Source organism: Saccoglossus kowalevskii, chromosome 17 (assembly GCF_978046115.1).
Source record: "Saccoglossus kowalevskii chromosome 17, keSacKowa6.1, whole genome shotgun sequence".
Taxonomy (NCBI): domain Eukaryota; kingdom Metazoa; phylum Hemichordata; class Enteropneusta; family Harrimaniidae; genus Saccoglossus; species Saccoglossus kowalevskii.
In genome coordinates this window covers 11,480,398-11,624,576 of record NC_140657.1, presented here as the reverse complement: position 1 = coordinate 11,624,576, position 144,179 = coordinate 11,480,398, and the positions used below count along the sequence as shown (strand labels likewise).

The 144,179-nt window shown below is 36.9% G+C and overlaps 6 protein-coding genes across 7 annotated transcripts; 3 read left to right on the top strand and 3 right to left on the bottom strand.

Moving 5' to 3' along the window:
• The first annotated feature begins 18,426 nt into the window (after nt 1-18,426).
• On the top strand, nt 18,427-43,384 carry LOC102801218 (uncharacterized). Its single transcript, XM_085492555.1, has 5 exons — nt 18,427-18,663; nt 37,774-38,109; nt 38,647-38,818; nt 39,094-39,244; nt 40,633-43,384. The coding sequence occupies exons 1-5, from the start codon at nt 18,564-18,566 to the stop codon at nt 40,654-40,656; spliced, it is 783 nt and encodes a 260-aa protein (XP_085348681.1). The 5' UTR covers nt 18,427-18,563; the 3' UTR covers nt 40,657-43,384.
• A 19,451-nt stretch (nt 43,385-62,835) lies between these two features.
• LOC102801339 (sulfotransferase 2B1-like) lies at nt 62,836-63,738 on the top strand. Its single transcript, XM_085491865.1, has one exon. The coding sequence runs from the start codon at nt 62,836-62,838 to the stop codon at nt 63,736-63,738; it is 903 nt and encodes a 300-aa protein (XP_085347991.1).
• Nucleotides 63,739-64,530: 792 nt separating this feature from the next.
• LOC146732637 (uncharacterized) lies at nt 64,531-68,508 on the bottom strand. The gene has a single exon (XM_085491864.1). It carries the CDS (start codon nt 68,506-68,508, stop codon nt 64,531-64,533), a length of 3,978 nt encoding a protein of 1,325 aa, XP_085347990.1.
• A 6,547-nt stretch (nt 68,509-75,055) lies between these two features.
• Nucleotides 75,056-108,441, bottom strand: LOC100373383 (glycosaminoglycan xylosylkinase-like). Of its 2 annotated transcripts, none has more exons than XM_085491813.1 (9): nt 108,334-108,441; nt 99,911-100,417; nt 98,468-99,240; nt 95,919-96,005; nt 84,173-84,285; nt 83,103-83,274; nt 81,794-81,985; nt 81,206-81,265; nt 75,056-78,023 (listed from the first exon to the last, which is right to left on the bottom strand). In XM_085491813.1, the coding sequence occupies exons 3-9, from the start codon at nt 99,010-99,012 to the stop codon at nt 77,804-77,806; spliced, it is 1,389 nt and encodes a 462-aa protein (XP_085347939.1). In that variant the 5' UTR covers nt 99,013-99,240; nt 99,911-100,417; nt 108,334-108,441; the 3' UTR covers nt 75,056-77,803. The 2 variants fall into 2 exon arrangements, with proteins under 2 accessions (XP_085347939.1, XP_085347940.1); XM_085491814.1 differs by having other exon boundaries at nt 100,075-100,417.
• A 1,742-nt stretch (nt 108,442-110,183) lies between these two features.
• LOC100373535 (fibrinogen-like protein A) lies at nt 110,184-116,061 on the bottom strand. The gene is made up of 3 exons (XM_002739547.3): nt 115,969-116,061; nt 113,204-113,312; nt 110,184-110,872 (listed from the first exon to the last, which is right to left on the bottom strand). The coding sequence occupies exons 1-3, from the start codon at nt 116,059-116,061 to the stop codon at nt 110,184-110,186; spliced, it is 891 nt and encodes a 296-aa protein (XP_002739593.1).
• Nucleotides 116,062-120,720: 4,659 nt separating this feature from the next.
• On the top strand, nt 120,721-142,458 carry LOC100373684 (receptor for retinol uptake STRA6-like). Its single transcript, XM_006822516.3, has 19 exons — nt 120,721-120,837; nt 128,097-128,160; nt 130,023-130,086; nt 130,496-130,581; nt 130,731-130,873; nt 131,477-131,655; nt 132,989-133,111; nt 133,234-133,289; nt 133,416-133,477; nt 134,128-134,189; nt 134,285-134,456; nt 136,355-136,430; nt 136,953-137,034; nt 137,144-137,192; nt 138,055-138,175; nt 138,350-138,457; nt 138,657-138,820; nt 139,270-139,410; nt 139,974-142,458. The coding sequence occupies exons 2-19, from the start codon at nt 128,135-128,137 to the stop codon at nt 140,273-140,275; spliced, it is 2,016 nt and encodes a 671-aa protein (XP_006822579.2). The 5' UTR covers nt 120,721-120,837; nt 128,097-128,134; the 3' UTR covers nt 140,276-142,458.
• The last annotated feature ends 1,721 nt before the right edge of the window (nt 142,459-144,179 follow it).

The following is a 144,179-nucleotide window of genomic DNA, read 5'->3' as shown; positions in this document are numbered from 1 at the left end:
ATTTCAGCAATTACACTACCTGGTCTGATTGTGATATTACGACTGTTGCCATTATATAACCTCACTGGAACTGTTGACTGATCTACTTGACAGCGCATCACTGTAACAATCGGGCTGGCTGTCGCTGTACAGCTGGGTGTCAATGCAGGCTCGACAGTTACTACATACTCATCATTAGCGGTCCCACGCGGTAATCTACCAGTTACAATAACACTGTCTTCGGGACGAATAGTAATAGGTTTCTTTATCAAGGCACGAGCAGATCCCATATGACCGTCAATACCAGCAAAGCAATGTCTAGACCTCAACTTATCATATGTCCTTTTCCCAGGTGTAGACATCTTACCAACTTCATTGTGATTCTTCTTTCTACTGTCCGCAGCAGCTCGCATACATGGCTCCAACACATTTGTACCCAATGTTATTGGTACTCGATTTCCATACTCTGTATCTGGAACTACCACTACCAGGGCATCCATGGTCTGTTCTACACCATATATCGACGGTGGTAGTCCTAACTGTACTTCCAATAGTCCCAATACTGGCACAGCTTGGTCACTAGCACCCAGTATTCGCAAATCAGCAGCAGACATGTCCAAGGGAAAACCAGAGAAATGAGCATCATAAAACCACTTACTCAATGTAGTTACTTGTGAACCTGTATCCATTAGACAACGTGCGCTATGGCTGCTCACTGTGATTATTTCCTCATATGCCGGTCCTACGACTCTGCGACGAATATCTGTTTGCATCAGTTGCAGGTTGGGGGTGGAGTCATCAACACTCAGGGGTGTCCTATCATTTCTCTTTCTTGGGCGGTTACGTTTCCGCTGTCGAACTCTTCTTTGTTCATATCTCGCAGGCTGGTCACGTGTCTTGCAATCAGACTCACCAGAAGTGGATGTTGTCTGTTTAGCATTATTCTCCTTTTTCTGAGGGCAATTCCTTGAGTGATGTCCCTCCTCTTTACAATAGAAACATCTCTGTGCCTGCCGTTTCTTGTCTGGACAGTCTCTGGCCATGTGGTCTGGGTCACCACACACATAACAATGTCTAGGCACTCTGGCCTTACCTTTATACTGTCTCTTGGAACCGGGGTCATCATTTTCCCGTGTAAAGCCTGTTGTCTGTGTGCCATACTCAAGCGTTGATTTGACTTTCATCTCCAACCTATCCAAGCGTTCAATAACAGATGATAGCGTTGGTTTCAATTGTTCAGCAAATTCTCTAGCTACTCCACTCACAACATCTGTTTCGCTAAACCGCGTCTCACCAGAGTTGTCTTGTGCCTGCATGGCATCATCAGTAGCCATCAGTCGGGTCATTGCGGGTTTCGACCGTGACAGGGGTTGGCATGGTTGGCGTCTCTCATTAACTTCTTCCTGAGCTTCTCTCGCCAGCCCTACCATCTCATCAAAATCATACACTCTGTTTACACGATGTCTGATAGCATCCCTGACTGCTTCATCTCGCAAACCTCTCCAAAACGTATTTCTCAGGCGTTGGTCCATGGCCGATTTAAGTATACCACCCTTCCGCTCTACTTTGTTTAACTCTTCCTCTAGTCTGTTAGCAAAGTCAGCAATGGTTTCTTCTTCTTTCTGTAGCCCCTTACTATAAAAGTTCGCCAGAAGTGTCTCAGTGGATTGAACATCACCATAGCGCTTGCGTAGCTTTCTCAGTAACTGGTCAAACGTAACATCAGGTCCCATCCCGTCTATGAGCCGAACCGCGCCTCCTTTCAATGAGGCTCTTATTGTCCGCAGCATCGATATGGGGGACTCTTTATTACCATGTAAGTACGTCTTCACCTCCCCTTCCCACGTCAGGAAGTCAACATCAGATGTTCGACCAACATCTCCAGAAAATGTACTCAACTTGTGTCTGTCTCCCAGATATACTGCAGTGTAGCTACCATCTCTATCAGTGCGGGTATTAACCACAGCGTCATTGGTACCACACCTTCTACCATAGGGGCCCAATGACATTTTCTCATTCTCTAATTCACGATCCAGGCGGTCGATATCGCTCCCAAACAAATCTGAACGATTAGTTTTCCCAGTACCTACCATAGTTCTAGATGACTCAAGTCGCGCTCGTCTAGTGGGTGTATTCTCTCGGCTACACCCCCTCGTACAGAACTATCGTTGTCACGCTCATAATCAACATCCCAGTTTTCACCAGCGAGTCTAGACTGTTCTCTATGTCTCCATTCACACTGTTCAGCTTCTTGCTGTTCATACCTTTTCTCTATCTCTTTCTGAAATTTCTCATGTCTCTCATCCTGCTCTGCATGCATGGCCACCATCCAAGCTTCTCTTTTCTGTTGTTCATCTAACAACCATTGACTCTTGGCTCTGTTTAAACGTTCGTCCTCTTCGAGTCTCCATTTTATTTTCTCTTGATCAATTCTGCGCAACACTTCTCTTTCTCCACGTATTTGTGCAAAGCTTAACGACCTATCAGCAGTGCCTGTCCTGTCTGGTGACGTATCTACGGAGTGTCTCTCATCACCATCGCTCACATCACCCCATGCTACCTTGTCCTCCATTATAGTAGCAATACTACTCAGCACTACAAAATGTCTGCTCCTGAAAAAATACTCAAAATGATCTCATTAACTAACAACAGTTTACCACTCAGACTGGACACTGGATACAATCAAAATCCAGTCAATGCCTAACACGTTGGGCGCCATTTATCTGTCACACCCATAAGTTGCCTAAAACTAGATTAGCTCAAATCACAGGTGGACAGATAGGGAAAATTTATATGAAGGGCAACTAACTGGTATCTATACAATAACAACCAGGGATCTCTTACTCCGGTCGAGACAATTCGGCAGTCCAGTGGTAAACCGAGGTAACGACGTACATCGAATATTACAATCAAGGAGACATTCACACCATTAATTAACGATGCAGACAGGTCAAGTAAACAACAACTTCTATTCAATATTCATAAAGGTGAACCAAGGTCAACAGTGGGCACATATAATTATTTGTACATAACACAATAATTGGCACCTCGCTCACTGGAGTATAAACTAACAATAGTATGATAATAAACACTACAAATGCATGAATTGGCAGTAATACACACAATAATAATCACTTCCGGTTGACAGAATTAACAGCAATGTTCATCACAATAATTACTAAACTTGTATGACTCAATAGTTAAATACACAATGTCCATCAATATACATGTAGTGTAAACACAACAATAACTATAGTGTTATGAAAATCTCTCGTTAGGTAAATACAACAACAGTTAACTGGCACAACAACTCAATAAAATTCTGCATGAACTTTAGTACAACGTACAGCCTAATAAAACTATACATGTCATGAATATACTAACAGTAAAAGCCCTAACCCTAGTTAACTAATTACATGTAACCTCTAATTAATATTCACTTCAGATGAGCATCGCACAGATACACACAATCTTTGCTGTCTTGTAGGGCACAACACACGAAATTGCTAACTTTAACAACAAGCCAAACGAAAAACGTCCCTCCAAGCGCAAAGATTCAAACACACAAAAATCATACAGTCGCGCGTGTACATGTGAGTAACGGAACTGATCACTGTTCGAAATCGTATGACAGTTTGCACAAAGTTAACTTTTGTTAGTCAATGACGAGTGTCAAACCTGATCTTCAAGTTCCTTACGGTAACGGCGAGTCCCTCAGTGGTGTACTGGCGTCGATCACGTCAAAGCAATGGCGAAACCCTCACAACTGTAGCGACGGAGCGTAGGTCCCCTTGACTTTCAAGTCGCCTCACGCGCTTACAGTAGTTTCACAAACTTGACAAAACCAGTTCACTTCACTTGCCCACAACTGCTTCTATCAGTCGTTCGACTTGAAATACTCCGGCCCCACGGGTACCTGTCACTCAGCAGGGACTTCAACTCACAGTCCCATCGGCGATGGCCTTTTCTGGTCGCGCTGATCGGTTCAGGCCGCGTTTCAACCAGTCAACTCGGGACGGCGTGGTTCCACTTAATGAGCAGCCATTGTTCCCCTCCGTCTTCACTACGCTGACGTCATCCCTTCCACGAAGTGATCACGTGATACTCTCATGTCAAATGAATTCACTCAGGAGCCAAAATAAGTTTCATAACTCCATTACGGCTATCCCTGTTAGTATAGTGTATGCAAAAAGCACATTCACACAAATCACTGCATGTCATGTCCGTCTGACAATCTATAAAATGTTCTAATTACACAATAAAAATACAACTCAATGGCGTCAAATTTACCAGGCGACATTTGTATACCAAAATTGAAATGTGATATCTTAAGCTTTTTTCTAACTGGTTCAAGCTCAGTATTTGGTATTTCGAGACTTCGTTTTGTTTTGTTTCTTCATAGCAGTAGGAGGAGATGATACTGGTGATGATGCTGCTGATGATGATGAGTTTATGATGGAGGCTGTCATGGTTGCCATTGGTGTAGTTTGTGATGGTGACAATATAACAGGAACTTCGTTCTGGATGCAGATACCCTGTGTGTCATGATACATTGATTCATCATAGTTGTCCCATGATGGTATTGTACTTAATCCTTTACACGCTTTTAGGCCATCAGGAAGAATACGATTTGTCTCAATAATTTGAGCTGCAATATCAGTCTCGTATTCTTCTACATTATGATATCCTATACAGTGGCCAAGATGATTAACAATTTCTTGTATCTTCTGGAACCCGTGATACTTTTTAAACCCATGCCACGTTGTATGTGTTTAGCTGGCTTCACTGTTCCATTAGTTGCTTTAAAAATATCATCTTCAGCTGATGATTCAACATATCGCTCCACTCTCTGACTGGCCTCATCTTTTGAGCCAGTGTACATAATCCTATAAAACTCTAGTAGTTCATGAGGTATATTTGTACACTGGCCAGTATATATTGCTTCAATTTCATTTGGGTTTGAGAGTTTGTTGATTTTTTTCTCTGAGGAACAAAGTTACATTCTTTATTTCATTGTCCATTGCATCTCTGGTCAATCTGAGTGGTATTTAGACTGCCAGATGTGGGCAAAGTGGTATTTAGACGGCCACATAGGCACATGTGGGTTGAGTGGTATTTAGGCTGCCACATAGGCTCATGTGGGTTGAGTGGTATTTAAGCTGTCACATGGGCACTAGTGGATTGAGTGGTATTTAAGCTGTCACATGGGCATACATGGGTTGAGTGGTATTTAGGCGGCCACATAGGCACATGTAGGTTGAGTGTTATTTAGCCTGCCACATAAGCACATGTGGATTGAGTGTTATGTAGGCTGCCACACAGGCACATGTGGGTCAAGTTGTATCCAGGCTGCCGCACAGGCAGACATGGGTTAAGTGGTATTTAGCCTTCCACATAGACACATGTGGTTTGAGTGGTATTTAGGCTGCCATATAGGCACATGCGGGTTGAGTGGTATTTAGGCTGTCACATAGGCACATGTGGGTTGAGTGGCATTTAGGCTGCCACATAGGCACATGCGGGTTGAGTGGTATTTAGGTTGCCACATAGGCACATGTTTATTGAGTGGTATTTAGGCTGCCACATAGGCACATGTTGGCTGAGTGGTATTCAGGCTGCCACACATACGTTTAGTAGTATTTAGGCTGCCACACAGGCATACATGGGTTGAGTGGTATTTAGGCTGCTACATGTGGGTTGAGTAGTATTTACATTTAGGCTGCCACACAGGCATACATAGGTTGAGTGGTATTTAGGCTGTCACATGGGCACATGTGGATTGAGTGGTATTTAGGCTGTCACCAAGACATACATGGGTTGAGTGGTATTTAGGCGGCCACATAGGCACATGTAGGTTGAGTGTTATTTAGCCTGCCACATAAGCACATGTGGGTTGAGTGTTATGTAGGCTGCCACACAGGCACATGTGGGTCAAGTTGTATCCAGGCTGCCGCACAGGCAGACATGGGTTAAGTGGTATTTAGCCTTCCACATAGGCACATGTGGTTTGAGTGGTATTTAGGCTGCCATATAGGCACATGCGGGTTGAGTGGTATTTAGGCTGCCACATAGGCACATGTGGGTTGAGTGGCATTTAGGCTGCCACATAGGCACATGCGGGTTGAGTGGTATTTAGGTTGCCACATAGACACATGTTTATTGAGTGGTATTTAGGCTGCCACAAAGGCACATGTTGGCTGAGTGGTATTCAGGCTGCCACACATGCGGACTGAGTGTTATTTAGGCTGCCACATAGGCACATGTGGTTTGAGTGGTATTTTGGTTGCCACATAGGCAAATGTGTATTGAGTGGTACTAAGGCTGCCACATAGGCACATGTTGGCTGAGTGGTATTCAGGCTGCCACACATGCGCTTAGTGGTATTTAGGCTGCCACACATGCATACGTGGGTTGAGTGGAATTTAGGCTGTCACATGGGCACATGTGGATTGAGTGGTATTTAGGCTGCCATACAAGCACATGCGGGTTGAGTGGTATTTAGGCTGCCACATAGGCACATGTGGTTTGAGTGGCATTTAGGCTGCCACATAGGCACATGTGGGTTGAGTGGTATTTAGGCTGCCACATAGGCACATGCGGGGTGAGTGGTATTTAGGCTGACACATAGGCACATGTGGTTTGAGTAGTATTTAGGCTGCCATATAGGCACATGCGGGTTGAGTGGTATTTAGGCTGTCACATAGGCACATGTGGTTTGATTGGTATTTAGGCTGCCATATAGATACATGCGGGTTGAGCGTTATGTAGGCTGCCACACAGGCACATGTAGGTCAAGTGGTATTTAGCCTTCCACATAGGCACATGTGGTTTGAGTGGTATTTAGGCTGTCACATAGGCACATGTGGTTTCAGTGGTATTTAGGCTGCCATATAGGTACATGCGGGTTGAGTGGTATTTAGGCGGCCACATAGGCACATGTGGGTTGAGTGGTATTTAGGCTGCCACATAGGCACATGCGGTTTGAGTGGTATTTAGGCTGCCATATAGGTACATGTGGGTTGAGTGGTATTTAGGCTGCCATACAGGCACATGCGGGTTGAGTGGTATTTAGGCTGCCACATAGGCACATGTGGGTTGAGTGGTATTTAGGCTGCCACACAGGCACATGCTGGTTGAGTGGTATTTAGGCTGCCACATAGGCACATGTGGGTTGAGTGGTATTTAGGCTGCCATACATGCGGTTTGAGTGGTATTTAGGCTGTCACATGGGCACTAGTGGATTGAGTGGTATTTAAGCTGTCACATGGGCATACATGGGTTGAGTGGTATTTAGGCGGCCACATAGGCACATGTAGGTTGAGTGGTATTTAGCCTGCCACATAAGCACATGTGGGTTGGGCGTTATGTAGGCTACCACACAGGCACATGTAGGTCAAGTGGTATTTAGCCTTCCACATAGGCACATGTGGTTTGAGTGGTATTTAGGCTCCCATATAGGCACTAGTGGGTTGAGTGGTATTTAGGCTGCCACATAGGCACATGTGGGTTCAGTGGCATTGAGGCTGCCACATAGGCACATGCGGGTTGAGTGGTATTTAGGTTGCCACATAGACACATGTTTATTGAGTGGTATTTAGGCTGCCACAAAGGCACATGTTGGCTGAGTGGTATTCAGGCTGCCACACATGCGGACTGAGTGGAATTTAGGCTGCCACATAGGCACATGTGGTTTGAGTGGTATTTTGGTTGCCACATAGGCACATGTGTATTGAGTGGTACTAAGGCTGCCACATAGGCACATGTTGGCTGAGTGGTATTCAGGCTGCCACACATGCGTTTAGTAGTATTTAGGCTGCCACACATGCATACGTGGGTTGAGTGGAATTTAGGCTGTCACATAGGCACATGTGGATTGAGTGGTATTTAGGCTGCCATACAAGCACATGCGGGTTGAGTGGTATTTAGGCTGCCACATAGGCACATGTGGTTTGAGTGGCATTTAGGCTGCCACATAGGCACATGTGGGTTGAGTGGTATTTAGGCTGCCACATAGGCACATGCGGGGTGAGTGGTATTTAGGCTGACATATAGGCACATGTGGTTTGAGTGGTATTTAGGCTGCCATATAGGCGCATGCGGGTTGAGTGGTATTTAGGCTGTCACATAGGCACATGTGGTTTGATTGGTATTTAGGCTGCCATATAGGTAAATGCGGGTTGAGCGTTATGTAGGCTGCCACACAGGCACATGTAGGTCAAGTGGTATTTAGCCTTCCACGTAGGCACATGTGGTTTGAGTGGTATTTAGGCTGTCACATAGGCACATGTGGTTTCAGTGGTATTTAGGTTGCCATATAGGTACATGCGGGTTGAGTGGTATTTAGGCGGCCACATAGGCACATGTGGGTTGAGTGGTATTTAGGCTGCCACATAGGCACATGCGGTTTGAGTGGTATTTAGGCTGCCATATAAGTACATGTGGGTTGAGTGGTATTTAGGCTGCCATACAGGCACATGTGGGTTGAGTGGTATTTAGGCTGCCACATAGGCACATGTGGGTTGAGTGGTATTTAGGCTGCCACACAGGCACATGTTGGTTGAGTGGTATTTAGGCTGCCACATAGGCACATGTGGGTTGAGTGGTATTTAGGCTGCCATACATGCGGGTTGAGTGGTATTTAGGCTGTCACATGGGCACTAGTGGATTGAGTGGTATTTAAGCTGTCACATGGGCATACATGGGTTGAGTGGTATTTAGGCGGCCACATAGGCACATGTAGGTTGAGTGGTATTTAGCCTGCCACATAAGCACATGTGGGTTGAGCGTTATGTAGGCTGCCACACAGGCACATGTAGGTCAAGTGGTATTTAGCCTTCCACATAGGCACATGTGGTTTGTGTGGTACTTAGGCTCCCATATAGGCACATGTGGGTTGAGTGGTATTTAGGCTGCCACATAGGCACATGTGGGTTGAGTGGTATTTAGGCTGCCACATAAGCACATGTAGTTTGAGTGGTATTTAGGCTGCCACATAGGCACATGTGTATTGAGTGGTATTTAGGCTGCCACATAGGTACATATTGGCTGAGTGGTATTCAGGCTCCCACACATGCGTTTAGTAGTATTTAGGCTGCCACACAGGCATACATGGGTTGAGTGGTATTTAGGCTGCCACATGTGGGTTGAGTAGAGATGAGTATTTATATTTATGCTGCCACACAGGCATACATGGGTTGAGTGGTATTTAGGCTGTCACATGGGCACATGTGGATTGAGTGGTATTTAGGCTGCCATACAGCCATACATGGGCTGAGTGGTATTTAGGCTACAAAACAGATATACATGGCTTGATTGGTATTTAGGTTGCCACACAGGCACATGCACAGGCACATATCAAATGTAGATGACAATCTACCATATCAAATGTTGTCATCTACTATATCAAAAGTTGTCATCTGCTATATCAATTTTTGTCACCTACCATATCAACTGTTTTCATCTACTATATCAAATGTTGTCATCGGCCATATCAAATGTTGTTATCTACTATATAAAATGTTCTCATTAAATAACAAATGTTGTCATCTACCATATCAAATGTTTGTATCTACTATATCAAATGTTCTCATCAAATAACAACTGTTGTCATCTACTTCATCAAATGTTGTCATGTATAACATCACATGATGTCATTTACCATATCAAATGTTGCCATGTATAACATCACATGATGTCATCTACCATATCAAATGTTGTCATGTATAACATCACATGATGTCATCTACCATATTATCTATTGTCATCTACCATATTGTCAGCATCCTTTATTCTAAGTGTTTGTCATATTACCTCAAACCCTGTAAATAGCAGTTGCATGGAATCATGGGAAGAAACGGTGTGCATTGCCGTGTGCTAACTGTGGAAGCAGATGGTCAAAATAAAGGTGTAGAAGAGTTGGCTCAGTCAATTGTTAGTTCTAAGGGTCCAAGGCTACCATTGTCTGATCAGACAGGGACGAACTGGATGCGTTTAATGTTCGAAAGATTTGCTGCTACCCAAAAATGGCCGCATGATAGTTGGGTGATGTATCTTAGCGCATTATTGACAGGCAAAGCTTTGTATATATTTTCTGCTTTGTCTGCAACAGAGTCCATTGATTACAATGTTGTAAAGGCAGCTTTGTTGAAGCGTTATGGCATGAATGAAGAAGGTCTTTTTGAACGACGGGTAGAGCTGTCTGAAGTTGATAGGAGTTTTGAAGGACTAAGGACTTAGTGATGAGAGAACAATTGATGAGTACTTTTGGTAATGAGTTGTCCATTTTCATAGATGGAAGGTCGCCTAAGTCAGTTAAAGAAATTGCTGACTTAGCTGATAAGTTTAGAGATGCACGCAAACAGACAGGTGGTACAAATCTGAAATCTAGCCAGTTACAAAGTGGTAGTCAGAATCAGAGAGGTCAGAAAAGAAAAATACAGAGTCGATTTGGCCAGTCTAAGTCAAAGTCAGCCTGTTATATTTGTGGTGATCCAAGTCACTCTGCTGCCAGTTGTCCTAAGCGTTATAAATTTTCTAAGCCCCAGGTTACGTCAGCTGCTATGTTGGCATGTGATCGGAATAGAAATAATGATTCACAGAAAGTCAGTGCTAAATGTGTAGTTCATGAAGTCATGAATGAGTGGTGTTGAAATGTGACCATGAGCTGCCAATTATTAGTGTTGCCAGTGTTGCACTAGCTAATAGTATTGTGGTATGCCTGTTTTTCAAGAATTTATTGGCAGTACTGAGGTAGAGGTCCTTCGCGATAATAGATGTAGTTCAGTTGTAGTTCGGTTGTAGTTGGTAGAGGGTAGTCAATTGACTATGGAAAGTCGTACCTGTGTGATGATGGATGGTACATGTCGGAAAGCCTCAGTAGCTAGACTAACATAATAATAAGGGTAATATCACGATTTGTTGCCTGCCCAAGGGATGGTGGTCATGACCATAATATTGATGATACCAGAGCCGAGAGCCTTCAGTTAGTGCGAGTGTTTGTGAACCCTCCATTGATTCTAATGTATAGGGAGTTTCAGTCATGTTGATAGAGGATGAATGTGTTCCCAATTAGTTGTACCATTGTGTTACCGTGATCACGTACTAGTACTTGCTCATGAGTCAGTTATGGCAGGTCATCAGGGTGCTAAGAAGGCTAGAGATAGCAACTCGGTTGTATTGGCCTGGGATGCAGGATGATGTTATTGGGTATTGTAGGTTATGTGATATATGTAAGAAGACCGCTCCTAAGGGTCGTGCTAGCAAAGTACCATTAGGCGATATGCTCTTGATTGAAATTCCATTTCAAATGATAGCTATAGATCTGAGTTGCTCAAGCTGAGTTAGCTAAGGCAAAGGTTAGATACAAAAAGTATTATGATAGGAAGGCCGGGGATAGGAAGTTCCAACCTGATGACAAAGTGTTAGTGTTACTTTCCACTGACCACACTCAGTTGTTGATGCAATGACAGGGGCTATATGTTATTATGGATAATGTGGGTATGATGGATTACAGAATGTAAAGGAAGGGCAAGGTGGACATTTATCATGCTAATTGTTGAAAGCATATTATGAAAGAGACAAACTGAATGACAAGAAATAAAAGTGGTTACAGGTGTGATGAACTGTGCATGCACCGCTGTTGAATATGATACTGCTGACAGTGACACAATACTGTGCGATAGTGGTGAATTTGAGTCTGTGCCAATTCAGTGAAAAGAAACAATTGTCGATTGTCATGTTGGCCATGAGTTGAATGTTGACCAGCGTAGAGAGATTGATTGAGTTATGAGAGAATGTTCTGATGTTCTCACTGATTTCCTAGAATATCTAAAATTGGCGAGCATGATATTAAATTGGTAACATCTGGACCAGCTAGATCAAAACCATGCCCTTTACCATTCACTATGACAGATATAGTGAGGTCAGAGGTTAAGAGCATGGTAGAGATGGTGGTAAGGAGGGGTGGTAAGTTTTGCATTGATTTTCACAAACTCAATCGAATTACAGTGTTTGTTGCAGAACCAATGCCATCACCTGAAGACCTATTTTCATGATTGAAAGAAGGTCGGTACTTCACTAAAATTGATCTAACCAAGAGGTATTGGCAGATTTTCATGAGTGAGGGGGCTAAAGAAAAGACAGCCTTTCTCACACCTGATGGTTTATTTTGACGAATGCCATTTGGGGCTTGCTTGTGAATTCATCAACCTCCCCCCCCCCCCGTATGATACCTATTTCGTTATTAGGTCTTAAAGGTAGAGTTGAGAATTTAATCGATGACATATTAAATTATTTAACATCTTGTGAGGAGCATGTACAGATTTTACAGGATGTTTTGGCTTGTTTAAGGAAGCCAGGATTAACCACAAGACCTTCAAAGTGTTTCTTTGCTTTTACTAATTTAGAGTTTATTGGTGATTGACAGGTCATACTTGTTCAACACTTTGGAGTGGCAATTTGAATCTACCAGGTGTGCTTGAGATTTACATAACAAAGGATGTCTATAACTCTGGAAGGACAATTGGAAGCTATCAGGTGTGCTGTTATTTGAATAACAAAAGATGTTTATGATCTACTGACTTGCGTACGTGAAACAGCTGCTAGCAAAAATTCATTCTGATTGGCTCATGTAAAAACCCAGGTGGTGTCCCTGAATTTGGGCCATTTAGGCCCATAAATAGGCTACACTGAGGACATCATGTTAAATGCGTGTTTCTGCTGCGATACAAGTGATACAGGCTTCAATCATCATTCTGTGAGACTTGTATGAACTGCTCTGCGATCACCTGCTTTCACCGGTGCCCTCCAGAATACCTCTGCAAACAAGACTCCTGTATATCTTCGTTGTTGTGTTCCATAAGCCATTGACTGTCATCCAATTCAGCCTCCTGGAACTGTGAGTTATTACCAATGCATACTTCCCTAGGCAACCCCCTATTTTAGTGAATTTATTCAATATATAATATATCAAATGTCATCTACCATATCAAATAATGTCATCTACCATATCAAATGCTGTCATCTACCATATCAAATGTTGTCATCTACAATATCAAATGTTTTCATCTACTTTATCAAATGTTGCCATTTACTATATCAAATGACATCTACTATATCAAATGTTGTCGTCCACTATAGCCAATGTTGTCATCTACCATATCAAATATTTTCATCTACTATATCAAATGCTTTCATCTACTATATCAAATGTTTTCATCTACCATATCAAATGTTTTCATCTACCATATCAAATGCTGTTATCTACCATATTAAGTGATGTCATCTACCATATCAAATGGTTTCATCTACTATATCAAATGCTGTCATCTACCGTATCAAATGTTTTCATCCATTTTATCAAATTTTTTCATCTACTATATCAAATGCTGTCATCTACCATATCAAATGTTTTCATCTACCATATCAAATGTTTTCATCTACCATATCAAATGTTTTCATCTACTATATCAAATGCTGTCATCTACCATATCAAATGTTTTCATCTACTATATCAAATGCTGTCATCTACTATATCAAACTTTGTCATCTACCATATCAAATGTTTTTATCTACTATATCAAATGCTGTCATCTACTATATCAAACTTTGTCATCTACTATATCAAATGTTTTCATCTACTATATCAAATGCTGTCATCTACCATATCAAATGTTTTCATCTATTATATCAAATGCTGTCATCTACTATATCAAATGCTGTCATCTAATATATCAAATGTTGTCGTCATCTATATGAAATGTCATCTACTATATCAAAAGTTGTCATCTATTATGTAAAATGTTGTTATCTACAGTATGAAATATTGGGTATAAAGTTTTAAGTTATATTATGGTATCTAACGTTTTCATCTTTTATATCAACAATAGCGTATCGAATGTCATCTTCAGTATAAGGGCGGTGGTCGTAGCGCCACGCATTCGCGAGATATGAACAAAGGTGGCGATTGTGCCTGTTGCGCAAACCAACGATTACAAACTGAAACGCTACCAAGCTTTAACTAGATAATTTCTTTGGTAATTGGAAGGTATCGAATGAGTCACCGGCGGCAATGAGTATACGTTGCACACAGGTCAAAACCGTTATCGTTAATTTCATCAGAATGGCGCATTGGATTGTTGGAAAATCAATGATTATCAACACAAATGTCTCACATGCGCGGTGACACAAGCGCCGCCCTTTAAAGTTAGTTTTTGGTCGAAATACAGCTGTTTAATAATCATATCTCATAGTAGTTGGTGTTCAGTGCTTTGGCCGGCATCCGTGTGGTTGTATGATTTTGAAAATACTAATTAAGCTGGTGATAGGTCGACAATTTGAAAAAATGGACCTTTTATGTATATTTAATGTAGTGTCATATTAAATATGCGAGTAGTGAGTAACAGCAACAAATACTGCCCTCTTGAGTACGCTATCACGTCGGTTGTACTTTAGTTCTGTTCTTTGAACGATGTTGTTTATATGAATTTTGACACACTTGTGGTAATGCGGGCAAATACATGACAGTTGGTCTAACACATTATGAAGTTGTCAGTGAAATCAACATCTTAACACCATTTCAAGGTCAATGTTCCTGTCACTGAATTAGACAACCGATACACGCATTTAATTCTTTGTCAACGAACATTTTAGACCTAGATCCACCGGTATGTCGGAATATCTATTCAAAGCCAGGTTTGAGTATTATTATGATGCCAGAATAGGGTAATGTACATGTACATTTCATTATGACTTATTCGTGGACACCTGTTACAATTTCAGCAATTATGTAGGCATACGATCGTTCATGTTCGTAAACGGTTCATTTAAGCAGATCGCCTTAAAAAAATGTTTGTTCGCACGGAAAAAGGAATACATATATAATAAAGTTTGCATTACTCAGTGTCGACGCTGTATTATCACTGTTAACGACGAGTGAAAATGAGTGAATAAATCATAATATATAAAATAATTTGCGCATCTCACTGACGTATATTTCAAGAATTCGATCGTAAAATTCGCAAATTACTTACTTTTCATCAGTACATGCTTTGAATTTCAGCCATTTATGTATGTGTAAAAAATATGAAAATATTTGAGTCTCACAATACTTTCAAACTTTCCCTCTTCGACAATGTGAAATTGTTGCGTTTTTATAGAGAAAAATACAGTATTTTTACCAAGTATTTATTACAGTTATTGTTTTTTATACATAGTTTACATAGTTACATGCTGTTTCTTTCAGTAATAATTCAAAATATAGTAAATTAATTATGTTTTGTCTTCTCAATATTCACGTATTATGAAAATTATTATCGTTGTATACATGAAATACAATTTGTTATGGATTTTCTTAAATATATTGTCTTTATCGTAGTGTTGTCCTTTCATGTCGATAAAGCTGCCATATCACATATCAACTTCGCGCGATTAAGCATGATTGACAAGACAAACGTAAGACAGATTGCAATTAGACGTAAATTAATCAATAAGTGGGCGTTTTGTGTGTTTTCTTGTGACTGGAAATTCATATGCACTCGAATATCGGTCAAAATATCGCCCCTTTGCCGTAACATCACCAGAGTGTGTTGATAAACGGACGGATTATCAGGTAAGAACAAATCCCAAATAATTAAGACCGAGTGGATGACAGCGTCAGCCGTGGTTGCGAGACTTATATATACTAACAGAGCATGTATAAAGGGACATCTAACCAACAAGCACCACTTCCCACGGGACTTTGATCACGATGTATACTCTGAATAGAAATGCTGTTGTTATTATCACAATAATATGTATTCCCTATCTATGTCGCCATATTTGATGAACAACCGATTATACGAGCTCGACATTGTGCAGGTGAACCTCCACTCGCCCGGCATGATTTAATTCTCACATCTCTGGCCGTTGAGAGCGTGAGATCACCAATATGAGATCAAATCGACCCTACACTCTGTATACATTCAAGGAAGATGGAAAGGTTTTGTGAAAAAAATTTCTGATATTGTAGGTTGTGTTATTTAAAACTCGTACATTCAGCGCAGGCAGTACGTTTTGTGATGCGGAATGTTACATCCAGGATTTGAGGGCACTTTGTTTAAAATCTGAACACGTATCAAGTTAGTTTTATCCTCAGTACGTTTATATCGCACGTTGAAGGGTGGTGAGGTACACAACATTTTTGTTTACTCGAAATTCAAACACGCGCTTCGCGAGGGCCACCGCTCTTCATTGTGATGTTAGAAAAGAGAATTCCACACACCAAAGATTTATCACAATTGTTTTGTCTCATCCAACCCCCAGCTCCATGGGAGTGTCAGATTCTATTAATTTTGCTCAGTGTTGAATTGATGTTGCAGTTCGTAGTTAAGTATTTTTTGACGAATTCAAAGCAAGGTTATGGCAGTGTTAAATAATGTTATAATGTAGTTCATGCCACTAATCAACCAATGACCGCTCGTTTCTCAGGTGCTTCCTGTTTGAGGGCGTGATCACCTGGGTCAAAGGCGAGACTAACATGTGGTCTTTTGTTTACTACTTACAGTAGCGGCTGCGTACCTGTGGGTTTATTCTGTGTGTATTTGGATGTTCTAATATTGGTGTTTTTCCTGTGATTTCTCTAGGTGCAATCCAAATACAGTAGGTGTGTCTTGTTTACCTGAGATTTGCAAGTTTTTGAGCTGGCCAATATGTTTTTCATGTGGTTGATTACTGGCATGTTGATTTCCCATTTTTGAGCCATGTTTTCAACTTTGTTCATCATTTTCATATATCGTCATATGTCAGCATTGTCATCTATGGAGTTGCTATTAGTGGTGTGAGACCTACACAAAATAACGTTCAGAAACAAAACATTTAACGCATGCGCGTCAGACCTAATTGTATGCTAAAAAGTGCTGATGTCCAATCAATGATACCGACACGAGTCAACACGTTTTCATCCAACCACGACGACCATAGCTCAATAACGTTTCTGTCATGTGTTATCAAGCCAATTTCCCCTTGGCGTCTATTTAAGGCAGGTATGTCATCTGGTGCAACAGGGAATTGCGCTTCACCGACAATTATAGACTCAGCTGGGGATTCGATTCACTTATTATTTACAAGGTTCGCGGAAGAGCCACTGACCTTACACGTAATCAACCGTGATGTTATTGTCAGTGTCATGTATTTGTCAACAACATGTTGACACCTTCAGATCGCAATACCAGCATATTCAATTGTCTGGTATTAACGCGATCCGCTATCGAGAAGTTTCAAAATGCGTGTGATGAACTGTATACAAGAGATATTTATTTAGGTCATGCTGCTGAAATCAACAATTTTTTTCTCAAACTCTGATGTATCTGTCTATTGTTCATTTCATTGTTGACACTGATCTTCAATAGTGAATATTTCATATATTTACAACATGTATTCCTGAGATACGGCGATGACGTCAGTTGTAATGCAATCCCTCCTTCTTATTATTGTGTCTATATCCCGAGGACTCGACTTCACGTGTACAGTTGCTCTTATAAGTACTGTTTCGTTCGGCATATGGGATAGATAGGTCGTGATATGAGAGCAGACTTAAAAATGACATTCATTTTCGAAATTACTTTTACTTCCATAAATTAAAAACAACATATGAGTGATTCTTTAAATTACTTGAGCTCCGGGTGGCAATAATGACGAAAGGAGATACGAGTATGTCTAGTCAAGTCTAGGCACGCAATGGCTTCTCTGGCTTATTAGTTTTCGCCTCCAATTGTTATCGCAAACTACATCTTGAAACGTAATAATAGGAGGCATCATCAACGCGTGAACTTGGGAATTTGTTGTTAGCTTCCTAAATGTATGCGTATGATATCTCGTACACTATATATCAAAGAACCGAGAAACGCGTACGGATACGAAGAAATGTGCAATTTACATATTATAATGAAGCAAATAGACTCAACGGTTCAAACGTCGCGAAGAGAGATATAACGTATCTTTGTGGTAATTCCTCGTTTCTGAGGGAGGTCGGTTACGCGCCTACAATAGTATTATCCGCCTATTCCCGATAAGGACCCCCCGCGGGAGTTGAAGACCATTACTTCGAGATGTGTTTATGTCAAAACGGATTGGATCTCGGTGACCCCTGCGAATCAATACGTGTACGGGAGCATATTCTGTTCCATACTTCGTGCGGTTAGTCCCAGTTTGACATCGCGCGAACACTGGATGTTCCGTTCACAGCGTTATAAGTACCTTGAATTATCCGTATACCCCTCTATGCCGTGCGTATCCATAGCATAAACACGTTGTATTGTTGTCTGTTCGAGCTAGCTCAGATAATCCAATCTACGTGCTTGTTACCTGGCGGTCGCCTACTGAGACTGCAAATGAGCGCCGCGCGATTTTTTGGCGTTGATTGGTACATTATTTTTTAGAACTCCCGATAGTGACAAGCGAAGCGCGAATGGAACTACAAATAATAAGTGCGAAAGGACATTAAATCACTATATCGCTTCTGTAAAGGCATACAGGTCTACTGATGACGCGTAAAAGTTGAAATATTCACTGACAACGCAAGAATCATAATATACTAGACCAGAGAAACGATGTTTGTTAACAACGTGTTTGAATTTGTGCCTTCCACGTCCATGTGGAAGACCCCATTAACCTTGTTGCTGTTTCACGTATGCTGGTGCGTACTCACAGGTAAGCATTTGTTCAATTATCAAACCGAATCTATGTGGGTTAATAGTGGTTCACGACATTTTTAAAATGTTGTTTCGTTGTTATTCTTGGAACGTATGTTTCAATCACGTAGATCGATCTACTCCACCAATAAATTGTTAGAATTCTAACACAGCTGCGGTTTCATAGTTGGCAATCCGTCCATTGAATTGCATTACAATGATGAACAACACACTTGAAAATAGACATGGATACAGACGTTGATTTGTATTTTTTCTGATGTATTAGAATTTGCAAGGGGGCTTTGTGTTGAAATACAAATGGCAGATGATACCATGAACATCTGAGAGTACGACGAACGCTTCTCAAAAGCTGAAATTAATACTTCATTCATAGTACTCCAACACGCACGGCTATGAACATTTCAACATACACTATAAAAAACATAGTCTTGCTTGAATATTCAGAAAATACTTCCGTCATTATATTTCACGCTAACAAAATATCCTGATTATTGTAATAATTGGAAAGTAGTATGTTATAAATATGAGAATAACGACTCATAATAATAATTCGTAATTCATAATCTTCAAGACGTTAAACATGTATTTATCTAAATTTATTTGCATATAGGAAACCTTCAGTTGATCTGAAATTATTGTATTTACTGTATGAGAATATTTTATTTTATATAAATTTTCCCGAAATATGTTTTTAATTGGTGTGATCCAATTCTGAACACAAACTGTTAAAAACGAAATTCTATTTCTTTGACTATGTGTTTCTTCAGGCTTAGTGCCATCTCCATTAAATTTGTAAATCTTTTTAGAACTATGACTATGGGCGTTCAACATGTGTTGTTCTTTCATTTCTGTCGTATTCACCCTTAATTCATCAATTAAAAGTAATATTTCACATACTCTTAAACTTCTTTGCTTACTAAGCTCTGGAAGGTCGAGCCTCTTATTTTGATCGTACTTTTCATCAAAGAAAGAAGTTACAATGCCAAGATATGCTTAATCAAGAATCGTTTAATTATTTTGCTGCAATTGTGGGGGGCGTGGGGTAACAACTGAGAACGAGAAGAAGAACCGCTATTAAAAGACAGCCGTTTACCAAAATAGAAAAAAAAGTATGTACCGGATTCCATGATGCGTGTGTTCGCTATGATAATATAACGCTTAATAATGAAGATGCTAATAGAATTGCGCATGTCAAAAATACGCACTGGCATCATTGGTACTCCGTTGACGACTAAATGCACTACATTAGAATATGAAACATACAGTATATGGAAACGTACTATATTCAATGCTACGATATACCACTGGACATCATGTGACTTTCCTAACTTAGTATTTATCGCAAATCGTTGGCTTTGAACATATGTTAAGACCTAAATTCGAAAACTCTTAATTGCAATGAATTGAATTCGTTCTCGAAATAAACGTCACGTAGTATTGGTCTCTGTTGTTGTGCCTTGTTGATTTAGAAACGTTTACTTCGCGATGCACTGCGATAAAACAGGCGGGTCATTCATTAAATGGGTTATTACTGTCATTGCTGTAATAGATGGAACACCACAATCAGCAATATTGCCAGCTAATTGGCTAACCATTCAGTTGAGCATTGGAATGCACAATTCGATTTGGGGGTCACACCATTCTCCAGAGGAGACGAGCTATATTGTAGAAAAAGCATAAGTGTGCTGTATATTTTGGCATGTTATTTTTTTTACAAAATTGTTTTATTGCAGTACTAGTGATGTCGATAAGTAATGCATTTGAAATCAAACAAATGAATGTGTATGACAAAAATACCTAACGTATGGTAACTCTGTGTGAAAGTATATTATTGATTATTGATTTAAAACAAGCCGATAGCTCATCTTGCAAGTTGAGAGTTATTGGAAAGCGTAGACTAAGTCAGGAAACTCGTTCGTTCGTGATACGAAAGTGGTTAGATGGTTTTTCATTTCAAGCAATATTCAAGTTCGTATAAAATTCATTCTGTACAGTTCATTATATGTTAAAAGCAATTCGGGAGGCTGAAACAGCGACTGCTTATCATTTTACATGGTCTTCGGTAATAGTAGTTATGCCAGCCAGCCAGCCGGCCGTCCGCGTCGGCTAGCAATTCCATGGAATGTTGGAAACATAGATTTACAAGGCTTGAAGTGTCACCAAGAAAACAAACAAGCCATCGGTGTTTAAAATCTAACTTATATTTTGACAATACAACTATAACAATTTCATCAGTGCATATACTGACTACTGAAATGGATTTCGAGCATGATTTGTTTGGGTGAAACAATACAATATATGCTATTCATAAGACTAATCATTGGCAATGTATTCAGAAAACATTGATATCTAATGCTTAATGTCTATATATCAAATGCAGTATTTTGTTGTGTTATATATAAGTTTGAAAAACAAATCTTGGATAGTACCGTAACGTCAAAATATTAGCGATGATATATATTACTATAAATAGAGTTCAAAAATTAACAAAAAGCATTTTTTTAAGCTTAACAAATCGATATTCTTGGAAGGGGAAATCGAGTAAATACGTTCTTAAATGTATAGTTTAACCTTATAAAACACATGACAAAACGGGATCTTCAGGGCTATCTATTTATATGTTTCTGATCGGATCGTATTCTGGAAATACTCGCGGTAGACTGATGTCATGTTGCTAGGATTCGTACGACTCGGATGCCATTCCACGTGTGACACCCGTCATATTTAAGTCTGCGTCTTAATAGTAGTTAGTAAGCTATGGCGGACAAGTGATGTTGAGACTTTCAGAAATAAACATAAATAACACATGTCAAATAGAAGTCAGTGCAATAAAACGGCATCTAATTACCGAGCATTTCAAGACTGTGACGCTAAGTTGATCTAAAGCATTGTTTTATCCCAATTATTGCCTAACAAGAGAACATCGTCACTAACTCCGCAAATGATGAACTTCACATGACCATGAATTTTGGGAAAAGTGAACAATTTGCGAGTAGCATGCACCGAAGACAGGAACACTACTCAGAACCGACGGTTTTCCCGTCCGATAGGATGTTATTCACCCAAACCGAATGTCGTGATATTATTTACAAATACACCAATGGCATATGGCATGTTAATTTTATTGGATGCACTCCAGGTTAATACGTGAAGTGTGGTCAGGAATGTATGTTTCAATGAAAACTAAAACAAACATAGCAATCGCATTTAATAAAATCCGGATACTCGGGTTACCATGAAACACTCTACTGCAATTTATCTCTCAACTAGTTATCAATTTACAAAGAGCAGAAGTTGACTCGAATTGCATTTGTATGTACAGAGAGTGATATGTATATTGGAGGAAACAATTCTTAGGATTGTCCCCATGAGAAAATTGTGGAATTTCAAATAAAACGTTCAAATAAAAAACATGACTATTCGAAAATACGTGAGAAACAAATGAGCGTTTTCATCGAGACGGACTTGTGATGAATAAATAATATTCTGTTTCTCAATGTATTTTTTTCTTGACCCCACGCCGATATCACACACTTCTTTTCCCCGCACTTCTTTTAACACGTTACTTCTGTTTTGAATTCATTCATTGTCGTATTACGGTATTGCAAACTTGGATGTATTACCTCGTATCCAACCCCAACCCGTATTGATTCCCACCCGGGATTCTGACTGTAATCAGTCTATTTACTACAGGGATTAAATCGTTACAAATTACGGACGTGAATAGGATAATTAAATTTGACCACGGTTACCACCGAGTAGAACAAATCTGCTCTATTGAATAATAAAAGTGGTCATTGAACACATCAGAACGGGGCGTATATCGACCTCGTGGTTTGTTTTTCATGGTCGAATACCGAAATTATTTATTTATTATACTCACTGTAATTATTAAGATGTTGACTTTTAAAATGTTGTTTTGAGAAAATATACATGGCTGTGTTTCAGTAAAAAAAACTGAAACAATATTATGCCATATCTCAAATTTTAGACCGGTGACGTGCAAATGCATTTACATACATACATAATATGCAATGAAAAATGGTGGGACTTTGACAAAGAACACTACTTGCTTGACAGACCAGTCATGTTATCCGCTCTTCCACCCCCACGTTTTCAAAACAAGAGTAAGCTTTTCTAAAAGCATAGCTGAGAATGTGCTTAAGGTTTGTAAAACCCAACGAAAATGGGCATGTAGCAACCAAAACTAGATTCCATGTGTAATCCACAACTTAAGCTTCTTCCATGTGAATGAACTCAATAGTGCACGCCAATGAAAGTCCGCATGTCATTTTCTTTATTAAATACTGAATATACGTACTTTAAAATTTAAACTTTAGTGGAAAAGATAATAGAGAACGGAACAAATCCGGCATGTACACGGAACATAGTTCTCAAGCAGAAAGCATGACGACAATGTCAAACCCGGTCATTTCATAAATGTTCAGGTATGGGTTTGAAAATGTATGCGTGTGCTCAGTCTTGATGTGCGTTTCGCACTCAGACCCAGACCCAGACGCAGATCTAAACAGTTTGTCAACGGCGTCGTGACCGTGCCAGAGAATACAACAGTTATGGTCGACGTCTTATAAGATACTAACCATATCTTATAAGATGACTACAACTATAGTGATAACAATCATAGATACACTCTAACTCGTGGCAATGCATATGCTGAAATATATCATAGGCCAGTCTATTGCAGATTAGCACGGCACTGGCCATGCAAAAATTAGTCCTGTGAGTTGGCCTCCTTCTGTTGATCATTCGGCCCCTCAGTCCTGAGAAGCCCTATAGACCAGCAATTCGACACTATGTGAAGGGCTGTATTGGACGACTTAGGAGGCATTCTGCTTTGCAATTAAAAAAAATAAGCATGTCGATACGTCTAACTATCCCAAATACCTCATCTGGAAGCGAAATTACAGACAATTTCCCACTAGGGTCGATCAAATCGACATTTTCCAACGTCAAATATACCCCGCCATCTTGTTCTTGACGTCGTTTCGTTGCGTAAAACTAGCTTTTGTCAATGTTTCAGTGCTGTAGGTTTTATTTTTTGCCACAAGAAGCGTATTTATGATCGCTAGATTGGTCTATATACCTTTAGACTGAATACAATCATGAAAACTGCATGAAAAGCTCTCCCCGCCATAAATTTGTAGACGGGTCTCGAATTCCCGGCTTATACGACTTGTCTGGACAGTGGTGGCCGAATACTCATCGGAAGGGGCCTACCTACACAAAAAATCTTAAAATGTGTACGAATATGTGAAATATCAACTACAGTAATCTACTTTACCGTCATAGATGGGAAGAGGGGTTCTGATTCTCGTAAAAACATGAGAAATGTTTTAATAACGAAATAGACGTCAACCTGTAGTCCACGCGTAGTACCTTATATTATCTTGGGGGAAGCCATGATAAAATACCCCCAATAGCTATGCTCCGTATCCGAGAAACGGCGCATGCGTACACGGTTGTGTACATGCTAGAGAACTCGACTAATGATAACAACAAGGTGAATGCAATTAACACTACGATTGGATAACAAGAAGTGGCGGTATTTCGAAAGCTGGCAATTTGTTGAAATTTTCACGTTTGGGAAGGTTCAATGATATTACGGTCAATTGAATGTCATTAGTTTTGAAGATGACACCATGATCAGTTTGTTGCAAGACTGTTTTTGCTATCAACATAATTATTATGAACAACTGAGCCGCGGATAGACTTTAATTTCAAATATTGGACAGTGGTCAAATAGCTTTAGAAATCGACAAAGAAAGAAAGTTATGGGATACTAACATCGCTGCGAACCTTTTTTTTTACTTGACAAATGCGTTACGTATATACATCGTATACTTTTTCGTGAACTTTAACACGTATTATTTCTACAATTTGTCTCAAAAAACTCAGAAAAAATGTAATTCATCGTCAACATTCTATCGGTACAGTATTTTAGTGTGGTATTTCACCATATGTCACTCGGAAGGTTGGAACGGTAAACTAGACTGAGCCTATGCACATCAATTTATCTTCCAGACAAAGCCACTGAAGCGCGAAATTATCATTTCCAAATTACCCGAACCGTGCCACCAATCAGTTATAACCCAAAGTGGCGCTTACTTTGTTAGCGCGCTGAAGTGAAATCGACAAAACTGTAAAATGAAACGCAGTGAAACTCATTATGTTCGATCTAATCGCCTGCTCTAATTTCTAATATCACATTGTGGACTTCATTTAAAGAGCATGATACAAAATGCTGTAAACATCCATTCGATTTGATAATCCTATTTGTTGTCAGATTAGTTGCTCATTCACATATTAATATCGTTATCTAGTCTGATTGATGTATTACCGCTGTGTTAGATGACCTTGCCTCAAAAATACTGTACAGAACTCGTATATCCCTCTCACACAATGGTGATGTTACTTTTTTCCAATGAAGATATTGATTAAAAACGTGACACATCGTGAAAAACAAAATCCTTCGTGTGCGCTCTGTGGAATCGTTAAAGATAATTTGTAATTTCATCATGCTTTGCGTATTTTGAGAGCATCGCCCAACAACTGCTCTTAAAGGTATATCACCCACAAAATTGTGTTTGAAGTCTTTAAAAAGTCAAATATTATGTGTACTGTTACGATAGTTACGATATTCTTAAGATATCTGCATCAGTATTTTCTTGCCAATAGTCGTACATCACCGGAGATTCAGTTATGTTTGAGCTTTTAGAGTCTCGGGATGCCATCAAGCCAACTATCGAAAATTGACTATACAATTAAACAATACTCCACCGATGTGAGACACTTTCCATTGAAACTGATCTGAAATGTACACCAAGCTTTTGAGTTTCTCACCGCATAACCATTAGTCTCTCCTAGAATTTATAAGTCGACTATCTCACTTGAATGTCACCAACGTGTCCGAGCAGAGTACGAGTTTTACTACTTTATAGGTTAGTTGTGTGCAGCCCTTCGAAGCAGAAATAGATCCGCGATTGCATGACTGGATGTGCTGTAGTGAAGACAAATAACCACTTAATCTATAAACGGCGCAATATACTAGATTCCAAACGCTGTGGACTTCAGAATTGATTTGTGGTCAAATTACTCAAAGGGGGGTTTAAACTAAATGTTCCCGACAATTTAATTTTAGCTCTGCTTGGATTCAAGGCAATGTTTTTTTAAATATATGTGTATAGACTATTCCAGAAGAATAATTCATCTTGAATGCATATGTGTTATATATTGTGGTGTTTCTTTGAGATGTCATATAGGTATCCATTTAGTTAGTTAGTCAGTTATATTAGTATACGTATTTTCGTCACAATGTCTACAATCGCCACACACATGTCCAATACAAAACGTTCGCTGTCACTGATTCCTGTGGCTTGTTAGTTTAAGAATTGTCGTTAATCGTGATGATCTCAAATGATTGTTCAATGTTGTGACGTCATTTTGGAGGTGTATAGTGAGTACGCACGCATGGTTTCACTGTGTGGGACAGACTAGACGCGGTGAACTACAAAAGTGATGTCCGGAAATGAGAACAACATTAGCTTATAAGATAATTTTTTTTATAATCATGCCAATAATCTTAACCACAATGTTTAAATGTTCAACTACCAGCAGCTTACGTGTTTTCTTTTCATGAAAATTCGCCATAGTGACAAATACACGTCTCTAACTTGGGTTTTATAATTTTAATCATCAAACAAGCAGAACATGTATTGTTCACAGCTGAATAATGTTTATTATAGTCTCTACAGTTGCTTCATGTGTCTGTGTCCTACCAAATTAGGAAATGCGAATTCCAAATATGAAACCACTATTCAGTTTTTTTAAAGATGACGGACATGTTTGGAAACGAAATTCATTGCGGGACATTTCAACAACCTTGCTTAATTCTGTGTTTTAACACAAAGTGTTTAGATCGGGAAGATGCATTCTAATAATATGTTAATATTATTTATCTGATACGGCACTTGATGTCTTTCGTCTTTTTTGCTAAGCATTATTTGCAAGAAGTCAAGTAAAACATAAAAGCTAAAAACCAGCAACAATTATTTACACCTGGAGGGTAATGATAATTATAACCATAATGTTTAGTACAATCCCATCGCTGCCATTGAACCCCACAATAAATGTTGTGATTCATTAAAATGTATCTTTTTTTGTTTTTGACATCAAATTGATAAATTTATCTGTGTCTATAAATCTCATCAATAATACCTCACTGTAATTTGAAGACATGGTCATATTGTCGGAGAATATTTTCACGGCACGTGCCCTTATACTACATGCCAAGTTGAAAGTCTAAATTCGCACATCTTTGTTTAATTGCCGGTAGAACCGCGCCTTCTCCCTACATCCTGGTTAAACTAGTCTTTTTCGGCAATTCCGTGTTACAACAATTTTCTGTTAAGGCTTTAGCTGAAATTCAGTTTCCCTGTCAGCAATATTGAATTATGAAAGGTACCAACGTTACACATATACTTAAAGCGGGGGAGTCGTGACCCGCACATGCGTCAGATAGCCGCCGCTATGAAAGGGAAGGAAATTTCACTAATGTCCACTCAAAACCCTGAGGAACTTGCCCTGGCCTTGAAATTATCATAAAACCCTACACATTTTGTAGAACATCGATGTTTTATTTACTCGATCAAAATTCGTTGGAGATCGAACAATAACACGTGCCTGGGACAAGTGATGACCTGCTACAGTGTGACTATTACTCACTGAACCTATCTCAGGAGATAGAACTTGCGATAAGTGATCTGATTTTAAATTATTTTCGATTTCGTAAGATAAGAGATAAAACGCAATTATACATAACATTGAAGTGAAAACAGATAGTCAATCTGTTTTCTGTTGTAGTCAGAACATAAACTCACATATACTATCACCAAGGACCTTTTTTTTACAATTGTTAATGGAACTTCTCTGTACACTATATATTTCCCTAATGTGTAAATTACGTTATCACATTTAGTTTTTGTTACTTGTGCAAATGTTCAATATTATTTCATACTATGTTTTTCTTCGCGTTAAATCTCCACATGCACAAAATATAGTTTGACAATTTCCAAACTTATACAATATTTACAAATAGTAAAAAATCATGTGAATACAGTTTTCCGGGACTTCTACGAGCTAGACCAAGATTTCCATTGTGGTTCTCATTAAGTGTAAGGTTACTGCGTTTGGATAGTGCAATTCATTATAGTATTACACCGATCTCCATTCTTCGTTCTTCCCAATATATATATATATACCTGGCCTATACTTTGATACCCCTCTCTCGATCCCGGAATTGCTAACTCTTGGGAAACATTGAATTTTTCTTTGAAATAGCTCTGGTACTAGTCATTTAGTTCTCATCGGTAACAAAAACTAGCTTTAACATGCCCGTGTGGCTAGTACCAAAGCTCCGTTCATATAAAAAAAACATACTTTTCTGCCAGGCAGTAAGTCATGTAGCTCATTGAAGACAGTATTCTTACATATTCAAATTGTGAGACAAAATACTTTTAATTGGCATTGGCATTGACGGATATTGGGGGAATTTATAACAGTTTCAATATTCATATCTTCAATTTGATTTACGCATGCACTGATTTATTTGAAGTCAATATTAACAATAAGTAGTAGACGAGCAACATCTGAAAAGATGCTACAAAACTAAAGCTCTCGTTGATGAAACATATGCAATGTTTTGAGTTTAACATTCCCTCTGAACAATGAGTCATAGGTGCATCATGTAGGATAGGGATCCACCAAGTCGCCATTGCCAATCTACGAATATTAATTCCAAAATACAAATGCATACTTTTATTGTATAACAAAATATCATGTTGAAAAGATGTTTATTTCCTACATTTTTCTGAGATCGCCTTAATCAGGATGCCATGATGTGTTGCCATTAACAACGCTCCTTTCAAATGAGTGCTAACTTCATAGAACATTATGGGGTTTTACAATAAGCAAACAACTTGTAATATTATCTAAATCTGCCATCAAGTACAATGTATTACAGATTTTATACTTATCCCGTTTTGTAGTTGCTATAATCTTGTTACTACTATATCATTCTGCTATGCGTGGTTAATGCGTCTAGTATTATAATAACGTTGGTATATCTAGTACATTGTATAATGCAAACTAACATGCTCCGAGTGCCATACAGTGTGACTTAGGTCACGTGTCACTCAACCTTTATCACATACATCGACTTTATTAATTTGTATTCGACATCTGTATATGAAATTGATTAATCTGTGACCCAGCCACATGTATTGCTATTCATACAGTCCCGTCCATCAGTAAACGTTCAGCAAGTTAATCGAGAATTCATGTATAGCGATGATAAAACACGTTCAGTAACGGCGTTGTAATGAAATCATAGAATTCCTAAAGCATCGTAATCTTCTAAATCACAGCATCATCATGGGTATTGTATATTTCTGATAGTTGTACATTGCATTTTATTCATTAGCCGATGTTTATTCTATATATGCATGTAGGTACGTTATTGAGATAGTGTATGGTCATGTTTTATTTATATATTTCCATTAACCCGAGGGGATGGAAAAGTCTCTGGGCACACAAACCTTTTAATACTCTAAATGCACTAGACATAAAGACTTTCATGATTTAATATAATTAATAATAATTTGAATAATACCAATTTAGGCATCATCATAATCAAATATATTTATAAATACACCACTTATGGTTCCTAACAATAATGAGATAATTGTGACATCAGAAAAAAGCTGAGTGTAGTTGAAATGAACATAGATACACCTGTTATACTGTAAATATTTAAAGTAGATCTAAAATACTGCAGGCTAAATTATTTCAAGCATAGAAAATATATCAACAAACTACGTATTTGTAACTAAATGTGTATGTTGCACTACTTGTTTGAATTGAAATATTTTAATCTAACAAAGAAAATAAAAAATGACATATGATTGAATATAATAGTTTTATATATTCGTTCATATTGATCATCTACATTGTGTACACTTTTAAAGTATGCCCTCGCTACCGTATTCCTTTAAAAATCTTCTCAAATAATTCAAAATTTTCGTTGATTTTTTGACTCATTCATTGTTTATATTATCTCGTAAGTGTACAATGATTTCTCTTGGAAATTTAGGTTCTAAAACTGCCCTATATCATCAATTTTTCAAGTAAAGGTTCTATGTTTTTCACTCTGCTGCTTTTCTATCCCATAAACTTTTATGTTTGATATTGCTTGTTGTACTGTTAATTTGTTACAACGGTTTCTTCTACCCCTTTTTTTTAAATCGCATCTTGATAACCACGCCATCAATCCACCCGTTAAGTCTCCTAATATCAATTGTATGCTGTCTACTAATATGTATAAGTCGATTAGCTAGTGTCGTATCGAACCAAACAATCTCCCTGTGTTAAACTAGAAGTTTAAGTTGATACTTGGGTGCTCTCGTACTCACTGTCTTTCTCGTTACCACTATTACCTACGCCACTGTGCCAACGTCGTTCTAGCATCACCGAGTTTTGTTTTAGAATAATCTCGATGCTCTAAATACACTGGTACACTTGAAAAGCTGTAAAACAGTGTAGTCAGTCAAACAGTGATATTGCATGTACAATGAACTGTAGTATACGTAGCAAATTCGTGTCGTCGGGAAATATACGGAGCCATCTCGCGACATATTTAATATTTTAATTAATTAATTGAGGGCACATTATATTGGAGAAAAATTGTATATATTTGTATTGTTTAATCATTGTAAGGAAAACATATACATATGGTATATATACAATGAAATAAACAGCAAATAACAATATAAATAATAACCCTAATGAATGTACACTGGAAGTACAACGGCAACGGCAACGGTCTCTTTGTATAAGTCTAAGTTCATTTTGTGCTTTATGTGTGTGTCGATTTCATGTAATGAAATCTCCAGCGCAAACTTTTACTTTACTTGCCACATCATGTATTATGCATTTTGATTGGCTCGTAGTATACCATGCCACTATTTACTCTCCAGTCTACAGTGATAAATGTCAAATACGACAGCCTGCTTTCTATGAATTCGATGGGAGTTCCGTCACTTACTTTTTGTGGGAATTATATATATTTTGCAACATAATGTCCAATTACAAATTCTCCAAAGGCAATCGTGGCTATCAGAATACCGAAGTGCAGTACCGTATTTGAGGAACACGACATTGTAAGACAGAATTTACGTTAATTTAAATCTTCTAGTGACGTTGGTGTCATGCGTCACTGTAATCGGAATTCAAAAGGAGAATATTACCTTCAATTCTATGTTACAAAACATACGCAGATTCTACTACTTTCGATCGATTGCTCTATTACTGATTATTGAATCACCATTTCCCGATGTATTGAGTAAACTGATAGAATTTATAGTAAATAGTTGAATGGCAAGGGATTGTAATTTAGAATTCGCATCTCAGAGCAATGGGACATGTCCAGACAATAAGTAGTCGTTCTGGTTCATGTCTATTATCACATCCCATGCGCTGTACACTTTTGCTGAATTTACAATTCCCCTCATGTGGAGCTTACAAAACCATATACGTAGTATTTTGGGGGAATTCGGCAGAAGGGCAATTGACGTTTGGAGCTATTAATTTGGCCACATATTCCACACGAACCAAAGAACCATAGTTCAGCCATTACAAAAACAACTACTACAATGGAGCAGGCATACCAATCTGAAAAATCGGGAAGTTTTGTCTACAAACACTAGGACATTTATTTTACATAATTACTACTAGCAATTCAATATACACAGTATTATTCCACATTTGAAGGGTTAACTATGTTGAGAATGTATATTGTTGAACATTGCGTATCTTTCATAATTTATAAACGATCACATCAAAGTCCATTCGTTCACACAGTCAATGTTCATTGACAATGTATCTAATGTGCCTTCTGGAAGTACATATTCGAATCACGTGTCACTGTGACCCCTTAACTGTATTATAATAAGCGTTTTGTCTACACTAATGTAATTTTTAAAGTTCAACATATGTATTTGCTGCTCCCTGCTGCTGGTTCCTTATTATGTTTCCACGTGCTCCAGCTTGTCTATTATGGAATATACAATAGTATTCAAATTTGGCGTTTTAAGGCAGAGTGCGACCTGTTAAATAGGGTGAACATTTTATCACTATATTTTATTTTAAAATGCTAATTAATTGTAGATTTGGATATATATCATAGCCTTTTTTTAGTGTTGTTCCGTTACAAACCATGGTTTTAGAGAAAACTGTATGAAAAAATGACAAAAAGAACAGTTTTGGAACAATTTTCGTGGCATCGATTTAAAAGCATTACTTTGTGGAGATTAGATAGTATTCCCCCAGAATTTTCCAATAATCCGTGACAGTTAGAATTACCCATTATGTAACAACATAATATGTTCTAACCATATGTCACCGAACTATATTTTCAGATCTGTTGCCCATAGCAACCAATGTTAAATGGCTCAAACATCTCTGTTGTCATTTGTGTTTTTTTAAATAAAACCATAGGAAATTCAAGGGAATTTGAAAATCTGTTCTAATATTCAGGAACGACCTTATTAACAACTGAATAAATAATCAACTATACAATTCTATAAAGTAATATCAAACAAAATTGTCAGAAGACCCATCATAAAATTAAACAAGTCGTCATACATTATTTTCAGAATTCCAAAAGATTAGATAAATCGCGTTCATTCGAAATACATAACTGTGCCATGTTATTGGTATACTGTTTAAAAACTAAATTTAGTAAAGTCAATCGTTCCATGTGTGTGTGTGTGTGTGTGTGTATATTGAGATGCGAACCATATAGGCAATAATTGTGACATTGTTTGAGGGATCTAATACAAGTTGGGCACAGACTGGTAAACTTGTCTGTAATAGGTGTTGATCAATTGTATTTTTACTGTAATGTCTACCTGGTCAAGTGTCCTACTTAATTTCTGCTAGCAGTAGATAATTCAATATTTACTTTATTATTGCATAGTGTAGACGGTATGTAAGATATAACTATGGTGAGAATGTGTATGATAAAAAAACGGACATTGTGTGCCATGCTTAATTTAAATAAGAGGGCAATCAACTGTCAATGCGTCAATATCAATGCGCTGCAGAAATAAATATTTCGCTTGTACACAATCCGGAGGCATACATGCGGGATTTACCGCTGGAATAGTTTACCAAACATGTTTCTATCATCATTAAGGTATTTTCAAGAAGATGGTGTGTGGGAAGAATGCGACGGTAGACAACCGAATAACAAAGTTGTTTCATGACTGGGTCGTTCCGGGGTATTCATTATTTGGACATCTGTTACAGAACATGTCTTAGAGTATGTTATCGGTATTTTAGTTTTAGTTATGGTAGCAATGCTACAATTGAGTCTGAACAGTTGTGAACAGTTCGGACTACTTATTGAATGTATCAATGAAAATTCACGGAACCGTCACGCGATATTTCAAAGATGTTGGCCATGTGTGAACAGTTATTTCTATGAGATATTCCCTGCAAACTGTCTCTATTTATCACGAAACGCAATCGCTCTAGCGAACAATGGTTCGCATGTTTTTTTTTCGATTCCGCAAAGAACGTACACTTATACAAAAACACGTAATTATCAAAATGAAAACGACGTGAATTAAAAAAAGTCGAAGTGTTGTTTAAATGATTCGTCAAAAGAAGATATTATTAATTCACATACAATTTTGTTCTTCTCGATCTGTGTGTACGTTGACCCAAAGCACCGACCTGTAATCGCCTGATAACCACGTTCTACGTGGTATCAATCAGTATCGAACATGTTATACTCGTTATTAACCGAATACTAAAGACACAATATTATACATTTTGAGTCATTAACTAATGAAAGCGTCTTCATCTTATACACTACTTAGTGTCTATGACGAGATTGCCATATTTGTAATATCAGTTAAGTAATATCTTCAAATCATGTGAAATGTGTAAATCATTTTCGTGTGTAACAGTCTTGTAGGATGGCTTACGGGCCGCATCTCAGGATATTAGACAAATTAATTTCCGCTGATGGATAACTGTAATCTTCCACAAGTACGGTATCCCTGATCATACCCAAAGCATTGATTGGTATGCACTATCGATAATAGACATCGATAGTAATAATACAATTAGAGTTTCTGTTGCTACAGCAATAAAGGTATTGAATTTGATGGTAAATGTTTCCTTAGTTGTTGTTTTTGTTTTTGTTTTGGCCCTTAGTAACAGATCAATGAACCATGTGTCTATGGGGAAAAAAAGATCGACATTGTTTGAAGGGATTTTGAAATAGTTGGGTAAATTCTAGTTTGCAGGCGGGTAACTTTGATTGGGCGAATGTTGTGACTGTCGCCAATAAATGATTATACATAGATGTAATTTACTCAAGATATTCAGATATCGGTCGTTTACAGACACGTTGCTATATAATAATAATGTCGCTGCCATGAACCTGCTTCGGATTATTGGGAAGACATGTGTGTGACAAAAACAAATAATTTCAATATTCGTTCTTTATTTCCCCCACATAGTCCCCTATCCAAGGGTATCCACTACATATGTCGAATTTTAAAACCACGTTGTTTTTATCTGCAAAAGTCTCAAATCTATTTGGTCGAATGGCAAAACCTCAAAGGTCTAAGTACTAATATCAGGTTTGTCATAGACGTCTTAACGTTGGGAATATAGTTTGTTCGACTTTTAACCAGCTGTAAAATTGTATGCTATAATATTACACGACGGGATATGTGCGTATGGTAATCATTACAACACAATCGAAGTCATAGTAAAATAAAGTAAAGGATATTTTGTTATTTAATTGACATATGCTCGACGTTTCAACAAAGTGTCATAAACCCGTACGATGGAATATTACAAAATACGCAGAACATGTATGGTTATTTATACCTTACGCCGGCGTAACGTATTCACGCCTGTTTATATCTTACGCCGGTGAAACGTATTCACGTATGTTTATATCTTACGCCCGCGTAACGTATTCACGTATGTTTATATCTTACGCCGGTGAAACGTATTCACGTCCGTTTATATCATACGCCCGCGTAACGTGTTCACGTCTGTTTATATCTTACGCCGGTGTAACGTATCCAGGTCTGTTTATATCTTACGCCGGTGAAACGTATTCACGTCTGTTTATATCTTACGCCGGCGTAACGTATTCACGTATGTTTATATCTTACGCCAGCGTAACGTATTCACGTCTGTTTGTGTCTTACGCCAGTGTAACGTAGTCACGTCTGTTTATATTTTACGCCGGCGTAACGTATTCACGTCTGTTTGTCTTACGTCGGCGTAACGTATTAACTTCGCTTTATGTCTTACGCCGGTGAATCGTATTCACGCCTGTTTATATCTTATGCCGGTGAAACGTATTCACGTTTGTTTATATCTTACGCCCGCGTGCCGTATTCACGTCTGTTTATATTTTACGCCAGCGTAACGTATTCACGTTTGTTCATATCTTAGGCCAGCGTAACGTATTCATCTTTGTTTGTGTCTTACGCCCGCGTAACTTATTCATGTCTGTTTATATCTTACGCCAGCGTAACGTATTCACGTTTGTTCATATCTGACGCCAGCGTAACGTATTCACGTTTGTTCATATATGACGCCAGCGTAACGTATTCACGTGTGTTTATATCTTACGCCGGCGTAACGTATTCACGTATGTTTATATCTCACACAGGCGTAACGTATTCACGTCTGTTTGCGTCTTGCGCCGGCGTAACGTATTCACGTATGTTTATATCTCACGCCGGCGTAACGTATTCACGTATGTTTATATCTTACGCCAGCGTAACGTATTCACGTTTGTTCATATCTGACGCCAGCGTAACGTATTCACGTTTGTTCATATCTGATGCCAGCGTAACGTATTCACGTTTGTTTTTATCTTACGCCGGCGTAACGTATTCAAGTATGTTTATATCTCACGCAGGCGTAACGTATTCACGTCTGTTTGCGTCTTGCGCCGGCGTAACGTATTCACGTATGTTTATATCTCACGCCGGCGTAACGTATTCACGTCTGTTTGCGTCTTGCGCCGGCGTAACGTATTCACGTATGTTTACACCTTACGTCGGCGTAACGTATGCACGTCTATTTATATCTTACGCCGGCGTGACGTGTTCACGTCTGTTTATATCTTACGCCGGCGTAACGTATTCATGTCTGTTTATATCTTACGCCGGCGTAACGTATTCACATAAGTTTATATCTTACACCGGCGTAACGTATTCACGTCTGTTTATATATTACGCCGGCGTAACGTATTCACGCCTGTTTGTATCTTACGCCGGCGTAACGTATTCACGTATGTTTGTGTCTTACGCCGGCGTAACGTATTCACGTCTGTTTGTGTCTTACGCCGGCGTAACGTATTCACGTCTGTTTGTGTCTTACGCCGGCGTAACGTATTCACGTATGTTTATATCCTACACAGGCATATGTGAACACGTTATCTGTTGCACGGATTAACTCAGATCAGTATCACATGCCCGATGTATACCATACATTTGTAACTTTCTTCTTTTTTTAGCTTCATTATTTTTACGTTTTTGTGCTGTAAATTATGTACTAGTTTCGCATGCCGTTCTTGTGAAACTTCATGTTAAAAATCCCCGAGCTTAACGTTACCGGTTTGTGTACACTTCATTACACCCGGAGTTAAGAATCCTTTTAAATCCAGATTCACATCTATCCTAAAATCCAATCGTTCGGATTTGTAGTGAAGCATTTTTGTTTCCATGGCAACGAGATTCAGATCTCAACCAACCTCTTACTCAACGGTATCCGTCCTGAAAATGTCAGGATAATCTACAACATTTTAAGTTATAAATATTTAAACAGCTCCAAAATTATTTTTTTTTTTCAACCAGAAATATAATAGATTGGTAATAGTTTCCAAGAGAAACATATTGCTGAACATTTCCATGACAACCCATCCTAAAAATTATTGAGTTTTCCTACTAACATACAAACAACAAACCAACGCTATCGAAAGCATAACCCTCCTTAACATAGGGAAATATAGACGACGTTTTCGCTGAAATGTAATTTCCACTGGTAGGGATTCATCTAACGTAATTACTCTTTCAAAACTTACATTGCTATAGGGTATATTTTCATCCCAGATGAGTACATTTAACATTATTTAAATGCATCAGTGATGTCCGTATTGAAACAATGACCGTACATTTACGAAATATATCATGGCAACAAGTAATAGGGAATAAACAAACGTTTGCAAAGTGTGCGTCTCTCCTTTAGTCTTTGCAAAATCACCCTTCTTTAGGACGGCACTCAATCAGTAGTGATTTACCCTTACCTCGCCATCTGCATACTAATGTGATGCCGCCGTCTTGTCTTGGGTCTTACTTGCAAGCCACGATCAATAGTAATTTGCCAGTTCGTCGCCTTAATATTAAACTAATTTGGTCCCATGAAGAATATATATATATATATATACACGTGATAGAATAAGACATAGGTAAGGTTGACTAAATGCAGCACATTTGTCAACGTCTTCCCATCAACACCGGGTTGGTCGTATTGGCATACATATATCCACTTAGTGAATTGAAGTATGCAACTAGATTGTGACCTGTATCTTTTTTGTCACGAACTAAAACCGCGTGAACAGTGGTAAATATCAAAGCAATATTGCAAAGTAACTTATTGAGTATGCAAATAATTTCTCCTTGTTCGCATCACTGATACACATTATATGTCCATTATATACCGTGTACGGCTTTATTTAAGTCAAGTTTGAACTTCGGTATGCAAATTAGTAGTACGTTCAGAATTCTGCGATGCGCGACAATATTTTCCACTTAACTGTAATTTCGGTTCGCAACTATTAATCAGCGGGTAAATTATATGTATGATTCCGGTTAATTATCTATCATACCATATTTTAATTAATTTCCCAGTGACATTTCTATTTACAAATTATTTCCACATTTTATGGATTAAAATAAATGTTCATTATACTGAATTTATTATCTTTATACAGGTCGCGTTGTTTCAAACGAACCAACGGCAGCAACAACAGACCAACTGATTTTCTCGTCACCGTCAGCATCAGCACTCAATCACCAATTATCTACAGTAACAGACAGCGTCGCATTGTCTTCATCAATCGCGACAGTACAACGGGACTTTCCGGTTAGTGCGACGATCATGTTGACAGCAATTACGACGACTGTTGAACAAACAACTCAGTCGGACTTTCAATTCAATCCTACGTCATCGGAAGTAACAGTCCAATCAACACATGACGCAATTCGTACAACGACTGGAAACGGTACGACGGATACAACTGCTATTACAGAAGCGTCGACAGCGAAAGGTAGTTCTAATTTCCTATCTCGTAATTCAGGGATGCAATTCAGTTGGGGTGTTTATCATGCACAGCATATCCTGCTGTAATTTGTAAAACTGCAAAACACAATATCGTAAATGTGTTTTGAAATACTTTATGGGATAACAATGAAAAGTCGCGTGCATTAAAACTATTAAAGTCTTCGTTTATGCTTCCCCACAATAATTCTTGACGCGTAAATATGTGAACTGGCTATAGGTCAATAGAGGACTAAATGTGATAAGGGATGAATTCAACAATATAAAAGAGGGGGGTCCTGAATTATCCGTACATTCATAGAAATGCAGAACAACATAATCTTTGAAATATACAGTACCAGTTGGACCATTTAACTTCCGGTTTCATTGTGCGTCCTGCGAGATTTGTTTAATTATTTGTTTAAATATTTAGCAATACTTAGTTAGCGTCTTCTTAGTACTTCATTGTAAATACTGTTTGTTTTCTTTCCGAGTTTTCATTACATATAATTACTATGCTGTAACATATTTTGTATTCTGAATATAGCTCATCCATGGGACGGATATCCTTTACCGGATTTCACCAATATTAAAATTGTCGTCGGGCTTGCTATTGGAGGAACGCCGTGCGTGACATTGCTTGTGTTCGCCATTCTTCGCTGTCGAGCTGTGTATATTTCAAAACACAAATACAACAGCATAAATAAAGGAAACTTGGGGTAAGCACTGCTGTTTAATTTTAAATTATTTATATTTATCAGTACGATAGGGCAAAACAGGCCTCCAATCGACATTTTTTTCACATGTTTGTTATTTCTTTTTGTCAGTTTGAGTATCTTTTGTTTTTCTTTGTCAGATGGGGTATTTTGATGTAATGGATTCATCTGGGAATGATGACACAAACAAAGTTGTATTTCTATTATTGGTGAACGTAGACAATAACTTGCAGTAATTTGTATTTCATAATAGCGTTATCACTGGATTTATTTTCTAGTTTGTCAACTGTCTCTCTTGCTGCATCCGCCTCTTCTTATGAAACACGTGGTAATGTGAATCCTGCTATGTCCAGTAACACACTCTCACTTCCATCGTCAACGTCACATCCCTCTTCGTCTATGAGCGACGTGAATGCTAGTACAGAACAGGTGAGGTTATTTTAATCATTACTGAATCATCCACGTTGATTCATAATTATAATGATGATGAATAAAGTCTCACAAATCATTAAATATAACATTTTATGTATTCATATTCAATATCCACATTACACAAGTACTCAATAGTAATACAAATATAAAAAATAAAAAACACTTGGATATCAGATTTTGAACTGCATCCCTCTCAATTTAATAATATTCAGTTAAATATATATTATATTTAAGTTAACCCATAATATCAGATTTATTTAACTCGTGTAGTAAATTTCATTTGTTCTGAGCCTTTACTCAATCTGATATTGAATGGCTCATGAATATTCTAATTATCTCATGTATAATTTATTCACAGCTTTCAGTATGACTAAAACCATCGCCATTATAATAATTTGTGAGCGCTGTTCGAAACATCGTAGAACGTCCCGGTCATTTCTATACGGAAATCGATTACCATTAGTTTACCATATTATGATGAAAAATATAGTTATTTTCAGAGAAAATCACTATATTAACAATATATTAAACTTTGGAACCAATTCACAGTACGGGGAAAATCGTAATCATACATATGTGAAGACATATGAGGTTGAGGGAAATAAAAATGACGTCACAAACATATGCGTCTTTACATAACACGCGTATAATTCATAGTAATTAGTCAACAGCTTGGTATACTGGAATATAATAGGTGACCAATAAACAACTGCTTTATTACACTGAACTGCCATGATATCAGTATATGGAACAAATTCAGTTACTTGACTGGAAGGAAATATAACGTGTGTTCAGGATTATACACATGAAATTTGTATGTGAGGATATCATACTAGTCAAAAAACGTTAGGGTGTTTTTTTTAATGAATACATTTTTGTTTGGTGTTAGAAAAATAATAAGAGTAGAATAGTAACATAGGTTACATATTTTTACTTATCTTCAAATAGGTACATGAAGTCTGAACGCTGTGTGGTATGAAAAATAAGAAATAGTTTACGGCAAAAATGAAATATTATACTCGTGGATGCTACAGGAAATTAAAATGCTTGTTCAGTTAAAATAAAGTAAAAAAAATGTATGATATAACTCCGTAATATAAATTTATCGATTGCTACAACAATATGGTTTATGACTAAAATCAAAGCACGCATATGTTATTTGGGCAAGACGTGGTCATGATAAACTAAATGTCGTCCGTGTTTGTTGAAGGTTAAATAATTGGTTGTGGTATGCAAAATGCAGTACTACTCGAACCTCCTGAGGGGACCTATTTGGAGTGATGACTTTGTCTGTATGGGTGAATCTATTTTGTTGCATTGATATTTAGAATCCCACACACTCGGTAAATAACATGTCTAATTTTGTCGTATTTCATATTTTGCAGATAGACATACATGTAAAAACATAGAAGCCGTCAATTGCGTCGAATGATTCTGTCATAGACGCCCACGATGCTGTTCTAAATACATGGGACGGAAAGAAGATCGTCTTTTATAACTGAAGCGGATTCGGTTGATTATATCAAACATTTTCTAAATGTATATATATAAACCGACATGCACGATTTTCTAGCAGAGCATGTCTGAACTGATTAAAACTGAACACGGGTTTACCCACCCGTCTGTGGGGCAATGTTTTCCGCATTGAAGCTCATGCCTGATATTTAAGACTCATAGTGCCATGGGTTATATTGCTTGAACAGCATGTGTATGCATTTACTTATATGCGGGGGTCACCTAACTCTGCGTTGTTTGTACCCGCGTAAATGCCACTACGGCGTACTCCTTGCTAGGCGTTACGTAATCAGTATCCTCTAAGGAAGCAAACCAGACGAGTAATTCAAAATGTATCAACATAGGTGCAAGCCTAGCTGCAATTTTTGTCATTTATAATAAGATTAAGTAACAAGATATATTCTTTATATCGATTTTTAATTATTATAACGATCGTTCATATGTGTTATAGCACTAAGTTTAGAAAGCAAGTGTGATGTGTATTATCGTGTTAAACCGCTTGTCAAACTTTGACCAAGTGCCTCCATTACGAATTATAGAACCAACCATTAACATAGATTGGTTCGAGATACAAAGTCATTCCTCAGTAAATCTTAATGAATCCTCAAGTTTCCATTAGTTAGCTTATTAAACATTTATAGAGATGTTTTATTTGGCACGTACTTGTACTTATACGTCATACTTTGTAAATTGTACATTAATAGACCATTTTCCGTACACTGTGAGAATCACGCGTTATGCGTGAAATCGAACGTAAAAACAGGACAAACAAAGGTCATAGCGTCGTAGTCGCGTCAAACATCGCGTGGGATTCGACAAACGCAAAAATATTTCGGGGACATTTCCATGCTTAATAATGTGCTGTCCACATTTGATGATAGGCAATTTCGATTAAGTAAGGGTATTCGGAAGCAATATTCATCTGTCGAAGATGGGCCGGTCTATTAAGCTGCGAAATAAAGAAATTCTAGTTCAAAATCAAATCGTTTGATTTTTGCGGCAGACGTTCGACGCGCGTCTTTCATGCATCTCGCGAGATCTCGCAATTGTTCGGAAAATCACCTATTGACTAGATGTAATGTGTTACAGTAGAAGTAAATAGCCTGAATTAAATAATACATGTCGCTTTGAAGACGAGACATACACTTAAGGTAGAGATGCAGGTTTGTGGGCACTTGGGAGTGATTTTAAAATATAGATAACAGGTACAAACATTTTTGAATGCTTAGCAAGATTTAGAAAGGCTGTACATAAATAATAAAAAAGAAACATGGTGAAAAAAAGAAATGACGGGATCTCCATATTATGCACTATATTTAACTTTTAACAAAACGATAATACATTTAAATTTGGAACTGTTACAGCCATTTTAATTATGAGCATTAGCAAACTTCTTACTGAGTGAATTGTTATGCAAATTAGCAATTATCTCAGCTTCTTTTTAGTGCCCATCCCAGAAAAAATAGCTCCTAGACGCTTTGACTTTTTGTTTTGAAATTTTCACAAATGATTGACAATGTGTTTATCTTCAAAACGCCGTCGGGGATTGTTTTTGGTTGAACAGTATTACAACAATCGTACAGACAACTAGCCTGGGTGTTAATTTATGCATAAACTTGAAGTAGTGAAATTTGTACCCTGCAAAATTGACAACTGGTAGACAGTTTTCAAGACGGCACTTTCTTCATAGTAAACAGATGTACCTATAGCTACAAACCAATTTTGACATGAAACAGCAGCATGGTTTAGGAGCTATTTTTTTTTAAATCACTTTTGACCAAAAAAGCACATTTTTGTGCATATTTCAAACTACAGTTTCCATAAAAAAAATACATTTTTTTTTTAATTCATACAATAAGTTTTCCGAAAATATATAGTTTTGTGGACAAGGGAGGTCATCTTGGTTTCCTAATTAACTAATTGAAATACCTGTCAGGTAAACTGCATCTCTACCTTAACCAAAATACCGACACAACATAATATACTTCATTTGAAATCCAAACGCCATGTGTAAGACCCGCCTTTCAAAAATCTTAACCACATGAAGACTGATTGAAAATAATTTATCAGCCAACCGAATATCATTAAACCAACTAACATATTTTTAATGATCTGATTAACTTTCACGTTCTTGTTCTACGATGTGTGTGAATGTTCCTATCAAAAGCAATATTATAATGTTGTCGTTTTTTTGTTGTTTTTTTGAGCTTTTATGAAATCAGCCTGAAATGTACTGTTTTGTTAAAGAAAACAACAATGTTAATTTATTGTACGCTAAGTGGCCATTTGTGGGTGTATAGTGCGCGTGATATGTCCGAGTACGTCACGTACTACACGTGTGTAGGCTCGTTCGATGCTGGTCGTTGGCACACGAGGTCACATAATCATGCATACGAATGAGCCTAACGGATTTCAGTGGTTATTGCACGACGTGCTGTGAACGAGGCTGGGTTTGAAGTTTGAACTGGAACAAAATTACCACGTGACAAGACAATGTTCTATTATGTATCAATCGTGGTCGCTAGATTACTCAGTGTGAAGAACTTTCTAACCATTTGTATTTTAATTTAAACTGGATTTTACACGTTACCTATTTTCGCAAATAAAAACCTTATACCTCTATCGGGTGTGTCTAAATTGTCTTCAAGTTTGAATCCTTAAATACCAGATTAACCGTGTATTAGTGTACTGCAGATAATGCTACAGTCTACATTTAGAGTTGCGTATGACGTCATTTGTGAATTCAATATTTAATGCATTCAATCATTCGCCGACCTCCGTATTGTATTTCAGCGACAATCTGTTTTATTGAATTTCAATCTATGTGGATTACACGAAATCCTCGTTCCATTGACGACCTGATGTGTTCATTTAATATCCGAAATAATTCCCACATAGTGAGTGTGTGTGGATTATCACATTATCTATAGTGGCAATAAGAATAGACATACGATGCCCATCAAATGTACGTGCTAAATAATACAGCGGGTGTTTTTTATCGTATTTGAGATTTCATTTAATCGGAAGACACAATGTGCCACGGAATAGTCTCCATTACCAGAAAAAAAAGAAGGCGAATGAAATTTCAACTTTTTGATCGGATTAGATTTAAAGCGGAAGGGTAGTCACCTGCGCACGCGCGGGAATCGAGTCCCAAGCGACACACGCTAAGAACGCAAAGGCTTGCGGGTAGACGCTTGTTTGTAAAAAGTGACACGCTATGGCCATCTGACGCATGCGTAGGTGACGACTCTCCCGCTTTAACCAAGTGTAACCCGAAGATGACAGTAATGATACCTTTTTTTTTTCTAAATCACTTTCGAGAATATAAACATTTGAGTAAACGTGGATGTTTAGGCGTGTTTTCAACATATAGGGTGTCAATGTCCAACCGTGGGATTACAGTTATATCCATGGACTAGAGGGGAATACCATGCAACTCATATCAACATTCCATGACTATCTTAGACCCGATATTTAGTGGTCAGTCTCTTATGCTAAGTTGAAAGTCACCTTAGCACATACAATTTAGCAATGCTACGACTCACACTCTCTACTACCTATGTAATTAATGATACAATTACGATTTCGTCACTATTTTTGAAAATATGATTGGCGCGAACAATTTTAAAAAGTTCTCCCCCTAACTTCAACCTGGCACATCAACAAAGATTACATGAATCGAAAACCCGATAAGAATTTCAGTTGGTTTAATAATCAGCATTTGAACAGTTTTGAACAAAAATGTATTTGACAAATTGTGATCTCGGGTCGCCTTCCTATATTCATATTATAGTTCACGATATGTTCGTAATTATTTGTATCACCTTGAACCTACAAGGTTTCAATTTGACATTACCGTCATAAACAGGAAAGAATCGATTTGGAATTTGACTAACTGAACATACCAAGATAGGGAAAAATCACTTTGGAAATAAAGAGCTGGCTAATCAGATTGATGAAGAATGTATAACAAAAAAAAATAGAGAAAGGGAAAAGGAAAACATGGAAAGTGGAATAGCTATAAACAAGAAAAAGCAATTCGAGTTAAAAAGAATATTTTAGAAGCATTGGAAATCATTGGAAATTCCGGCTACTCGCAACCGTGCTGATATCCACAAGGAAGCACGTAAATGTATGCCTTGCAACTACGACAGGATGAAAAAACACGGGGACACGGGGTTGTTGGAAGCGATATGCGTGGTGCCACATTCCAGTTCACGTGGGCCCCCACAGCTTCAGTTCATAATTCCTAGCTGAATTGACCTCGTTTTTTTAAACTTTTTTTTCAAATAATATTTTTTTTCTGTTAAATTTGCAAATAATTTAAAGTAATTACATACAAAAAAAACCTTACAAAAAGAAATACAGAAACAAAGGATGATCTAGTGTACAAATACAGAATTTAATTACTCAACCAATTTTCAGCTTTCTCCTATTTTTCAAAATGTAAGTTGACCTTTTTATTTCTTTTTACAATTTCATATTCAACTTGTCCATTGGAAAGGACAAACATCGTAAATGCATAAATACATTTTGTTTTATTCTACATTGATAAATAAACCATTTGAATAAAATTATGATATGGTTTGACATTTTGTTTTCTAAAAAGTTGTATATTCCAAAAATAATAATTTTGATAACGTTGATATACCCGTTAACGAAGAACCAGTGAAATCCGTGCATACCAATAGTAATTGGGATTATACATGGCGTTATTGGAAGAGGCGGATGTTTGAATAACAAACCGATAGGTAAAGGTTCCTGACAACGATAACGTATTGCCTATCAATAACACTCTCATTAGAAATACAATAATATTAATTGCCAATAGTGCAATTCCAAAAATCACGAAACCTTCAGTTATCGGAGCGCAGGGTGTTAGGAGACACGGAGGCCAGACTTAGCGAGAAGGTGAAATTACAAAAATCGTCCGTTGATTGTTGATTGAGTTTAATTATAATACGACCACATTAACTAATCTGGCTAGCTTTTACAACAAATTATATTAAATTTATTGAGAGTATCAGTTTCCTAATAATGGCCTTAGAAAATGATGTGCCTTCACAGCAACTAGATGAACATACGTAAGCAAGATGTTTAACATCACAGTCATATTATATTAATCTCCATAATTTCTCCGCATTGACTGCTCCCCTCCATAACCTCACCAGAAAACATCAACCTAAAATGATAAGCTGGAGGATGTCCACCAGATAGTCTCTGAAGACATATTGATCAGGTTGAGGGCGGTGTTGATTCAATATTATGATGATTCAACATTCCCAGTGGCTTTCGCCAAGAGAGTATTTAGCAAACCAGGGCTAAATTGAGAAAGGAAGAATGACCCTCGTGTGTGTATGTGTCATTTTGAGAATTATGTATACCTCGGAGTATGATGCACTGAGTGTGTTGTTTGCAAAACTCATTTGCACCGAATGTTGTGCTAACAAGACTCATTTGCACTGAGTGTGGTGTTTACGAGACGCATTTTCACTGAGTGCGGTGCTAACAAGATTCATTTGCACTGAGTCTGGTGTTTACAAGACCCGTTTGCTCGAAGGGTGGCGTTTACAATATACATTTGCACTGAGTGTGGTGTTACAAGACCCATTTGCACTAAGGATGGCGTTCACAAGATTCATGTGTACTAAGTATAGTGTTTACATGACTCTTTTGCACTGAGTGTGGTACTAAAAGACACATTTGAACTGAGTGTGGTGTTTACAAGACTCATTTGTACTGAGTGTAGCGTTTACAAAACTCATGTGTACTAAGTATGGTGTTTACAAGACTCATGTGTACTGAGTAAGGTGTTTACAAGACTCGCTTGTACTGAGTGTGCTGTTTACAAGACTCATTTGTACTGAGTGTGCTGTTTACAAGACTCATTTGTACTGAGTGTGCTGTTTACAAGACTCATTTGTACTGAGCGGCTGTTTACAAGACTCATTTGTACTGATTGTGCTGTTTACAAGACTCATTTGTACTGAGTGTGCTGTTTACAAGACTCATGTGTACTGAGTGTGGCGTTTACAAGACTAATTTGTACTAAGTGTGCTGTTCACAAGACTAATTTGCACTGAGTGTGCTGTTTACAAGACTCATGTGTACTGAGTGTGCTGTTTACAAGACTCATTTGTACTGAGTGTGGCGTTTACAAGACTCATTTGTACTGAGTGTTTTGTTTACAAGCTTATTTACACTGAGTGTGCTATTTACAAGACTCATGTGTACTGAGTGTGCTGTTTACAAGATTCATGTGTACTGAGTGTGGCATTTACAACACTCATGTGTACTGAGTGTGCTGTTCACAGGACTCATTTGCACTGAGTGTGCTGTTTACAAGACTTATTTTCACTGAGTGTGCTGTTTACAAGACTCATGTGTACTGAGTGTGGCGTTTACAAGATTCATGTGTATTGAGTGTGCTGTTTAAAAGACTCATGTGTACTGAGTGTGGCGTTTACAAGACTCATTTGTACTGAGTGTGCTGTTTACAAGACTCATGTGTACTGAGTGTGGCGTTTACAAGACTCATTTGTACTGAGTGTGCTGTTTACAAGACACTTGTGTACTGAGTGTGCTGTTTACAAGACTCATGTGTACTGAGTGTGGCGTTTACAAGACTCATCTGTACTGAGTGTGATGTTTACAAGACTCATTTCCACTGAGTGTGCTGTTTACAAGACTCATGTGTACTGAGTGTGGCGTTTACAAGGCCCAAACCAGAGTGCTGATAATGTATCTAGAACGGAATTATGTTTAAATGATGACATTTTTTGCTATGTTGCTTGATTCTGACGTTGCAAAATCGGTATTTTAGGTGGGGACAGTGTTAAACATGTTGTAAATATCTTAACCAAAATATATATTTCAAACAGGCTATACATATATGATTACTGCCATCTTTTTTGTAATGAATATCACGTGATGTACAAAAACTAGTACTAGTAGTTTAATTGCGGCAAATGAATGATGTATTTGCATGATCTAATGTTCATCATGAGTTGTGGGTATCATTAGGGTAATACTGCATAGCTAGGATGGAAAACATCTTTTCAAAAGAAGCTGTTTTTATTGTGCGAACATTTACAAACCACTAAGTACTGATAAACTGGGTTACAAACAATTATTGAGCAACACATTTGTTTCATAACCATACTGTAAATAGAATCATACGCCATTTGTTTTAATATAATGGGACACATCATAATTATGAATAGTCTAGAGTTATCGTCTGACAGTAGTGGCGGAGAACGTCTTTATGTCATAAAAGTAATTGTGGATTGTTGTAATAAATTGTTCTCAAAAGCTGGAATCGGGTACGAAAGCTTCAACTTGTTTTGTTTTTTTCATTCCACTCGATGTACTGTGACGTCAATAATTCTCAGCAGCATTTCAAAGGCTTATCCGTCTTTCGATTTATTGTCACTGTAAGTTGGCATATGTCTATACATCCTGACGTCAGTTTAAGATGACCTCATTTAGTGTATTATGGGCAATAACACTCAGATTCTGTTGAATATGAATAGCCAGACCAAAATGATACGGAATAATTTGAGGTGAATTGGACAAAACTCCACAAAATAGCATTAAAGCGCTTTTTGCTAACAGATATGGCCTTTGGGCATCGATCAAGCCGTGCAGGTAAAAATACATAATTATAGCAATATACTACTATCATACCCTGCGGAGTGACGTGAAGGTCCAATTAAAACGAGGCATTTCATTGAAGACGATTACAATGCTTCAAAAGTGTACTTTATGGGTGGCCACTTAACGTGACCGCTTAATGCTGAGCATTTGTCCTCAAATTGTGTGCAAAGTAATTATCCCTTCTAACGGGACTCCGTGATTAGTACGACACTCTAGTTAATTACCTTGCATACACGGTATATCGACAAGAAAAGCGTTACACATACTGAGTCTTGCTCTGGTAAAGTACACATGACATGGAGTACAATGAGCCGTCACACGACATTAACGACTTACTTGAGACCGTCAATGAGTCTGAGTCGCTCATCTTCATTTCATATTCGTCCGTTCATGATTTTTTAATGGTCGCGCTCTCCGTTAATTTATCACAAAGGCGGCGGCACGAAATGTTGTATGACGGAGCGAGATCTGAAATTCAGACCTTCTGAAACGCTATTTCCTCAGTGGCGACGGCACCAGGGGACAGAGGGGGCGGTCTCCCCTTGAAAAAATTTTCGGGCGTCGCCCCTCAAAAATCAAGCTGAAACCCTTTTGTGTCAGCAAAATTTGCCCATCAAAGTGCAGAAGATTGCGTTTCAAGGGGTCTAGATTTCAATTTTTTAAAGGGGAGCATGCCCATGGCCCCTAGTAAGTTTGCTCATTTTTGTTCCAACATTTTTTCCGGGTGGGCGTCCGCCCTCTCTGCCCCCCCCCCCCTGCTACTTGTGAAGAGTTTGATGAACAATCGGGGTTTTATTTAAACTGGGGTTGTTTTAGCATGATTATCGCGGGTCCAGTCGGAGGCATATTTCAACGTAAATATATTAAGTCTATAGTATTTCTATCAGAACTGCTTATTATATTCAACCTACATCGACCGGAATAACTGCCCTAAGCACCAGCGGAACGGCGATGTGTGTTTTGTTTATTGCACTGGTCCGATGTACAGTAGCTTCCTTATATGTAACTTCATCCCTTGCACTGGCAAAACAATAATGATAGTCAGAGTCCTAGACTGTTGACTGTTGACAGAGTCCTAGAATGCTTGTCATTCTTAAAATTGCATTGAATCGTCTCAACTTGGAAGAGAAAAGTTGACACTTATTGACAAATTGACAGCATTGGTTACGTCATTTTACGTAGTCATTTTTAATTTATGTGCAAACTGTATGTTACTCCAGCAACGTCACGTGTCCATGCGTACACAGAAATCAAAATATAATTTGTATACTTCATGTACTAGGTAAAAAGAAACAATCTTATGACTGAAGATTTCTCGATTTCAACTGTGATGGCGCAACCAACATATACGCCGCTATTTTACAGGATATACTTCAACACAATATGTATAAGCAGTACGCTGCACTTTTCTATGCCTTGAAAAAAAATGCCACATAATCACATGGTATAATCTCTTGTTTATCGGATTTTTTTCACCAAGTAACAGAAATAACAACATACATTATAGCTACTATTTTCTAGTGATCTCTGTGATAATCACCGTTATCCTTCGAGAAACAGATAAAATCGCATATTAAAAAATGTGTCAAGAGTATTGACACTAAGAATGTTTCTGCAAATATTTGCACGAATAAAATATCTATGTTATGAACATTTTTATCATTGAAAAATATAGCTATAAGCACCTATGATCGACACTGACAGACTGCTAAACCAGATTGGATGTGTAAATTGAACACACCATATTGGAAGCGAAATGATTGTATTTCGTGTTACTTTTTTTAACATTATTTGTGTTGGTAATAAAGAACTACCAGAAGTGAATTGAAACTGATTTGTTCAGTAGTCAATAATGATTTGTTACCGGAGCAACAAGGTATTATAATAATTGTCAATTTATTTTATATTGGAATGCATCTAAGTTAGTGAGTTAGTGATTTCAGTGCTGTGTGTTGTATTTCAGTTTTTGCGTGTATGGTTGATACAACCTATCATATACAACATCTTACCTTGTATGTATAAATGTAAAGACTCATTTTATGGTTGTCAAGATAAGACACCAAGGCTTAATAGGCAGACGTGTTTAATTGTATTTGTTTATTATCACACTTTTCCCTTCAGCTTGTCAACAAGAAAAACACTGTGGGGTGTCAAATTTTACATGGTAACAATTGAGCGTGCATATAGTTATATTGTCATAAAGGTAGTTGCAGAGCTGTATTAATATTCGAAGAAACAAAACAAAACCAAATAGAACCAGTGCTGTGTATGCCATCCATGCCAGAATGGTTCGTAGCTAATGACGACCAAGTGAATATCTTATATTTTCTAGGAATTATATTTTGGACTAATTTCAATTGATGAATTGGCGGTAAGTAATCACAATTTTGATTTTGGCTGTAAATTTCAAGGTTATGCCTGTGGTGGCGACATTTTGAAATGAACGGTGAAAATCAACATCCTTTTTCATGTTATGAAGTATCATTTTATTGGATCGGATATTGGATATTTATTGGATATTCGCACATTTTCAGCCAGCGGCGAGTCCAACAACAAATCGTTACATCTAACATCGTTACTGACAATGTCAACAACAGTGTCACTGTTGTAAAGTGTATTTTGCCGGTCATCTCCTATGTGATCATGTCAACGAAAGGAACATAACTAACTGATTTCACTTGCCTCATTGTTTCCGTTGGGTCGTAGCCACCGACTTGATATTCAAATTACTGAAAATATACCACAGTTATTCCGAAATATCAACATTGTTAAATGTGCATTAATTTCTCGAATATTGTTTTAATTAAACCATTTCTTCGTTCATATATTGCCACTTCCAAAACGTGTGTCATATTTATTATATACCCAGTTTTGTATTTCAGCATTGTCTAGTTGAAAGCCTAGTTGATAAGTTTCATAAATAAGTCTAAAAACTCTATACAATGCAAACTCCCAAGTTCCTTATCTTAAAAATGACTGTTTATTTGATTGAATATTTGTGTAATCGCGCAATTTGTAATTAGGATAATATTATAATATGCTATTCTAGCATAAGAAGACAGTATTCGGATGGAGGATATCATAATGAAACCTTTCTCACTCAACTGTGCACAATTTGCATTAGAACACTCTTACATAATATAAACGTTTTCAAACGTTGCGTATACAGACCTGAAATTCTTGCAATCATGACCAAAAACACCAATAATAAACCTAGTATATTTAAACAATGAACACTCAGCAAGCACTGTATTCAAAACGCTCGCTGTGCATTGGGTCCTCTAACTTTTCACGTAAGCCACTTTTGTTAACACTTCATATTTACACTTTATCAAACAACGGACCGACGACCACGGGACACAGCACCCAGAATTAAAACAAACGATCAAGCACGTATTGCATGCAGCATTGAAGGCGATACAAAACGATCAAAATCGGAAAATGATCTTGGTTGATAATACAGATATACTAAACAATCATTCTTTCTCTTGTAGGTAGTGACAATATTCTAATATGACACATCATTGACAGATATTGTAGATTTGATAATATTAAATGATGATAATCAATGACTGAAATGTTAACAATTAGATTAATCGGATAGTTTTTTATTATAGGAAAACAAATTAACTATTCATTCACACGGCAAGCGCGTTTTATGGTAAATAGGTTTCGTTTTATATCAAAATGTTATACGTAATGACAAAAAGGTGTAAGATGTGTAGATATGGTCTTGAATTACTGGAAACTTCAGACGAATACGTAAATAATGTTTTAAACAAAGACATGTTTCAACATGTCCCCATAAATCGTACATTTTATCACGCATTTTCCAAAACACGTTTACGCTCGGTGAATTATCAGCAGGGGAATTCTTCTCCTCTGGGGTTCTCCAACACGTGTCAGGGGGGTATCTCGTCTGGTCTCTATACACGCCTGCTTGAGGTACGGGATCGGGAAAGTCACTTAAACTTTACAGTCAAATAGACGCAGACACTGGAATACGTATCAACTATCGTCTTTAGCCGGTCTGTCGAGCACTCTATAAGACGCAGCGCCCTGGGGAAAAGTCTCCAAGACTATCTCAAGGCTGACCCAAGACTTTCCTAGACCGCGTCTCTCGTGGTGTACTCGCCAAGACCAACTAAAACAACTTTATTCACTTTTAAAACCTTAACCAATTACAAAGCAGTTAAAAGACTCTAAGGCGTGGCTTTCACACATTCAACCAATCACACTAAGTACTGGACACGTCATATCTGTTGATTAATCGTTCACTATATTACTAACTGCGAATACCAACTGTCAAAAATAGTAGTCTGGATAGCGACGATTATATCGTAATTAGTTCCAAATCACTGAGTCGAGTTCCGTCCAGGACCTCGCATGAGCCTAAACGATGACAGATATAACACAGCCATTCGCTAGTAATCAGCTAAATAAGTCGATTAACAGATACACGCAAACAAATTCATCACACATCCCTTCACCAAAATAGAGCTATGCCTCCCGGCATTGCACGTTCATAAATCAAAGATACCGTCATCTACTCATCATTGTCTCTGTGACTAAGTCGTAAGCATCGCATTGTGATCAAACAGAGCGGAAACATAACTCTCAATCGTGAGTTTTCTTGTTAATGACTATTTTCATTATACCACGCGTATGATCTTAAAGCAGGGGAGTCGTCACATGCGCATGCGTCTGGTGGCCATAGCGTGTCATTGTTTATAAACAAGCGTCTACCCATGATCCTTTGCGTTTTTTAGCGTGTGTTGTTATCGTCGCTTGGGACTCAATTCCCGCGCGTGCGCAGGAGACGACCCTCCCGCTTTATTTTTTCAATTGTATTACAGTCTGGACTAAAGCCGAACGGAGTAGCCATACCACGAAGATAACCTTCATCCTTTACGAGTGCCGCCATTGATACATACGCTTTATAAATACATTGAGACTGGTATGTATTTATATGAAATTATAATATGAGATATATCATTGTCATAATATACGATCATGTGACATTTAAATAACAATACATGTTTGTGAGGACAATATCACGATTTGTAACCCATCCAAGGGATGGTGCTTATGACCATAATATTGATGACACTGGAGGGGAGGGCATCGTGATATTGCCTTCACAAACATGTGTTATTTATTGTATCACATCGAACAGACATTAACCATAAACAACTGCACAACTAAACCTAACATACACCTCACAACCGTACATATTTGCTTCACATAAACAATATCCTAAACACCCAAACGGAGTATCTTACTTAATATCCATTCTAGTACGTTCGATGTCTACTTCGGATGGCTAAGATTCCTTCGAAACCGTGTAGATAGCTCCGAAAGCACCAGCCGGGACAGCAGCAGTGCAGCGAACGACAAATTGTTATGCGCAGTTGTTTCAGTGACATCATCCATGTGACATACTATATAATATCCATTTGGAGGGCAATATACTATGTAATGTGATTGAGTCTCAACCAATCACAGCATGCGTAACAACAGTGAGATGTGATATTTATATCACATCTCACCGTTGTTACGCTTGTTGTGTTAGACTTTTACATATGTTTTTTTCTAAATTTAACTACGGGGTTCGATATGAAATGATGATGAGATGAAATACTATACACGCAAATCCTCCAATTTTTCAATCGCTTTTCACATTTTTTTTTTACTTTTTACAACCAGCTTATATGACAAGCTGCTAACATAGGAGGCTTCAAATGGATTTTATTCATTTTTCATGCTCTATAACTGCAGGGTTAAGTTGAAAGCAGCCTATACATGTTCATGTGAGCTGAGTGTAAAATGTTAGAAAACAGCGTGCAGAGTTGTAAAAAACGAAGGGAATATTGGTGGAGTTGTTTGTATATTTAACCTAAGTCATTAACATGACAACTCCGCAGTTAAATTTCGAAAAACATTAAGTAAATGTTCTGAGAATGCCTCAAATATAAGCAGAATATCACAACAGTCAACCGAAAAATCGACAACAAACTGGTCACAAAGTTGTGAAAAGCGATTGTAAAGTTGGTAGTTTCCTTCGGGATTGTTACCTGTGATATGATATTAACAAGTCCCATAGTTAAAAGTTCGAAAATGTGAATAAACATTTCGTAAATTGCTGGTAAATTACAATAGTTTTACTTCAAGTATGTAGAGGTCATAGGTCAATTCTAGAAGGTACTTTTGCTAGCGAAATCGATTTTAAAACATCTAAAAACATAAAATAGCCGCCAATTCAGCTTAATTTGAAATAATCCATGTAGCTGTGTGGTTAAGTCACCGACAAATGTTTAAAGTAAAGCACAATTGGGCGTGGTTAATACTTGCATGGAATACACCATAAGTAAACGAGCTGTTGATTTTTTTGTTTGTTTCATAACACACAAGGAAAAGTTATAACGCAACGTTCGGGCATTTTTTCTTCCTGTGATGTCAATCATTCATAGTGAAATATCGTGGCATTTTTGTAACTTTTTTAACTAATAGAAAGTAGTGGGTTTTTAAGCTATTAAGTAAATGTTCTGTGAATGCCTCATATATAAGCAGATTATCACAAAAGTCAACTGAAAAATCGACAACAAACTGCTTACAAAATTGTGAAAAGCGATTGCAAAGTCGGTAGTTTCATTCGGGATTGTTACCTGTGATATCATATTAACAAGTCTCGTAGTTAAAAGTTCGAAAATGTGAATAAATAGTTCGTAAATTGCTGTTAAATTACCGTGGTGATACTCCAAGTATGTAGAGGTCATAGGTCAATTCTAAAAGGTACTTATGCAAGCGATATAGATTTTAAAACATCCAAAAACATGAAACAGGCGCCAATTCGGTTTCTTTTCAAATAATCCATGCAGCTGTGTGGTCAGGTGACCGATAAATGTTCAAAGAAAAGCACAACCGGACGTGATTAGTACTTGCACGGGAGACAGCCTGAGTAAACGAGCTGTCGATTTTTTTTTTATTACATAAATGGAAATAATATAACTTAACGTTCCTGCATTTTTTCTTACTGTGATGTCAATCATTTATAGTGGTAGATCGTGTCATTTTCGTAACTTTTTTAACTAATGGAAAGATTTCAAATTTCTTCTAATTTTCAAGAACAAGTTGTTGATGCTGTTGGCACGTGGTGGGTTTTTAAGCTATTAGCGCACCGTGCAACATTTTTCAAAGTGATTGCAAAGTTGTGCAAAATTATTGCAAAATTGGTAGATGTATTTGTATATTTAACCTAAATTGTTGCCATATAGAAACACGCGGTTGTAAAGTCGACTAATTTAATAAAAGCGTTCATGTGAGCTGACTGTAAAATGTTAGAAAACAGCCTGTAAAGTTGAAAAAACGAAGGAAATGTTGGCGGAGTTTTTTTGTATGTTTAACCTAAGTCATTATCATGACAACCCTGCAGTTAAATTTCGAAAACATTAAGTAAATGTTCTGTGAATGCCTCATATATAAGCAGATTATCACAAAAGCCAACCGAAAAATCGACAACAAACTGCTTACAAAGTTGTGAAAAGCGATTGCAAAGTCGGTAGTTTCATTCGGGATTGTTACCTGTGATATCATATTAACAAGTCTCGTAGTTAAAAGTTCGAAAATGTGAATAAATAGTTTGTAAATTGCTATTAAATTACCGTAGTGTTACTCCAAGTATGTAGATGTCATAGGTCAATTTTAGAAGGTACTTGTGCAAGCGATATCGATTTTAAAACATCCATAAACATAAAATACCCGCAAATTCGGCTTAATTCCAAATAATCTATGCATCTGTGTGGTTAGATGACCGACAAATGTTTAAAGTAAAGCACAACCGAACGTGATTAGTACTTGCATGGGAGACTGCCTGAGTGAATGAGCTGTTGAATTTTTTTTGTTTCATCACACGCATGGAAATAATATAACTAAACGTTCCTGCATTTTTCTTACTGTGATGTCAATCATTTATAGTGGCAAATCCTGTCATTTTCGTAACTTTTTTAACTAGTGGAAAGATTTCAAATTCCTTCTAATTTTCAAGAACAAGTTGTTGATGCTGTCGGCACGTGGTGGGTTTTTAAGCTATTAGCGCACCGTGCAACATTGTTCAAAGTGATTGCAAAGTTGTGCAAAGTTATTGCAAAATTGGTAGATGTATTTGTATATATAACCTAAATTGTAGCCATATAGAAACACGCGGTTGTAAAGTCGACTAATTTAATAAAAGCGTTCATGTGAGCTGACTGTAAAATGTTAGAAAACAGCCTGTAAAGTTGAAAAAACGAAGGAAATGTTGGCGGAGTTTTTTTTGTATGTTTAACCAAAGTCATTATCATGACAACCCTGCAGTTAAATTTCGAAAACATTAAGTAAATGTTCTGTGAATGCCTCATATATAAGCAGATTATCACAAAAGTCAACCGAAAAATCGACAACAAACTGCTTACAAAGTTGTGAAAAGCGATTGCAAAGTCGGTAGTTTCATTCGGGATTGTTACCTGTGATATCATATTAACAAGTCTCGTAGTTAAAAGTTCGAAAATGTGAATAAATAGTTCGTAAATTGCTGTTAAATTACCGGAGTGTTACTCCAAGTATGTAGAGGTCATAGGTCAATTCTAAAAGGTACTTGTGCAAGCGATATCGATGTTAAACATCCAAAAACATGAAACAGCCGCCAATTCGGATTCCTTTCAAATAATCCATGCAGCTATGTGGTCAGGTGACCGACAAATGTTTCAAGAAAAGCACAACCGGACGTGGTTAGTACTTGCACGGGAGACTGCCTGAGTAAACGAGCTGTCGATTCTTTTTCATTACATAAATGGAAATAATATAACTAAACGTTCCTGCATTTTTTCTTACTGTGATGTCAATCATTTATAGTGGTAAATCGTGTCATTTTCGTAACCTTTTCAACTAATGGAAAGATTTCAAATTACTTCTAATTTTCAAGAACGAGTTGTTGATGCTGTCGGCACGTTGTGGGTTTTTAAGCTATTAGCGCACCGTGCAAAATTGTATATACATATGACCTAAATTGTTGCCATATAGAAACACGCGGTTGTAAAGTCGAATAATTTAATAAAAGCGTTCATGTGAGCTGACTGTAAAATGTTAGAAAACAGCCTGTAAAGTTGAAAAAACGAAGGAAATGTTGGCGGAGTTTGTTTGTATGTTTAACCTAAGTCATTATCATGACAACCCTGCAGTTAAATTTCGAAAACATTAAGTAAATGTTCTGTGAATGCCTCATATATAAGCAGATTATCACAAAAGTCAACCGAAAAATCGACAACAAACTGCTTACAAAGTTGTAAAAAGCGATTGCAAAGTCGATAGTTTCATTCGGGATTGTTACCTGTGATATCATATTAACAAGTCTCGTAGTTAAAAGTTCGAAAATGTGAATAAATAGTTCGTAAATTGCTGTTAAATTACCGTAGTATTACTCCAAGTATGTAGAGGTCATAGGTCAATTTTAGAAGGTACTTTTGCTAGTTAAATCGATTTTAAAACATATAAAAACATAAAATAGCCGCCAATTCAGCTTAATTTGATATAATCCATGTAGCTGTGTGGTTAAGTCACCGACAAATGTTTAAAGTAAAGCACAATTGGGCGTGGTTAATACTTGCATGGGAGACACCATAAGTAAACGAGCTGTTGTTTTTTTGTTTGTTTCATCACACACAAAGAAAAGTTATAACGCAACGTTCGGGCATTTTTTCTTCCTGTGATGTCAATCATTCATAGTGGAATATCGTGGCATTTTTGTAACTTTTTTAAATAATAAAAAGTAGTGGGTTTTTAAGCTATTAGCGCACCGTGCAAAATTTTTCAAATTGATTGCAAAGTTGTGCAAAGTTATTGCAAAATTGGTAGATGTATTTGTATATATGACCTAAGTTGTTGGCACATAGAAACACGCCGTTTTAAAGTCGACAAATTTAATAAAAGCCAGTTGAAAGCAGCCTATATATGTACACGTGAGCTGACTGTAAAATGTTAGAAAATAGCGTGCAAAGTTGGAAAATACGAGAAAATGTTAGCGGAGTTTATTTTATATTTAAGCTAAGTCATTATCATGACAACTCCGCAGTTAAGTTTCGAAAACATTAAGTAAATGTTCTAAGAATGCCTCATATATAAGCATATTATCACAAAAGTCAACCGAAAAATCGTTAACAAACTGCTTGGAAAGTTGTGAAAAACAATTGCAAATTTAGTAGTTTCATTCGGGATTGTTACCTGTGATATAACATTAACAAGTCTCGTAGTTAAAAGTTCGAAAATATGAATAAATATTTCGTAAATTGCTGTTAAAGTACCGTAGTGTTACTCCAAGTATGTAAAGGTCATAGGTCAATTCTAGAAGGTACTTGTGCAAGCGATATAGATTTTAAAACATCAAAAAACATGAAACAGCCGCTAATTCGGCCTAATTCTAAATAATCCATGCAGCTGTGTGATTAGGTGACCGACAAATGTTTAAAGTAAAGCACAACCGAACGTGGTTAGTACTTGCATGGGAGACTGCCTGAGTGAATGAGCTGTTGAATTTTTTTTGTTTCATCACACGCATGGAAAAGGTATAACGCAACGTTCCTGTATTTTTTTACTGTGATGTAAATCATTTATAGTGAAAAATCGTGGCATTTTTGTAACTTTTTTCTAATTTTCAATAACAAGTTGTTGATGCTGCCGGCACGTAGTGGTTTTTAAACTCTTATCGCACCGTGCAAAGTTGTTCAAAGTGAATGCAAAGTTATTGCAAAGTTAGTAGATGTATTTGTATATTTGTCCTAAGTTGTTGGCATATAGAAACGCGCAGTTGTAAAGTCGACAAATTTAATAAAAGCCAGTTGAAAGCAGCCTATAGATGTTCACGTGAGTTTTTTTGTATATTTAACCTAAATCTGCTAATATAAATGGATTTTTTTTAGACTTTTACTTATTTTGTTTCTAAATTTAACTGCGGGGTTCAATATTAAATGACTTAGAGGAAATATACAGGCAAATCCACCAACTTTTCAATCCCTTTTCACATTTTTAGGCTGTTTTTTTTAACTTTTACGGCCGTCTCACGTGCCAATCTACTAACACAGGAGGCTTCAAATGGATTACATTTATTGTTCAAGCTTTATAACTACAGGGTTATATGTACCGACAACTTAGGTCAAATAAACACAACAATTTACCAACTTTTCATTCGCTTTGCACAATTATGCACACTGTTTTAACAGCTTAGAGCAATTAACTGCTGACTATAAAAACTGTTTTTTTCATTGAAAATACGAGCAAATTTTAAAACTTTGTATGAACTTGAAAATTTCTAACAATTTCCACGACTTTCTACAATAAATGTTCGACATCAGAGTAGCAAATATTACACAAAAATTGATTTATTGTATTTTCAATGTGTGTGGCAACCCCCTCCCCCAAAAAAAACACCGCGGTTTTCTCAGGTTTTCTATCATGCAAGTACAAACCAAGACCGACTGAGCTTAATTTTTGTGATCGGCGAATCACCTGATTACTCAGCTATCAGAGTTCTTTAAAATTTATTCAAGTTGGCGGCTATTTAGGGTTTGGAAATTCTTCATCCTTCGAGAGCCACTACGACATTCAAACGGCCTTTCACGAGGTATTTATTCACTTTTCCGAACTTTAAACAATAGGTCCTAATAAAGTAACAACACCATAGGTAACATTTCCATGTAATTCTGACAACTTTGCATTAGCTTTTCACAACTTTGTAAGCACTTTGTTTATCATTTTACGCTTGGGTAGTGGTACAATCGGCTATTGTAATATAAATGTACAAATAAGACAAAACATAATTGCACTGGCACACTCTTTCAGCAACCCCATTATTTCAAATAGTTGTCCCCCTTACTATATCTATATTAGAGCAATGACGTACTTGTTGTACCATGACAACCAATGGTGAATAGAGAAAACCTTTTGTAATTGATTGCTGAGATAGAACAGTCAGTGAAATCTTTTGAATCAGATATGAACTGCAGTTGTTAGCTTCTCAGTTAGGTCTGTATGCGTAGACAGTGCATAGTGCATCGACTGTCAAGGGACTACTTGATCTGATCTATTCGTGCTTTTACGCATGTCTCCGTACCTATATCTGTATCTTCACACACCTAGCTACAAACTCAGTGCATATAGTCTCACACCTAGCAGGGAGTCGGCTCTGACATTCCCCCGACGCATAGGAAACAAGTAAGTCACTCGGATACACATTGTTCGTCATTTCCCTTGAAGAATTCAGAAAAAAGAATTCCCAAACCATATGTAGCAGGCTATACCGAGCAGTTTATTGATCCACTAAACACAGAACTGACCTTGAAGCGCCTAACTGTGGGCGTAGTTATTATTTCATGCGCAAGTTGATTCAAGATGGCGCCATGCAAAACTACTGCTAAAGTGACTCGAAACATTATATATATATGTATATATATATATGTATATATATATATATATATATATATATATATATATATATATATATATATATATATATATATATATATATATATATATATATATATATATATATGTTCTATTTTTATAGAAGAACCTTCCCAAATAAAAGAAATTCTAAAATTTAAAAATATAAGAGGTAGTCACTAAACCATGTACTTTCACACTCAAGCAAGAGAATAGACGTGTTGGTGAACTAGCCTTGCACTGTGAGTGTTTTATTGTTTACACTCTGTAAAATACCATTTATTTCACACACAAAAATTTTAAAAAAAAGAACTGCAGACCTCACCATATTTCCACATACAAAAATACACATAATATTTCTATTTAATTTATTTTATTTAAAAAAAAATTTAGAAGCATAACAATACAACGACTGGATTTGGTGTCACAGTTTGCTCCCATTTCATACTGAAATATTGCCAGCAATAATTAATAAAGCTTGTTCAGAAAACCATATATTCCCGACATCATATTCAATGGCTAGTTTTCAGGATCTACAACAGTAAATAAATAAACAGAAATCATTGTGATGCCATGTTTTTAGACGACACTGCCATATCGCACAGATATTCAACACCGCCATATCGAATTTCGATTTGGACCATACCATTTCAAGCTGCAGGGTGTCTAAACAATGACTCAACAAACAATAAACACATCTTCCACCCACCACACAAATTTTAGCCACAATTGAACCAAGAAAGCAACAAATATCAGGCTGCATCTTGAAAACAACGAGATACCACATTACAACCAGTCATTACAAATATGAAATCCTCCACCCCTCCCAGTACACCCTACAGCATTAATGGTTCCTATACTCATTTGCATCTATGTACAACAAGCTTAGCCAATAGATGCACCTAACTCATCAAACTTTTGACCAGCCACCAAACATTACGTTGGTTTGTTTTTGTCGTTTTTTCGGCATTTTTTAATTTGTGGCTTATCACTTCAAAACATTGTGATCGTTGACTTCTATATAATTATTAAAAACTGTTTAACCAATATTTAGCTCCACTGTCATCGTAAGTGACAGAGCGGAGCTTATCATATCACAGTGTGCCTTGGAACTATAATCAACTGTACGCCTAGTCTCCGTGTGGGAGTTGGGGAGGGGTATCGGCTGGTATCTAGTGTAAGAATCAATCACGAATCAGTTGAGCGAGGCTAACAGAGTCGTAAGCTTAATTGCCTTGATAAGTGATGTGTAGTTGCTTTCGGTGTTCCATTTTGGTCCATTTCGACGATATTTTAAATTCTCTAATTTAGGTGGAAATTTTTGCCAGTTTTTGGTCAAAAATGTTATTGTTGAACTCTTCTTAAAAATCGCTACTCCAATTGCTTCGATACTTGATATACGTTTACTTTGGATTGACCTCTGTTAGATTATTGTACCCAGCACACGCTGTATCCGTCAAATGAACCAAACATGGTAGCTTCGCCCATGAAATGAAACACTGTTCCGCTGTCTTGTAAGTTTCAGTACAAGTATCAAATAAACAATTGAGGCCATGCCTTACTTGTGTCGTATATCATTTAAAGGGCTGTGGTGAGAAAGAGATCAAAAAGTTCAACCTGTTTGCATATACCTATCAATCATTACTGGGAGCAACTGCAGTCATTCGTATGCAAACTAATCACGATAAATGGCGTATTATTGCCAACCACAATTCTAGAATAGTCAATCTTTTGATATTTACTCCTGCTATAATGGAAATAAAGAGGTCACGATCACATTTCCAGGCACAAAGCGCTGTATATAATAGTATATAATAGTGAACTTGTTGGAACGACGTCGCATCGCTCAGAATCTGACCTTTATACCTTTTACTCTAAAAGAAACCTGTCTGTGTGTAACCCTTCATTTTTATATATACACGTTTTTTTTTTTGTTTTTTTTAGAAATGTCGGATCCTATGGCTATATTCAAAAATGAAGGGGTCAGTTTTATTGATGGGTTACATGACATTGGTGCATTGAAGGCAAGGCGAATTGATTTATGGGATATTCGAGACGATGACATCATCATCAACACATTCCCCAAATCCGGAACCACTTGGATGCTACGACTTGTGTCTGAAATGTACCCTGATCTACATTGGCAGCTCAAGCCCACAAATCTAGCTACCAGGCCATGTTATTTCTATGAGGATGCAGATTCACTTTCCGGAAGCTATGCAGTTCACGTGAAAGCAACACATACGACTTTGCACGAAATGCCATCTCCCCGGTTGATGTATTGCCATGCGCCCGTCGAATACTTTCACTCAGCGTGGAGGCAGAACAGTGTTAGATGCAAAATCATTTATATTACCAGAAACCCGAAAGATGTATGCACTTCCCTGTTTCATTACCTAAATTCCGACAGAACCTACCATGTCTGGGATGATTTTGTGACACAGTTTGTCAACGGAAATGTTATGTTCGGACCATGGGCGGATCACGTGATCGGGTGGAGACGTTTTGGAATTGAGGATGGTGTACTGCACGTGACATACGAAGACATGAAAACGGATCTAAAGTCAGTGTCATCTCAAATATCTCAGTTTCTTTCTCGCCCAATTGATGATGATCAACTTAACCGAGCTTTGAATAAGAGTACTTTTCAATTAATGAAAGAAGCTGGAGATGACGATTATTTTATGCCGCCAAGAGACGAGACATCTTGGTGGGCAGGTGAGACATTTTTCCGGAAGGGGAAAATTGGAGATTGGAAATCTCATTTCACTGTTGCACAGAATGAAATGTTTGATGATAAGATATCAAGAATATTGGAAGAGAATGGTGTCACACTGGTGTATGAATAACAATATGTTATGATAATGTAAAAACATGATACTGTGTGCGTTTGTATTGCAATAACATTTGTTTTAACGGTATAGTAGTCAGAACCACTGAAACCATCGGTGACTTATTGGAATGGTGAGTCATTTTAATATTCAAAACTGTACCTTAGAACTTGGAATCCCGCGGTGGACAGACATACAAATACATCAAGGGAAAGCCGAAATCCAAAACATTACAGTGCATCTGTAACCGATTGAAATAATTAGAACTTAATGATTTCATGCGATTAAGAGTAGGTTCTAACTGAGTATGTATTGTAAGTCAATAGACCCAGGGTACGATAGCTAGTACATGTTAGTATATGTATACCAGCTGGTGTTTATTGATACTTGAGAACCCACTATCAGTTGGTGAGAGTGACAGTTAATTAGTGTTATGGCTAGTGTGTGTGAACTTCAGTTAAAACTACAGGGAAAGTTAATAAGTCATTAATACCGAGAATAACACGGAAATATAACGCAACTCACCAAAAACAAATATGGCGCCACACACACTAACATAACGACTCCAGTCCGACCCAAACGTCTTCGGAAAGCTCCGGAAATAAGGGACGTCCCATAGATAAAGTTCGCAGGGGGAAAAAGGTAAACCATAGTTATCAAACTCCACTCTATCTGTTTCTTTTATAAGGCGAGGTAACAGTTTATAAATTGAATAACACAAAGTCTTCAAATGTTCAATAGAAAATCGTTAACCCGAAACTTGAACAGTAACACAACACAACACAGGAACATAGTTGAAATTATAGTTTCTTAAATGTCCAAAACTCCTTCTTCCAGCGTCTTCATCAATTGTAGAGGAGATGCTCCTTTCTTAGTTAAACAGTCTGCCAACTGTTTAGTAGTGTCTGACCAGATCACTTCTTTCACCTGTTTACTTTCTACCAATTCTTTTATACCACTTATCTCTATTCTTAGTCTTTTCTCACTGACTAATTTGGTAGACCTAATTGCCTCATATAGAGATTTGCAATCTGTTATGCAGGTAAGTGATAAAGTTTCTGGATCAGGTATTCCTGTAGTCAGTTCAGCATACAGAGTGGCAATGAATACGCCTGCATCAATGGCATCAGCCATTGCCAACGTCTCTCCTGCTAATGTGCTTCGGACAACCCGGCGGATTTTACGAGAGTTCCAACATATTGGTGAGAACTTTCCTGATTGTCCCCATAAGAAAATAAGATACCCCTCTTGACTGCCACCATCTGGGAGGTTTCCCAAGGACGCATCGCTGAATACAATGAGAGATAGTTTACCCTCTCCCAGATATTGAAACTTCAGAGGCACCGATTCTGATTTGACTTTTCTGATCACTTTGTTAACATCAAGAAGTGCTCTTACTGTCCCGTCCTTGACTCGCGATGCTAAACTACATGCATCATACAACACATCTGGTCTACTTTGGTGCGCTATCCATAATATCTGTCCAATTTTTGACCTCATTAAATCTATCTCTTTGTCTGTAAGAGGGTGGTCCTTTTGCTTAGCTCTGGATTTGTCAATATGAATCTGTCTTAGGTTATCTGCATAATCAGTCTGATGTAGAGCTATTCCAAAATCTTCACTAACTAGCCCGATTCCTATGTATTGGAATGCACAACTATCTTCTTTACCTATGGAAAATTCAGTTCTCACTTGATCAACAATTGAGGATTCAAATTGTTTAGTACCGCCCCATATAAAATCATCAACGTGGCTTGCTAATATGCCAACGAGACAACCATACTTATCCATCCAGTAGAAAACTGCAGGGTCTACCTTTGACACTGTTGCACCTAATCTTCTCATCACCGACCTTACTTTCTGGTACCAGTGTAAAGATGCATCACCCAACCCATACACACATTTCTTAAGATGCCATATAACGTTAGTACAATTTGCCTCTTTGGGTGGCTGGATATATACTTCTCTTCCAATTTCTTGTCCTTGTAGGAATGCTGTTTTTATATCCATTGAATATGGCTTCCATTTATTCTGTGCTAACAGCGCCAGAATCAGTCTTAACGACTCCTTTCCGCAGGTGGGGGAATCTTTAAGTATCTGATTACTCTCCATTTCTTCAAATCCGCGTGCTACAAGTCTAGCCTTCATGGTTTGTACACCTTGCTCTGTAGTTTTCAAAGTGCACACCCATCTGGTCGATATGCACTTTTGACCATCATCTGGAATTTCCTCATAGACGGCATTTAATTTCCAGTTGTTCAATTCTTTTGATTTGGCCTCCTCAAATGACAAGTTCTCACAAACCAACACATCTTCGTCATTCTTGCTCTCATCATTACTGGTAGGATTTATCACTTGAAGTTCATTAGCTTGTGTTAGATCTACAGATTGTTTGACACCTTCTAGCTGTGTAGGTTTTAAGTATTCTAGATTATACCAGTTACAATATTTGCCAGTGACTTTGCCACCACGATTCAGTACCTTGGCAGTAAGTTGCTCACCTGTATCTTTGTGTTTATATGCTATGGTGTTGCCAGGCTTAATTGCCAGATAGGTATTGGTCGTGTCAGCAATTGTAGGACTAGGATTTTCATCAGGTTCTTCATTCCTAGTTTCCATATCATCATCTGGTTCCATATCTTGAGTCTTTGTCACAGCAGGAATACATGCATTTCTTTCAGTTTGTATGCCTTCATGTTTACCACTGTCTACAGACCAAATTTCTCTTTTTAATCTGCACTGATGAACTCTAACTATCATTCCAGCATGACGTACAAATATCACAGCACCATCACATCCTATTACTACTGCTGGTCCTTTCCATTCAGCAGCACCCGGTCTTTTGTAATAGACTTTGTCCCCCATCCTCACTGATTCTGTAGCAGGTCTTACTTGCTTCCTTAGTGCTCGTCTAATTCTTTCTGAACATTCAGATTCTGTGAATATACGTCTAGCATTGTACAGACCAGAAATGTGTTTAGCCACAACTTCACTTGTTGTAATCCCTTCTAGAGCAGGAGGTTCATCAACTAGTGTAGAGGGTAGATTTGGGTTTTTTCCATAAACAAGTTGATATGAACTATATCCGTGTACATTACACAAACTATTCTTTGCTGACAAAGCCCAGCTAAGCGCCGTCTCCCAGTCCAAACTTTTTTCTGACTTAACTTTTCTCAGAATTTCTGTTAACGATTGGTTGTGTCTCTCCAGAAGCCCATTGCTCCATGGACTGTAAGCTGCAGTAGTTTTGAACTCAATGTTAAAATTCTCACACATGTCCATTACCTCCTTATTGTTAAACTCACCACCATTGTCGCTGAACAATCTCCTTGGTGCCCCATGAATGCTAATCCAATGCTGGATAAAGTTCTGTACAAAAACAGACGGTTTCTTACTGGTAATTATGGATCCAGCACTAAATCTAGAAAACTCATCTATGATGTGTAAATACCATAGGTTACTTTCCAACTCATGCAAATCGACAGCTACAGTCTCGTTAAAATCAGAAGCTAATGGAAAACCAACTGCAGGCTTGGGAGATTGTTTTTTATATTTGAAGCACACTTCACAGTTGTCAATCACTTCCACCAGATTCTGAAAGACATTTTTATCTTTTGTGCCAGCATTCTCCAATAATTTTCTTAATCGTTCTGCCGAGGCATGCCCAAATTGGCGGTGCAGTTTTACCAGGATTTTCTTTTGATCCACTCTGTTTATATTCTCACCAATCAGTACCATTTCACTTTCAGTCACCTCAGGCTCTGTATCATCAGCCATCAAGGCCATAGCTTGTTGATCAGTAATTTTGTTCTCTTTGAATTTTCTGATGTCAACACAATAATGTCCGCTTGATGTGAATTCTAGTTTAACAGGCTCTTTGAACATTTCTGCTTTGTCGTTGCAAATATCTAATTTTGTCTCAGCTCTCTTTAATGATGTTTTACTCAGCAACAGAGGTATATCTACATCTACCACTTCTGTATCAATCTTGCAAATATTGTTTCCTATCTTTGCCGGTAGTATGACATTTTCCTTTGAAATTATCTTCTTACCATCACCAAATTTGAAGGCTTTATTACTGCATTTCCTGATAACCGCCTTTTTCTGTATGGTGTCGAGATCATCCACATAATTTTCCAGCCATTTCCTTCCACACACAGTGCGTGTACATGCAGTGTCAATTATAGCACACCCAAATGACTCAGTCATTAAAATCTCATTATCAGGCTGTTCTTTAGTAAGTAAAGTTATATTACATGTCTCATTAATCGGATCATTCTCTTGAACCATGCATGCCTTTTGTTCATCTTTGTCTGGGCAATTCTTAGCCCAGTGGAATACTGACTGGCAGACCATGCATCTGGTTCTCTTCCCATATCTATCCAATGGATTTGTACCTCTAGGGGTTTCCGAGTTATCCGAATTTCTGTACTTTTTGGGTTGCTTATATGATGGAGAGGCCTTTTTGCCACTGGAGAACTTGGAATTATTAAATCTTTCAGTGACATATGCCGATTCCTGTTTTATCGTGATGCCAGAGGCGCAATTCCCGCATAAATCACTTTCCCCAGTCACGTGATCCCCGGAAAAAATTCTCTTCAAGGCCGATTTCATTGATGCAAACTTTAAATCAGACGCCGCTGTTAACACCATTTGCCTCTCGGTCTTATCTAATTGGGCTTTATCCAACAGCTTGAAGGCAAGAACAGCATCGGGAAGGGTCATTTGGTACTTTTGACATTGGGTATACAGTCGTTCGTACTCAACGATAAATTCCGCCATCGGCATGTTTTCCTTTCTTCAGTAAGACTCAAATTTTGAATAGGCATCGTACGCAAGATCGACTGTTTCTTTCATAAATAAAGAATCCAGTTCTCTAAGCAAAATATCCAAACCATCTTCCTTATTAAGCTCACTTACTTCTATATCAAGCGCCTTCGCTTTGGCTTGGCCAGTGAGTGACAGAGTTACCGCTAACGCCTGTTTCTTTTTCTCGATGTCGGTCATCAGTCTCCATATTTTAACTTCATTTTTCCATGTTTCGTAAACCGCATCGGAAGCAAACACGGGTGGATTCTTGTAATTATTTGCCATGTTTATGCTCTGCTACCATTTAATAAGTCATTAATACCGAGAATAACACGGAAATATAACGCAACTCACCAAAAACAAATATGGCGCCACACACACTAACATAACGACTCCAGTCCGACCCGAACGTCTTCGGAAAGCTCCGGAAATAAGGGACGTCCCATAGATAAAGTTCGCAGGGGGAAAAAGGTAAACCATAGTTATCAAAGTAAGAATTAGGTCAAAGCCAATTATGTGGTAATGAGTATAATTAGCAAAGATTTAATGTTTGAAGATTAGCCGTAGTATATCATAGATAATTTGTGATTTTTATTAGGAGCTTTTGAGCATTGCTTAATCGCTTCCAGAATTACTGTGCTTGAATTAAGTTTCCTATACAGAGTACTATAGCTTTCTTGGTAGCTATGGGGGTAACCATGGAGAAATTAATAAGTTAACTAATTAGACATATGATAATAGTGTATTGACGTAGGTTTCTTTATTTTTTAGTTTTATTGTTATTGATAATCACGCACAATTATCCAGATTTTCAAAGTTATAAGCACATTCCAGGCAATTTTCCCACTTTTTCAGAAACAATGGGCTGAGCTGTGTTTCACTCCATATAGGGATCGGGGGGGAGGGGGATTTTAGAATCATTAATACCTGTCGAAAAGTACACCGTCATCAGATGATGAACTCCTTGACCTATGGGGTACGTCCAAGAGTGAATTTACCCCCAGTAAAGATACTAACTTAGCTTGCAGTTTTGAATTAGTCAGCAGATAGTTCCCAGACAGTGTCGACAGTGTTTTGGGACAGCTCTGTGAGGAGCAGTTGCATTCCTGCTTAAACCAGGAGTTAGCTGGAATGTGGTTCTCATATTCAGAGAGCTTATAGGAGGAACTCAGAGAACTTTGTTTCCGGGAAATCGGACTAGAATCAACGTTTCCAGCTGTATTTCAAGATTTCCTATGCAACGGGAGTGGGTGAATCTCACCCTGAACTTTTGGTGACACTGTGGTGACATCAGTTCTCATCCATCAAAAGAACCGCTGACTAGTGACATCTGTTGGTAGCTGTAACTAAGCTAATATAGGGTACAGTAGTTCTACCTCTCAACTTTCTACTTTCAAACTGTCTGCTGAATAACACTTGTACTGTGAGTTGGGATTGGTAGTCAAGTTGTGTCCCACTGTACAGAGAACTATTTCTGAATTATGACGATTGATTATGACTATTGTTCAGAATTTCTATGAATGAACTTTTGATAACATTGTTGTTAAACAGCGCCCTCAACGCTGTACCTGGGTAATTACCGGACACACCCAGGCCACGCCCGATTTCGTCGTGTAGCGCACCCAACGGTGTCTTTTGTCAAGCCTCAGGAACTGCACACAGAAGCTGACTGTGAGTGAATTGTGACCTGATGTGAACATCGATGCTGAACTTTTGATGTATTCATGCGTTTGTTATTTATTCACACCCGTGTTTTTGATTGATTGATGATTATTGTTCATTTATTGTTGATAACATTGGCTTTGTTTGGGACAAATTAGCTGATTTTATTATTCATTGAGGGACCGATTAGCACATTTAAACCCAAACTCTAATTAGCTAAGGTTAGGTTTTCTTTCTTTGATATATTTTCAGGATATCCTATCTCACATTTATATGCATATGCTAATTATTGTACCTTTGTTTATTTTACTGAAGTAGATTGCATTAAAGATTGTGGAGTTAAAGTGCCTGTGTGTGCCGCCTGGTTTTGTGGCCCCTGCTTCCGGTCTTGGTGACTATATCAATGAACCACATGTATCTTTCCTGTGCCGAGCTCTAAAATTTATCTTTCCCGTACACATTTGTCCCACTGAATCAATGATCTGTGAGGCTTTGTGAACGGTGTGTTACACATCAAATGAACATCACCAATCTCTAATCTGGCAGTACAGAGCATTAAATTAGCATCACCAATCTTTAATCTGGCAGTACAGAGCATTAAATTAGCATCACTAATCTCTAATCTAGCAGTACAGTGCATCAAATGAGCATCACCAAACTCAAATCTGGCAGTACAGAGCATTAAATTAGCATCACCAATCTTTAATCTGGCAGTACAGAGCATTAAATTAGCATCACTAATCTCTAATCTAGCAGTACAGTGCATCAAATGAGCATCACCAAACTCAAATCTGGCAGTACAGAGCATCAAATGAGCATCACCAATCTCTAATCTGGCAGTACAGAGCATTAAATTAGCATCACCAATCTCTAATCTGGCAGTACAGAGCATCAAATGAGCATCACCAATCTCTAATCTGGCAGTACAGAGCATCAAATGAGCATCACCAATCTCTAATCTGGCAATACAGAGCATCAAATTAGCATCACCAATCCTTAATCTGGCAGTACAGAGCATCAAATGAGCATCACCAATCTCTAATCTGGCAGTACACAATATCAAATGAGCATCACCAACCTCTAATCTGGCAGTACAGAGCATTAAATTAGCATCACCAATCTCTAATCTGGCAGTACAGAGCATCAAATGAGCATCACCAATCTCTAATCTGGCAGTACAGAGCATCAAATGAGCATCACCATTCTCTAATCTTGCAGTACAGTGCATCAAATGAGCATCACCATTCTCTAATCTTGCAGTACAGAGCATTGAATGAGCATCACCATTCTCTAATCTTGCAGTACAGTGCATCAAATGAGCATCACCAAACTCAAATCTGGCAGTACAGAGTATCAAATGAGCATCACCATTCTCTAATCTTGCAGTACAGTGCATCAAATGAGCATCACCAACCTCAAATCTGGCAGTACAGAGCATCAAATGAGCATAACCATTCTCTAATCTTGCAGTACAGTGCATCAAATGAGCATCACCAACCTCTAATCTGGCAGTACAGAGCATTAAATTAGCATCACCAATCTCTAATCTGGCAGTACAGAGCATCAAATGAGCATTATCAATCTCTAATCTGGCAGTACAGTGCATCAAATGAGCATCACCAAACTCAAATCTGGCAGTACACATCATCAAATGAGCATCACCATTCTCTAATCTTGCAGTACAGTGCATCAAATGAACATTACCAAACTCAAATCTGGCAGTACAGAGCATTGAATGAGCATCACTATTCTCTAATATGGCAGTACAGAACATCAAATAAGCATCACCAATCTCTAGTCTGGCAGTACAGTGCATCAAATGAGCATCAGCAAACTAAAATCTGGCAGTACAGAGCATCAAATGAGCATCACCAATCTCTAATCTGGCAATACAGTGCATCAAATAAGCATCACCAAACACAAATCTGGCAGTACAGAGCATCAAATGAGCATCATCAATCTCTAATCTGGCAGTACAGTGCATCAAATGAGCATCACCATTCTCTAATCTTGCAGTACAGTGCATCAAATGAGCATCACCAACCTCAAATCTGGCAGTACAGAGCATCAAATGAGCATAACCATTCTCTAATCTTGCAGTACAGTGCATCAAATGAGCATCACCAACCTCTAATCTGGCAGTACAGAGCATTAAATTAGCATCACCAATCTCTAATCTGGCAGTACAGAGCATCAAATGAGCATTATCAATCTCTAATCTGGCAGTACAGTGCATCAAATGAGCATCACCAAACTCAAATCTGGCAGTACACATCATCAAATGAGCATCACCATTCTCTAATCTTGCAGTACAGTGCATCAAATGAACATTACCAAACTCAAATCTGGCAGTACAGAGCATTGAATGAGCATCACTATTCTCTAATATGGCAGTACAGAACATCAAATAAGCATCACCAATCTCTAGTCTGGCAGTACAGTGCATCAAATGAGCATCAGCAAACTAAAATCTGGCAGTACAGAGCATCAAATGAGCATCACCAATCTCTAATCTGGCAATACAGTGCATCAAATAAGCATCACCAAACACAAATCTGGCAGTACAGAGCATCAAATGAGCATCATCAATCTCTAATCTGGCAGTACAGTGCATCAAATAAGCATCACCATTCTCTAATCTTGCAGTACAGTGCATCAAATGAGCATCACCAAACTCAAATCTGGCAGTACAGAGCATCACCAAACTCAAATCTGGCAGTACAGAGCATTGAATGAGCATCACCAATCTCTAATCTGGCAGTACAGTGCATCAAATGAGCATCACCAACCTCTAATCTGGCAGTACAGAGCATTAAATTAGCATCACCAATCTCTAATCTGGCAGTACAGAGCATTAAATTAGCATCACCAATCTCTAATCTTGCAGTACAGTGCATCAAATGAGCATCACCAAACTCAAATCTGGCAGTACAGAGCATTAAATTAGCATCACCAATCTCTAATCTGGCAGTACAGAGCATTAAATTAGCATCACCAATCTCTAATCTTGCAGTACAGTGCATCAAATGAGCATCACCAAACTCAAATCTGGCAGTACAGAGCATTAAATTAGCATCACCAATCTCTAATCTGGCAGTACAGAGCATTAAATTAGCATCACCAATCTCTAATCTTGCAGTACAGTGCATCAAATGAGCATCACCAAACTCAAATCTGGCAGTACAGAGCATCAAATGAGCATCATCAATCTCTAATCTGGCAGTACAGTGTATAAAATGAGCATCACCAATCTCTAATCTGGCAATACAGTGCATCAAATAAGCATCACCAAACACAAATCTGGCAGTATAGAGCATCAAATGAGCATCACCAAACTCAAATCTGGCAGTACAGAGCATCATCAATCTCTAATCTGGCAGTACAGAGTATCAAATGAGCATCATTAATCTCTAATCTTGCAGTACAGTGCATAAAATGAGCATCACCAAACTCAAATCTGGCAGTACAGAGCATCAAATGAGCATCATCAATCTCTAATCTTGCAGTACAGTGCATCAAATGAGCATCACCAAACTCAAATCTGGCAGTACAGAGCATCAAATGAGCATCATCAATCTCTAATCTGGCAGTACAGTGTATAAAATGAGCATCACCAATCTCTAATCTGGCAATACAGTGCATCAAATAAGCATCACCAAACACAAATCTGGCAGTATAGAGCATCAAATGAGCATCACCAAACTCAAATCTGGCAGTACAGAGCATCATCAATCTCTAATCTGGCAGTACAGAGTATCAAATGAGCATCATTAATCTCTAATCTTGCAGTACAGTGCATAAAATGAGCATCACCAAACTCAAATCTGGCAGTACAGAGCATCAAATGAGCATCATCAATCTCTAATCTTGCAGTACAGTGCATAAAATGAGCATCACCAAACTCAAATCTGGCAGTACAGAGCATCAAATGAGCATCATCAATCTCTAATCTGGCAGTACAGTGTATAAAATGAGCATCACCAATCTCTAATCTGGCAATACAGTGCATCAAATAAGCATCACCAAACACAAATCTGGCAGTATAGAGCATCAAATGAGCATCACCAAACTCAAATCTGGCAGTACAGAGCATCACCAAACTCAAATCTGGCAGTACAGAGTATCAAATGAGCATCATTAATCTCTAATCTTGCAGTACAGTGCATAAAATGAGCATCACCAAACTCAAATCTGGCAGTACAGAGCATCAAATGAGCATCATCAATCTCTAATCTTGCAGTACAGTGCATAAAATGAGCATCACCAAACTCAAATCTGGCAGTACAGAGCATTGAATGAGCATCACCAATCTCTAATCTGGCAGTACAGAGCATCAAATGAGCATCATCAATCTGGCCATACATATGGTTTTAAAACGTAGTATACTAACAAAATAGAGTAAGATATGCATGTGCAAATTTTAAATTAAATGTTTTCAGCCATAGGCAATTGTGATGCCCACACTAAAGCGGCATGCGGCATACCTTTGGAACTGTAGTTCACAGTTCTACAGTTCTCACAGCAAAAGGTTAAATTGTAATACCTCAGGTGGTAAACAAGCTTCCCGCTGTCTTGGAGGAGTATTCATTGTCAAAACAGACTTCTATTTAGTTCAAATGGGATTTCTAAAACGACTTGTATTTTCAACACTAATCTGAGCGTTTTCGACCTAATCCTAGGGAGCCCTTGATTAGTTCCTATTTGGGAGGAGCTATTAAAACATCTCAAAATATTGAGATCCTGTAAAAATAAAGGTCATGACCGAGAAATGCCTAGAAGTTACTATCGATTGGGTATGTAGTAGGTATGGCTAAATAGAGTAAAACGCAATTTCCAGTACATCTATTCAAACAAATAAACAAAATCATGTTTCAAACGATGTTATTTTATTTTATAAAAGAATCATTTTAGAAATACATAACAGAGCAAACAATAAATACTTTAGCATTTTAGTTTTAAATCCTGCAGATCATGTGGACTGTAGAGGGCGCTATACAGTTTGAAATATGAAAAACTATCTAGCCATTTTATTTTTAATAAATTTATTAACTTTGAAAAATTTCAGAGATTATTTCAATTTTACACACAGTAAACTACAAGTTTTACAGTAAGTATATACAGAAATAAGATACACATTAAAACCTAGACTGGCGCAGTCGAGGCGATTAATTTGTTTTTTGTAGTTTAAATAAAATTAAAAAATTCACGAAATGGAGGTGTTAGGGCGAAATCACCCCGACTGGTTTATTCTGCAGGAAATTCATTGCTATTAAATATTCATGAATTGCACGTATTCTAGTGAGGTGGGCGCGGAAATACGTGCATAATGAGGTCAACATGGTAAATGTCACACTGCAGACCCAACATGGCGGCACGTTTGTAGTCGTCGTTTCTGATTCATCACAATGTGTAAAAAAATAACTCGTACTAGTTGTGGAATAAAAAAAAAATCGGCTGCTACAATCAGCCGACGTCTTTTCGGTCAGAGGTCAGTTGAAGAGACGTTGTGATTGGCCTAGATGATTGTCAATTAAAACACTCATTAACATAATTACCCGTTGAAAAATCGACTGGTTCCTGCAGTGTCGATAGAGGGCCATGCAGAATAAACCAGTCGGGGTGATTTCGCAGTTACAGGTGATTTCGCGCTAACACCATTTCACGATTTTGTTTTTATTGTATTTAAACTACAAAAACAAATTAATCGCCCCGACTGTGCCAGTCTAATTAAAACCTTCCATTCTGACATTGCAGCTTGATGTAATTTGTTATTACTTTCTTTGTTACAACCTCAGTAGAAGCACTGGACAATATTAGTATGGGGGGAGGGCAATCAAATTCTGTATCGGATATGCAATTAAATGATCTTCTCAGGAACATACCTAAATAACTGTTTTTAAACTAACAAAAATGTCTTTATTCATTATCCATATTCTCCATTACAGTATAGGAATTCAGGGAATTCAGGATTGGACAACACAGCAACACAGCATACCCCCCTCCCCCAATCACAAAACATGGCTTGTCTCTTTCATCAGAAAAATTGAAATACAATTTTTTGTTTTCACATTATAACTGTATAACTCTGAACATAGAAAATATTCTTTTTATCTGTTGAAGTTTACTGGTACTTTTGAAGTTCATTTACTTTTACAGAGTACATTTTACTCAGTTAGTTCATTGATTTTTCATTGTACTACATTTAAGTTCAAATATTAATTTGCATTATCAATCTATTATCCAATGAAAATTTGCTGGTATACTCTGTGATATCCAAGATGGCTGCTTTTGCATACCTTGAAGATACAACCTTCATCCTCATTGGTTTATTATCAGCTGTAATACAAGTACCAGTCCGAAGCAGCCAATTAGATGCAGTGTTTTAGCAGTACAAAAATAAGAAGTGAATTAGTTAGAACCAACAAAATCATTTTAGTCTTGCTTAGTTCATTATTAAAAGTAAAAATACTGTGAGCTCATTATTCAGTTTTATTAGCTGTCAAAAAAGTATTTGAAAACATTGTTGATATTTGTAGTAATATAATCAGCTTTGCTGTCTGAATTGCCAAAAGCTAAATATTTGAATAAATAAAAGGAGATTCTAAACAAACTGTATTTCTTCAAACCAGTTGAAAAACAAGCTGGTTTACCATTTTTCTGGCCGTTGCTTAACAACCACATCTTATAGTGTTTATGTAAACAAATTTCATCAAAAATATTGGCCAATCATGGACCAGAAACTCTTAGCAACAACAATTCTGCTGGTGTGCCTCTGAAATTAAATATTCAAACCTTTTATTTTGAATTATCACTCTTGAGAAGATGGAAAAATCATTTGACAACAATTTTTAATTTTTTTTTATCAATGCATAGCTGATCATCAGTGCATAATGAACTGTAAAAACATTTTGAAAATTTTGAAAGATGCCATATTATATTTGGTCTGAATAAGTCATCAAATCCACCATTTTGTTAATCCCAGTTTGTAGCTAATCCACTAATAATCTTTCACCTTTTCACCACCAGACTTTCTCGCGCAAATTTGTCTGCACTTTTTTCTTATATTCCTCTTTATTTCTGGAGATGAACCCTAATTTTGCAGCTAAACAGAGTGTGAGTCAATTTATGTTTTTACTTGAAACATTTGGTTATTTTTTCCCAATCTTCTGAAGAAAATGTTTTTTGTGAATTTGTGATGAAAAGAAGGAACTGGTGGTGAAAAGGCTAAAGTAGCCTTTAAAACCACAACTTAGCCGGTGAATGTACAAGGCAATTCTGAAAAGACATTGCTGGTAAATGTTTGAAAAAAAACCTGTTGATGTAATCCCCCTCAAATAGTCTATCATTTTAGAAATGAATGAATTGTCTTCATTGTAAAAGACAAAGCTAAGTTTAGAAACTGAAAAATGACTGCCATTGCTGAAATTAGTTTAACAAAAATAATGTGGCTCCAATGACAATATAACAAGAATTCTAGGTATATTCAAATTCTAACTAATTTTTTATTTTAATTTTTAAAAATACGGTTTATATAATCTGTAAAATGAACATGTACATGTGATGTACAAGAAATATGAATGGATTTTTTTTTTTTTTACAAAACATTGTTTTTTCATAATACTAGACCATCTACCATCACATGACTTTCTCCATTGCGTGAAATGCACTTCTGGATTTCTGATAAAACGGCACGCAACCGTCGATCCATGGCCTCGTAATGCAAGGGTACAAGTACAGGGCTGACTGGGTCATGTGATAGCGCTTGTTTCATGAACTCACTGAGTTTGCCATCAGACAAGGTCAGGAGCTTCTGGTAGGTAGCTCTTCTAATTCTGGGGAAAAAAAAAGAAAAATCATTTCGAAAGAATGGACATAATTTATGATTAGTTATTGGTCATTATCATAGCTGTTTTAAACTATCCAATGAGCTTTCAAGAATTTTTGTGGTCATATTTACAACGACAATTTGATTGGATGAAACTTTCCTAATTTGTGACAGCCTGGGTACAAATAAAATCTTATGATTCACACTTGTGGATTAAATGCCATAAGAAAAAAAAAATAAGATTTGAGGAGATTCAAGCCACTTGAAGATTACAAGTTAATTATACTTTCATTTTTAAGTGTTCATGCCATCAGGATACCATAAAAAAACAAGTCATGAATGACACTGCCTTCGCTAGTTGTCATTCTAAAGTTGCATGGACATAAATTGGCAAACGTGATTTCTATGGCATTTTCAAGTTTATAGCACTCTCCATCCAGGTCAGCATTATTCTCAGCAAGGAAACCAGATAGCACCAAACCAGTACAAGAGGTAAAATGACAAGGAAGTATACAAATCAGATCTGCAAATATGTAGAGTCAGTGTTGTGTCTGTTTGGATAAACTAGTTTGTGGCCCTGGATTAGTTTCAATATCTCTAATAAGGACAAGATTACTTCTCATACGACAATGATACAAATAAAGTGCAAAAATCCAGAAAAATATTATCAAGTTTTTATTATCAGACATTAATATTAACAAATCGTGTGAAATTTTATGTACAGAGAAAACACATATTTATGGTTTGGTTGACAGAACTTCTCAAAGTAAAAAAAGAGGACCTGCGAAACTTTATACAATTGTCAGACACGCAGTGAATAGTACCGGTATGTTTTTGTAATAAATGTAGTTCCAGTGCCTTTGCTTTCTGAGAAAAAAATCTGGCTCTGCACCTGAAAAAAAAAAAGAACATTTAGTCCAAAGTAAGCAGAGGTTGTAGCACATGTGCTCCCATTGGCTGTTAGATTTAATTAAAAAAGATATTTGAGTCTTTTAGTACGAAAAAATATTACTTTATAAATTTATACCAGCCAGAAAGAAATTGCAGTTCACACTGTACTATTTTAAACATGTTCTACCAAAGTCTAGGATGAACTAATTCAACAGTCTGTTTCCACTCTACAAAGTTGTCAAATTAATATTCACAGGATTCTGCAAAAATAAAATATTAAGAATGTGCAAAAAGCCGGAGTACTTGTGCCGAAAATTTCACTTGAGCTGAACCAAATGGATGCCAAGCTATCAAAAGAAATAAAAAAAAACTATTGAGAAAAATACAAAAAAATGCATTTAGTATAAAAGCAGATAGAAGTGCATAAAAAACTAATCAGCAGAGGTAGTGATCATGTAACCTAAGTGTATGTCAAATTTCCTTTGAACTGGATTGCATTGTCTCAGATTGGCTGCTAATTTGCATATTAATTTGCATAACTAATTAACATATTGTAGTTGTATTAAAATATTATATAAAATAATATCCGGAGTTTTGAAAAAAAAAATTATGACTATTAAGTCAACATCATTAAAATTGAGGATTACGTGAATTTGACCCCTCTCTAATATTATTTCACTATCCCTTAAAAACATGACCGCCGTTAAATCCCTCTCAATCGAGGTCCGTAATTTATTTTCCTGCTCATAATGGAGATAAATTATGGTAGCTAAACATTGAAATTGCCACCTTGACTTCAGTATCGAAATAAATAGCTGATTCGGAAAATGTGTCTCTGTTGACCGAGGTTCAATTTACCGATAAACTTCAACACCGCATGGAGCATGGAGGTCCCGGTCATGAGTGCAATAACGCACTCGAGTATCATATTTACTTCAAAGGTAATTTAAAAGTGATGATAGATTCATTGATATTGAATTACAGTACTTTTCAATTTCATCATTGCTTTCAAGCAGTCACAGTTGGTCGAACTTGACTTGTGTTTTCTCAATAATTCTAGTCTAATATGTCGTCACGAAACCAAGTTTCAATCTGATACAGTTGCCAATGAACACCGGAAATAGCAATCGTACATAACAGAATCACGATCAGCGTGTTCTAAACTTTTACGTTTTTATTATTCCAGGATTTTATATGCCAAACGTTATTTCCAAGCCTCCTAAATGACGAGATAGACTTTCAATTTACACATTTCATAACCAGTTCTTGAACTAATAGCAGGACTGTTTTTCTGGCAAAATGTGACACTGTGCGATCGCTAGTTTCTCACTAAAGTCAGGACACAAAAGGATAAATCAAAGTTCATAATAAATACCATAAGCACAGTTTCTTACCTTTGAGATAGAATTTAATCTATATAAGCCTTGTGCAAAGAAAGATACAGTCCCAGGACGAAATATCCTTAGACAAAATCGCCGCCGATTTCCTCAGCGGTTGGACTGGCGCATGCGCAATACGGTATGCCAGTTCTCTTGCGGGATGTCGTTAAAACTCAGATTTTTCCGGCAAATTTCAGCATTTGTACTAGTAAATGTTGAAAATCACAGAAAAACACAATGAAACTTTGGCGAATCAAAAAAATACTTGGCGTGCATATGCATGGCATTGAGATATACATTTGCACCAATTTGGAAAAAAATTGGACAGAGCATATCAAAGTTATAAGAGGTAAAAGACGGACGAACGGACGGACGAACGGACGGACGAACGGACAGAACCCAATCTATAAGCCTTCGGCAGACTTCGTCTGCGAAGGCTAAAAAATTAGGGTCCCTTTTTACACTGGTTTCTATGTAGGATCATTTCTTCATCTCTCTAAATTTTCTCAGTGACATAGGGTAAAAAATTCATGTCATACATTATTATTATTGACATAAATTTTAAAATTATTAAAAAAATTCACAAGATTGACAGGATTATAATAGTTTTTCATTATATACAATGCATTGCATACATGTGCAGTAACATGCTCAGCATGGACAAAATTGTTTCCTTTGTGAAAGTTGACAAGAGGTATTCAAGGTCTACGAATTGATTTTGTAGTCTGCTTCTCCCACATGAAATGTTGATATCAATTGACAAACAATTTGAACGAAAACTAAAAGTAATATCGGAAACTATTCATATGGTCCAAAATGATGATAAAATTTAGTGAAAATTTCACAAAATTTGAAAATATTTGTACTGAATTTTTGGCGGGAAAAATATCAGGCACTCAAAGAGTCAATAATAACTTACTTGCAGCACTGATAAAGTGGTGCTAAAATACTTTTTTCATCATGAAAGGGATTACCAAATCTAGAAGAAAATAAAAAAAATAAATCAGCATGTGAATGTTTTATCAAATTTAATCATTTCAGGAAAACTTAACTTTAGTCAATCTGGAATGAAAGTTATTAGCATATAACTAATGTAGATAACCTTTGACATGAAGCTAGATTCTAAAGTAACTATAAAATTTGAACAATTACTTTTGTTGTGATTACTCAATTATTTCATGTATATTTTTTTTCCATTTTTACATTTACACTAGTCTAGCTACATGAAAGCATGTTACCCACCTTCACATTATATTGACTTATCCCTTAGCATTATCTACATTCAGTGAAATTCCATCAGACCAGTGTACTGTAACCTACCCTCACATTACATTGACTTACCCCTTAGCATTGTCCATATTCAGTAACATCCCATCAGATCCAATGTACTGTAACCCACCCACCCTCACATTACATTGACTTACCCCTTAGCATTGTCCATATTTAGTAACATCCCATCAGATCCAATGTACTGTAACCCACCCACCCTCACATTACATTGACTTACCCCTTAGCATTGTCCATATTTAGTAACATACCATCAGCGCCATCTTGTTGGAATGTTTCATAATGATGTCGATCTCCGTTACCAATTAAGTAATCAAAGATACAGGTATCCATGATGTCTAGAAGTCTGGGACCAGAATTAAATGGGTCCTTGACAATGATTTCTCGACAATAAGTATTATCATATTCCCATCTAGAACAAAATATACAACAACAACAAAATTGAAAATTATCCGTGTTTCACAGATTAGCAATTAGCTGCTAATTCATGTTATTGTAGCATTCACTGGGTAGTGATAATGTGAATATATTTGCATGAAGTATTATTGTCTTCTGTCTTGGTTTGTAACACCCAGCCTGATAGGCTACACAACCCTAACACCTAACAATCAGACCAATCAGAGAGCAGCTTGTTTGTTAACAGTTTTTTTTTCAACATATCATATTTTGCCTTGTATATATGCTCAACTCAACAGCGACTGTATTACTGTAATTATTTTGTAGCTTTTATTTTGACTGGCAATGGCACATGTAATAGAGGAATTGTGTAATAAACATGGTAGGTACAGCAACCAATGCATTTTATCTGTCTGTCATTGACTTTCAAGATTGAGAATACTGTAAAACATATCTCTTTCGCGAGCATGTCTTTTTGGCGAATTTAGCGAGAGAACTGATTTGCTAATTCAAGATGTCGCTAATGACTTTATTATCAATTCAAAATGGCCGCCAAACAAAGAAATCAACAATGACGAGAGATTTGCTAAATCAACATTTCGCTATTACGTCATTTTACCACAATTCGCTAAAATTGCATGTCGCTTTTTCAACATGTTTACAGTATATATAGAGATGAATAGCGCCCTCAACCAGCCTTATATGTGTAATTTTGTTTTTCTAGAGCTGAATTTGGAGAGAAATTGCAGCATAATTATCCAACTTTCCTTTTTTTGTAAGTGACAGGACAAACCTTTTTTGAGGAGGGTGCACAACTAAGTTTAGATCACAGGGTGCCAATTCGCTAAAATACAATATGCTGTATTTTGGAATATACAGATAAAAGATACAGGGCGACATCAGGATGATGTCAGGATGATGTCATGGCATCCTGTCATATTGGATAACAACGTGCAGTCACTATATTAACCGAATGTAGATAATTCAAATCTGCCTCTACCCTTTAAACAACACAAACTTTCATATTAAATTTTGGTTCAACATTTTAATATTTTAACACTTGTGCCATCAATTCTTAGGTTTGCAGATAAACAGTCTGAATCCTTCATTTGCATATGGGAATCTATACTCACTTAGCTTTCTTGCCTGCTTTATAAGTCCTACCCCATGGATGCCGATGTTTTTGTAGCGGCCATGAACTTGGTAGCCATAACGTTATTGAGCCTTCTAGAAAGACTCCATCGTCACATGCCGGCTCTTCTTTATTACAGTAATGACAACTACCATAAAAACATGTACTATTTCCTACCAGCAAAAAAAAAAAACCTGAATTGAATCATTCTATGTTGTGTTTGTAATAGTGAGGTATCTAAGCATAACTCTCAAAAAAAAGTAGCAAGTTTTTGTGAACTGGTAATTTTTGATTTTCATCGCCATATGCGACTGTTAATTGCCTTGAAAAGAAACAGAATTTTTAAAACCTTTAAATAGCAATTAACCATAAATAGCCCAGACCAAAAAAAAAAGGTTTCGCTTTTTATTATCACAGGTGAGTGCCTCAAACATTTTTTCTATCAATTTGGTTGAGTGCACCACACATGGTAGAATGGAGAAATTTTGTTTTTTTAGTTTTTTTTGTTTTGTTGATCTAAATCAACCTTTAATACCTCTATTTGAAAGCAATATTTAATAATTTTTTTTAATATTGTACATTGTTGTCGGGTACAGAATAATCTTAATACAAAAAAAATTAACCATATATTTTTTTTCAATTTCCCCTAGGACAAGAAGCAAAATCTTTGTATTTTATTTTTTGGCTTTATCAATGTCTGGAGAGAAATGTTTTTGCTTTTCCCTCTCTTGCTACACTGGGATTTCTAATTCACTGCAAAAAATTTTGTTTTTTATTTAACAATCAAATACTGAAACTTGTCTCTGCTAAAAATGATGCATGTTACCAATTAGATGGCTATCACTGTTACTGAATTTCAGGTTTTTTACTGCAACCGATTAGTCTGGAGAGCCTTAGTCAAATTTCCATTTGATACAAAATGTCAGTTTTCACCTTGACTTGTGAAATTCATAAAAAAATCGAGGTGGTTCACAGGAAATTTAATCTCATCATGAACACTAGAGGTCGTAAACTACCAATAGAGGGCGCTACAGTACCAAAAACATTCTTAATACTAGTTAACCACCTTACCTACACCTTTGAAAAATGTTTGTAACAATCGATCTGAAGCAACTGGAATAATTTCTTTTTTCAAGTCCACATGTCGACCAACCACTAATGGTGCTCTTCGGAAACCAAGAATCCTAAAAATTAAACGTGACAAGTCATTGTTAATGACATAGTCCCTGTTGGAATTTGGGGGAAATGTTATTCTTGCCAAAAATGAAGTGATATGGACCAAAAGCATAGTTAGTAATTGAGAGTGAATAATTGGCTGGTCTAATATCAACATAAACTAGATGTATTAAATGACTCTTCCAAAATCGAAATATATGGTCAGAAATTAAACAGGATATGCTGTTCATGAGTTTGTTGTATTCAAACTGAATTCCCCTTGTCTGGGCTCATGTACAGAGATATAGTAGTATGGTCAAAAAGCAAGATTGCAGGCAGTCAACCATCTTTGATTCAATTGTGAAACTACGCTGTAATTGTCATGGAAATCTTTGATCCGATTGTAAAACAAATTGTCATAGAGATGTAATTTAAAATGTACAATATATATAACAAAGTTGAGTGAAAATGACAAACCATGTCCATGATATAACATTTCCAAAAAACAAGATGGCTTCTTTGATTCAATCGCGAAACAAATAGTAATAGACATGTATCCTAACATGTGTGATGTATGTACCAAATTTGAACAAAAACTGACAAAGCATGCAAACGATACCACAATTTCAAAAAACAAAATGGTGCCAGTCAGCCATCTTGGACTGAATCAATAAAAAGCCATCTTGGATTGAAATAGTAAATTAGTACATGTGCATATGTCCCAGATAAAGTACTAGACACATGCAAAATATAAACAGATTTGGTCCACAGGGTTCTGAAATACGACTGTGGATGGACAGACCAAGACCGAATTATAAGTCCCTGTTTTGAACTTTGTTCGAACAGGGACTAATAACATAATATGGGTGTAAATTGATAAAGTACTAAGCACATGCAAAGAATGAAAGGATTCGGTCCAGAAGGTTCTGAAATATGACTCTGGACCCAATTATAAATCCTTGTTTCAAGGCTGCCACCCTAGTTACAATGATCACAAACAAGATTCATAGGAGTTAGAAAACTCCCTAGGTAAGTCATTATGAACATTGCAATATAGCGAGGGATTTTTTTTATTGGCACTATCAAATAATCTATTGTTATGAAGTGATTTGCTACATTTGACTAATTTAACATCAAACTAATTAATTTTCCTCTAAGTAGTACTTTCACCAAGTTGTTGTCTGTTTTCATATTTAACATTGTGTACAAAGGAAGTTGTAAATCATACGTATGAATCTTATTTGCAATCACTTGAATCGTTTGGGGAAGTTGATAGGGTTATTGGCACATTGGTAAGGGAAGTTGATAGGGTTATTGGCACATTGGTAAGGGAAGTTGATAGGGTTATTGGCACATTGGTAAGGGAAGTTGATAGGGTTATTGGCACATTGGTAAGGGAAGTTGATAGGGTTATTGGCACATTGGTAAGGGAAGTTGATAGGGTTATTGGCACATTGGTAAGGAAAGTTGATAGGGTTATTGGCACATTGGTAAGGGAAGTTGATAGGGTTATTGGCGCATTGGCAAGGGAAGTTGATAGGGTTATTGGCGCATTGGTGAGGGAAGTTGATAGGGTTATTGGCGCATTGGTAAGGGAAGTTGATAGGGTTATTGGCGCATTGGTAAGGGAAGTTGATAGGGTTATTGGCGCATTGGTAAGGGAAGTTGATAGGGTTATTGGCGCATTGGTAAGGGAAGTTGATAGGGTTATTGGCGCATTGGTAAGGGAAGTTGATAGGGTTATTGGCACATTGGTAAGGGAAGTTGATAGGGTTATTGGCACATTGGTAAGGGAAGTTGGTAGGGTTAATGTCACATTGGTAAGGGAAGTTGATAGGGTTAATGGCACATTGGTAAGGGAAGTTGATAGGGTTATTGGCACATTGGTAAGGGAAGTTGATAGGGTTATTGGCACATTGGTAAGGGAAGTTGATAGGGTTATTGGCACATTGGTAAGGGAAGTTGATAGGGTTATTGGAACATTGGTAAGGGAAGTTGATAGGGTTATTGGCACATTGGTAAGGGAAGTTGATAGGGTTATTGGCACATTGGTAAGGGAAGTTGATAGGGTTATTGGCACATTGGTAAGGGAAGTTGATAGGGTTATTGGAACATTGGTAAGGGAAGTTGATAGGGTTATTGGAACATTGGTAAGGGAAGTTGATAGGGTTATTGGCACATTGGTAAGGGAAGTTGATAGGGTTATTGGCACATTGGTAAGGGAAGTTGATAGGGTTATTGGAACATTGGTAAGGGAAGTTGATAGGGTTATTGGCACATTGGTAAGGGAAGTTGCAAGTTATTTGTATGAATCTCATTTGCGCCAGCTGTAAGTTATTTTCAGTATGCCTTAAATGATACACACGGATATAACTCAATCTTTTTTTCGTATTCAGAGACTAATATATAGGCACCAAGCCATTAATAAAGAATTCATTGACTTTAATTTATAATGATGATATTAATTAATAATTCTCGCATAAATACCATTGTCACCAAGGTTTTATTAAAATGTTAGATCCATCATGGTACAGTAATGCTAATGTAAACTCAGAATCACTGGTCGGTAAACGGGATTGACACAATTAGACTTGATAATGTGCTATATATTATCAAGCCATAACTACGCCAATTTCCAAATATAGACTGGTACATTACAATTATAATATATACAATGTACACATATAAATTCTTCAAGCAATCTATTACTATACTACTACATGTCCTTGGTTTTTACATTATGGTTTTTATTTTATACTGTTGTTCACAAAATTCAGATAAAAAAAAACAACATTTTACTAAATAAAAACTAGTTTTTGCACAAACAAAACAAAACGTGTATAAAAAAAAATGATGATTTGGATGACATTCACCATCGGTTTCTAATGTATATTTCAACAATTTTCTCATATGGTGAAAAAAAAAACATATTTGAAAATAATTTTACTTATAATGATTGTCAAAAATTATTTGGAAATTTAAATGAATATCGATACTGTTTAATAAGCATCACTATGGAAATTGTTTATTTTGCCTCCAAGCTCTCTGGTTATTCTAATACATAATACATATAGACGATAAATTAGATATTAGTTGAATAATTAAAGTTGAATAATTAAAGTTGAATAATTAAAATTAAAACAAGATGAATAATTTTCACCTCCAGCTAGGTTTCAAAGGTGTTTACTGGTCAGGAGTGATTTTTCACCTCACATCAGGGAGTTCTGGGTTAATTCTCAGAGCTGACTTTTCATAGCAGCGTAAATCAGAGTACAGTCTGCATTGTCTTCCAATCATCCAGAATTAGCGTCAAAAACAAAAATGTCAGGAGACATGACGACAGTTATTTCAATGCCTGCATTTACCTCTACTGTAAAATAATTTATTTTAGCTGGAATTAATTTTCGCTGGAAAGACTTTTTGGGTGCTTTGTATGGAATTTATTTTCACTGATTTTTGAGTTAAAATATAGAAAAAAAAGGTATACCGGTAGTCACTGGATTTTTATTCCACTGAATCATTTCTTCAGCAAAAATAACGAAAATAAAGTATTTTACAGGATTGTGAAGAATAAAAATAAGGACAGTTTCTTTTGAATGCTCCTAAAAAGTATTGCCTTATGCATTTTGTACAGCAATCTTGAATTCCAAATTTAAAACTGCAGAAGTGTTATTGCGATGTGCCTGATTTTTAAATGGCCATTAAAAGTCGGGAAATTAAGTAACTGTAACCCATAGGATGTCTACATCCGAGAAGATAAAAGAAAAAAAAAACTGCATTGTTTATGTTTTCCGGTGATTTATTTTTTTGATCTGGAACAACAACTGCTAGAAAAATCCATTTTTTCAATATCAATTTTATTTGAATAAACAAATCACACAAGTAATTGGTAATGAAAATATCGTCACGACGATAATACATGTATGATTTCCTAAGTAATCAATATTCAGATCATTTTTCAGGTTATCTGACCACGTAAAAACCTGATATTTTGTCAATCCATAGCGCAGCGTCGTTTTGATTGGATGATGGGTATATCTTTTTCATTTAGCTTTTTCAACCCAAGATCAGGTTGATGTATGTAACAAATGAAAGATAATTCTGATCATCACTCCCCGCTTTCTCACAACTACTCAGCTATGACACTATTAACCTTTTCACCACCAGTTGCCTCTCTTCATCACATATTCGCAGAATAATCCCATTTTAGTCTGCCATTTCCTACTGAAAACATTAATAGCCAATTTTTTTGGATAAAAACTAAAAATTGACTCAAATTTTGTTTGTTGGTTCGAAAATAAGCATTCATTTCCAGAAATATTGAAAAATTTAAAAAAAAAAAGTGCAGACAAATATCGGAGAGAGTCTGGTGGTAAAAAACTTAAACTCAAATATGGAATATCAAGTAAAGTTTGAAAAGATGGAAAAGACATAACGCCAACAGAAATTATTCCCATTGCGTCATGCTGCAAATGAAATAAATTATAGAATAAGATTATAATTCAAATAGAATATTTTATTATATCTTACATATTAATATATTTCTTTATATTTTTGCAATTGTCAGATTTACTGTGAATGAAAAAAGCAACCCAACAAGCGGTAGTGTAATATAAACTCACAGTTTTCCGAAACAAAGCAGCAAGATTGAAATTTTATTGCTATTTCTTTTGGAAAACAGTGAGCTTTTTCTTTCACAGTAAAACAAAATTACCACTAGAAACGACTTATTTTACATCTGAAGTATTCTATGCCAATTAAGGTAAAAATGTCAGCGACTTCCTCTGCTAGGATTTATTACACTCATCGCATTACATAATGAACACGCTGGGAAATCGACAACAATTTGCCCTGAAGTCTGATTAAAACCAACACCGTGAGGTGAAATGTTACAAAAACTCTATTAGTTATTCCCAACCCGTCTGCAAAAGATGCCCTTAGGAACACTTAGCAGTATTAATAACAAGTACATTTACAGAGAAACAATAAAAGCTTTATACATTACCCCAGGTATTCACTTTTACTTAAAGCAGTATTTATCTTGCAATTTTTCAAGGTTTGCCACTCAGTTTTTTCTCTTTTGAAGTAAAGTGTTATATTCTAATTTTATTTTAGTCAAGTGAACATAGCTAATAATTATAAATAATTAAGCTCATGTCAGAAAAATTTCACATAATATAAGGTAGTTGTAATTTTATTATGTGTATTTTCCTGATAAGTACACAGGAATTTTTACCCCAAAATACTAAATAAATGTTATCAGAGAAGAGAAGAGACCATTTTCCATTCACTGTGAGATCCAGGGTTTAAATTAAATGTAAAAACAGAACAAACAAAGATCATAATGGCGTCAAAACATTCCGTGAGATTCAACAACCACAAAAATATTACCGTAATTATGTGCCATACTCATTTGATGATGATCAGTTTTGATAAAGTAATACAATATTCCCCTTTTAACGATCAGCATTTTGACAGTGAAAATAAATTCAAGTTTAAAATCAAATCATTTTATTTTTGCAACAGTTGTTTGGTTTGCATCTTTCATACAAAAAGACCAGACCTCACATTGAACAGAAAATCACTGATTTTCGATAAGCACCTTCTGTATGCTTCAAACAATAGGCAGTATGTACAAGTTGAAATGTACAAGTGCCAGAATTTTCTATCAATCTCATTGAAGCATGATGTAGTTTAGAGAAGTGGGGGAGGTAATTATAATTTTTTAATTCTCTTTTTTTTTATCTGCATTTAATTTTTGAGGTTTTGTTTACCATTTCATATGAAATAAACAGTTTTTAATCAGAGAGCGATTTGTATAAACCAGACTCAAATCCAATAATAATAAATTTGTTTTCACCCTTGACCTCTTGACCATCAAGTGAACCATGTTCTGATGGTTACATGTACAAATTTGAATGTAGGGGTTACACCCCCATTAGTAATATACTTGGGCATTGCATTTCAATTTAATTTTAAAACACATTTATTCATAAAATTGTTCTTTATTAACACAAAGATATATTTAGATTTTCATGATTTTGTAGTAGCAGTCATAATTTCTCTAGCGTCCTACAACACTGAGTATCGCCAAGTTTTTAAAATGCCATAAAACCATGAAATCGCAGAAATTCAGTAACATTTTAAAAGATAATTTTGAAGGATAGTTGGCCTAGGCTTTCCAATGATCTTGCATTGTGGATCATTTAAAGCACTAAGAAAACCATTTACTATGCGTTTTTTAAAAACTATATCTATATATCGGTACTAGTAATTGTTTAGCTTCTACTCAGTCAGGTCCATGTAACTATGGGCATTGATATCCAAAGAAATTTTCTATAAATGTACTGGTTTAATTTACTGGACCAGGGCTTACTTGAGTTGAGAGAACACCTAGTCTTAAGGTCATATTTTATGAAATTGACTTAGCATTTAGAAATAATATACGGACTATCCTGTATTTAATGCAAACTTTAAAACATTAAGGATATTGCCTGAAGCTTGCTGGATACATGACCTTTTTTCATAATCAATATTTGTTTCAAGATTGTAGATTTCATAACGCAGGTAACATGACACTTTGGAAAGTCATGTCACACGAGAGACAAGCTAGGGAGCCTTAACCTTTTAACCACCAGATTTTCACGCCCAAATTTTTCTGCACTTTATTTGTTTATTCTTTAATATTTCTGAAAAAGAACCCCAATTTGGGAGCCAACAGACAAAATTTGTGTCAATTTTCAGTTTTTACCCAAAAAATGTGGCTATTTTTGTCCCAATGTTCTGTGCAGACTATAAACTGGACTATTTTGTAAATTTGTAATGAAAAAGTTTATTTAACAAGATGAAAATGTATAGCTTGGGTTGGATTTATCAGCTTCCTGCCATTAACACTTTGGATAATACTGTAATGGCTAAACAGACAAAATTTGATACTTTTTCCTACAAAGTTTAGTCAATTATGTTTGGCTGAAAAACAGAACAACTTTAATGCATGGAAGGTTATACAGTTGAAGGTTGTGAATAGGTTAGACATAACAATGAATTTTCTCAACACAATAATTTTATCAACAATTTTATATGTATGTTTATAGTCATACATGTAAGTTATGTCTCACAAGGAAAAAAAAAAACATGTTTCTGGTCAAGTTGTTTTTCAAAACCGGAAGCTACGAACAAGATTGTGTCTGATTGCTACCAAACTCTGACACCTAACATTTGGACCAATCAGAGAGCAGCTTGTTTGTTGACCAGAATTTTCCAACATATCAAACTTTACCTTGTATATTTGCTTCAACTCAAGGCAATTTTTTTTTATTAAAATATTTGACTAGCAAAAATTTGTAGGTTACATTATTTCGCCAACAGAACAATGGCGAAATAAGTGAAAAATGTTATTCTTATTCTTTATTATCAAAATTCGTCTAAGAAAAAGGAAAAATTTAAGAAACTAATTACAAATGCACAGAATATTTTGTAATTTGTAATTTTATATTCAAAATAACAATACCGATACATCATTATACATTACCAAATTTATAAGGCCATAACGTTTTGGCGTGTGCATTTAAATTTAAGAAGCTTTGTTTATAATAAAAAAAAATAAAAAAAAGCTCAGCAGATTTCAATTGATGCACATCTAAAAATATTTCCAGTTACATACTAGAGTAAAAAGGTCATCACCCCAACAGAATAAATGATCCTCAAAAAAAAACCCCACACACATGAATCTGCCATGCTTATTTATTTTTTTAACTTGTCACCAGGAAGGTAGCAACACATGTGTATGTGCAAACACACACACACACACACAAACATGTGAGAGCAACCTAGCATAAAACTGCCACGTCAAACAATGCTGTAAACACCAGACTTATAAGTTAAAATTTCGTGAACAATAACAGCTCACGACCTGTTAGGGAAAACTTTCACCAAAATTAGAAATATACGAACATGAAATAAACACAACCATATGTACGACTAAGGCATATGTTATCAACGACAGGCAATCAATAAGCTCTGCTCTGTCAACTTTATTGTGTGTGAAACAGAATAATTGTATAGATAGGAAAGCCGCTGGTACATGGCGCTACTATCTAAATACGTTTTCTACACGACTTCAAACCTATTTGCTTTGGTGAACATACGTGCATGTTTGTCAACTCAGTTTCTGGTTATTTACAATTACCATATGTTGGATTTTGTATGCGAATGAATGTTCATGTTTCCACACAGTAACCCTAGAGAAATTTGTGCATATTCTTGATGTGCTACACAATTCCCAGAGGGTGCTACACAATTCCCAGAGGGCGCTACACAATTGCTAGAGGGCGCTACACAATTCCTAGAGGGCGCTACACAATTCCCAGAGGGCGCTTCACAATTCCTAGAGGACGCTACACAGATTCTAGAGGGCACTACACAATATCTAGAGGGCGATACAAGTTGCTAGAGGGCAGTACACAATTCCTAGAGGGCGGTACAAATTGCTAGAGGGTGCTACACAATTCCTAGAGGGCGGTACAAATTGCTAGAGGGCAGTACACAATTCCTAGAGGGCGGTACAAATTGCTAGAGGGTGCTACACAATTCCTAGAGGGTGGCACAAATTGCTAGAGGGCAGTACACAATTCCTAGAGGGCAGTACAAATTGCTAGAGGGCGCTTCACAATTCCAAGAGGGCGCTACACAATTCCCAGAGGGCGCAACACAATTCCCAGAGGGCGCTTCACAATTCCTAGAGGACGCTACACAGATTCTAGAGGGCACTACACAATATCTAGAGGGCGATACAAGTTGCTAGAGGGCAGTACACAATTCCTAGAGGGCGGTACAAATTGCTAGAGGGTGCTACACAATTCCTAGAGGGCGGTACAAATTGCCAGAGGGCGGTACAAATTGCCAGAGGGCATTACACATGGGAGGGCACTACAAATCACTAGATGGAGATCTATCACAGCAGACATTAAATAAATGTTTGATTTTGTGAAAAATGGTTGAAAGGCCGATTAGCTATACTGAAGCTATACATGTAGCACTAATATGAAGGTTTGCATAAACACAACTGAGATCATACAATTTATTGACCTGTATATTTTTGAAATGAAGCGTGCCAGAGAAATGGTCAGAATAACAGCTTCTTCAAACAAGAGGAAATATTATATGATAAAAATAAACAAAACCAGATGGTTGGTTAGAACCCACTTCAGTATCAGAAAACGTTATTTATACAGTGATACTGGCAGCAAATGACATACTGTAAAAAAGTTAATTATTTACTGGGTTTTTATTTTGCTTATTTCGCTGACTGGAAAATGCGCTAAATTAAAAACCCAGCGAATATCTAAAATTTAGCATAGGACACATTATCTATATGATAAAACCGTGAATTTAAAAACCCAGCGATTTTGTCTGAAATCCTAAACCAGTGAAAATTAGTCATTTTACAGTACTACTTTATTTTCAGTCACTTAATAATCTATGTGAAGTCTGCAATAAATGTATATTTTCTGAAAATATTTTTTATTTTATTTATTTTTATATATAAAGTGAATTCATAGGTGCAATATAGCACATTGGAGTCAACAAAGTCATGTACATTAAAAACTACCTACGAACATTAATTTAAAAATAAAACTCAAATGACAGCAGATTAAACAGTAAATCATTATGAGGTGAGAAAGTGTCGACCAATCACAAGTCATTTTAAGCTTGATTGATCTCAATAGTGGTTGGATTTGAATAAGACGAAAATTAGTATAAACATGGGTTTGCTGACTGCAGTGTAAAATTTTATGAGGCATTTACTGTAAAATACTTTATATTTTGCTGAAGGAATATTAATTCCAAGCAAAAAAAATGTTAAAGTTTTCAAGTTAAGGTATTAGCTACACATATTTCAATGGTTTGGTATACCAGTCTTATCCTATTACACTCTTCAATTGCGTATTTTGAAACATCGCAAAATAAAGCTGCTTAAAATGAAGACAACCATTTCATTTGTAAATATTGTTCTCCCAGAACCATTACATGTATATGTGTTCTTTTCAAATGTTATTGAAGGAAAGCTAATATATTTATTGTACCTGCAAACATTTGTTTCAGGGAATGGCAATTGGCAGCTAACAATTTTTCTTTGTTTTAAGACAAAACCAGGTGCAGGGTGTTCTCTTAAAAAATTTATGATTATCCAGAAATTGTTTTAGTTCAGCTGTAAACAAAGCATTTTGTTGACTGAAACAGCCACTTCTCAAACATCAATCTATACAGCTATCGGTATTTCAGGAACAGAAATTTAAATAAGAATTTTTTTTTTTTTTTCGGAATTAATGTATGAGAATTTACTCTCAAGACATCTCCACATACATTTGCCAGAGTTTTACAAACTAAAAATATACAATACTACAAACCCCAAGGGATTATGGGTAATGTTGTGGACTGTGGAATGAGACGAGGATGTGTACACATGAATGAATTAAAGTCACTAAAAGAATAACAGGGGTCAGTTAAAAAGCCAACCTATGACGACGAGTTTTTCTTTCATTGATAACTATTTAGTCTAGTTTATTGACCCACACTGACTGGTCACTTTCACTGAAAACAGTCTTTATATTAAATCAACTAGCAAAACTCAACATATCAGCTCAAATGATATTTGTTCTATCAACACTTCTCGGGCTCGCTTCTGGTTAGAATACTGTTCAACATCAAAGCAGTGTGGTGTTGGTGGTCTGATAAAAACAAAACTGTACTGAGAATGTACAGAAAGTAAGGAGCGACATAATTTTATCGACAAAGAGATTTAAAGGTCAATAACATCCAGACTTGTATTCCCAGAGCACAAACATCGATAGTCTGATTAGGTTTGTATGCGACTATAAGCGTCTCTTTGTGTTAAATGCTGGAAAGTATACAGCATTATCAATGGCATATAGCATATAATTGATCATACCCGGTATACTGCCTAGCAACAATGGCTAATTAATTATTATTTAAGTAAATTTATCCAAATGTCACATACTACGTGTATGGTCCCTTCAACAGTCAAATTTGAATCATGGGAAGTTAAATAATGCTTTTCACTCATTGGATAGTTTAAATACTGCATGCTTGGGAAATCTCTCAATTTGCGCGATTTCCAGATTATGACATTTTCAACTGACAATAAATTTACATTCATTGATTATTAGTAGGACAATAAGGTGCATCAAGTGACTAAACGATACATTGTAAGAGCCCCTTTCCCAGAGGAGTAAAATCTATTCAGTTTCAGTCTACAAAAATATACTTGAAATATGATTTCTATAAAGTTTTATATTTATTTTAATATTTTTCTATTTCTAGACATTGAAATCTCTGCTGTCTCTCCTTATAATTTTAGTAATAGAAACCTGTTTTGAAGACAGGGCGGACTGAGTAAACAGTCTGCTTAGGGAATCAAACCAACAACCTTCTTAAAGCAAGGTGAATGTGCTAACCACTACACCATCACTCATGTTTCAGTTGACTTTCAGATAAATCTGGAATTGCGATTTTCATACAAATCTTCTCAATTAAATTTTAGGCACAGTTTTTACCTAATTTTTTTTTCAAAATTATTTCTGGAAGTTTACTATAACAGAATAACGTTTTTTTTTTCAGAAAACAAAGAAACACTTCTTACCTGTCTAAATGAAATCCGGCAATTTCAGAATTGTGTCTGTCGTAACCAGCGTATGGATTACCATTGATCACATGATCTCTTGAGTACCTATGTATAAAAAAAAAAAACGTGTCTTTAAAGTTCAGATTCAATACTACGATACAACCTACATGCCCACATCATTCTTTCGAATGACTCATCCCTGAAATTCACACCTTCGGTATTTCCCCCACCCATGTCATCAATGACTCTTCCCTAATATTTAAAGACCATATATATATACCAACACTCATTTTAATAAGTCATTGCTAGCCAATTATTACCAATAATTGTTTAATATTGTCTGAACTAAGCAAACAGGTTTTGGTTCACAAAAGCATGACTACATGTACAAGAATATAAATTTTTCGAGGGGAGGGGCTACCCAGAATACATTACAGAACTATTTGCATTGGTATTCTATCTACATATTAAATAGAACATCTTGGCTGAGCTGTTTAATCGATACTCTTCTATTTTACATACAGCATGGTGACAAATATTTCGACCAACAAGTTTAAAATATGTATTGCTTTCATTTGAGCACCCAGGATGGTTTACAAATCTTGTATGCAGCTGGTAATCTGTCAAAATATCTCCGTTATTGAATGACGCTTTAGGACATGATTCCTGCACTTACGTTACTTTGTATCCTTTTTTGTGCTTATCATGCCTACCCGGCAAAAATTTACATTTATGTCGATGTTTTCATGCTCCAGTTGTCATTTTATTTGTTTTCAGCGAGGAGCAGATCAAACAAATTTAATTGGGATTCCATCAATCCACTATTGGCTTGCGAATCATTTTTTTCCTTCCCTGATTAGTTGGTTTGGTTCTTGTAATAAATCAATCAATGCACTGGCAGTCTGTGCATGCTCTGCAGTTGAACAAACTCCGATAGAGACCCTCAACCTGTCTGGATTCTATACTAGTATCGGCCAGCCACGTGGGTGTATCTGTAACGTGTCGATTCCCTCATGGACTCTGTGTGGGCCTGCACGGTTCACAGGCTTCACACAAGCCAGCCAGAACTCCTTACAACTAATCACTTATGTCATCACCAACTATTGGTCCAAAGGTGACATCCAGCACTCAACAGCAGAACCTCCATTCATCACACTTTGAATCGCTACCTTCTCCTCAAATTACTGTTGGGGTTCACCTACAGTAGAGAGGTTGGTTGCAGGATTGATTGACACAAGTCGGGGGGGGGGGGGGGGGGGGGTTAGTTCCCCTTCAGTACATCATCATGTCACATGACCAGAGTTTGTTATTTTTTTTCAATAGTATAAAACATTTTATTCTTAAACATAATTTGTCATTTGCATTGTTACAGTGTCAGACTTTTCTGCAGGACAAGGAGACTGTTCCTACATTGTATGCCTATCAAAAAGTTTGTTTTTAAGTTCAATTTCCGGGTAACCACAGTGGTTAGGGACGACGTCAAAAGATCGTTGTCGGATGAAAAACTTAATTCCTTTAGTTTTTTTTCCAAACCCCCCTACCCCCCACTGAAACTTAATTGATAAATATTGGTCATGGCGTCAGACTACATTCACCATTAAATACAAATTGATAATCGGACAGTAGTATTGCATAGACGTTGGTTGTCGGGTGGGTGTAAAAAGATTTTACAAATGCACCTAATTTGACGCACAGATTTACACTTGAACCAAACAATTTTTCTGTTTTTTTCCCTTTTCGGTTATTTCTGTCCATGATTGGATAGAAAAAAAACGAACTACAAATACTCCAAGATTTTTTTGACTTCATTAAAAAATAAAATCGTTTTTGTAGGATGGAAACTTTTTGAGGTCAAAACCCCCCACCCCCAAACTAAAGGAAATAAGTTTTTTATCCGACATCGATCTTTTGACGTCGTCCCTTATAATGGTAGCATACTGATTATTGCATTATACCCCTTTTGTTTTATAATCAGTTCAATTGTATTTGATAACATTGTATTCAGTTATGTCCCATGAATGGGACTCTACTGATATTTCTCTAGTTTAAACAATATCAAACCAAGAAAGAATATTGATAGCAATTGGCTTTAATAACGACAAGAACTTGAAAAACTACAAATTCGCAAGTTTTGTCGATTATTACTTTCATCTCTGCAGCTCTCACATCTGTTAGTCGGTGTTTGCAATTAACCCTAAGAAAAGAACTACTGTAAAATACTTCAATTTTGCCTGGAATTATTTTTGATGGGATGATTCAGTGAAAATAAAATCCAGTGAATACATGTATACCTTTTTTCCTATACTTTACATTCAACTTGTCAAAAATAAGTGAAAATAAATTCCATACAAAACACACAATTTTTAGCCAAAATTAATTTCAGCTAAAATAAAGTATTTTACAGTATTTTTATGCTAGGATCTCTACTTTCTGAATAATAAACATAACACTTTTCATAGTTTTTCTAGTTACCAATGACTACCCCTTTTAGCCATGACTTTTCCCCAATGTTCACCCATTTTAGCAATGATTCTTTCCTAAAACTCTAAAACTGGTAATAAACCTACCTCATTGGTTTGAAGACGACAATTTGGTCATTCTCAAGACTAAGCAGCAATTTCAGCTGCGTACCTTTATAACCAACATCGGCCTTCGTTATCTTAGAGTTCGCCATTGCGTATAAAACCGTTCCAAGATCAGGTGCTATCGCTGGAATGATCTCACGAGATTTGACCCAATCAGCGGCCAACGTCCATATATCATGAAGGTTATCAAAGTCTCCATGGACGTCTAAATCCTGACCGACGTTCACATCTTGATCATTATACTTAGGTTCAAAACCATCAAAATCCTGTCCCACATCCAAACCCGGAATAAACTTGTCCACATCTTCATTTTCTTCCTGGAAACGATTCTGGTAGTTTGGAATGATGACTCGTTGATGTGACGGTGGAAACGGAGCGTGTAAATCAGACATCCTTGGAGCTGGAACATCAGCCATCCCATCCCATAGTACATTGGAGGTGAGAAACATCCAAATAACAGCAAACAAACATGCCAGAAAGACAATCAACAGTCGCTGCCTAAAAAACTTTGTAATTTGAAAACGCATGGCTCGTTTCTTCCAACAATATTTTTCGAACAATATAAAAAAACTTTAATCTTCACTGAAATAATTCCATATGGTATGCCTGCATGGTTCACAGAAATTTTGACCAGTTTATTCCACAACACAAAGGGAAAACAAACATATTTCAGTGGGTGTCTGATCCCTTGGTCTGCTCTATAAACCACAAGATCTATAAACGATAGATGAATTCAAATTACGGCATTCCTCCTTCTGAAATAACATATAATTAAAAATTAGATAAATGTCTCCACAATAAAAACCTGTGCATGAAAATTTAATTGGAACAGTCCACTAGTTGTAGGGGGAAAGTTGAGGGAAAGATGGGATGTAATCTACTTATTGGGTAATACCATGGATGCTAAGTGTGTACATATGAACTTTTTTTTTGTTTATTTTTTTAAGTGATCACATCTTCCTTGGAAAATGGCTCGACTCCCCTAGTAATAATAACAATGAAAAGCAAAATTTAATTTCAGAAATTGATTAGTCAACTACTTATTTAATTATCTTAAGTTAATTTAAAATTGCTGAGGCAAAAGATCTGCTTTTTGTTTATTAATTAAGATTATATCAGTTTTTTTTGTGAATTTGATGCGATTATCCTTTCTTGCGCAAATTTGTCTGCACTTTTTTTCATATATTCTTCAATATTTCTGGAGTCAATTTTCAGTTTTTATTCAAAAAAATTTAGCTATTTTTGTCCCAATCGTCTGAAGGAAAGTGCAAAATATTAACAGCACTATTTTGTGAATTTGTGATGAAAAGAGAGAACTGATGGTGAAAAGGTGAAAATAACCACCCATTAAAATTAACAACAGTATGTGGGTAAATGAAATACTACAAATATGGAATTTAAAGATAGATGTTCCTCTGTACTTACGTGTTTGGTAAATTCGATATAGTCAATTTACACAGGATGCCTGAAGCAAACAGATGGCTGGATCTGATCAGGCCAGTAGAAATAAATCTCCAATACAGTACTTGTAACACAGTACATAAATAAACACCAGAGTGGCCAACAGGCAGGATTTATTTGCAACTTACTTCTGTCCAGAAGTCTGCATTTATGTGATAAGCAGGAATTCCTTCTACTGTCGCAGTCATAACCCTATGTGATTGCCACTACACCATATGGAAGACTTCTGTACACAAACGCACACACGAGAGGGATTATCCAATTTGAACAGTATTAATGCTTATGCTATTTTTAATTTTAAAATGCACCCTGTGAAACCATGAAAACAATATCAACTCAGATTGTTCTATGGATGGTGTTATTGTTGAAAGCGTCAAGCACCACATACCATACTTCATTTCTGTCAAATCATTGTATGTATTCCAGGATGTCTCACGTCAACTTTGTAACATCACTGTAAATATAGAGTGACTGAAATGAAACATATGGTGAAATCACAAGACTGTAAATTTATTTAGTTTTGTCTGAAATTCAATGTACTAAAAACCAAAGCTTAAAAATTCACATTTCAGTGCAAACATATTTTTATTTCAGTTATTTTGAAGCTTCAATTAGTGGTCTACTGAAACCTTGCCCACAGTACACATAAAACATAGCACAACTACTGAAACCTTGCCCACAGTACACATAAAACATAGCACATCTACTGAAACCTTGCCTACAGTACATATAAAACATAGCATAACTACTGAAACCTTGCCCACAGTACACATGAAACATAGCACATCTACTGAAACCTTGCCTGCAGTACACATAAAACATAGCACAACTACTGAAACCTTGCCCACAGTACACATAAACATAGCACAACTACTGAAACCTTGCCCACAGTACACATAAAACATAGCACATCTACTGAAACCTTGCCCACAGTACATATAAAACATAGCATAACTACTGAAACCTTGCCCACAGTACACATGAAACATAGCACATCTACTGAAACCTTGCCTGCAGTACACATAAAACATAGCACATCTACTGAAACCTTGCCCACAGCACATATAAAACATAGCATAACTACTGAAACCTTGCCCACAGTACACATAAAACATAACACATCTACTGAAACCTTGCCCACAGCACATATAAAACATAGCATAACTACTGAAACCTTGCCCACAGTACACATAAAACATAACACATCTACTGAAACCTTGCCCACAGTACACATAAAACATAGCACAACTACTGAAACCTTGCCCACAGTACACACAAACATAGCACAACTACTGAAACCTTGCCCACAGTACACATAAAACATAGCACATCTACTGAAACCTTGCCCACAGCACATATAAAACATAGCATAACTACTGAAACCTTGCCCACAGTACACATAAAACATAACACATCTACTGAAACCTTGCCCACAGTACACATAAAACATAGCACAACTACTGCAACCTTGCCCACAGTACACATAAAACATAGCACATCTACTGAAACCTTGCCTGCAGTACACATAAAACATAGCACAACTACTGAAACCTTGCCAACAGTACACACAAACATAGCACAACTACTGAAACCTTGCCCACAGTACACATAAAACATAGCACATCTACTGAAACCTTGCCCATAGTACACATAAAACATAGCACAACTACTGAAACCTTGCCCACAGTACACATAAAACATAGCACAACTACTGAAACCTTGCCAACAGTACACACAAACATAGCACAACTACTGAAACCTTGCCCACAGTACACATAAAACATAGCACATCTACTGAAACCTTGCCCATAGTACACATAAAACATAGCACATCTACTGAAACCTTGCCCATAGTACACTTAAAACATAGCACAACTACTGAAACCTTGCCCACAGTACACATAAAACATAGCACAACTACTGAAACCTTGCCAACAGTACACACAAACATAGCACAACTACTGAAACCTTGCCCACAGTACACATAAAACATAGCACATCTACTGAAACCTTGCCCATAGTACACATACACTGTTAAACTGTCTATAAATATAGATTAAACATCAGAATTCTAGGTTCCATATACATGTACATTTCATGTATGTATACATATTTTGTGCATTAACATTGTTTTACATGGATTCCAATAAGTCCTATATATTGTACCTTTGTACAGATGTGTTTTTTTATTCCTATCAGATTTTTAGACATGATATTGAGAAAATTCTGTACATTTTGGAATTTACAATAATACACTGGCTGAGATTCATTCACTTACGAATGCGACTTTGGAGGGAACCTTGGTTAAGGTTCGCAGGTGCCTGTGTTAGACCGAGCCTAATTGATATCAGGATTAAATTGCCATTTGATTGGAAGATGGCCGCACAGCCCTGTCATGTAGTCCCAAACATGAATATGACTTCTGTGGCAAATGCACTATGTGTCAGCACTAGCACAATTTAAAAATTATTTTATTATTATTTTACAAAAAATTCAATAAAGTATACTTATTATAGCATTAAATTTATTAACAATAAATATTGCAAAACAATTAAAACAAATATTATAAACCATTAATGATCAACTCACACATTCTATTTAGTTTCCTTTGTCACTAATGCGACATACTATTTTAGCGAATTGTGGTAAAATGACGTAATAGCGAAATGTTGATTTAGCGAATCTCTCGTCTTTGTTGATTTCCTATTTTCACAATACTTGTCTGTCGCGTTCCAAAACAAATGCGCAGTTTTCACCTCCATAAAAACAAAGAAAAACTGTCAAGTGACAAATTAAGTCATTAGCGACATCTTAAATTAGCAAATTAGTTGTCTCGCTAAATTCGCTAAAAAGACATGCTCGCGAAAAAGACATGTTTTACAGTATATTCATTCATAGTATGTATATAGCATATATAAATAAAGAATAATTTTCCAGCTTTGCTGAGTATTTTGGGGTATCATAAATTAATAAAAATTATGACCATAGCCACTGTATTTTCAAACCTAAATAGAAGGACTAATGAGTAAAACGTAAAGAAAGTTTAAATATCGTGTTATTTTGGAACATAATTAGTCAATCACTATTACTTTTCCCACACCACTCGGTGTGCATGAGCAGTCACCATTATGTTGTCAGATATTATTATTTCATAATTTTAATTAATTTTTTTTTACCATCCCTGGTTTTACTTTGCACATCTGTCTGTATTTTAATTTGTACTCCAGTCTGCTGAGTTTTGATTCACATACATTCTATCAGTTCGTATTATACTTCATACTATTGCCTGTACCTTTGCACAGAGTTTTTCTTGTGAGACAAGTTTCATAGCTTTCCTCATTTTAACCTTTTCACCACCAGCTCGCCCAAATATTTCTGCACTTTTTTTCATGTACATTCTTCAATATTTCTGGAAATGAACCCTATTCAATTTTGGAGCCAACAGACAAAATTTGAGTCAATTTTCAGTTTTTACAGAACAAATTTGGCTATTTTTATCCCAATCTTCTGAGGGAAAGTGCAGACTATAAACAGGACAATTTTGTTAATTTGTGATGAAAAAAGGGAACTAGTGGTGAAAAGGCTAAACTCTTACATCTCATAAATTTACAGAAATGTTATTTGCTGTAAAAATTTGAATAATTTATGTCATTTTTAATAATTCATATTTTCAATAACCATAATATTATGCAATTAATAATCCAGATAATTGATTATTGTACTGCATGGTGATGAATTGTACAAAATGTAATTATATAAATTTGCTAATTCAAAATATCAAATTAAAATTAAGTAAATTCTCACAAGAAGATTGTTGGCCCTTTATCTTAATTAAGTTTCTGTTAATTCATGATTTGTGTAAAATTAGCTAAAATGGCATTTAATATTTCACTGTACATTTCTAATCATATTAATCCATTTGACACATTGAAAAAAAAGAGGAGGTACGGCACCTTACGACATTGTACGCACGAGTAGAGATACTCCTTTGTGTTTAGCAATATTTCTATGGATTTTAATGACAGTTGCTGAACATTTACTTCGTATTGTTTTATACAATCAGATCTGTGTTGTCCAAATACTAAACTATGAATAAAATGATGTATTTGTGTGTAAAATGTCATGCAGAGACTGATTCGAGATGCCAAAAAAGCACACAACGGTAATAATAATTTTTCGCTTGGAGAATGGAGTAGTAGTAGTCTCAATTCTGCTGTTGATCACACAAACCGAGTATTTTACGCATTCCTTGGGCATCACATACCTTATTATTTGTTTTCAAGGAGTGTTTATTTCATTAAGTCTGGTATTGTGAAACCAAACTACCGGTATATATAACAAGCATGTCTGGCTGCCATGGGGACTTTTACTGTAATTGTCTGGAGACTGCAGATATGCTGCCCCCCACATGGTTAGAATATATTGTAATTTGTTGGTAGAAGGAAAAAAATCTAAAAAAGTTGTCCACACACTGAAATTCAGTGAGCCAAATTTCTTATTAGGAATAGCATAAACAGAGCAATGGAGCATGCTAGTTACTTAAAAGGGCAATTTATTTACGGTACACTGTACTGAACACAATGTGCGTTTTTTTACGCAAAGACGATTCCAAAAAAACAGGTTGGTTATTGAAATATGCATACCAAGGTACAAACTGACCCCCATGGGTCAATAGTTTCTTATTCCATTGTTTTTTTTGTATTTCAGGTTTGCCATTATTTTCTTAATAATTTCAAAAAATATAAACATTTAAATAGTCCACCTCAGATTTGAAAATTAGGTTAAACACTTATCTTAACTATAATAGGGTATTAAATGTTCAACTCTCTCAACAGAAATTATGAAATAAAATTATACATCAAAGGACTATTTTATTCCATATTGTTATATTACAATATCATGAAAATTTAAAAACGGTTTGTTTTCAAAATTGTTCATAACGAAATCTAATGTTTGTTTTCATCATAGACAATTAAAGAAATGAAAATATAGTTGTGATAATAATTAAAATAAAAAATTCTGAGAGAACTTGAAGCTAGGGAAGTTGAGAAGGGGAAAGCGCATAGGAAAGCCCCTAGAAAGATATAATATCGTTATGAAAACAGAATATGTAAAACTAATAACGAAATTATCAGGGTGATATGCACAAAACAGCCAATTTGAAACATTACAGAATAAAGTAACTAATATATAGCAACAAAATATATAGCTATTTAGGTAATACTATTAAAGAAAATAGAATTGTTTTGGTCTCCAACATTTTAAGATACTCCAGGTACTATAGAATCATTTATTTGTGTTGCTAATTGTTTCAGTAATATGTTTATCGAAAATAAGTCACAGTATACAGATAATCTCTGCTTCATTTTGTTTATATTGTAAATTTAAATAGTGAATACTTGTCTGTTATTTTTAAGCTGTGAAGACATCATATATTAATTTACAGCATGGAATGATTTGTCATTTACAACACATGTCCAAATACCTCCCATAAAATGACAGATAACCTATTCACCACCAGACTTTCTCACCAAATTTGTCAGCACTTTTTTCATATATTCTCTTAATATTTCTGGAAATGAAATTTTGAGCATTTTTCAGTTTTTACTCAAAAGATTTGGCTATTCTTGTCCCAATCTTCTGAAAAAGGTTAAAGTAAGTCATATTTTAATGATCCAGTACACAATTAAGGCAATTAATGGTTTCTGCACTTCTAATAAATACAATAACACTTTGTACATGAGGGAACATCATAAAAGTATTAATGGTCAAATTGCAATTTTACGATATTACTCACGATATTAGGTGAATGGTAGATGGAATATTGGAACTCAAACGAACAGATGATACTGACACACTGATAGGCAGCACTGTCTGACTACCTCTTGTATGTCAATTTCGTTTTGACTAGTACATGTAATTGTTAATCATTATACATCTGTCACCGTGATGCTATAAGTTACAGCGTGTCGTAACTATGCGATATTTTACAGCGTATTTTCATCCTATATAAGAAAATGCAAATTCCAAATATGGAATGATTACGCACGTTAGCATCCTTTAATAATAAAAACAAACATGGCAGCCCCCCAGGGTTTGACCGGACTCCACATAAAAAAGTTCCCTGATTCTGTTTTAAACTTTTTGGATTTCAGCATTCCCATGATGTATCCTTGGAAGGAAAAGATGTATAATAATAAGGTTATACCTCAAAGTATGCACTCGGACAGTACGACGTCACATCAACTTCTGCTGCGCATCGGTCAATACTTCTGCTGTACTGTCTTCTTGCATACTTTGCAGTATCCTCGTATTAACCTCATGTTACTTTCATACTATTAATTTATTGTGTACACTGAGATGGATAATTAGTCCTGCCAAGTCATGGCAATCTTATTTTATATGATTACTGAAAATGAACTTTCCAAGACTGGTCTGTTCTGCCAGCGCCCTCTATATTTGTCATCGCTTTAGTGAGGGGATAAATATGCTAATGGTAGCATGAATTGTAAGTTACCAACCAATGAGACGGCAGCTTTTGATCCAACTTGTTCTACGCAACTATAACCCATGCGTGACCTGACAAGCACACGTGTACTTTCCTGAAAGTTTTCCACTCCCAAGTTTCATACCATCACTGCATATCAAAAAGGTTATAAAATTGCCACACCTAGACAAGTCTAGTGGATAATATATTACATACATTCACACATATTACGTGTTTGGTACGTTAATATTTTGCCCATACTTATACACAAGTCGCTAACTAAACTTTTTAATTAGTATTTGGTCTAATTACCAATACTTGTTGCAAATTCTCATTAATTAAATTATTATTTTATCTTAGGCACGTGATATTATCATTTTGTGTGCCCTGTATGCTAATTTTGTTGACACTACTGTGTTCTCTTTCACCATGGGTATGCCGTGTGCAGTTTCTCCAATTTTCTAGGATTTGTATTAATTTAAACCTATTATTATCGATCTGTGCTGGATTCCGTCATCCTTGTTTGTTAAGTGGTAAGCCTGGTTTCACCATTTCTAACACTCACATAATACATGTACTGTAAAATACTTTATTTTAGCTGGAATTAATTTTCGCTGAAAAGACTTTTGGGTGTTTTGTATGGAATTAATTTTCACTGATTTTTGGCGAGTTGAATGTAAAATATAGAAAACCAGGTATATTCACTGGATTTTATTTTCACTTAATCATTCTTTCAGCGAAAATTAATTCCAAGTGAATATAAAGTAATTAAAATTAAAATGTTTTATTAAAATCTGACCAATGTCAGATTTGATAATTCAGTCACACTCTACACATTGAGCTCTTGAACATGATATACCACATGCTTATATTTTGGTTTCAATTTGGTATAGTATTTTATTTTATGTGAAAGAGTATTAAAAATACCAAAAAGCAAATACTGAATCAGGGGAGGAGCAAATTACTAAAATTCATACATCTCAACAAATTTGCATTATTTCGGTTTTGTATTCAACATTAAAAACATGTATCTCATTAAATCATAAATTTCAATTTGAAAAGATCTTCAAAAATTTATAATTTTTGACATTAAAATCTGTGAAATTAAAAAAATTCAGGACCAATGCCATTTTTTTTCCTACTCTACACATTAAGCCCATTTTTAATGTATCATATGTTGATTGTGTGTGTGAAAATATAAGATATAAAATTGTAGATTATATATGATGTTGATCAAATTATGCAAATTAGAGGCAAAGCATCTTAAAATCGTGAAATCTTGTTCTGCACAAAAACAATGTGAAAGTGTTGTGGAGGTTACGCCCCTCATGGACTAACAGAATGATAACAATTTTGCATGTTGCCATTTCACTACAGGTTGAAAAATAATTCAAAAACGTAATCATCATGTTAACTCCCTTAATTACGGCATGGGGCTAACAACGGAAAGAGCTGTCGTAAGGCGAGTTGTATTCCCACCCGGGATTCTCACCGTACCCACCCCATTCACACCAACAGCTGACGACGTGTAAGCAAGTCTTTCAAGAAACTGGCCATCGAAAGCATGCGGATATTGCCAGTGCAATATTGACATACACGTGTAAAGCAAGAGCACTGCTTAATGATGGATGGCGGTGTTTATTAAACTGTCAATCTTCCGCTGTTTGGAAATGTACGACTGTTTAGAACGAATGCTCACCGACACGAGATAATGTGATAAACAGATGACGCGCCGACACGGTGCGACGCACGCTACCAAGCCCCGATCAAGCCAGACCCGGGGCCAGACCATTCCTGGAGTTCATTTTATCAACGCATTCAAGCCACCATTTCCGTTATACACAATACAGGCAGGTTAGCTGCAATGAGCGAGTGCTTATCGTCAATCATCAATACTTACCTCGAAACGATCAACTTCTCTCAACATGCAGGACTGAATGACAACTCAACTGTAATGAGGTAGCCACCATATTGAAATAGTAGTACCTTCTAAGCCATCAAACAAAATAAGAATGACTCCCTAGCTACGTGTTTGAGATCCACCAGTCCCGTCAACTATCAATCTCCTTGTTCTATTTCTACTTTCAGTGTTCCGGCCGCAAGGATCTCTGGGAAGGAGAATGGCCTACTGTAGAATCGTCGCTGACATGGCCAATTGAACAAAGGTTTAAATCTAATACATGTCTCTAGAATACAATTTTGATTCTTTTAAATGAAAGTAAAACTGTTTAAAGTTAAAATGGTTGCCCCCATGTTTAGTGACCCGGTCACCTGTCATTAAAGAATGTCATTACCTTCAGTTATTCATTATCACCTACCAATACATTTTTCAAGTCCATAGTATAATGATTCAGAAATCCGATTGGCGCTACAGGACTTGCACATACAGGGTAAGTAGTGCATAAAAACAAAATCATCGGTGTGTTAGAATGATAGAGGGCGCTACATATATCAACATATCTATTTACCTAGATATGTACATGTATTACAAAACGGTGTAAATATCTGCTGAGGACAAGAAAAATTTGTTAAACCTAGAACAACTAATTCTATTATACATCTGGAGTTAAACAGATGCAGACCAAATATTCTTCAAGATTTGTGTTCGATAATAAGTGACGACAGACAGTGGGTAGTCGAATGAATTACATGTGTAATCGAATAATTAGGTAAATACGCACTATGAATTACTAGTACACTACCAGTCTAGGAGCTACCAAAACAACATTTTAAAATTTCGGCAACTCATAATTAAGTTTACTTATAAAAAATCAGAATTGTACACCAATACTAAAAAAGTTGGCCTTATTGTCTGTCCTTCTTATAAGTCACGCCCTCTGGCGACTGAAAACTGCAAGGTTCATTGGCGGATTCAGGGCCATTAAAAAACGTCATAATGCAATTCAGCAATGGCGTCACCTGTAAAGGTGGGCGATCTAGCCTAACACACTGATTCCGTCCCTGCAACCATAGTCCCTCAACAGTGACTAGGGGACTGTGCTGCAACAGAACGCCACCAGTGGTGAGAGTATTAAAATACACGTACTTCGTTTAAAACTACGAGCGCATTTTCTTGTTCATATTTATTGATTCCTAAAATTACCCTTGGATGCCCAACTCTGATATTAATACAATCTTTGAAAATTTAATAAATGCTAGAATCATTTCAACGATTGGGTTATCACTACGCACCCGTGTCAATAAGAAAAAAACTAATTTGATCGATATATATTTAGTATGCAAGATTTAATTATTTAAACTTGAAGTGTGAATTGAAGCAAATACTTATTCAGCCGAATACAACAATAAATGTATCTACTGCGTCATAGTCTCCCTATCCCTGTGACCGCGTGTATATAAACTACGTAGTCAGCATATTAATATGTAAATTAGCCAATTATTATGCATACATCCATACAGTTATTAACCTCGCATTCCAAACCACTTATACGGACGTTTTCAGTAACACTAAATACTACTATTTAAAAAGAAATTAAAATCAATTACCCTATATGTATTATTGTAATTCATATTTCATCAACAAATTGTTCGGTAATGCAAATTGTCGGTCGTATTTGTGAAGACGTGTGTTATATTATAAAACCGTGAAAGTATATTGTAATGTTGGTCTGATAAACTGCGAGCACAGTCAGCTGGCTCTTACGTGATAATAAAATAAATGCGATATTTACTATATGGGGGCCGCCATCTTGAATGCGGCATATCACTATTCAATATCTATTATTCATTTTATGGTTTCAGTTTTAAAGTGACGATTCGTAAACAGATCCATTCTGGCGGCGATGGCGGCGATGTCGTGTAATAGACAATACCTTCTTCATCCTCACACCGCAGTCCACCGACATCGTATTCTGAGTTTAAGTTACTTTGAAAACAATTCAGCAGTCCTGACTGAGTGTACCACCATCCGCCACGGCAATAATCGGCGCAGTTCACTCCTATGTTGTTGTCGTTATCAACATCCATGGCACTAAACGGCACTCCATCGTGATATCCTAAGGAGTCTATGATGTTGCCAGACACCTTAGCTCCGATGGCAATGCGATAATTAGACACTTCATCTCCAACAGAAAAGTGATCGTACGTGATTGTGTAATCAACGTCGTCCCACGTCGTCATGTCAATGCGAAGTTTGTACGACTTGAGTGATGTAAGTGCGTGAATTTTCTCATTTCCAAGCCAATATTCACCACTGATATTTCCAAAGCCGTCTTTATAAAGTAACCAAGACTGAAAGAAATCGACGGACCCATTAAAGCGTCTTTGAATCACCGCCCATCCACCTCCGTCAACTCCAATAGAGGTATCCATTTCGCACCATATTTGGTAAGGTGACGTGGCATCGTCTGGTTGGATGTAAAATACACCGCTTTGAGTAACTCCGATGTCAAATATATCTTGACAGTCCCGGATGTAGGCTACAAAAGAAAAAGATTAATTATCATGGGCCCAGCAAATTAATAAACAATGCTTGCCTTTTTAAAAAAAAGAAAAAACGCCCTCTAGCGTCAATAGTATTTTGTGAGAGATATTACATGTATAACATTTTAAAGGGCGGTAGTCGTCGCGCAGCGCGTGTTCGAATTTCATGTAAATAAACAATGTATTTTACACGCGTTGTATACGTCGCTACGAGTCCCATATCGAACAGGACGCGGCGCGACGACCACCGCCCTATAAAATGTTATAATATCTCTCACAAAATACTATTGACGCCAGAGGGCGTAATTTATGGGAAAAAGTGTGTCTCACTTGTTTTGTTTTTTTATTAGTTTGCAATTCCACACGCCCCGCGGTTTTCGAAACACCTAGAGAGCATGGAAAACAAATAAAATGATTCTCATAAAATCAAAATAATGCTTATAGAGCACCAGGCATTAATCAACAATTCATTATGAACGCTGCGTGGACCTATGGTGATTTATTACCAGGCTTGCTGATTTAGAGGATTGTTGCAATCTTTCAATTATTGACTACTCTCAATTTGACCATGACCGGAAATTTCCTATTAATCCGTTCAATAAAGTACTACATTCCTGTAAAATAACCGTTGATCATGCATCATGTTTTCTGTAAATATGTAAAATGTTGATAAAATAAGCTCTTCTTCTCTTAATCTTCTGGTCGCCATAGAATCCCCGCCAACATCATGTATATTTCAAGAAAAATGTCCTTCTTACTTTCGAAGCATGTAAATACTAACTCCTACTGACTGCAAAGCTTGTGGAAATAATTATGATGGTTTATTTTGCGAATGGTGACACATTTTGACGTGTAAAAAGTATTCTATATTGTCTTTGGTTTACTCTAGCGGAGTCGGTGCTAGTTCGTTATCCCAGTACGTCATATAATTCATAACCTTTCATCCTCGTTCTCTGATAGTAGTTTTACGATCACCGTTATGGTTCTCCGATTACTTATTAAGTAGACAGGGCAGTGTTTCTTTTAAAGCGCCAATAGCTGTAATTCTGAATTGTTTACTGTTTAAATTTAACCACATAAAACTTACCGAAATATTGTATTACATATAATTGCATGGACAAAGTGACCCTGCATAAGCTATATCACATACAATGAGATGCGAAAACTAAAGGTCGAGTAGTCGCCATTTTGTTGAAATCGACATTATGGTGGGGACCGTGGAAAATTATGAAGAACACTATTAGAGGAAATGTCACATAAAATCAACATGGCAGCGTATTTACGTAAGTTGTTATCAACGTAAGTTGTAATCTTGTGCCTGAAGATTGCTTGACAAAAGTGGATTTCAATAGATGGCGCCCTCTGGAAATCTGGACGCAACCCCGAGATCATCTTTTTTCACTTGCAAGTATACAACGCCGGCATATAGCGTATATGCTTTGCTGTCAGTGTCCACATTTCGGCGATAGCTGTTACCAATAGACACTACACTAATGACACTGAATTGTTATAATTGAAAATACAAATCTGAGAAAAAAACTAGAAGATACAAACGACTACCAAGCGCTCGTTCACAGACATATATTCTCCTGACCGGGCTATCCACATTTTAATCCACGACCAACCTTAGCCTCTGTAATAGTGTCATAACGACAAGTCCGGATATATTCAGAGAAACCGCAATACCCCCTCCCCCTTTCATAACAGCCACGATCATGCGTAGAAACCTATTTAATTTAATTGACACTGACGTGCACATTGGAAAACTTAATTCATGTCCGCTTGAATGTGTACATTCCTTATTGCTGGGATTTAACGCTTCGCTTGAAGCAAGATTACACCCCTGTCGATAGCTATGAATCTTCGGAGAGTAGGGCAATCAAATCGCATTGATGACGTCACAACTGTCAGGCACAAATCCTGACAGATTATACAGATCGTCAATTAATTACCAATTCGCGAAGACGGCAGAACAGACATAAAACATTTATTTAGGTTATTGCCGATGGATGATGAGACTGTAAATCGGTTTGACTGGGAAATCATAGTACGAGTACAAATGTACTACTCGAATACGTGATATATGGTTGGATGTCTGCTCTTCGTGATCACGCGACAAAACACGTGTTACTCGAAACATTCATCTTTCCAGGTCGTGGTATTACGGAAAGATGTTTGGAGTAGTTCAGTGATTATAACACGACGTATTACGCACGAACGAGGTTTGAAAAAGATGGAAGATCTAATGACGTACTCTGACAGAATTTTCGCATGACACCGAAACGCAGCAAACAAAATGACGTACGTGTATTGTACGCGTTACCTACCCCGATCACATGTTATTCCCGTCAGAAACAACGGGCATTTACAGATGTATCCCCTGGGATCACCACAGTCTGCTTCACACGTGCTGCTGTGCTGACACTGGGAGCATACCTACATGAAATACAAGAACAATATATACGAAAAATGAAATGCGTATCCGTAGATAGATTTACAATTCTTCAACGATTAAAACAGATCTTGATCAAAAATGGAATATGGATGTGAAAATGTAATTTGTAATATTTTTGGTTGGTAAGCTGAAAAATACAATAGTATGATTTACTACAAAGGCCGTTCTTCAATCGCGGCACACACGTGAACTAGTATTCGTTCTATGAAACAATGACATTTTCTAATGCGCACGTGCGCTGATTTTTTTATTTTGGTACGTACGATAACAATCCATTGCACATTTTTCATAGATTGAATACTGTGTGACGCAAACTGGAAGCATTTTTTTTTGTTTACGATAAATCATAACCTACTTTAGTTCTCAACATGCAGTGACAAACAACAATATGTATATTGTGAAAATCGACTAATTTAGAGCGGTGGTCGTTGTGCGGTCGTTTGTGTTGACTGATTTTCCCATAATCCAATACGCTCTTCTAGTGGAAATCACAAGTACGAGGTTGAGCTGGGCGCGACTTGCACTAATTACCGTCAGTGACTCCTTCGGTACCTTGCAACTACCTAAAAAATTAGCCTGCTAACGTCTCACTTTGTACTCGTTGGTCTGCACAACAGTCAAAGTCGCCAACTTTGCTCATATGAGATCCATATCTCGCGCATGCGTGGCGCGACGACCACAATTCTTCAACTTATGTTGATGTTTTAGCATTGTGAACTGTCATTGTGAGAACTTGACGCATTCATTTGAAACGAGATACGCATTACTGCAAACAGTGCCACCTAGCGTCGCTGTTGCAACAAAGTAGTCGTTCCACAAACTGACCAAGTGACCATTCACCTGTTACTGAAATCAATTACTAGTAGTTTTACACCGTACAATTTTATTTCATCAAGGGGAAGGCGTACCAGGCGCCCCCCTTCCAGTCTGCAAAAAAAAAAAAAAAAAACAATTGACAAACCCAGCCCACGTCAATAGGAACGCACCCCCCCCCCCACCGAATTGTTGGATCCGCCAGTGTTCATGATAGTATAACAACAATATCTCTTCTTGCTGTTTGACACTTGGGTGGAATGATGAACTGTGTGATAAACCAACCAACCAACAAACAAACAAACAGGTATCGCTCCGCTGAATTTCAGGTACGTCCCTGAAAGTATTTCCTGGCAGTGTAATGATACAGGGCCATATGTTATACACGTTCAATCGAAAGATTCGAAAAATGGGTTATTTAGTTCAAATTTCAAAATTCAAATTCAGTATGAAAAATATCAAAATCTGCCGAATATGTTCCTTCAAATTGCAGCAACGGGTATTAGCAAAACAATTAGCCAGTTTATCATGCCGAGCGGGTCAACTCTTTGACATTTTGAGTGACCATTAAATGAATTCAATTCTGGCGTGACAGTGCTGAAGTAAAAGTTGTTCTGCTAGGTTTACATTTACCTGTACACGATTCGTCATAACCACGTTTTTACGACAACAGCCGTAAATATAGTTTTAAGCATCATTAAAATCATGTGGGTTTGAAGGGAAAAAAACATCGCATTCATTAGATTCATCAATGCGTACATTTGAACCAAATCCGTTGCCACGTAATTTAGTGAAAATGCTAGTTACAAGTACTTAAAAGGGATAATGTGTGTGCGCATGCGTCACGTCACGTATCACGTGTCAGGTACTATGCGCATTTATCAATCAAATCCTGCTATATTTTGCTTATATATATATATATTTAATTTTACGATATATCTTACTTTATGTGCGGTGTCATCCTCACTATTTGAACACAGAAAACCGTCAAAATTATATTTAGTTTGTCTTTGACTATTGAATAGCAGACGAGCTGAAAATGCACTAATAATAGGAATGTGCGTTTAATCACATTCTGACAAGAATGTCTGCAACCCGGGTCAGTGACTTTGTTACTGCATGTGCCGTGTTTGTGATGTTTTGAATCCATAATGCTAGAGTAACACATACGGGTCACGTGATTGTAGAGTTATTATGACAACAAAGTGGAGGAAATTACTGAGGTATTAAAAACCAGAAAACAGCAGGGTACGATTGAGCTGTTAATTATAATTACAAATATGTGTTGAATCCTAATAGAAGGATAATATGTAAGACATGGACGTGCTTAGAAATAAGACGGATAACCAGTATACATAACAATCTGGCAGAATCATTCTAGGAATATTTCGATAAAAAAAACGAAATATTCCGAGAAAGAAAAAAACGTTCAATTTATAAAAAGAATCAAAAAGCGCACGACTTTTCGACTTAAATAAATATGTTTTGCTTTTTCGGAATTCCTTCCTATCGAAACATTCCCGTTAACACAAGTTTAGTATTGAATATCTATTGGTAGATACAATAAAATAGTTGGAATTATTATTAATATAAAGAACGCCAATGCGCATGCGCTTGAAATTACTGGTACGTACCCTTAATTCATACTGCGTGGAAGCTGAAGAATTCGTAAGAATATTTAGATAAAAACTTTCTGATGTTACTATGTGAAGAACTTTTAATTCAAATATAGTTTCCATTTTTTTATCAATATTAATATTATCCATATTATAACTGGAATTGGTGGTTACTACCGTGACGTTATAAATAACAGGAAGTACTCACCCCATGGGCGTCCCCGATGGGACTGCTGCTCGGTTGAGAATCGCCAATGCTTGGAAGAATTAGAAAGTACATGCACACACACACCAACGTCATTATGAAACGGGACGTCAACGGGAAACTTCTACCCGAATATAACTGAGAGTCCAAGTTATGTGGTGCAGTCAGCTCGTCCGCTCATATGTAAATATGGTTTGCATATCGATGTATTCTGCTTTAATATAGCTGCCTCTCAGGATGTATTACCTTGTGTCACGTGATCTCTTAGTCGCCATAGGCTTAACGTTCATTCTAGAAATGATGACCAATGAGCCAGGGTCAGAGTAGGTCACGTGTACGTGAATCTGGAATTACCATTAATTTGTGGCAACTAATATATATATATGGTTGTTGAATCAACACAATCAACTTATAAAGCTAACATTCCATGCAGTGATGTGTAGCAGACATAAGGTGATTTTGAAGCATCGATCTGTGACGGGCCTCGGCAATCTCCCGCGCAGAGTTCTACGAATATATGATTATTCTAGCCGCAATGAGGAACTCTGGGAAGAAAAATGGGGCCTCGGTGAGTGAAACAGCAGTCGAAAACTCTCAAGAAATACACTGAACATGTATAACATATAAAATTTGGTTGTTCAGGACTGTCTCATGGTTGAGTTTGTGCTGTTTTCTCGACTCGGACTTTAGCTGTTTTCACCGGCTCTTTGACCGGCGTTCCATAGCAGCTTGCTCTTCATGAACGGTTGTTTACAGTAAAAACACTATTTCTCATAATGCGTATTGTATAATACTGCATGTTGCAGTCCACATATCCAATGGGCGTCGCTCGTAATCTAGAAGACAGGACTTTGCTACAACGTGTTGTAAATACCGAGCCTTTAAAAAAAAACGTTTTTTTATAAATGGTAAGATTTTAGACTACGCCAAGTGTTCCCTAAAATTACGTATATTCGGGAGAATACTGTGAAGTATTCTGTTAACTTTCCATAAACAGAGGAAATTCCAACATTTCGGTAGCGACTCATCGTTTTCCAATCACGGAGTTTCTTACTGACGATTTAGATTGAGCGCCCTCATCGGTCACATACCTGAAATATCGTATCGTGTCCGCGATATACTAGTATCTATCGACCGTTATTTTGTTTATACAACTGACTTTATTTTGACTGAATAAAATCCTAAATAATATGAGTAAGCACAAATATAAGTTATATAAATATATGAACAGAGCATGCTTATTTCCGTCTGTGGCACATTTAAATAATAATAAATACAAGTTTATATAAAGCCCAGTATCCATCGCACTGATGCTCAATGATGCTTAGTTTCACAGATAAGCTTGCTGAAACAGGTAAGATTTGAATTTGGATTTGAAGATGTTAACATTTGGTGCATAACTGGCCGAGATTCATTCACTAACGAATGCGACTTTGAGGCAACCTTGGTTAAGGTCCGCTTGTGTTCGACCGAACCTGGTTGACCCCAGGATAGCGCATTCAAATTGCCATTTGGTAGGAAGATGACCGCACATCCCTGTCATGTAGTCACAAACATGAATATGACTTCTGTGGCAAAAATGCACTATATGTCAGCACTAGCACTTGCAATTTGCACATACAATAAAAAGTCAGGAGAGTCAACAGTGACATTCAATGTCTGGAACTGTCGCCTGGCACGAAAAATATGTTAAACTAAACAAAAACATTTAGTGCATAACAGATGTCATTTGGTAATTGATTCCATAAAGATGGCGAGAAATGAGCGAATGATCGGTCACCATAATTCTTTTGATGAATCCTAGATACGGCAAGTGTACTAGTATGTTTCTTACTTGAGCGTAGGGTTCTCTGGTTTTGATTTTTGTGAATCAACCGGTTTCCATAGTGATGGCATGGAAAACGTATACTCTGACTTTACCTGTCGACTTTCTCGGTGAAAAAATTATATTGTTTCTATAACCCGGCCTACCCTAGTTTTACTGCCTAGCCCGAAAGTTTTTTTGGCCATATTCGAGAAAGGGGTGGCAAACTATTGTGCCAGTCTTTTAACGAGATTTTACATCTGAGTTTCAAAACTTTGTCAAACTAAGTAATGCAATAAACTTTAACCATTATTTATAATAACGATAAAAAACATTCCTTATATCAAGAAAATATAATTATTTTTTTCGAAAATTAGATTTTCCTTCTCTATTTTTGAAGCGCGTGTTTTAAATAGGAACCGCAACACAATTTTTTATTTGGTCTACAAACTGTTTTTTTTAATCGACCTGATGTTAGGAGTCAATACGTACTCCGAGTCACGTCAACTTAGGCAATAGCAATTTGCTTTCTAAGTCTCAGTCCAAAATCATGTAGACCCAAATATCAAAACTTGTATTCATAAATCTTATGGAGATCATTCGAGTCTCCGGTCCATCTAAGAAATCTACAATGTGGTCAAAACCCGGTGTATCTAGACGCTATTCGGGTTAAAGGGATCCTGTCTTACACCGACACATTCCCTGCAGTTCAAATGTCGTGATGCTAGTATTGCTTTTTTTAAACATGTTTTTTTTAAACAACAATCAAACCGCCTGACTTGATCAGAAAGAAACAAGGTGCCTGTGAGGGTCAGGGCGTGCTTAGGGGATGGGTAATTGCGTTAACAATCATGAATGAAAGTAAATCCACTGGAAATGACGGAATGACAGATGATATCTACGATGCTTTCTGTTCACTCATGGAACCGAATGTGGGTAAAGTGGACTAAGAATTATAATACAGATAATGTATGTAATTGGAGGACAATGACATTGTGAAAAGTCACGGTGGATTACAACTTTTCTGAACCGACCGAGGCGGCGGTACGTAATTTTGCATGAGGGGCGAAATCTGAAATCTAGACCCTCTGAAAAGATATTTCTTGCATTTTGAGGAGAGAGGTTTTCTGATACAAATGGTTTCAGTATGATTTAGGGGGCGATGCCCCAACATTTTTTTTGGGTGGGCGACCGCCCCCTCTGCCCCCCGCCACTGTCCCAGTGCCTTGCTCGGTTATCCAGCAACCTGTACCATATAGAAGCCAGCGCCGCACGGACGGGAAGCTTCAGTGTCTGGAATTAGGCAGGGGCCTATCACGTTTCATTATGGCCTTCTCTTCTCGAAAATGTTCGTGATGTACCCTATCAGGTGAAAAAGGATCCAACCTCACACGAAGGGTCTTACCTATTTCTTGTCAGAAAATCGTCTCCTTTCTTTGTTATTTGTTACTAGTAAAACATCTGTATGCTGCGGAAAAATTAAATGCAACCGGCAGTACACCAGGGAAAGATCATATTTACTCCCCCATCTAAAAATGAAGAGATGTCATAAATTGATTACATTTTTCTCTTCAGTATGCATCGTCTCACAAATATATCTGTTATCACTATACGTGGGAATATCAGTACGAACCAGAATACACAAACAGGATATAAACATGATGTATTTATTAATAACCCACCATGGGTAAACATCCGCTGTTTGTTGACGGTACGATGTTATCATTATAATTATGTAGTCTGATATGTACTAAACTTAAAATTGTGGTTTTAATGAAATTAAATTGTTAAACGGTATTATCACATGTGCCGAAAGCTACAGAAGAGGTACAGTTTGAAATCCAATTATGCCATCTCTTGCAAAAAGTTGTCTATTTCTATTTTTCTATTTCTAATTGTGGCGTGAAACCTATAGTATTTCTACGCGCGTGGATTCAAAAAGAATCAACTTTAATAAGAATAATCTGGACCGTGTTGCCGCAGAAATCGCCCTTGTACAGAATGTAATTCAGAAAAGGGGCAAATTATGAAATATTTAAATAAATTCGCGTATATGCCAAGCATCACAACCAATTATTTTAACTATTATGATGATTTGAGCGAATTTTCTTTTATTCACGAACTGGGAACAATGAGTTATGTTCAAGTTGTTATTATGTTGTTGTGTCCACGTGGTTCAATTTAGCAATTTTGTTTTTACTCTTTACTTTACTTATCAACGAAAATAGCGAAATTAATAACCAGCGAATAATTATTGTGTTTACATTATGTGACATACTCAAGTGTGTAATTATACATATCGTGAAGAGTGTGTGTTATTTCTACTGGACCGAACCCTTCAGTGGTAAACTTGAACGCCGAGGGCAACATAATAGAACTAGATGGTTACTTCACGTTTTCACGTAAATAAGGGAAAGTTCTAGTTCAACTGAGAATGTGCCAAGTGAATATAATGAAAGACGTGTAAATATAAATAAGTATGCTGTTTTAGTAGCATTCATTACCGTCGTGAACATACCTCACCGACCATAAAAGTAGCCTTGCCTGACCTTTTCTACCAAATGTGTTATTTGCATAACAATGCGTTGCCCCTCATGAAAGGAAATAATGAAGGAACTCTTTGACGAACACGTCCATAAAAGAGGCTTTCATTTCTTATTGTGAAATCAGACGAAAGGAACAGACCCAAGGTTGGGAATCTTCCATTTTGACAGGGGTGCAGGGTAATATCTGCGGGGTGTACCTGTGCAGACTTTCGTGAAACTTCACTGAGTGAATCAAACTAAGGCGTGTGTACATCGCAGTACATCGTCCAGCCACGGGAACACAGCAATTTCAACGACATTTCTGTCATAATATCGTAATTTATACATTGTTTAACTGTCGGCATCCCCTTCACTTTCACTTTTTGCCAACCTCCAATCGAGTTGGTTTCCACGCCCCGACCTACCCACAGTTTCGATAGATGTTTAGGGTGCGGTTACATTTCAGCAAGTTACCTTGCCAAATTCGCAGTGTCTAAACGGGACTAACAACTTTGACCATTGCCAATCACAACGAATAATAAGGTAGGTAGACGTTGGTTACTTTAGACGCAGCCATGGAGTACCCGATGAACGATACACTTAATGGGCACCCAGCGACCAAAAAAAGTACTTCGCAAGAAACTTTGTCGAAAGGGCTCAAGTAAATAGGTGTGGAGTGAGTTGAATATGTACTTGGTCCACTCACGATCTTCGACGACATTGTTCTCGTAATGATCCACCATAGGTGGGGCAATCTCAGAGGAGACTTAAATCATGGGCGGGGTCGGGAATCAAACATCGAAGTATGTCTAAGACTAAGTTAACTAAAAAGTTGACCGAGGCTATCCACAATTGCGTTTATCAATTACGTCACATAGAGATGTGTTCTACATCACGGAGACAAATTAATGGAGAAAACAATCCGATTGAACTCAACTGTTTCTAGTCCAATTGTCACACATTGTTAAACTCAACGTGTTCTCACGCTAAGATCGACCTACTGCCCTTGTACATTGCACATTCCAATGACTGTTTGTGACGGGGCCTAGGACAGACCACGCTCCCCAATGTAAACACTTATATAACCTCAGTGAGCGCTGCTTGTTTTGTTACAGTCACACTGACTCCGTCCGTACGAGTCCATAGTGTGTGCATGCTCCCAGACCTGTCACGGTCTATCAGTTTCTGACATTGAAACGATTCGATTTATATTTAGATAATCCGACTTATAGACACCAAGTGCATACCATTAACTCGTACGCATACTACCTTACGACCAGCGAGACTGAGGGTAAACAGCATAATTCAGCTGCCCTCAGCCTAATGTGAGAAGTATTAATATTAGCTTTCGAGCGTGCGTTGCCACTGATTGGGGAACTACTGTCTACACCTGGTTGTCATGGAAACATACCCTTATGTTAGCATAGTTGTATTATAACCTACATGTATTTGGAGTTTCGTAGGGCAGGTTATCCTGTCAACTTAGAAAGTGCCATGCGACGCTATGATTGGTTAATAAATCGGGCGTCGGGTTTTCTGGCAGCCAGAGGATGGGCAGATGTGACGTTGTCATATATTTACTAAACTGTCATCTGATTGGATAACACGAAAAACAACAACACGCACTATCGAATAGGTATGGCGTCTTTTATTTGAACATAACGCATTATGTAATTCTGAAATTGAGGATCAAACCAAACTTTTTTGTTTTCTGAATATTGATTTGAGAGAAACAGAAATAGTCTATGAATAAGCCGTGTTTTTGTTTTCAGAGAATGATTCCCACGACAAGGTCATGACCCTCGATGTCTGTAAACTTCTGCGCTGTTTACCTCGTGATATACGAGTTCAATTTCTTCAGAATTGTCAACACACATTTATTTTAAGAATTATTATCCGAAACCACCTGTTGATGTCATAATTTACTGTAAAAATGAGTCGCGTGACCAAACATTTGTATTAATTAGCATATTTGCCTCCGTACACTTGAATGCACTGTTTATGTGAGTGTTTCCATCTATGCTTGATCACACTTACTTAACAGTCGGATCACGTGATTACACCATTTTCATCACAAGTTAATTAATTCCTAAAATTCCCTCATTTTACCAATTCGCTTTTTTTTTTCTAAATTATAAGTTTTTTGTTTTGTTTTACGGTGTATTCCAACTTTTGACGGTGAATCAGTTGACAGGCGTCGACCACCGCCCGATCGTTCCAGTACAAAAACTTGTGACCTAGCGTGCAGCTATGTGTTGAGTGTTCACAAGGCGTTGTGTAATTTTAGCAGTACCACTCATGAGGCTGTAACCATAACCTTTAGTGTGTGTTAATGATCCATGCTGTAACTGGGCGTGTGTAAACATGTGTTTCATACTTATAATTCATAATATTGGTCTAAACACTACACTATGGTTTAATATTATATATAATTTTCGGTTTTAGTGTATTTTTTTAACTTGTGTGGTAAAAGGTGGCGATACCATTTAACCTTTCGTATTCAATAACCGACATTGGTCACAAAACCATATGGCATTAGAAACCTTGAGTTATTTTACCATCTTCTAGCTATGTTCGCACATTAAATATTTGACACCAAAAAGGTTGGAATCTCCTCAGAACTTATATAAAATAAATAGGACATTGTGATACGCATGAATGACGTGTTTACATATGTCATGACTCGTCGTGTCGTGTTTACCATTCAATTCACGCACATTTAATACTAACTTTATTCAAATCGGATAGTTTATGCGTTTGTTCTCCGATATTGCACTTCCGATTTTAATCTGATTTATTCAACATAACATCGCCTTTAACCCGGAAGTAATTCAATTTGAATTGTGGATTATTTCACGATGCCATTCTGAAGCATGGAGATTGTTTGGCTTAAACCTAAATTGTCTTGGTATTTTGATATTGTTGGGGTGTCAGCAGGCATGAAAACATTAATTACAGTTCATCATATGCCAAAAGGCGACCATTCAAATCCTAATCGAGAATGGGGATTTTACATGTTTAGTCAACTTCCTTTTTCTGATAGCAAAAAGATATATTTACTTGTGTAGACATAAAAACCAAAAGCCGGAGTTCATGACATACAAAAGATATGTCAAATATTTCCTGGAGATAGAGTAGTTCATTTCTATCCGGCGGAATAATAAGAAATGGGGAAATATTTTTGAAAATGTGTCCCAGTCCGCTTCACAAATATGCAGATTGAGTGCAGTTCGTAATGTACAAACTAAGTATGTAAGATGCTGTTAATTTCAGTGTAAACTCCAATAAACGTTTATAAATACAGAAAAAGGCGACCATTTTGTGAAAAAAAGTCAAAGATTGTTCTGCTACAGGTATCCACCGCCGGACATCCGGGTATCGTATTACAACGAACAACTAAACAACGAAATGTTGGAGATGATATTCACCCTGAAATCATTACCATTTCTGAGTCGACAACATTCCGAATCAGTTTAAACAAAAGGTTGTGTTCATAATACAATACGGTAATGTACAACATTATCGCAGATAATCCACTCGTGTTTCACTCACGGGTTTCGCTGAGCTTTCCTCTTAAAATAATTAATAGCGCGTGAATGTCCTATATTAAAAGTTTGACGCCAGTCAGCAGACAAGAATGGTACATCATGTACATGATATTTCTAAAACTATTTTTTTTTTATTTTGGGGAAAACACAAGCATCTTGCTTTTCACAGAGTTTGGAGTAGTGACAACAAATATGGCGTCACCATGGTTGCTGCAAAATATGAAAAAAAAAACTCAAGAAGGAGTGTGTACAAAAGTGCGTTGAACTCGATAACGATATATTGAAGTTTACTTTTAGGGCTGGCCCACCTCCTGCCCTATTTCTGTAGACGTTACAATGAGAACATTAACAATGAAGGTTACCATTGAGTGCGAGTTTACCGCTGCAATTACGTACAGTCAGTTTGGTGAGCAGAAAATGTGATACAAAGACAATAATGTCGGTAATAAAACCAAGTTGCGTTGACATCAACGGTCAGAGCTGGGATTCCAAGCAGCATTTCACTTCAACCTCAACAGTTCAACATATCACGCAGAAACCCCCTCAACGGACTATTCATCTGGCATAATATAATTGCTTTTAGCCATTATGATACCCTTGCAACAAAAACATAATACCACAAATAATACAAGAGACTGAAAAAAGAGTACGTAATGGCGTTTGTTTTAAAATAATCGAATTACAGTAAAATCCAGAATACTGTGTGGGGAAAACGATCTACCGTTACGAAGACTCCCGATACCACCTAGCGTGTTGCTTTCAATGTTTGAAACCAACCTGAACGCAGTCTGGTCAAATACACGTCTAATTTGACAAAGTCGTCAAACAGAGCAAAGTACAATATATGCAAGAATGGCACTACAATAGTTTGGTATCGGGTCATTTATTTAGAGTTCCACTCGATGAGAACTGAGAACGAACCTGGGTGTCCCATGTCTATGGTGAATAATGACCGCCGCGATCATAGCGCTTCTCATTCAATAATCCATGTATACACGACGAGTTCAAAGTGTTCAGTTAGGTGTAGTGTGACGGTGTGACGGTACCATTTTACAACTATTGTTCCCCATTTTGATAGCAGATTGTTCTTAATACATGGATATTTATTTATTTATTTATTTATTTATTTATTTATTTATTTATTTATTTATTTATTTATTTATTTATTTATTTATTTATTTATTTATTTATTTATTTATTTATTTATTTATTTATTTATTTATTTATTTATTTATTTATTTATTTATTTATATATTTATTTATTTATTTACTTATTTATTTATGTATTGTGGTAATTCTATCGTTCTATTCAGGTGCTAACAATAGTCCCCCCCCCCCTCTTCCCTTTGCCCTGCACGTCACGCGCTTGTGGCATCATCAGAACAGAACACGTTTGTCCCACATCGGTATACGTAGGACGCATGCGTGAATACTCAGTCATAAGTACACTCGTTAACTCGTAATATGTTCACATATACAGCATAACACCCAACGTCATTTTATCTCAGCCCAACCCTCACTTTAAGTGCGAATTGTACCACAGGTGGCCGATATCCCTTTACTGACTTTGAATTTATCAGTAAATGTTATTGGCCGTAGAGTGTTTACTTTTCGTTCTATCTTAAAAGTTTTATGATTCGATTATGGGAAGGCAGTGTGGTACTAATGGTGTGGGTTAGAACAGGCAAGGACATGCACGCGAAGCTATGAGTTGATAATAAAACCCGTTGACACAGGAGGGAAACCACCGGAATCGCCGTGTGTTTGGGTTGGGGAAGGGGCTAATTCCACGTAACTGCAGAATTTGTCAGTGCCTCTCCCCAGTGGTATAATATGCCAAGTTTGTTCGATATTGCATTATGGGTATTATTCACACAATTACGTTTACTTGCGATAATTTAAAGCGCAATTGTACACAACTCGCTCTATTAGAAATCGATTCCATGCAAAGTATTGCAACGCGTATTAAAACAAATAAACTCAATTCGAACGCGTCGGTTGTGGTACTTTACTCGTGTTTGATGTGGGTTCATACGACGTATACTACGCGTGTAACAAGAGGATAAAAAAAAGCTGACGCTGCAGTACCCACATAATCTATTAATGACATCTGATCCTTTAATCTCCCCCAAATAGAACTATTAGAAAACAGAAGAAATAGCTTTTTTCTTCATTGTTATCACTGGTCATCAGTTCTATCCGTCATGGCCGTTCTGATTTCAAAGAACTTTGCTTGAAATCTATTAAAAATCAATATACCAAAAAACAAATAAATATTGTTTAAGGTTTGTGTACCGTTAGACATATGCATATTTTCGTTAACAACCATAGAGGTTCCACGACTGAAGAATTGTACTCATAGGTGGGGCCTGCATTATAAGTGCTTGCAAACAGACCACAAAGCACACCTTTTTGTGTACGACCAACGCCTCAACAAAACATTCCGCAGAGGTCTTGACAGGAGGACATCTATTTTGGTTTGATCTTTTATCAAGTTCAACAATTAAGTTTTTAAAACCCAAACCTATCGATCATTGTTTGAACCGGCGTCGCGGTCTTAGCTCAAATAACCGTACAATACAGTCAACGTGAGTCCAAACCAGAACTCAAGTTGAGTACGCTGATACCATGGATATCCAATTAGCGCGCAACGCTACATTGACCTACGAAGCACATGATATTATGGTTGTATACGAAACTTGCGACTTGAACAACACTGTATAATGAATGCTAACTCGCAACCATCGGACGCTAACAATTGCAGCCAGTGATTCATGCATTGGCCAATATATCGCACTATGTATTTGCCATTGCAATAACAATTGTCCCTTTTCTTGTTCCTATTTTTGAAGCATTGTCCTAATATCTTTATGTCGGCCATCTTCAAAACTAGATGAATGTATTTCGTGTTTTTATTTAGTATTTGTTTTATTTATATTTTATTAATCCTTGTATCAGTAACCGTTACGTTGAAGTTCAACGTAAAATGCTGTAACCCCTGTTTCACTGTCGTATATGATAGTGTGGAAGTTTTTTTCCGTAGTTTCATAACGAGGCACTTTCAACGAGATCAATGAATGACAATCTGCACGTAATTGTGGGAATACTACTACTGTTCAGAAATGGCATCACAGTTTGCGCCACCAATAGGCAGATTTCTTCACTGAGAGGGGTTATTTGTGATCACCTTCACAGCCAATGTTAAGACTCTTTTATGTAGATTTGTTTATGTAGTCTTAGCGCAACATACCCTTCCTTCATTTTTTAAATGTTTATAAATTTCATAATTAAAATTAAAACGAGGTGGCTTCTATCAGCCAATTGAATAACATTGGAATGTTTTAAATGTCGTCGTATCGCACTGTGGTCGTTGATTGGCTGGTGGGATTCAACTGCCATTGAAATTTACACATCTATGAAAATGAAGGGAATGGGTTTGTTGCGTTGAGAGTATATATCACAAAACAAACTATTATAGAAAGATTAATCTCGGCGACTTGGAAATTACATACTGTAAAGGGGGTAATCATTCACTGGGTTTTAATTTAGCTTATTTCGCTGACTGGAAAAATGCGCTAAATTAAAACACAGTGAATATGTAAAATTTAGCATAGAACACATTATCTAAATGATAAAACAGTGAATTTAAAACCCACTGAATATGTCTGAAATGGTAAATCAGTGAAATTTAAACCCAGTGAAAATTAGTCATTTTACAGTATCACTAATAGCCCTGCCACGTGATAATCACGTGTCGATATCCATTGCCAATTTAAAGGGCGGCAGTCGTTGCACCACGCATGCACGAGATATATGTGTCTCATATTAACAAAGATACGAAAAACTACATGTATAAACTGAGACGTTACCAAACTTTAATTAGGTATTTTTCGGTAATTAGAGCAAGTCGTGCCCAAGTCAAACCTCATGCTTGCGATTCCATTAGAGGAGCGCACTGGTTTGCGGGAAAATCAATGTTTATCAACACAAATGTCGCACATCCGTGGCGCGACGACTACCGCCCTTTAAGAAATATTTGAATACTAATCATAATAATTTTCACGTTGCAATAAGTTGGACCCAGTGCCACTGAATATGAGAACAACAAAAAAATCAATCAACAGAAAATATATCGAAGTTCAATTTTCGGGGGGGGGGGTACCGTGTTTACTGTGGTGACAGTATTATATCATTGTATTATGTCATGTGCTTATTATATGCATCATTGTGTCACTTGTCCATTTCTTTTCTCAGATATTTGCATATAGGAGAGGTCACTGAAGCCTGCCAACATGGAAAACGGCTTGTCACCGAACACGTGAGTAGATTGTGTTACGAATGAAAATCCTAAAAATTGTTTATTTGTTTTTTACCAATATATGTATATATATTTTTTGCTGAATTTAGACTAAATGAATATAATTTCCTACGTCTTGATCATTTTTTTCCTAATTTTTCGCGAAAATGATATTGTTGTAGTTCTCTAATCAGTATGTGAAAATGATGGCTTTAAAGATTCGGCGATTGAATTCATTCCATTTTTGTTACTCAGAATTAAAGTGTATCCAATGGTATTAAAATAATGTCCCTCCCGTGAACGGTTTGGGACAACGACAATTTAACTCCAACAACGTGTTTACTCACTATGTACTAATGTCACATCGGACATTATAAGTGTTGTTAGATATAGTGTTATTTATCTTATAAATTCTCAAAGGCGCGAACGTGACTGTTGAGTGGAATAGTTATACGTTTAAACATAAATGACAATGAACAAAATAAAGTCGGTAATTTTTTTATTTTGACAACCCTTTTCATTGCCTTGGGCGTCTACCTCCGTGTCACTGACCTCTATATTAGTTGATCGCCCACGCTGCATTCCACTTCACGCTGTGTTATGCGGACGCTATTGAGGAGTGATTTGGATTTTATTGGGTCGTTCAATTATACTTACATAAAATAGGCTAAACATCTTGAGTGGAGTAAAGAGTGTTTGGTAATCTTTGACCTATAAGCTAAAGTTGTATGCGTGACAGCGGCACAGTGGGGATACTTTAGAGTTTGATATTCAAAATATTGTAAAATAAATATAATATTTTGCTACAATCACAGTAGTATTTGCTCAGTGAAATATTGACAACACGAGTGTTTAATTACATGTACTTGTGGATTGATCTGGCACGCATGCGCATTAGAGTTTTTTAGTATTTCATCGAACAGGTACTGCTGTATTGCCAAAGGATTACGACTATCTGACAAAAATAATTAAACATGATAAAAAAAAAACTCAAGTTCGTTCTAATATAACAAATAACTATGGTTTTATTTGTTGCTGTTGTTAACAAAACTAAGATAACAAAAACAAGGCCACCAAACTGCATTTCACAAATGTTACGTGTGCTGAAAAAAAAATTGCATGTAGTTTACAGATATCAAAATCAATAATTACGTAACACTTAAAAAAAACACCAAAAAAATATAAATGTTTGCAATCTACCTTTCATAAACACCAGTCTGAATACGTGTTCTTGTAACAAGATGAAATGCCCCGAACCCCTGGATACCGCGAAACAAAAACGGAACCAATAACTACATAAAATGTTATACAAATTGTATTGAATAGTGTAATTTGGGTTCAAATCAACAAAATGACTACTTATGACTCAACCTGGGCGTGGATGCTAACGCCTTACGAGCGCACCCGTGGCAAAGGGTGTCTGTTTCATTTTATGCTAACCGTCGGTATGAACTTTGACATCTGTTTTAAGTTATCAGAGAATGAAATAGACAAATACCAATCAGACTGGAGAAACGCCTTGACAGTGAACAGTCACTCATACAATCACCACGATACAAACTGATGATGATTAAAACAAACAAAAATGTTTCTTTAATTGTGCTGATATTTTTTTTTTAATTTTGTTGATTTTTTTTTAATTTACATTTATTTAGCTTGTCACAAGAAAATCAAAAGTTACCTATGTTTGTTTTCATGCTAATATTTGTAGTTATAACAATAATATATATTTCACGTATAGGTTAGAAAACTAAAATCGTGTCTTGTCCCATCACCATTGCTGAATACATTAGGATAAAAATAGTTGTTCCCACATCGTTGATAATCTTCATGTTCAATCGTTTACAATATCTTGTTTGTATTCTTCTTTTTTTTTATCTCAGAACGGGGTTTTGCGTCCCGGTGCTAGACAGAGAATGGTTCTACGTCTGGATGCTTCTTCCATCGGTGAGTGGTGACGTCACCGATAATAGTATTCATTCGTTTGATGAATGCGAATGCATTATGTATTACTAGTACGTACCAGTAAAGAAACACGCATGCGCTATACATTAATAGTACGTACCAGAGATGCAACACGCATGCACTGCATATTACTAGTACGTACAAGAGATGCAACACGCATGCGTTGTACATTACTGGTACGCACAAGAGATGCAACACGCATAGTAAAGTGTGTATACACCACTGCCAGAAAAACTCTCGATTCGAAACCAAGTAATCACGCATAAACTGATGACGATTCACTCGTGGCTTCAATGAACATTCAGATATTCAGACACTCATTGGTATTTAGAAACGTTCATGGGTAACTTTTGATCGTTTACATGTGGATGATTTCTCTCCCTCTCTACAGGTGGTTGCCATCATCATCGTCATGTTGCTACAGAGACGCAGCGCATTCAGACTAGATTGTTGCCACGGGCGACCTTCACTGGCAACGTAAGTAACCCACAATCAAAATAACTAGGATGGATGAATGGTAATATGAAATAACAAATTAATTTGTCAAATCCCGGTGTTGAAAAATAGCGATCTCATTATGCGTAACTCTGCTAATGTAGTTTACTTTATTTTTTTTAATTGTATAGGATTGGTAATATACTTGATGGTAGGACACATCGGTTAGCATACGCTGCGTCATTTGCGTTAGTAGGCTCAGCTCTTCTCAATTTATTCTACGGATTTTTTCCATTCCCAGCATCTGTAATGAAGGGAGATCTCTGGGTTCCAGGTCAGTTATCACACCGCTGTCAGTACCGATAATATGGAGTGTCGCTCGCATATGGCAGTACACTTCATTCAATTGTCTTTGCCAGCTTGTGTAAACTTTTCCATGCTTTTCATTTTTTGTCTTTCTATTCTTAACATTTCAGCCGACATTTAGAGTTAACATTCGAATGTATTGCGCATGCCGAGAACACGTGCACACTTTCAGACGCTACGTTTAGTGTCGTCACGAATGTCTAGCATTTCTTATATAGCCAGTTTTAAATTTTTAACCAATCACATTTACTTATTCTGAGCGTCATGGTGACGTCACGATGTCACATGATGACCTGATAAAAGAACTTGGACTTGGATACTGGATAGACATACTTGGCTTGAAAAGGAGCTTGGCCGTGTTTTCGGCCCGGTTTTGTTTTCAAGCAAAATAAGAAAAAAAGCTAGGTTGAATTATTTTGTGAAATTTGACAGATGTCTACCGTGGGTTGAAATGGTGAATTGGTATAGCCCCATCATTTCTGCCTACCAGTAATTGTTTTTTTTTTGCTCAATAAATTCAATACAGGCAAAAATAAAGATTTTAACGTCTCATTGTGATAATGTTTTCCAGCATTATGGTCTTTGCTTGCTGTTGTTGTCTACGCCATCGACTTCTACCCTCTGTTCGCCTGTATCTCCCTCGCCGCGTCCGGCATGAACTTCGGATACTTCATGGGAGCCTTCTTCTCATGGGCGTGGTTGGCGGCGCTGTTGGACGAGTTCTTTGAATGCACATTTTACAAGAACGTTGTAAGTATTGTAACGTCATCCCACAATTTTCCCACACACAAGACTATCGAGGCATGTCCAGATGAACTTTGTGTCAGATGTTAAATTCCAAACAGATAGATGAATTGTTACTGTATGTTCAGTTTCGCCAATCAATGGATTCTGCCTATGCCACAAGTACACATTGAATACAAACACAGTTGTGTCAATTTCAATATTTGGTCTGTTCAGCTCAGTGGACTTGTTGCAAAATTCTTATGTATAACATCTGCGTGGGATAATATAGCCAGCCAATTTATTTTTAGTAGGCGTGGTGTTGTTATAAATTACAGAACGGTCGAACCGTGAACTGTTGGCAAACCACTGTTGAATGTATAACTCTACTCAACCGCGGACTGGGACCGCGGGGAGGATGGATTCGAAACATTTTCGACTTGACTTGCATTTATGAATATTCGTATACTGTTCATGAAAAGCTATATAGCTGAGAAACTGATCGGAACCTGCTCAACGTCGTCATTCGTTATTAATGCGTCATGTAAACACTAACTATTGTACCCGACAAAACGTAGTCCGTATGTGTGAATGTAAACATAAATCTTCCTCACAAAACTTCAAACAAACATGGAATTATGATGTTGTCTGTCTATTTTTGACATCGCATAACATAACGCCTGCTAACTGTTTTTTTTTTAACGAAATTATATTTCTGTTGTATGTTTGGCTCCCGGTTTGACCCCAGTATGTGGCGATGCATAGCGTTTACGATCGGACACATCACGGGTGATGATTCACAGTGCAACAGACTCAGTCGAAATATGTGCCGGTATGGCCAGCGTAAAATTTGTCAAAAATATACACCCTTCGATCATTGACATCCACGATTATTTACACCAATAAATTGAGACAGCGTGGTAGTGTTTGGCAAAGCGACACATTTGTCAAGCAACTGGAACTTTAAAATGAAATTAACATTCCTAAGAAAATGACAAATAAGTGACCCCTTGACAATTTCCCAATGTGATTTACCGACGTCTTAGCCTCCGGGCATACTTGTTACTACGTGCCTTGGGTGTTTTTTTAGCACTTCAAGTTAAAAAAAAAACTGCATATGAATGTCACGTGGCAGCATTGTGGCGCCCGTGTACGTAATGTTTTATGTGTAATTTCAAATTGCATCATAGTTGTCATAAAGTTACAGTTTCAAATGCAACTGAAGTTTAGGGAGTCATGATTTGTCACACAACGCGTCTACGAATTTCGTGTGAACAAAAGTATTTTACTCGCTTTGTACGCTATGGAATCCTTAAATCGCGTTAAATAATGTTTAAATTTGTTGTATTTTTTGCGCTAGGACCCAGCTGAGTTTCTTATTATCTTTGACATGCCATCGCTGATCTGCGCTGCCTTCCTGTCAATATGGTTTCCCATTGGTTTGATTATGTCTATATGCAACTACCAAGGACACAAAGGCGAGGTACGGTTTAACACTCGCATAACGCAATCTTCGCATTGTAAATCACCATTCTCTTTCCGTGTGGATTCAAACAAAACACCAGTTTGTAAACAGATAATATTTAGTCGCTAATTATATTTCAGTTGGCGCCATGGTATGACAGATTAACCATACAGGCAATGACTGGGAGATCACGAAAGTAAGTTGAACGTCACCACACGTCTCCAGAATTCCCACATTACGTATATCTCCTTTATTTCTCCCACATACATACACATTTAATGTGTTTCCTTTAATTTATCATTGTTTTTATGTTCTTACGTAGGGAGCATCGCTCATCGGACTGTAGTCTCGTGTGCAAGAGTATATGTTACATTGGTATTCCAGGTACGTGATTATTCAGTTTACCTGCTGGTGGCGCTGTTTCTGGCTTTGTCCATTCATATCACGTGCACCCATGCATCTCATCAAGTTGTAATACGACAAAGAACCGCTTTATGCAAATGATAAACGCTACACAGCATATACTTTTCCACAAAAAACGACACTTTATATGTTTTTTACATACGGTTTATGATTCCCATAACAATACCATCAAGAAATTATTGAAAATTTAGACCTATCATTTGTACACGTCGCTGATGTGCTCAAAACAATTGCCATTTTAAAACTAATGGCATCAGTTTTGTCCATAAAAAAGTACTAGTAGCAGAGACTACTGCTATTGTATATTAAAGCAGGTACGATTTTCAGTTCTATGATGTAGCTTAACCACTGGTTAACTTTTTCACCACCAGACTTTCTCGCCCAACAAATTTTTCTGCACATTTTTTTTATATTCTTCAATATTTCTCGAAATGAACCCCAATTTTGGAGCCAACAGACAACATTTGAGTCAATTTTCAGTTTTTACTCAAAAATTTGGCTATAAATTGGACTATTTTGTGAATTTGTGATGAAAAGAGGGAACTGGTGGTGGAAAGGTTAAGTATCCATTACACTACTAATTTTAATGTCTTGTCTTGTGTTCATTGCAGGTTTCCGCTATTCCACTGTTATGATATCCACTATATTCGTGTCATTCTGCATTTTATATAAGGCAAGTTCATATCTTTTATTGAAAAGTCTTGAGATACACAGTGACGTCACCAGTGTAAATAAAGCTATAATGTATTGATTTGTTTTATATCATAGATTTATTGTGTTGTCATGGTATACTTGGTCCCAATTTACGGATCCATCGCCATCGGTGCACCCAGTGAGATCAACAGGACAATGTACGCTCTGGGACTGCAGAGTTATTATCCAAAGAATGACACTGTACCTATAGAGGAGAGAATCAAATTCTTCTTTGACATAATGGAAGGTGAGCTACTTGTAAATGTATAGACCTGTCCCTGTTCCCATCTCCGCTGTGTCATGACTTGTAATGTATTAACCTGTCTTTAATCCTACCTCTGCTCAGTTATGTCTCATAATATATGGACCTCTGCTTTGTCATGACTTCTAATGTATGGACCTTTCTGTGAGCCTGCCTACCTCTGCTCTGTCATGACTTGGAATGTATGAACCTGTCTTTAATCCTATCTCTGCTTTGTTATGCCTTGGAATGTATGAAACTGTCTCTAATCCTATCTCTGCTCTGTCATGACTTGGAATGTATGAACCTGTCTTTAATCCTATCTCTGCTCAGTTATGCTTTGGAATGTATGAAACTGTCTCTAATCCTATCTCTGCTCTGTCATGACTTGGAATGTATGAACCTGTCTTTAATCCTATCTCTGCTCAGTTATGCTTTGGAATGTATGGATCTGTCTCTGGTCCCATCTCTGCTCTATTATGCCTTGGAATGGATTGACCTTTATCTGATCCTATCTCTGCTCTGTCATGACTTGAAATGTATGGACCTGTCTATGATCATATCTCTGCTCTGTCATGACTTGGAATGTTTGGACCTGTCGCTGGTCCCATCTCTGTTCTGTTATGCCTTGGAATGTATGGACCTTTCTGTGATCCTATCTCTGCTCTGTCATGACTTGAAATGTAAGGACCTGTCACTGGTCCCATCTCTGTTCTGTTATGCCTTGGAATGTATGGACCTTTCTATGATCCTATCTATGCTCTGTTGTGCCTTGGAATGGATTGACCTTTCTGTGATCCCATCTCTGCTCTGTCATGACTTGAAATGTATGATCCTGTCTCTGGATCATTTGCTCTGTTATGCCTTGGAATGGATTGACCTTTCTGTGATCCCATCTCTGCTCTGTCATGACTTGAAATGTATGATCCTGTCTCTGGATCCTTTGCTCTGTTATGCCTTGGAATGAATGGACCTTTCTGTGATTCTATCTCTGCTCTCTCATGACTTGAAATGTATGATCCTGTCTCTGGTCCCATCTTTGCTCTGTTATGCCTTGGAATGGATGGACCTGTCTCCAATCCTATCTCTGTTCTGTTATGCCTTGGAATGTATTGACCTTTCTATGATTCTATCTTTGTTCTGTTGTGCCGTGGAATGTATGGACCTGTTTCTGATCCCATCTTTGCTCTATTATGCCTTGGAATGTATGTACCTTTCTATGATCCTATCTCTGCTCTGTTATGCCTTGGAATATAAGAATCTGTCTCTGATCCTATATTTGTTCTGTTATGCCTTGGAATGTATGTACCTTTTTATGATCCCATCTCTGCTCTGTTATGCCTTGGAATGTATGGACCTTTCTATGATCCTATATTTGCTCTGTTAAGCTTTGGAATATAAGAATTTGTCTCTGATCCCATATATGTTCTGTTATGCCTTGGAATGTATTGACCTTTCTATGGTTCTATCTCTGTTCTGTTGTGCCGTGGAATGTATGGACCTGTTTCTGATCCCATCTCTGCTCTATTATGCCTTGGAATGTATGTACCTTTCTACGATCCTATCTCTGCTCTATTATGCCTTGGAATGTATGAACCTGATCATATCTCTGCTTTGTTATGCCTTGGAATGTATGGACCTTTCTATGGTTCTACCTCTGCTTTGATATGCTTTGGGATGTAAGGATCTATCTCTGATCCTATATCTGTTCTGTGTTGCCTTGGAATGTATGGACCTGTCTCTGATCGTTCTCTGCTCTGTTATGCAATAACATGTTAATATAATAATTATAACCATATAGTAGTCTGTGGTTCAACTCATTGTGTTTTGTCCAAAAAATCGGAAAAACCATGAACGTTAATGAAGGTTGGGAAACTGATATTTATCATTTTTTTCCATGGCAGCAAGTCTCATAGTTTCAATCACAGTTGCGTTCGCTGTCTGTGTGTTTATCCTGGGATTTATCCTCTCAAATTACAGGTAAGAATAGACGAGTTTAGTGTTATAACGCGCAGACAGTTTCCGTGTGAAATGTAAAGCGTGGATTTGTTTTAATGTAATACTTGTAAAAAGGCAAATAATTATATATGGTTAAATAATTATAAATTTAAAAAGTGAAACAAATGAATAAGTAAAAGGTCCGGACTAGGATTTTTTTACATCAGATTGTTGAACACCTCATCTGTTAACGTATATGTATGTGCATGAACTAAGACATCCTGTTGATCCATTTGAGTATGATGTATTTTATTACTACAAATCTCTGACTTCGAGATATACTTTTATTGTATATGATTACACAGTGAATATTGTTCATCTGCCTATTCCAATATACTTTGAAAGCGATGATGCTCAGTTATCTGCCATCCACGCTTGGTTTTAGGGGTCAGGTTTTAGCGCCACGAAATTGAGCCATTGTGCCATTGGGAATTTTCGATTCCCATAATCTCCTGTGTTTGTCTTTTGTATGCATTACATTTATAATAATAACTTGTGTTTCAGATCCAACATTCTTGCGATGTATAAAGGTATCCGATTGGTCCTTCCTCCAAAGCTGGCAAGGAAATCTCCAGGGTCGTATATGGTAAGTTGTGTGTACTGCTTTATATATGTCAAAAGATATCGTTTTTGTAAAAACCATATAGTTTGAATTAAATAAAAAAACAAATATATATCTTGTGCTTTATTTTCAGGAAGCAAGTATGAAATTTTTTGGATATCAGATCGTCCACCTAGCATTTGGTAAGTAGTTCTGGTAGTTTATAATGTATTATCATTGCGCATGCATACACTAACGCAAACTATCACGACACACCATACCCAAAATAATTGATTACAATTTTTTTTTTTAAAGCGGGAGGGTCGTCACCTGCGCACGCGCGGGAATTGAGTCCCAAGCGACGATAACAACACACGCTGAAAACGCAAAAGCTCATGGGTAGACGCTTGTTTGTAAATAATGAAACGCTATGGCCATCTGACGCATGCACAGATGACGACTCCCCCGCTTTAATTACGTGAACTACCATTTATGTCTCGGCTACTGGTTAAGTTATATGAACCAAAACACAATCTTTGTTCGAAAACACAGTCACCGGTTCAAGGACAATCGACAAGGGCGGTGGTCGTCGCGTGACTCATAGCGACTACACAACGCGTGTAAATTACGTTCTTTGTTTACACCAAATTAGAATACGCGCACATGGAGAACGCGCTTATACTAATGCTGCCCCAAAATTAGGAAATGCTCTACCCGTCGGTCTTAAAGCGGGAGGGTCGTCACCTGCGCACGCGCGGGAATTGAGCCCAAGCGACGATGACAACACACGCTAAAAACGCAAAGGCTTGTGGGTAGACGCTTCCTTGTGAACAATGACTCGCTATGGCTATCTGACGCATGCGCAGGTGACGACTCTCCCGCTTTATGAAGTTTAGGACTATAACATTTTTCAAGATGAAACTTCAGAACATACACTTTCAACCATTGCCTACAATCATTTTGGGAATGCCTGAATTGCGCCCTCTAAGCATTTTCGGATTTATGACCTTCATGAATTTCACATTTGTTATTTAATTAACCAATCGTACAATTGTATTTTCGCAGGATTCTTCGTGCAATCTATAGTTTTATTCATCATCGCCTTTTTACTTGCTTTCGTTTTCTTCATCCCGATAATTTACGGATGGGGTCTGGACGTACTACTGGGACTTTGTTTCACACTTGGGTATGTCACGTGTTCAACATTATAAACTTTATGAGTATATATATGCCGAACAGCAGATTGGTTGACATAAGCGACTTCTTGATTTTGTTTTACAATGTGCGTGCTCATATATTGGACTGACTGAGAGTGTTAATAAATGTAATGTTCACGGTTAATGATCTGTTTTGTTACTAGTCCCTGGGTAATACTTGTCATCGTCATACTTGTTGGACAAGCCTGGGCTTCGTATACGCATTTCACACGCAATTATGAAAACAAACCAACTATTGCACTGAATAATAGGTACGTACATTTTATTATCCGGCATTTCAGTACTATATCACCAGTTCGAAAACATGTTTCTCTCACACCCCCACCTCACATTATCATAATAGGTCGCTTTGTTAAGAAACGATATTTAAATAAACATTTTATTATATCCTTCGAAAGAGTCGCGTCACAGCAACGTGCCTAACATTTATCATGAATGATTTTTTTTAAGGAAATCGTACTACAACTGTTGGTATTTAATGTTTTTCTTCGAGTTCTTCTGGGGCTGGATAGTTGCTGTATTTCGCATGATTCAAGGCATCTTCTACGGCTGCATCCTCATCGCACGCTGCGATCTCAGTATGTTGAACTGGAGATTTGAACACCAGGACCCAGGTATGTGTTGAAGGCGTCATGCGTAGCCCTCTGTGTAAATGAATTTTGCAATCTAGTATTTGCATCAATTTCACTAAGTACTCTGTGTGTTTTTTTTTCGCGCCGATGTCACATGACACATTTACAAACAGCGGCGCCATCTTGACATTTCTGTGATACATTCCTGCCAAACCTTCCAAGCAACATACCATTCCTTTAAAAAAAATGCGCCCTCTAGTGAAGGGACGCTTCTGTGACGTCAAAATGGCGTATTTAAGGCAATGTTATTCAAATCGATAAATGTATTGGGTTTTCTATAATATCATAATATTTCTCAAAAACGATATCTACGCTTAGAACGTACTTCATGTCCCCCATTTCCCCCATAAAATCGCATCAGACCTAGAGGGCGCTACTTATGGGAAAAGTGCTAAGAAGACATCTGAACTGTGTATCTGTATTTCTTCCAGCCCTGCAGTCATACGTGGCCATGCTACAAGTGGAAGTCGCCCATTCTCATCCTATCTTGTTGAGTTTCTGTAAAATTCTACTGCATCCTGTCAGCAGAAGATGGAGGAACAAGATGCTGAGGGAAGATGTCGAATCTGACGGTAAATCCATCTTTTATCAGTTATCACCATTGCCCAGAACTGAAATCCAAGATGATAAGTAGAAATTGTTCATCGACTTCCTGTCAGATTCGATATCCTAATATTTGCCTCTAAGCCTTAGTCCCAGGGACGTAGTCAAATTCCATGCTCGGTTGAAAGGGAATTGACACTCGCTGTTCGTGAATAGCAGTGACGTAATGAAATGCTCGTTACACCTCCACGTGCAGGTTACATGTATTGATTTCACACCCTGAATTAGTTTATTGTGACATCTTTTGTCGCATCGCGTCGTGTTCGATATATACTTTATTTGTTTACATAAAATTCGATTACGCGTTGTGCGACAAACGTTGGGCTCCAAAGGTAAGACCTCTGGGATTTACTTTTTGTTTACAGAAAATCCGTTCTTCGCATCCTTAAGCGCGTTCATAGATTACATACCCCCTTCCGGAGGCGTAAATCTCCTATTATTACATTCATCAAAGATGTAGAAAATTCATTCCGTCATTGACGCCTAGTTTTTTTTTTTATTTATCTAAAGATGGCAATGTTTTCTCTTCTAGGAGACAATCCAAAGAGACAGGTGATAGCAAAACGAATGATGATACGGAGTAGATGGTTTTTGGCTTACACTCTCTTGCATAACCCCCAACTGAAACATCTTCGTAAACAGCGAATCAAGGCACGCGCGGAGCGAAGGAAAGGAGCGGCAAAGCTGACCACGATGTCCACGCAAACCCCGCGCCATATCGCAATACAGACCAAACCCGAGGAGCTTCTGCTGAATCAATACTACCCCGAGCATCCAGTCAGAGAATCGGACATCAAGCCAGATTTCAGCGACATCAACGAAACTTATCATTGATCAACGAATATGCAAATATCGAATGACGTCACTTTCAACAGAGACACCAATCATCGGTTGTGATTTTCTGGCCGCACCGCAAATTTATTTAACGTAAGCGTTATTAACCAATGAGAAGGCGCGATAGATTAAACCAATGAGAATAGGGAATATAAGTCGTATTTATCATTAATAATACCAAATTGGTACATACGAATATTTGCGTTGTATTGAGTCGTTATTATTGCCCTGACACCATGTACAGTGTATTACGTAATACCTTTACCATTTTGTCAGATAAACATCATGATTAACTGACGTCATTCATAGTTATTTTTGATACAATTTGAAACAATTTTATCCAATAATTGCCATCCGGTTGTCGAGTTATTTGTTTTTAATTATGTTCAATATTGTTTAACTTTTAGAAGCAGCCGTTTTTTTTTATTTTTCATTATTTTCAAATAAATGTTTTCTCCAAATCTTTTTAACAATTTTCGCAATTGTTTTTTTTTGTTTCTTTATTTTAAATTGTTACAACATTTACTTGACCATATTATATTTGTCAATTTTTTAATGTTCAAATATGTATATTTCTACTAAATCTATGTAAGCTAAACAATCACATGTGTCACGTGACTGTTTTGTTGTGTCTGGTCATCTACAGGTCTGGATTAGATTTGGCCAGTAAAGACATGTAATTGGGGCTAAAAATGCATTGTTTTTACATCGAGAGAGATTTGGACATTTTGTATACTAAATAATACATATAAAATTCCACGAAAAGAAAACAAAAGCGTTATTTTTTGCCCATTGTAAAATATTCAATATTTGGTCATTCACGTGATTTGATCAAAACACGCGAAATAGTTGTATTCTTTACGCTTTTATGGCCTACCACAACTTGAAAATCCACTTGCAGAATCTTTTTTTTTTTTTTTTGTCAAAACTTTTAATGAAGACATGTAGCCAGTATAATATGATGTACACCTGGGTCTGCATTTGCAAAGAAATTAATTGGAAATGAACACAATGTTGTACTAAATTTGAGCGGGGAAATCTTGTGCTCTGTGTAAGTCATTGTAACAGTTTCTATTTTATTCACTATCAGAATAGCATCATTTCAAGAACGTCGTAAAATTACAATTGTACAGAATATTAAATTTTTTATGTTACTAATATTTTTTATATATTGTTCATTGGTGCATTTTATATATCATCATAAATTCTAAAATAATTTTGCATTCGGAAAATTATATTTCCGGTGTACGTTTGTTTTATTACGCAATTGAAGACTATACCACCGAATAAGAACGTGTTGCGTGAACATTTAAGGTGAATTAAGAAGTAAGTCAGTAGTCGGTGTTAATTTGCATAATCTCCATATTTTTGGAAAACACAAAACGTATCTATTGAGTAGAATTCACAGATAATCCCGATATTTGTAAAATATAGTGTACCACGTGATTCACAGATAATAGAGCATTAATTATATATAAATTATTAATTAGTGCATCAGCAAACCATATTTAATTAAATAATGAGGTAAGATCGAAAACAATAGCTTTATAATAAGTATAACTTCCACGAATAAAGTTCGAATTGTTCAACAAAATAGTTCATATTTTTGAGAGAATGTATATATTCATTCATCATGAATTCTTTATATAAAAAAAAAAACAGGGTGTGAAATGATTTAATTTGATGTTACGATGTGAAGCAGATTATAATGTATATTAATCAATTCATTAAACAGTATTCTACCACGTGATCAGCACAGGAATTGAGAATGAAGATCTGGCATCGTTTCTATGGTATTTTTCGGGCAAACACGAAAGTGGTAAAACCTTAGTTTGTATTTTCAAGGTTTATTAGCATCTTTTTGGCCATCTTTTTTATTAAGTCAACACTTTCAAAGTGATTGAGAAAAAGCAGGTTCCACTTTCAGTTGCGGGATACTTGTAACCGAATTCAGTATAGCGATATGACTGTTTTTGGTCACTGTACCTCTCCCCTTTAATAGTGAATGCTTTTTGCTTTACTGCAATCATTACTAATAATTGTATAACCTAAAATATAATTTCAAGCAAATTAACTGTAATTTTCAGCAACATTAATATTGTTAGTCCTGTGTAGAGTTAGTTTGTTTAATGTATATTCTGTTTTATACAAATATTTAAATTAATAAACTAATATATCAAAGACTTGGCGTGTATATTTCACTGGGAAATGCCATACTGCTTTGCTGATACCGGTAGCGGAGGTATTTAAACTTGGTTAAAGGGCGGTAGTCGTCGCGCCGCGTCCTGTTCGATATAGGACTCATAGCGACGCGACGTACACAACGCGTGAAAAATACGTGGAATTCGAACACACACGGCGCGACAACCACGCCCTTCAACAATCTCCTTCCCAGAGGCCTTTGCGCTTTACGATATGATAAGTAACTCGTATCGAACTGTGCGGAGTTCGGCCCTTCAAAGCACAGTGTTCGATGTGGGTTCCAGGCGACGTTGTACAGTGCGTGTTTAAAAACCTGTTATTCAGGGGATTTACATTGACGCTGCAGGTCGGCGTCCAATCTACATCGTTGTAATGAGAAAGCGCTTCATGTGACGACACAGCGGGGGATTTATTTATTCTCGGAGGCGGATGTACGTCAAAGAACGTTCTACGTTGCTAAGACGCGCACCACTGTACCTTGAGCGCCCGCTTGAGCGTTTACAATTTATCCACCCGGGCGCCCGAGTGACGTAATTTAGATGTTTTTAAGTTGTTTGCTTTTTATTACTTCATTTATTTTAACACGTGTTCACCTATCCTAGTGAATTTGTTGTGCCGCGCATTTTTTTTATACAATAGCGCCAACTATCAGATTAAATACATGAATTCAGTGTTGCACTGTTTGGCCACACGATGTCAATTATCTCCCTTTTTTAGGACAACAGTATCGACATATTGCAAAGTAACCATGGGAACTCGTCGTCTCCTTTTGCTTTCTAACGCGACTTTGCATGGGAGTGGTTTCTTGGACTATTGTCAGGATAACGTCAAATCGTTTCTTGGAAGGTTTGTATTTGCGATAACACTGCTAGGTTTAAAATGTCAGCAGTGAGGTTTTAGTATTACCGGGGGTACTAGGAGTCGTGGTCCTGTCCATACACGGGGCTCACAATATTTATGATATGGATACTGATATGATAGTTCTACGCGTGTGTCTGCGGAGCTACGTACATTTCCATTACATCACATACTATTATTATTATTATTATTATTATTATTATTATTATTATTATTATTATTATTATTATTTATGATTGTTCTAGATTGCATAGTGTCTTGGATCAGTGTAAAATATGCTATCTATACCTCCCTAGACAAATTTATAATATTATACCATGATAATCATATAGAATCTATTTACCAGTATTCTGAGCTAGCTATATATTGAGAGAAAAAAGGTTGACGATTTTTTTTTTCACCGTGCACTTTTGTTTTATTTTCGAGCAAGCTGCAAGCATTTTGTATTAACCAGTTCATAATAGATAAGTTATCTAGCTCAAAGCTATATTTAGATCGGGATTTATCCCCTACACCTGCATAAATTGAAATTCTAGGTTAAATATAGAAAATCTATGTTGCAGAGATATGTTCAAAAAAAACAAAAAAACAATGGGGAACATAAACATTGAATTTTTTGTTTTGAAGTGTATCAAAAATCTTCATTTTTTAAAACCTAAACCCACATATATGAGACGTTGAATCAAACATTAAAGGGTGGTGGTCGTTGACACCGCCCTTTAAATTCAATGGGGGTGTTCTGAGGCTGAGCTGACATATTGAGTAAAAAAAAAAAATATTTGAAGCACCTAGTGTTTGCATGATGTGTTCGTGCTCAGATGGAATTTATACACATGGTAAAAAG

What these genes read in the sequence shown, in the direction of transcription:
- LOC102801218 (XM_085492555.1), top strand. Translation starts at nt 18,564, where the DNA reads ATGTTTGTTAACAACGTGTTTGAATTTGTGCCTTCCACGTCCATGTGG. An exon ending in AGAAGCGTCGACAGCGAAAG is followed by an intron (nt 38,110 to 38,646) that starts GTAGTTCTAATT and finishes TTCTGAATATAG; the next exon opens with CTCATCCATGGGACGGATAT. An exon ending in TGAATGCTAGTACAGAACAG is followed by an intron (nt 39,245 to 40,632) that starts GTGAGGTTATTT and finishes CATATTTTGCAG; the next exon opens with ATAGACATACATGTAAAAAC.
- LOC102801339 (XM_085491865.1), top strand. Translation starts at nt 62,836, where the DNA reads ATGTCGGATCCTATGGCTATATTCAAAAATGAAGGGGTCAGTTTTATT.
- LOC146732637 (XM_085491864.1), bottom strand. Translation starts at nt 68,508, where the DNA reads ATGCCGATGGCGGAATTTATCGTTGAGTACGAACGACTGTATACCCAA.
- LOC100373383 (XM_085491813.1), bottom strand. Translation starts at nt 99,012, where the DNA reads ATGCGTTTTCAAATTACAAAGTTTTTTAGGCAGCGACTGTTGATTGTC. An exon ending in GTCGTCTTCAAACCAATGAG is followed by an intron (nt 96,006 to 98,467) that starts GTAGGTTTATTA and finishes TTTTATACATAG; the next exon opens with GTACTCAAGAGATCATGTGA. An exon ending in AATATGGACAATGCTAAGGG is followed by an intron (nt 81,266 to 81,793) that starts GTAAGTCAATGT and finishes ATTTTCTTCTAG; the next exon opens with ATTTGGTAATCCCTTTCATG.
- LOC100373535 (XM_002739547.3), bottom strand. Translation starts at nt 116,061, where the DNA reads ATGACGTTGGTGTGTGTGTGCATGTACTTTCTAATTCTTCCAAGCATT. An exon ending in CCATCGGGGACGCCCATGGG is followed by an intron (nt 113,313 to 115,968) that starts GTGAGTACTTCC and finishes TATTTCATGTAG; the next exon opens with GTATGCTCCCAGTGTCAGCA. An exon ending in GGGAATAACATGTGATCGGG is followed by an intron (nt 110,873 to 113,203) that starts GTAGGTAACGCG and finishes TTTCTTTTGTAG; the next exon opens with CCTACATCCGGGACTGTCAA.
- LOC100373684 (XM_006822516.3), top strand. Translation starts at nt 128,135, where the DNA reads ATGGAAAACGGCTTGTCACCGAACAC. An exon ending in AACGGCTTGTCACCGAACAC is followed by an intron (nt 128,161 to 130,022) that starts GTGAGTAGATTG and finishes TTTTTATCTCAG; the next exon opens with AACGGGGTTTTGCGTCCCGG. An exon ending in GATCGTCCACCTAGCATTTG is followed by an intron (nt 137,193 to 138,054) that starts GTAAGTAGTTCT and finishes GTATTTTCGCAG; the next exon opens with GATTCTTCGTGCAATCTATA.